The sequence below is a fragment of the Cupressus sempervirens genome, chromosome 3 (assembly GCF_028749045.1).
Source record: "Cupressus sempervirens isolate cs-2001-9-10 chromosome 3, ASM2874904v1, whole genome shotgun sequence".
NCBI lineage: Eukaryota > Viridiplantae > Streptophyta > Pinopsida > Cupressales > Cupressaceae > Cupressus > Cupressus sempervirens.
The window spans coordinates 111,037,586-111,181,764 of NC_143120.1; the positions used below are offsets into that span (position 1 = coordinate 111,037,586).

The 144,179-nt window shown below is 36.2% G+C and overlaps 1 protein-coding gene across 2 annotated transcripts; it reads left to right on the forward strand.

Moving 5' to 3' along the window:
• The first annotated feature begins 7,083 nt into the window (after positions 1–7,083).
• Positions 7,084–87,285, forward strand: LOC149565028 (uncharacterized). 2 transcript variants are annotated; one of them, XM_089818574.1, is made up of 4 exons: positions 7,084–7,552; positions 32,612–32,775; positions 86,422–86,788; positions 86,939–87,285. In XM_089818574.1, exons 2-3 carry the CDS (start codon positions 32,691–32,693, stop codon positions 86,772–86,774), a joined length of 438 nt encoding a protein of 145 aa, XP_089674700.1. In that variant the 5' UTR covers positions 7,084–7,552; positions 32,612–32,690; the 3' UTR covers positions 86,775–86,788; positions 86,939–87,285. The 2 variants fall into 2 exon arrangements, with proteins under 2 accessions (XP_089674700.1, XP_089674701.1); XM_089818575.1 differs by having other exon boundaries at positions 87,035–87,285.
• The last annotated feature ends 56,894 nt before the right edge of the window (positions 87,286–144,179 follow it).

A 144,179-nucleotide genomic window follows, 5' to 3' on the forward strand; every position in this document is an offset into this window, starting at 1 on the left:
AGGAGATCATACTTGCACAGTTTACATCTAGAGGTGTGTGTAGAAGGACATGATACAGGTTATGATTTGCATGGTTTCTCTGGTCTTGGTTATCTTCCTGGATGTTTAGTTTTGCCTATATTGGATTTGAGATTGGTTAGAGATTGTGATCACTAGTTTGTGCTCATGTATGTCATGTGAGAGATGACATGGTTATTTCTTTTTCTTTCCTCTGTAGGTTGTGGAGAATTTGGGAGACTGTTGGAGACTTGTTATGAGAGTTGTTCTTGCAGGATATTAGTTTATGTATATTGGATGTCCTTGATACTACATGGATTCACTTCCTTGAGATGTGTTGAGTGGATTGGTTATAGATTTGACATTATCTTTTGCAGTGGGAGCTTCTTGGTTTATATGTGGTAGGTATTGCTTTTGAGGCTTGTGATTGCAGGTTATAGATTGGATATGTCAGTGATATGAGATTCACTTGTTATACCTTTGAGGTATGGATAGTTGGATGGGTTTGGCACTTGCTGTGGGTGCTATTTTCAGCTACGGATATTTTGACTACGCATGTGATTACCTTTGGACCAGGTTTTTGTGCTTGGAATTTCAGTTGGTATAGGATTTTATGATCTTCTAATGTGACAAGTTGGGTGGCTTTCTCTTTGGATGGCTTCTATGTATGTCCAGTTGGGAGTGGCATAATAGGAGGTGAGATCATTCATGTTCGAGATGTTGGATACTTTGATTTTGTTGCAGGTACCAGGATGGAGCACTTGGTGTATTTTGATCCATGATGGTGGATGTGCTGGGAGGGATTGTTCCCTTGTTCATTTATGTGGCTACGGATTGACCCTATGCAATGTATACAACAAGTGGGAGATTGTTGAGATAATGGGTGTTGCACACATTGCATAATACTGTTATTTTATTATTTTATTTTTATTATGTAATGTTGTGCCTAGATGGACGTGCAACATGTAAAGATTCCCATGAAATATTCTTGATGAGTTGTATTGTAACATTGTAAAAATATTTTATGTAATTATTTAATATTGGGGAAAAGAATTAAATGCCCAATATTAAATGTGGGGTTAGTGGGTTAGGTAGCACATGGTTTTAGCACATGGTTTATGTAATACCACTTGGTGGTTTTGTGGGACTTGCTACTATATAAGCAACCACAAGGGTAGTTGTTGTAGAGAGAGAGTGACAAGGAGAAGACAAAAGGCAAGAGTCAAGCGGGACAAGGCTTGACAGGTTAGCCAAGGGAGCATTTGTGAAGGTTGAAAGCATGGCATGGGATGTGTGGATTCATGCTTGTTCACATAGTTTGCTCGGTTGTGGCTATGGCCATGAAGGCTTCCATGGTTGTATGGTAATGGTATTTTTGCTGAATAATACATGATGATGGATGCTTTTGGAGGCTGGGTTTTTTCCCTCAATGAGGGTTTCCCAAGGTATATCTTGTGTCACAATTTTGTGGGTATGTTGTCTATTCTCTTGCATGTGGATTTTAATTCCATGTTTATTTTAGATTTATTATGGGTTATGTGGAAACAGTTATATTCTTTATTACTAAGTTTCCTTACAATCACCACTCAGGAATTGTTGATTAGTGGAAATCAATAAAAAATCTCTCCCTACAATGAGTGCTTCTCCCATGACTTAGTCAAACCACATATATTAAATAAAAAGAGCTCCATATCTAATAGGATAATTCATACCCTTGCAACCATTCAAAACTAGAGGATCTCATCATTTGAGAACTAAATCTTGGAATAATCCCATAATATTCCCAAACCATCAAAAAACTTGTTTGGCTAACTAAAATCCCTTGCCACAATTCCTCCTTGTCTCATTATTTCTCCTTAAATATATATTTTCAAGTATGTACATCCCATTTTTTCATTTTTAGTTTTACATGTGCTAATTGTTTGTTGAAGGTAAAGCTCACTATGTCACTTGATGATAATATTTCCTACCAATATTTTCCCTATCAACCTAGTAAGATTCAAGTCCTGTACCCACATTTTGTTGAGTATAAAGTAATATTTGATTGGTTGTTCAAAGGATATTATTCCACCATACCTACGAAATGAGAAAATGTTAATATTGACCAAATAGTTGATTTTCAACCATTTATTTCATTGAACTAATATATCGTGCTCATAAATATGTCCAACCTTTTCATGATGCTTAGGAATATTGCTCATCTATTGGTCCATGTGTAAGATCAAATAATTGGAGACATAAATAAAAGACTATTATTATCCACAAAATCCTTAAAGTCCAACATAGATACATTCTTTAATCCAAGTCCCCCACTTTTATTCAATAATTTAATGATAGAAATAAAGTTTCTTCCCATCACCACTTTAGAATTGTTGATTTGTAGAAATCAACAAAAAATCTCTCCCGACAATGAGTGCTTCTTCTATGACTTGGTCAAACCACATATATTAAATAAAAATATCTCCATATATAATAGGAGAAGTCATACCCTTGCAAGCATTCAAAACTAGTGGATCTCATTATTTGAGACTTGTACCATGGAGTAATCCCACAATATTCCCAAACCATAAAAAAGCTCAGTTGAATCACTAAAATCCATTTGCCTCAATCTGCAACACTTTAGGAACTTAATCATCCCTTTTCCAATTTTTTTTTTTCTTGTAGCAAAACAATGTCGACCAACATCTTATTGAGGTGATACTTGATCAAATGTCGCATGTTAGGGGTGTTTAATCACCTAAAATTCCACGTGACAATATTTATTGTCTTCTAACAAAGGTGATAGCTCCCTCGGATCAACATATACTCTTTAATGCTAGACAATCCTTTCTTAATTATAGTTTCCTCTCTCTTCTACCTCTCAATTTCCTTCCTCTTCCCTTTCCCACTTTCTTTCTTTGATTCAAGACGTTAATGGTAGATTAGCTAATACACTATTGATCCACATCTCCAATCAATCACCCTCACCTTCCTCTTCTACTGACCATTCTATATTCTCCAAATATTCCTCCTTCAGTTCACTTGGACATTCCTCCTTATCTTCGAAATAATCCACACCATTTCCCCCCTCAATGACAAGCTTCTTCATTTTACTAATGTTTGGTCTCTTTTCTTTTTGTTTACTTGGTTAGTTTTCTACCCTAAGTGCTATAAATTGGTTTCTTTTATTTCTTCCTTTCTATCTTCTCCTTTTTTACTTGTCAGATTCTCTTCAAATTTTCTTCCCTTTATTGATTCACATATATGCTTAAATGTTCCACACCTTAGCTGATTGAGATGATGACCTCATATCTATGATTAAAGTAAGCAAAGGGTAGGACACCAACTTCAACATTGTTAGATGCTATTTTTCTAGAATTTTTCTTACGTGCCCACTTTGTGATTGGGGGCCTAATGCATCCTACTGTAATATGACTTATGCTCCCACATTGCAAGCAATACAATCTCAACTATGTGCTCCCACACCCTAGTCAATGTGCTCAAATTTATGGTTTTTGGAATTGGGTGAATGGAGAATGACTTCACCTTGACATATAAAATTGAGATGTCTTTTCCCTTGATGATGCCAAGTACTTGAACAAGGTACACCTCGATCTTCTTTATGCAATCATTTGACAAATATTCAAATGGTATCATTCTTGGGTCAATTTGTTTGTCCATGTTTCAATATAGACTAAAGAATCCCCATGTCAGCATGGTGTCTCACCCATATACTCATCCCTCTTCTCTTCCTTTTTGAAGTCTAGTACACAAATTTGTTTGGGTAGAAATTCAAATATGGCTTTGACTTATTTTACATCAAACCAATTGTGAATTTTCTTTCCACTTGACCCCTCCTTTGAAATTACCTTATTAATCATCGTCATTTTTTCTAGGGCATTAATTATCTTATTCATTTTTGAAAATAGGTCTACTACACATGAAGAGAACTTCAATATATTATTTCCAAAGGCATCCTCGAGATATTCGTTCATTCCTTATTGCTCCCCTTTACTTTCTGTAGTGCCAAGACCTTTGATCTTGAAATGTCCCCTTTTCTGATTTTTGTATGATATTTCCAACCTTTAATTAGATCTTTAAGATCAAACAACTAATATCACAAAGATCCTCCAAATTTCTCAAGAAACCCCAAATCGGGTATGCCAGAAATGGTGCCAAAAGCTTCACAGCTTCACCTATTATTAATAAATCTGAAAATGGACATTTTTACAGAAATTTCAGCAGCATAACAGCCTACAAAATGAAATTTCCAGATCTATATAGCCTTTACACAGCTGCTCACAAATGTAGGACAAAAACTATGCTCATCGGGCTCCCGAAATTAACACAAAAATGCTCAAAAACCCACAAATCTACACTGTTCAGCACAAAGGCAAACTCTGTATGAGCATGCACATGGAATGGCTTCAAACTCCCGTCCTTAGCCTTCCTGGAAACCTGCAAACTCCCGTTCTTGGGTCTCCCTGGAAACCTGCAAACTCCCGTTCTTGGGTCTCCTTCTCCACAGGTTTGGCAGCCTCTGAAGAATAACAAAGAAATCAGCAAAATCAAGTTCTGGAATGAGCCCAAAATGCCTCCAAAACCCCTTAAAAGAGGGCATAACTGTAACTCACGTCCAAGAGAGGTTAATGAAACATATTTTAATAATAATTTTCATTTATTAGTCCAACGGTTTCCAAAGATTAACCCCCTTTTTCCGAAACTTCACTTTCTTGGGCCTGCGTGCCTTAGCAAAGATTATTATTTTTTAATTATTTGAAAAGGGGACATGACAAGAGATCATGGCTCTGATACCACTGAAATGTCCCTTTTCTGATTTTTGTATGATATTTCCAACCTTTAATTAGATCTTTAAGATCAAACAACTAATATCACAAAGATCCTCCAAATTTCTCAAGAAACCCCAAATCGGGTATGCCAGAAATGGTGCCAAAAGCTTCACATCTTCACCTATTATTAATAAATCTGAAAATGGACATTTTTACAGAAATTTCAGCAGCATAACAGCCTACAAAATAAAATTTCCAGATCTATATAGCCTTTACACAGCTGCTCACAAATGTAGGACAAAAACTATGCTCATCGGGCTCCCGGAATTAACACAAAAATGCCCAAAAACCCACAAATCTACACTGTTCAACACAAAGGCAAACTCTGTATGAGCATGCACATGGAATGGCTTCAAACTCCCTTCCTTAGCCTTCCTGGAAACCTGCAAACTCCCGTTCTTGGGTCTCCCTAGAAACCTGCAAACTCCCGTTCTTGGGTCTCCTTCTCCACAGGTTTGGCAGCCTCTAAAGAATAACAAAGAAATCAGCAAAATCAAGTTCTGGAATGAGCCCAAAATGCCTCCAAAACCCCTTAAAAGAGGGCATAACTGTAACTCACGTCCAAGAGAGGTTAATGAAACATATTTTAATAATAATTTTCATTTATTAGTCCAACGGTTTCCAAAGATTAACCCCCTTTTTCCGAAACTTCACTTTCTTGGGCCTGCGTGCCTTAGCAAAGATTATTATTTTTTAATTATTTGAAAAGGGGACATGACAAATCTTCAGTGAGTTTCACTTGAATCTCACATTGGTCTACCCTAAATTGCACCAATCATACATCAATACACACACGCGCGCCCGCACATAATTATAAAGTTAGATAAAATAAATAATAATGAAAAAAATATAACAATATTTGAAATAACTTTTAATTCAAATAAGGTAATTCTAAGATTGATAGTTAAAGATCTCTTTACAAATAGGTATGCCATTTAAACATTCTTAAAGGTTAGTAACATAGATTTCTCTCCAACAAGTCAATTTGTGATATTGCTATCAAGATTCAACTATTTAGTATTTTGAGTCAAACTTATTGACCCATGTTTCATGGGTACCAGATCACCCAAATGCATCTCTCATAATAATGGATAGAACACTTAACGCTCATTATATCTAGTGAATGCTCATAGAGGTGAGTCCCATTCTCTCATATAGAACACTTAACACTCATTATATCTAGATAATGCTCACATAAGTGAGTCCCATTCGTATGAACCAATACTGTTGAAACATGGGTCAATGCGTTTTGACTCAAAATACTACACATGGCAACATCACAATTCTTAAAGGCACCCACACACAACTAAAGGGAAAATGAGAAGGTGGCGAGGAGTAGATACATTGAAGAGATGTCCAAGTCTGAAAGAGACAAGGCCAATCTGGAGAAGGAAACCATTGCCAACAATAGGGATTTTACATGTGTCTACTACCTTCAAAACCAACACTGTTGATTTTACAACCCCCAAGGTCTCTAAAGGCCACAAAGATGCCTCTCCTTTGACAACCACTTTTCCCCTTGGTCTTATCGATAAAGATGCTTCTCCTATGACAACCACTTCCCCCCTTGGTTCTACTAATAAAGATGCTTCTCCTAGGACAACCACTTTCCCTCTTGGTCCTACTGATAAGGGGAGAAAATTTAGATGATTTTCTTAACTCTAGTTGTGTGCAAGATGAAGCTTGTGTCAAGGCTAAAGTTAACTGCCAGGATTGTGGTTTCCTCATGGAAGAGGTGAGAAGTTTGATGGAGGTGGACAACTTGAATGACAAGTTCACTGAATTGGACGAGAACTTCTCTACCCTAGCAATTTTTTTTGTTAAAATGATGCACTCGACAACCACTACGTTGCAACTCCTCCAATATGAGAAGGAGAAGGGCTTGGAAGATGATGACAACAACATCATTTCCAAGAGGTTGTTTTGGTTCCGATGGATGATTAGATGAGAGTTTTACTCTCAAGATCCCTAATGACCAACACCGAAAATAAATGCTTATTTCATTTTTGGTTTAAAGTTTCTCTATAATTTTGTTGTTATTGCTATGGAGTACTCATCCTGCATAACTGTGAATACTCTTTTTTAATAAAAAAATCTAATTTTAATAATTATTGTAGTAATATGTTTATTCTCTTTATTATTATGAAGAATTACAAGACTCTTAGTTTTAATTGGGATAACTTATTTAATCTCTTCTCACTAGAGAGATGAAATAAAATTTGTAATATTTAAAAAGAGAATTGACTAGGGTTATGTTGTTGGGCAACGTCTATACAGCCACGAAAATGCACTTCCTTACGAAGGAGAGGACTTAGTCAATTTTTCAAAAAAGTTAGAAAAAGCAATGTAAAGAAAGTGCATTTTCGTGGCTGTATAGCCACGGGCATGTTGTTGTCGGTTTTTGCTGTACGCTCGTAGAGACCTCGTCTCGTGTGTAATGATGGGTCAGCCCTCGCCCGCAGTTTTCAGAGCGTTTTAATAAAAACTAAAAGAAAAATGGCATAGGGTACGGCAGATACGACTTCCAATTTTTAAATTTAAACACAATATATATACAAAATCGAGATAATTAACTACAGTGAAGTGCCATTCCCTTAATAATTACTGTAAGGCAGCGTGCCAACTGAAAAGCATAAGAGGATGTTCCATTTAGCTCGAAGAATAACACTGAATCATCGGGGGCGAATTTCCATGCGCTAGAATAGCGAGAGATTGTCTAATGCCAGGTAATTTTATCTTCCTAAATCTTCATTGCTTGTATTTTCTTTTCAATCAATTGGTAACACTTGAGAAAAGGAGACGAAATTTTTCTTTCAGACATATTTATTCAGTGGACAGACAAAACTAGTCTTCGGGAGTTATGGCTATATTTTTGCCGTTTCTTCGCAATAATGGCCGTGCTAAATTATGATTTAAGTCTACTATGAAAAGTATATGTTGTCATACAAATGTTTGTGTAACATAAGCAAGTTTAGTGCGGGTTCTATTACAGCATTTAGCGTTTAGGGATTAGGTTTTGGAATAGTATTCTCCATTTCTCTACCTAGTGGCCTATAGAGGCCAATGTATGGGACAGGATAGTTTTGTTAATAGAAAACAATTACTTTGTTTGTTATTTTTCATGGTTGGTAAGTTGTCTTGGGGTTTTGCACTGGAGCTGGAGCTTGGATATAAAATTGATGGTTGTCTGTTGCTGTCAAACATTAAAAAATAAATAAATAAATTTGATGGAATGGATAGCACCTCAATCCCTGACACTAAGTTTAAATAAAATATTTACAGACATTATGCCTCGTGGATTTTGAGCTTATACATTCGGTATGTTTTGGAGCTAGTGAGCTTATAGGATGATTTTCTTTGAATATTTTAATGTTTCATTTTTATGCCAGGTACGAATAACATGTTGTGATCCTTTGATGCACAAGATGACTCCACTCCCATCCTTTTATGCGCTGGATGACACTCAACTCTCATCGTTTAATGCACAATGAACTCCACTCCCATCCTTTTATGCACAAGATGACTCCACTCCCATCCTTTTATGCGCTGGATGACACTCAACTCTCATCGTTTAATGCACAATGAATGTATATGAAGCCTAGAGTACGCTTAGGCTTAGAAATAGAAGCTACCTCAAGGGATTTCTAGTTCCAGGCATTTGCCTTGAAATTTGAATCAGCCTTCCTTGGGTGTGACCCATATTACTTTGTCTGCATAACACAGAGACCTTGTAGAGTACTGCTGGAACCCTGCCTTGCTATTAGACCAATGCCCATTTGAGATATTAAATGTTGAACTTGGTCATGTACATCATGAGATTTCTTCCTTTATAAAATAATGAACAGATTTATTATGATGAAGTGTTCATATTTTTTTATAGTTTGAATTCACCAAAAGGATACACTTTCAACAAAATTTGACTCAAGTAATTGAAGAGAGTTAAAGGTTCTTTTTTTGATCGATTAATGTGATTCCACGAGGACACACCCAGTTGTGTTGTATCTAAACACATTTTATATCTGCTCCTATATTTGGGCTCAGACATTTGCAAACTCCATCATCTAAGGGTCTTTACTACAAAATGACCCTTGCATCTATCCATTTGGGTGAACATGCCTCCTACTCTATTTCCTCTAGCTATTCACCTGCATTCAACATTTACAGTATAAATAAAAAACCTGCATCGACCAGCCCCAAACATCCTCTTTACCCCTGACCTTCCTCATCATTAGCACCACCTGCATGCTCTGTATCATCCCTTGTGTCTGCTACCAATGCAAAAGTCCACCTTGCATCCCCTGCGACCACACTCTTGACACACCCTGCTAGGAAATTGATACTGTTAGGAGCCAATGCTCTTTGCTTGACAATGTTAATTCCAACCCCCCAATACCACAAAAGACTGCAGTGGGTCATCATCCGTTCTTCCGAGTTGTGCTCTCATGCTACCATCAGGAATCAGTACATGTCGCATAAATGCTCTCCCTTCAGGCCTCCGCACGATTGCTTCCATATCAGCTTAACCACTATTGCACCCACCATATTCTCTATTTCCTTGGCGTCCTACAACATAGCACAAAATATTGAAGCAACATCCAGGTTCATCCTATACCTTTTTTTCTATTCAAGTAGCAGTCTCCCAACATCATTGACAGGGCATGATGAATCGCCCCTACCATTGTTTGAAATATCTCCATCCTCCTCCTCTCAAAGATGTCTCCTAAAAAGGCCATTTGCCACTTTGAAACTAATCAAATTGATGAGTCCATCTCTACTTTCATTGTTGGTTACAAAGTTGCTTATGCCACTTGCTCCATCTATATAGCCCATTCATAATAATCAATCTATAACTTTTTATCCCTCCATCGCGCTTATCATCTCATGGTGCCCATCCCTTTCAATGTCCCAAATTGATATTGTAATCTTGGAGCTTTGTACCAGCCTTATGGAAATTGCAGTGTTACTCCATGTTTATGGGACATGGACGAAGGGGACGGGTTTCCGGGACAGCAATTTTTTTTTTTCCAAGTTTGGGGATGGCAATGGGGACAGCTATATAAATAAAGGGAGAATTTAAAAGATATAGGGGAATTTGCATATATATATATGAAAGCATGTATAAAACATAGCTTCCATAAAAGTTCTAAATCAACCTAAAACCAACCTAGCATTGATGTATTGCCACAAAATGACTAAAAAATGCATGTTCTAGGTCTGTAAAGCACTTTTCAGACTTTCCTAACACCTTGCAAACAGTCTGCTATAGGATTTCGAGAGTGTAGCATGACTATAACAACATTCTTAATTTCATGATTCTTAATGTAATGTTGTGAAATAATAATTAGGGGATCCCAATTAGTAGGAACTAACTACCAAAGGTAATAAGCATGTTAGGTTGAACTTAGAAGGAAAGGCCCCCCACTGTAAAATTAAAAAAGGAAAGAGTTTTATAAAAGAAAAGAGTGTTTTTAAAGTGCTTATGTTGCCTATTTCATCGGGGATGCCCATTTATCCTGGGGACTCCAAGGTGTCCTGGACCGTACTCAAGACGTATGGGTGTCCCCTAAAGATTTGTCTGAAGTCCCAAAGTTTCTGGGGCATTTCTTGTGAATTTTCAAAAAAAGGGATGGGATGGGCAGCTCCCTAGCCATCCCCAAGTCTCGGAAATGTTTCTCGTATGAGGAATTTTAGGCCAGGGATGCATCCCCATGTAACACTGGGAAATTCTAAATTCATAGTTGAAATGACCTCCACATCCTATAGAGTCATGTCCATTGCCACATTTGCAACGTCGTTTCCTAAGTCATTGCCCTCACAATATACGCGTGTCATGATGAAATTTTTAATTGGTTTAATTTCCCTTTTCACCGTTCAAAGTCAATTCACTAATGGCCTTTAAATATTGAATTGACAACAATTTGTGACTCCCCTTCCAAATTTATTCTACCATATATTAATTGTCCTTGCAATCAAACCTATGCGCTTAGCCTAAAATCTTGCTTCAGTCTTTGCAACTCGCGCCATCCATTTTCTTGCCATCAATAGGACCTTTCCTTCTGCGCTCTATCCACATGGCCAAACCTAGTCATCCTTGAATTTCCTTGAGCTCCCTTATTATAATCACCTTGATTCAACCCTTCTTTGACAAATTCCATTTTACATCCTTTTTGACACCCTTAGAGTATCTGACTAGCCCTATAAATGGAGGTTGTCATGTCCCTATTTTAAGTTAGAATTATAATAATAATAATAATCCAAGTTACCAATTTAAATGCGGATTTAGAAGCGGATACGGGATGCAGCGAATTATTATTTTTGGATGTGGATGCGGGAGGAAGCGTGTGTGCATCGCACGTGTGTGTGTGTGTAACATATGCAAAGAAATGCGAGAAATATACAAAAACAAATCATTTGATAGCATGATTAAGATACTTCACCTTTTATCAAAATTCAAGATATTTCAAAATTCATATCAATATGTGCTTGTTCAACATTAGAGTTTAAACAATAAATTATAAGTTCCAATTGGTGATGTTCAAGATTCCAACAAAATAAAAATTTAGTGCATGATTGAAGATTCAATCAATTAATATGCATAAGAGTCTGAATCATAAGGATTTGCAAGAAAATCCACATTCTCATCATTATCTCCAACTGCTGAAAGATCATTTGAACAAAAAATGGTTCCACTTATGCTAGATGCACCAGGTGCCACACTATCATCACCATCACCATCTTCAAGTGTGGTAAGATCATGAAGTGTTGCATTCAAATTCGCACATTTAGGGGCTACATCCCAAAGCTTTGTTGTCCCTTCCTTGTAATGATCATTCTTACTTGACGAAAGATGCAAATTGGTGTGGACAAAGATCAACTCCTCAACTTTCTTGGAGCCCAACTGGTTGCGCTTCATTGAATGGATAAAGGAGTATGTGCAGAAGAACTAACAACCTAGATAGTGGTCACGAAACATATAAATGAAAAGAAAATTAATTTTATAGAATGTGTGAAACCACTTTATTCTAGAATGCAATTGGTAAACATAAAACAAAAAAACTTAAAAACTTACTCGTGATAGGACCTTGATTGCAAGAGGTTGAAGATGCTTGAAAGGTTGACCATACATGTACCACCATGTGATAGCTCCCATTCTATTTTGGTCCTTTACTGCAAATGGAGAATGCTTTAATCCCAAAGCAAACAACCCAAATTTTAGCCTCACTTTTTCATGCATTTCTTCCAGAGGGAAGAGTCTTGTAGGAGCTTTGTGGCACCCCTCAACAACCTCCTCATCCGCAAATGGTGCATCTCTACCCGACATACCAAGTAACTCCTCACTATAGTACCTAGGAGATAAGGCATATGCAAGGAGCTACAATGGGGTAGTCATGTTCTCCCAACGATGGTGGATGATTGCTTCCACTTGATTGCATAAGGCTTTGCTTTGTGTGGGGTCACTCTCATGTGTTTGTATAGAATGTTTTACCTTCTCAACCATGGTGTCCATGCCATCATACACATCCCCCAAGCAAGGTGTATCTGTATTAGAAAAGTGGAGCATAGTCATGATGGGCAGGGTGAAATCCAATACATATGCCACATGTGCCGAACGTCATCCAAGACCAAATCCTTGATCCTTTGGGCTCTTTTTGAATTTGAGGCCTTCCATATGCCCCATTGATTAGAGATGACAATTTGGCTCAAGCATCTTTTACCTTGAGGAGCCGTCTCATCAGAATTGTATGAGATGCAAAATGGGTCTTAACATCCTAAGCAAGTTAACAATATGTCAATTGACAATTAAATTATTAATTTTAACTAAATTACATATCCATGAAATTTAGTAATTTCAAAAAATTAATTTACTTTCAGCATCTCCAATTTGGAGTATGTTCTTAAAATGGATTCTGACATGTGGTGGTATGTCACAAACATTTGTATCTCCTCCCCCTCTTGGTATATTTTCTTCACCAATCTATTTAAGTGCCAATCTTTTATATGACCAAGTTAAGGGAGTGTACGATGCATGGAGTCCAAAAAATGTGGTCATACCTACTCTCAACCAAAGCACCCACACCCTTGCAGTTTTTGGCATCGTTTGTGACCACCTGTACCACATTCTGACTACCCACCATTTCGATATCCTCAGTTAGAATTCTAGAAATGAATTGGGAATCCTTCACTTCCCCTCACAATCAACAACCTTCAAAACCATTGCTCCTTTGGGGGACACTGCAGTCACATTAATCAATGACTGATTTATTACATCCTTCTAACCATCTGACACAATAGTTTGACCCGAAGTTTTCCAAGATTTTTTGATTGATTGAAGGTCTTTCTCCATATGTGTCTTCTCTTGTTGCAATAGAGGCATACACACCTTTTCATACCCTGGGCTTGTCTAATCAGCCAGTGCTTCTTTGATTGCTGCCACCATTTTCTTCCAATATGGTGATCTCACCAAGTTGAAAGGAAGACCATTCGCATAGAGGCAACATGCAATAGCTTCATCAACACAGTCTCTTGACTCCATTTTAATTGTTGTGTGCAATGAGCTTCTTTTGTTGGTTGTAATTCCCACTTCTTCCTCATCCTCTACTGGTACAAGTACTTGCAAGAATGGGTGTTGGAAGGATACAATTGGTTCAGTGGGTGCATGCATCTTGCTCTTTGAGGATGGAGGTTGATAGTAACCTTTTTTTGATCTTTTGACCAATGCATCAACAACTTCTTGTTCTCTTACAAATGAAATTATTTCTGCACTAGTCAACCCAGTACCATTTTTGCCTTTGCACATTCCAAATCCTTTGCCAGCAAGGCCCATAAAATGAAGCTTCACTCGAGAATATGAACTATTGAAAGGTTTTCCTTTGTTACTTTCACAATAATTGCACTACCAATAGTATGAGCCACCTCCTGAAGCTTGTCATATACTTATTGTATGTCTCCACAAATGAGATCCTATATCAACTTTAAAATTATTAGTCTCTTTCTCTCCTTCCCCCCTATTGAACTTCGATTACCATTGGTGACCATTCTTGTACAATAAAATCTAGCTTTTTGCAACCTATAATAAGAAAATAAATAAATTTTAATTAGGAGAACAACTATGAACATCAAGCATATAAGTGCAAAATAATGAACAAAAAACTACTAAAATAGATACCCAAACTTGCTTCTTTATTTCTTTAAAAAAAATATGAAAAAAAACTTGAAAAATTTCTTCAAAAACTTGAAACAATTCATCAAAAACTAAAAAAAAATACTCAAGAATGGTATTAAACACTTACCTTAAATGCTTAAAATTTCTTTGAGGAAGCAATCTCTTGCCCTCTGACTGATCCTCTTCAAAAATGCTCAACTTGCCTTCACAATGCAAAATGGAAACCAAATGAGAAGTAGCTGCAAACAAAGTTACAAAATGACTTGTGATTGCTTCAACATTTACCTTTAGGGTTGTTTTAGGGTTTCCTTGCAAAAGAAAGCCCCAAAAAAAAAGAATTAGAGCACATGCAAACAATATAACTTAAGTTGTTTGGCATTTTTTTTTGTTTTTGGGTGTTGGGCTCCCATGTACCTTTAGAGGCGTACAAATGCCCTGTGGAGGTTTCCTGGAAGCTAGCCATGGGCTTTTGGGAAACCTCCGCAGGGCATCTAGACGCATCTGACATCCATCCGCCTCCGCCGCCGCTTCCAGTTGCAACCTAGATGAATCAGTATTTTAGATAGTAATTAAATAAGATAATATTATTAAATAAATAATGATAATAAAATTATATATTACAATTGGTATTAACAAAAAAAAAGAAATAGACATAAAATGTTATTATAAGATATAAAAATAAATAATAATATAAAATCTAAAAATAAATAATAATAATAATTTTTTTGATCGGTAAAAGGTTGGAGCCCTATATATTATATTATATATTGAAAAAAAGTTACAAAAATTCTTCGTTCAAACAGGCCCTGGTAGGAAAGAACGAAGAAGAAAACTTCTAGTATTGCCCAGAAATTAAAGGGTCATACCCTAGTTTACAATGTTTCTACAATAAATTCCTTTTTCATTAAATACAAATAAGTTTGCATATAGCATGATACTGAAAGTTACACTTGTCTTAACAAAGAATAATTATGATCGAGTATCGTAGCTTTCTTTGTGTATCAGCTTTTGGGATACAGGGATAGTCTTGGCATGTTTGATCTTTGTCTATCTTATTCAGTTTGTACACTTATATTCAAATGCTACTTGAGAGCAAATTGTTAGTAGCTTTAGAGATAAATTTGAATCATTATCAGTCCTTAGGAATAAATAATAATAAAATTACAATGGATGAATAAATAAATAAAATTGACTGTAAGAGATAATATTGTAGAAAGTAAATAAGTAAATAAATAATATAATATAAAATAATAAAGTTAACTAAATCTAATGAAGCCAATAGTGGCATGTTGTGATGGTTAAGTTGTTGAGTTGTTGTCATCAAGGTTCAAATCTAATGGGAATGAGGTCCCCCATTTGTGGCCTCATTGGTTCATAGCTCCAGGTCAAAGCATTTACCCCTCTTAAAAAGAAAAAAAAAAACTAAATCTAATGAAAAGTCAAGAGATATGTAATAAAAACACATGAGTCCTTCAAAATAAGATATAGAAGAGAAGAGAGTTCATTTCAAAAAGGAGGGAAGAGGGGGAAAAGATAGGAGTAAAAAAAAGAATAATGGAAGAGGAAAGTAATGTGAAGAAAATAAGGAAGTGACTTTCGCCAAAAGTATCAATGATATTGAACGGATGTGACTCTTTGGAAGGGTCATAATTATGAATGTTTGTGACATTTTCAAAAATGTTGCAATGATAATGTATTGTAACTTTTTGAAAGGATTCTGATTATGAATGGTTGTGACTTTTCGAAAGGATTTTAATTATGAAGGGTTGTGACTTTTCACATGGAATCGTAATTATGAAGGAGCGTGACTTTTTGAATGGATTATGATTATAAAGGTGAATATAAATACAATGATATTTCTTCAAAATGAGTTGAAGCAAATAAATAATCTTATATGATTCTAAGATAATGATATACATATTTATATATATGAATATTGATCATATATCGTAAGTATAACTATTGTAGTATTAATATCATTTGCAATAATGAGATTGTAATATCAACTATAATAGCAAAATCAGCAATATATATCTACATTTCAATCCTACTACTATTTGGCTAAGAAGGGAAGACTACAATGTTGCCAAGGAGGGGCTTATGTAAATTCCAAGCAATGGATCTTTGTGCCAAGATAAGGTAGGGGTCAGTGTTTTGTAGGCCTTTGTGATACGGACTTGGACTAGTAAGCTTTGAGGGAAGGTATTGATAGTGGTATCTAGGCAGCTTGGTTAACACCCACTACTTCTGTCATGTGCTGGAATATTAATAAGGTTCGACATAAGAGCTAAAGATAACTTTAGGAGTATGGTGTTACCAAGGAGGAGCTTGTATAAATCCAAGATAATGGATCTTATCCCAATAGAGGATGGGGATCAACGTTCCGTAAAATTTTGTCAAACAGGCATCGACCTATAAACTTTGAGGGAGTCCATAGCTGGTATTTAGGCAACTTGGATAGCATCTATATCTTTTGTCTGAAAACCATAAAAATAATATCATTCGACAATTGAAATGACTATTTCGAATATTATGATTGGTTAAATATTTATCAACCATGATTGACCCAAAAATAGGACATTACAAGTGGTATCAGAGTTATGATCTTGCTATCCTGTAGGGTAAAATGATAGTACAATAAAAACATTCTAATGAAATAAAAATGAGTCTTACAATACGTGTATTATGTTTTTTTTTGTGTATGCTTTGTATATTAATTATATTTTTGGTGCGCTCCATTAAGTTGATCAAAGATCAAAACCAATTTGATGCTCTTATAAAGAGGATTATGTAGTAGACCTTAATGGACATTCAATTTGCTTGAGGCCATCCAATTTGGGAAGGGTAGATTGTTATGTCCCCGTTTTAAGATAGAATTATAATAACAATTAAATAAGATAATATTATTAAATAAATAAGGATAATAAAATCATATATTACAATTGGTATTAATTAAAAAAAGAAATAGTAATAAAATGTTATTCTAATATATAAAAATAGCTAATAATATAATCTATTATCAATAAAATAAGATCTAAAAATAAATAAAATTAAACAATAATAAAATTACAATGGATGAATAAATAAATAAAATTGACTACAAGAGATAATAATGCAGAAAGTAAATAAATAATATAATATAAGTTAACTAAATCTAATGAAAAGTCAAGAGATTAATAAAGAGATGCAACTCCTTCAAAATAAGATATAAAAGAGAGGAGAGTTCATTTCAAAAAGAAGGGAAGAGGGGAAAAGATAGGAGTAAGAAAAGGAATAATGGAAGAGGAAAATAATGTGAAGAAAATAAGGAAGTGACTTTCTCAGAGGTATCAATAATATTGAAAGGATGTGACTCTTTGAAAGGGTCGTAATTATGAATGTCTGTGACTCTTCAAAAATGTTGTAATTATAATGTATTGTAACTTTTTGAAAGGATTATGATTATGAAGGGTTGTGACTTTTCTAAAAGACCATAACTATGAAGGGTTGCAACTATTTACGTGGATTGTAATTATGGAGTGTGACTTTTCAAATGGATTATGATTATAAAGGTGAATATAAATACAATGATATTGAAGAGCGCACAATTATACTGAGAGGGGGGGTGAATATAATAAAAACTTTTGCCAATTTAAAATTTTTTATCCAAATAAGTTTAAATGTTGAAATGAACAATTATGCACATGAACACAATGTCACAATATTTTACGTGGAAACCCAGTGCATGAGATAACCATGAGAAATAAATGCTTTCTTAAATAAGCTGTTATTTTACAATGTTTTGTAGGCTACAATCTACTAGAGGCTCCAACCCCTATGTTTATGGGCACAAACTCACTGGAAGCTCCAACTTGCACACTTCGTAGGCACCAACCTACTAGAAGCACCAACTCTTGCCTTTATCTCCGTGAGCACCAACTCACTGCAATTGAGTTGCTTTTCCACCTTGGCTACGTTGCTTACTTCAACTGATGATGGAATATTAAAAACCACTCCAACACCAACTCACTGGAAGCTCCAACTTGCACACTTTGTAGGCACCAACCTATTGGAAGCACGTACTCCTGCTTTTATCTTCGTGAGTACCAACCCACTGCAATTGGACTGCTTTTCCACCTTGACTACATTGCTTGATATGATATGATATGATAGATTTTAATGACATCCCCAAGACTAAAGTAGTCTATGGGACCCATGCAATCACTCTCTCGAGTCAGGGGCGGAACTAGTGAGTTGTAAAGTTTTGGTTAACTTGTTTCTCCTTCTCTGAAGTTTGGTAATCAAATCCGCTGCTCTCTTCACTTGATCTTTCTCGAATAAATAGTTAAAGTCCTTGTTCTGCAGTATTTTTGTATAACCAGATCTGATGTCATTGTAAGCCAGGCACTCCTTGACAAAGTGCTGCTCTGTCTCAACTGTTCCCATATTACAAAATAAACATGTTCTGTCTGCCCACTCTTCCTTTGGAACTTGCCATCGACTAGTTTCACATCGCAACTGATATGAACTAGTTCTAAGTTGTGCCATCAACATTTTTGCTTTCTAGTTAATAGGTGCTCTTATATAGGCCTTTTCATCATGACTAGAAGTGGGATTAAATTCTTTAATGTAATAAGATATTTTTCGCCCTATGTGTCTTGTCCACAGAATATTGCGGAATTTTTCATTGACAAACTTCTTTATTTTTGTAATGTTATCCGGGCAAGTTTGGATGTTGATATCCCATTTTCGCATCCATTTGTCATTTTGCTTCATCCATGTGCTTTTCCGCCTCACAAGTTTTTCCTCTATGATCAACTTGGGCCAACGATGTGTTTCCAGAGCTTGGGTTTTCTTTAAATAGCTTATCATTCGAACCAAAGCAACGGCTTCTAATGGAAAGGAACCCACCTCCGCCAAAAGGATCTCATACGAAACTGTGGTCTTGACTTTAAGATTGCATGTGATGAAGTGTTTTTAAATTCTTTCTACTTGCCGCCATTTCTATTCGGACATACTACCTCCCCACACTTCACATCCGTATAGAATAACCGAAGTGACCAGCAAACCAAAAAGAGTTTTCATGGTCGTCCAATCCCATAATTCTGTGTTCCTGCACTTGTTTTGTAAAGAGTATAACGCCTCTAGCCCCCTTGGATCCTTTTTGATTTGCAAGTATCCCAATTGAGTTTGTTATGGAAATCGATGCCCAAGTATTTGTACTCTTCCACAATCTCAAGTGGGCTATTTTCAAACAGAAACTCGTCTTGTATGCTCCTATTCTTCTTCAGTGAAAAGATCATAATTTTGGTTTTGCTAGTGTTAACTTGCATTCCTATTTCATGACAAAATTTTTCTAGTGCTGTCAAGTGCTCTTTCAAACCTTTAGCTGTTCTAGCAAGAATTATGAGATCATCTGCATATAAGAGCAATCTTATCACAAAGTGGGCCAGCTGCACCCCCTCACCATTGGTCTTGTTTATCCACTCTTCTAACTTGTCAATATAGAGCCCGAATAATGTTGGAGATAGAGGACACCCTTGCTTAACCTCGATGTTGCTGTCAAAATCTTCTGATAGCCCTTCTGTCGTTTTGATTTTAGCTTTGACCTGCTCATATAATTTGTAAACCGCTGACCTAAGTTCTTTAGGAACTTCCAACTCTTCCATTCTATCCCATAATTTATTACGTGGCACTGTGTCGAATGCTTTTTTAAAGTCCACGAAACAACAAAAAGCCTCGTTCCCCGGAGTGTCCCAAACTTTCTCAATCAAGTGTCTAAGAGTGATGCCGTGATCTATAGTAGAGTGTTTCGGTCTAAAGCCTGCTTGCCCTTTTGCACGTTTGCCTTCTGTTTCAGCCTAGTTGCTGATTTTTTGTTCTACCAAGCTACCAAATAACTTGCCAAATAGTGGATTGATCATGATGGTTCGATAATTAGAAGGATTGTTTATATCTCCACTTTTGTGGAGTGGGATCACCACACTTGTTGTCCATTTTACAGGGAAACCTTCTCTATTGACACTGTTGAAAATTTTAGTGATGTGTGGTGTGAGGGTTTCAGCACCCCATTTTAAGTATTCAGCTTGAAGCCCATCTATATCTTGCGCTTTACCAACAACTAACCTCCTTATGCCTTGAATAATATCCTTTTCGCTGAATAACTCCCCTATGGTCTCTGTTTCCATGGTTCTACATTCTCCTAGATCACACTCGTAGAGAGTCGGCATATTCTAACTATTTGGTTCCTGTTATGTTGTTCTCTATTTGAGTTTTTCTCTGCTGAAGCTCTTTCCAAAACTTTCTGGGGCTGTTTTTACCAAGATTAATCAACTCGATTCTTCTCTTGTTTACATACTCTTCTTTCTTCTTTTTAATCAGCTGATCATATTCCTTTTTACATTCTCTATTTATGTTCTTTTTCCAATTTCTTTTTGCTATTTTGCATTCCTCATCAAACCACGGATTGGCCGGAAAAGTGTTCTTGGCTTCTCTTGTGGCCCTCGATCTTTTACACTCCTCCAGTGCTTTAATGATAGTGAGAACAAGATTATCCTTGTCCATGAAATGTTGTTTATCAAACTCGGGATGGTTTCTCGGAACCCTAGACAGCCGCAAAAGAGAGTTTTGGAAAGTAGCATGGTTTTCTTGTGTCATTAAAACTTTGCCAATCGGAATCATCTTCCTCTTTTGTAAAGGTTTTGGGAGAATATGTTGATCTTTAAAGTGTGTGGCCACCCTTATCAAGATGGGGTTATGATAAGATTTTAGCTCCATGGGGCAATCCTCTATCTCAAAGTTAATTATCTTTGCAACATATTCTTGCGAGCATATTACATAATCAACAACACTTTGTCCATTGTATCTTTTGCATGTGATTCCACCTAATTTAGGCCACTTTTGCAAACCATTACATATGATCATGTTATATAGGTAGCATAAGCTTAGTAATTCAGCACCAAAATGATTAATCTTTCCCATGCTATCCTGTGAAGATCTTTCCCATTTTTGTGTCCCTTCTTCTTCAAGCCAAACTGGGTCTCTGCTTTCATTGTAACTCTCCTTAAGATTGACAGTTTGGTTGTTTGCTGTTCTAGCATTGAATTCCCCTATTATCATTATTTCCCCTAAAGAGCTAAAGGCTGCTATGTCTTTTTTGAGTGCAGCGAACGGGTCTTCTCAATCCAAGCTATGCTTTTTATACATTTTTGAGCCTTTTGGGGCAAAGTAACAGACAACCACCCTTGTAGAAATTTGATTCTCAGTTATTTTTATCCAAATATACTGCTTGTTTACATCTTCTTTCTCTAAGTTTACAAATCTGCTCCAAGTTTCTTTTATTAGAACGGTGATGCCTTCATGCCCTTTACCATTATCTATCTTCTCATTCCACAGTGATACCTTCTTATACCCTTCAAAATTTGAAACCCTACATCCATCATGCTCATGAGTCTCTTTAAGCATAATGATGTCATTATCTTTAGCTATCGGCCTTAACCCAGGTCCTCTTCTCCAAGGATAACCTCTACAGTTCCAGCTAACTATAGTTAAATGTTCCTGGGTGGGCTCGAGTTCCTATTTATTGTGTGTGATTTTGTCGCTGATTTGGGCTTTGCCATTTTGTAGCCACGCCCACTTGCTGTTTTCTCTTGCTATTTTCACTTTTTCCCATTCCTTCCTCTTTTCTTCTTGCTGAGTTATGGTGAGGTCATCATCGAGATATATGTGTGTGCCTCTAAGAAACTTCCTCTTGCTGAAAATGTTGTTTTTATCTCCTGTATTCCTCATTGTCACTCTAACATGTCTGTCTTTGCCTCCTCTAATCCATTTTCCAATTCTTTGTGCTTGTATGGTTGTTCCATGCCAATCTAATTGATCTTTAAAGAAGTCTTTAACTAAATCCGTTGTTTTCTCCTGTTCTCCATAGTCTTGTAGCCCTTTGATGACGATATTTGCTGCTTTCTCATTTCTTTCTTTTTCCTCTTTAATGTGTCTCCGAACTTGTTTTTCTATGTTGTCAATAGAAGTGTTTGCTGGTCCCTTTACTATGTTATCCCATGATCTAACTTCTTCAATTTGTTCTCTGAGTTGATTTTCTTTTATTTCCATATTGGCCATGGCATCTTGTATATTTTTCATTTGCAGGTTTTTGTCTCCTTCCATAGCCTCTCCTTCTCCCGTAGTACTTGCTGCTGTCCTCTTTTCTCCTACTTCTTTCTTTAATAATATTAATTCATACTCTCCTTTTTCCATATTAAATTGCAATTTTTGAATTTGTTCTCTAAGTGACTTGACCTCCGTTGCCAATTTCCAGTTATCCTCAGCAACTCTTTTCATTGTGATACTTTCTATTTGGCTCCTCTCTTCAAGTGCCCACACCCTTTCCTTCATAGCTACCAAATCGTTCACAAAGATGTCTGGATACCACGTCATAGGTGTCCTTGTGAGGCTGTAATTATTTGGCAGCCCATCTTCCACTGTGTCTATCACCTGAGAATTATCTGTCTTCCCTTTACTGTTAATATCTCTAATATTATCAAACCGCTTAATTGATTCAGAGATTTCAGTCGGCCTCAGATTTATTTCTCCCTCCCTTGCGCTGTCTGAGGTATGTGGAATCGGTTTCGGAAGTAAAGCTGCTAACTTTCCTCTTTTTGCATTTTTAAACTTTCGTATCTTTCTCCGCCTAATTATTCTTTTATATTGCTTAGCATTCACATAGGTGTAGTTTCCTCTTGTGGGTGGTCTACTGGCTTGTGAGAAGCTCAAAGTGTTTGTGGGTAAATTACCATTTGTCCCTCCAGGATTGAATGAACTCGCGTGTCCGGCTGAGAGTCCTGGAAGAATGAGGAAGCTCCCTTGATTCCACTTGATGATGCTGCTGTGCATTAAACTATCCCCATAAGTCAGGACCAAACCACTGTTACCAGAGATGTCATTGTGTTTCGTAGCTTCTCCCAGATTAGTTTGTTGTTCTGTTGTTACAGGTGCCCTGACTATCAGATTCTCTGCCACCCTATTACTGTTAGATCCTGTGTTTTGCAAGGTGGACCCACTTAGTTCTGGCTGTGCCTCTATTATCTTTGGTTGATCAATCAATGATACTTGTACAAGTATCTTCTCTGTAGCTGTTTCTGTGATTTCCTCATTTGTTCCTTCCATGAGGACCATATCGTACCCACTGGTGCCTTGTTATAGATTCTTTATGTTGTTTTATCGTTGTAAATTTACCAAAGCCAGAAGAAGTAATAAAGGAAGCCTGAACAGGTGCAGACAGAAATGAAAGAGTTAAGAATAAGGGAAAAGGCGTACCTGGGATCTACCTGTTTGCCTATTGGAGTGTTTTCAAATGGAACCAGACTGTAGCCCATTGAAAGAGAGGAACACCATAGCAAACAAAATCATCATCTGGAAGCCCGCAAATATGGACCCACTAGTAATAGCAAAGCCTTTAGCACTGGATGATTGGTCCCATTGGTTGCCAAGACTGCCGACCAAACCAAATCTGCCCTTGCACTGATTGCCACTGTTGCCGGCCCTACCTTGGCTGCTGCAGGCCCTACCTTCGCTTTCACAAAAATAGTTGAATATTCCGAAACTATTTGTTCACAGACTTTGTTGCCCACGCCACGAGGGTGACAGGATTTTACTGGGGATGGCAGATTCCGCTAATTGCACAGTGGCGATGCGTCCCGAGAAGTGGAATGCATCCTTATCTGCTTACTTCAACTGATGATGGAGTATTAAAAAGTACTCCCTTCTAATTTATCTTTTATTTGTTCCTTTTTATATATAACTCTTCATTCTTTCTTCATTATCTTCTCACATTCCTCTGATATGTTTGATCTGCTTTCTTTACATCACTACCTTTATAATCTGATAAACATATATCATTATAATCTGATAAATATATATCTATTTATATAGTCCTTTTCTTGCACTCTTACTTCTCAATCACTGAATTCCCATTTCTTATTTTATCACTCTGCACTTACTCTATCTTCTCTTCCACATACTTCACTGTTCACTTCTACTACTTTAAAAATATACTCTCTGTATATTTACGTCTTTAGTTTTATCCAAGAAGACCTCTCTTTAGATAAACACACACTTTCATTTAATTAATACTTATTCATTTAATCACACCTATTCCATTGTGATTTCGGTGGCACTTCAATATGAAGCTTTAATCACAATATTACGTCGTCATTAATTACTCCATATCTTTCAAAGTTCTTTAGTGGCTCTTGAACGATGGCATGGCAAACAAGGCTGACATGTTTGGTCTGGATAAAACATTTCTCACTTATGCCATTAATTATTGATGCTTTGTCATTTCTCTAACATTTTATTTTACCCATCAATCACTTCAGATTCATGTTGCAGGTTCACATTGAATATTATATTTATCGAGCTCTTTTCTTTACTATTCAAATATATTGTATGCACCTTCAAGAGTATCAAACATTAACAAAAACTATTTGTCTGCAGAGGAACTTTTTATTTTCCATAATTGCTGCTGTGTAAGAGTCAAATGCTTATTTCCATAGGGTTTGAACTGATTCCTTCAATCGCACTGACCTGTTAGAGTCTCTTCCATCATATACTCATCGCTTTCTTTGTAATATCAATTTCTGTCAATATTCATACCATCCATCAGTCAATTGATAATATATTATTGTTTCGATAACTTCAATGAAATTTCCATTGGTGAAGAAAGCTCTCGACGTTATTTTAATTGCACAAATGTTGCCTTATCACAAGTCACTGTTTTTGTATATCAAGGATTGCTGTGTAATCTCCATTGCTGTAGTTTAATGAAGCACCACACCATCATCAGGGCTGATGTGGATTCCCCTATTCGACTTTCATCAACATTGGTTCTATTTATTGTTTGATGCCATAGATCTCTCAACACCATCTGTATATGAATTTGACTGTCGAAGCCATCAGAAGTCACTGGTTTGATCTCTTGTTGGATTTCATATGGTGGTCTGTCTGGTCAGTATTAGTGACAACTTCATATTCTAATTGAGATTGTAGTGCATCTTTCAGGCCTTCCTTACATGACGTGGCAACCATATACACTGACTTGGAAATTCTTCCAGTGTATCGTTATTCTATGCTTTAATTTCCTTCACTCAGAATCATGACTGGAAACACTTGACACTTATGTTTGACGCTGGAGACTGTCGTCTTCATCACATGCATAGCTTTATCGCTCCTTCAATTGCCTCTTATTTATCAGTGTTCAGATGAAGAGTTGATTCCTTTTATTATTTTATCTGGCCCTCAAAATTATTACCACTGCTGTATAGTTCATTTGCTGATATAAATCTGTATATATGTTCTTTAATTTTGCTTTATGATATCACAGTCCATTGTGGCTTGCACTCGACATTACTACTGTATGTATTTCATTATTCTAAGATAACTTTCTTCATATACAGATAATATAACACATTATTTCTTTCCTTATTCGATGGATACTACTAACTTATTAATTTCTGTTTTGTTTGTTTGAATCTTCGACATCCGAACTTTTCTTGGTCCATCCAAACTTAAATATCAATTCCATGAGTCAACAGTAGACTCAGCAATTCCAGTGATTAAAATAGACTTATCAAACACCGACTAATTTGAGTATCTTTCCAACCTCATTACTGGCTTTCCTAGTGCAAATCTCTGTTATATATAAAATGACATTGACATCTTTTATGGCTTTTTCTTTTTATATATATAGCTGCAATTATGCAATATAATTTGATAAGAGGAAGAGATGACACATATTCTTCTATATCATTGGATGATCATCCTAGGGTTTGAAATGTCCAGCATAACGTTCAGATTTTCATTGTTGTTCTTTTATAATATCAACTGTATAGCTGTCTATATAAATCACTACGGAACACTCAACGCTGAAGGGAACAACAATACTTTCACTCTCCACATCATTGTACCTTTACAAATTATATTATCTAGAAGTCTGAGAAATACCTTCATAAGTCTTTTGTTATTATCTGGTATGATGATCTATACAAGGATGAAGCTCTTTGACATTGATGATGCTTTATCTTTTCTCATACTTATGATATGCTTTGACATCAATGAAAATACTTTCATCAGATATTTCTTCAAAATGATCTTATCTGATTCTAAGATATATTAGATCTATATGATCTGTATATTTATATATATGAATACTGATCATACATCGATAAGTATAACTGTTGTAGCATTAATACCATTTACAATAATGAGATTGTAATATCAATTATAGTAGCAAATCAGAAATATATATCTACATTTCAATCCTACTACTATTTGGCTAAGAAGGGAAGATTAAAGTGTTGCGAAGGAGGTGCTTGTGTAAATTCCAAGCAATGGATCTTTGTCCCAAGATAAGTTAGGGGTCAGTGTCCGTAGGCCTTTGTGATACAGACTTGGACTGGTAAACTTTGAGGGAATCTATTGATAGTGGTATCTAGGCAACTTGGTTAACACCCATTGCTTCTGTTGTTAGCTGGAATATTAATAAGGTTCGACATAAGAGTTAAAGATGACTTTAGGAGTATTGTGTTACCAATGAGGAGCCTGTATAAATCCAAGCTAATGGATCTTATCCCAATAAAGGATGGGGTTCAGCGTTTTGTAAATCTTTGTGAAATAGACTTGGACTTGCAAACTTTAAGGGAGTCCATAGCTGGTGTCAAGGCAACTTGGATAGCATCTATATCTTTTGTTTGAAAACCACATAAATAATATCATTCGGTAATTGAAATGACTATTGTGAATATTATGATTGATTAAATAATCATCAACCATGATTGGCCCAAAAAGGGGATATTACGGGGGGGAGTTATAGGTTCTTGTGTGTCATTGGTTTTATCTTTTTGTTGACAAAATAATAATAGTTTTTGACATATTCTAGCTGTTGTGAGGTTTCACACCATCACCCCAAAATTTTGGGGACGCTCGTTTTTTTAGTTGCCTTGGCAATTTTTTCGGATTGTCCAACAATTTTGATTTTTTTAAAGAATTTTGAGCCTTGGACACTTTCAGGCCAGTGGGAGAGACTTAGCTTATTTTCACCCGGTTTCGCTTGATTTTCCAGAGCAACCAATTTCATCCTTAGGCCGGACAAAATTTCAACAGCCAACATTTGGCAGGATAAAATTGCAAATTTGTACTTAGACGTTTTCTTTTGCAAATCCAGATATAACTATGTAAATTTGAATAATCTTTCAAAAGAGAAATTTTTGTTAGACTTGACTTTTGGAAAATCTTAAATTTTTCTTTGGTGAAAATTTTAATTTTGTAAAAATGAGGCTAAATTGCAAAAATCGATTTTTGACCCTAGAGGCAATTCTATTTTATTTTTGTCAAAAAAAAATTCTAAATAGCATAGCAAAATCGATTTGGATAGGAATTGCAAGAAATTGTTTTAATAGAGTAAAATTGCCTTGAAAACCTTTCGCCTTTAATGAAATTGGTAATTTAATATTGAAAAATGGCTTTTTGGTTAGCCAAAATCCAATTTTAATGACGTATTAATTACTAAATCCTCATTAAATGGAAATATTTAACCCCCCCCCCCCCCCCCCCGCCCAAGGCATTATTAAATTTCTCTTTGCAATTTAGAGCTAATTGGCAATTTTGAGAAAGGCAATTTTCATCATGGCAAAATTAATTTTGGTTAAGTATTTAATTGTGGGCCATAATTTTGCATTAATTATTTGTTGTTCTTTCTCCTAGGGTCTAAGTCGGCCAACTAGGGAGGGTTTATGGAGTTGGCTATAAGAGGAAACTCCTTCCTCTTCTTTCCTCACTTCTCATCTTCTCCTCCTTGCTTTTGGGCGATTTTTATTTGAGGGCAGATTTCTCCATTGTTGGGCGATTTTCCTTGCAAGGCAGTTTTTTCTCCATTTTTGGCGATTTTGGTCTTGAGGGCAGATTTCCCTTCCATTGGCGATTTTTTCTTGAGGGCAGATTTGGCCCTTGTCTTGGGCGTTTTTTTTTGGAGAGCAGATTTTTTATGGTGTTGGCAATTTTATGCAAATTCTGATTTTTGCAAGGAGTTGCGATTTTGCCCTAAGTTGGGCAATTTTGTTTGGAGGTGAATTACGTGGTAAAATTTTGATTTGCAAAGGATTTGAAGTTTTTGAAGTCTGATCCTAAATTCCGAAAAGTTGCTGTCCGGTTATTGGTTAAGGTGAATTTTAATCATTAAGAGTTGAAAGGGGTCCTTAAGCTGACATCCTTCTTTCGTTCTAGTCTAAGGATTGCTTCCCTTGGTTCTGCTAGCCTTCTGGTCCACCACTGTACCATCCCGTAATAGGGTGATGAGTTGGAGGATGTTAGTGCAAGTAAGAATCCCAAGCGGACAAACACTAAGAAAGACAAAGAGGATATGATGCCCAAAACACCTTTCTTCTCGAAAATGAAGCGAATAACCGACACCAATATCGGTACAGAAGACATGATACAGGTGAAGGACAGACTGAAGGAAGGACAATTCCCCTTGGCAAAGTAAATACATAAGGAGATTGCACATCACGGCCCAAGTGTCGACACTTCTATTTCAACCATGATGAGCGACGTTGGGATGGTACTTGATTTTGAGGACATCAGAGAAGGAAATAACAATGAGACAGATCTTGGATCGAGATTGGATGAGCTAGGGAAGGTTGCTATCAAAAGGAAGCATCTAAACACCCTTTCCTCTCTCAATACTTTTATTGGATTTGCGAAAGAATATGAGAAGGATCATGAAAAGATACTACAAGCAACAAGCAGTGTGGTGAAGTCAGTGGAACTCAGGGCGAAGCACACGCCTTGTCCTCTTATGGAAGAAGCTAACGAAAGGCTAGCTAAGTTCATTGCCTTAGCTAAGAAAATGAAAGAAAAAAGAAGAGTTATATTAGAAGATCATTTAATGTAAGCCCAAGTGGTAGATTTCTCTTTCTTCTAGAATAGGACAAGTGTCTATTTTTGATTGGCCACCATTTTGGTGCCTTTTCATTGGTTGCCACTTTTAGACTTTTTTCATTGGTCCATTGACGAGATAGCGTCTTCTCATTAGCCGATGGGGTGGCAACCCTAATTAGAGTTTTTAGGATCCAATTTGGATCGTTGATCTTGTTTTGATCTCCACCATCCGTTGTATTTTTGGCCCCTATATAAGGCCATTTGCTCTCATTTGTAAAGTGTTGGAGAAATTGTTGCTAAGATAATACAAAAGTCGCTCTCTTTTTCATTGTTGTGACTTGCATGGTGATTAAGAACATTGGGTGTTATTGCATGTTTTCTACTTCCACATAGTTAGATTTCTTTTCAAGTTGTTGAAGCAAATTTCATTTCAAGTTGTTTAAGCAAGAGTAAAGTAGATGGATAGTTGCATGGTAGCATTAGTAGATGTTTGATAGGGATCAATACTAGACCACTAGCATCCTAGCGGCTGGTTGGGAAGCCTTGTGTGGTAAACTAGTTCATTTTCCTTTGAATCATTACATCTATGGAGGTGGGGCCGCTGGTTAGCCTTCATTAGATTCGGTCCCCGTCCATTTGCTAACCTTCCATTCGTAGCAATAGTTTATAGAATAGTGAGTAGCTGGGTAGTCGAAGTTTAGAGAAGGAAGTTAGAGACGTAAGTCAAGTATCAGAACACATCCATTCACCTTCCACCACCATTGCTTTCCCATCAACATCATCATTGGTAGACACATCCTCCATCATCACCACCATCAACATTATCTGCCACCTGCATATTTCACAAACCGAACCACCATCTCCATCATCCCACCAAAGTCCAAGTTATCCTCAACAATTTGCGTAAGGCCGCCTACGTGATTACCAGCGAATCACATCGATAAAACTGAGTGAGTATCCACAAGAGTAAGGAACATTGGAGTTATTCTCATATCCTATGAGCAATAACTTTTCAAGAGAGGAATTGTATGTTTGATACTTCGTATCAGATATCCAATTACTAATATGTTATGTAAGTGATACAAAACTCGCATCAACACTAGCCAAACCAAGTGATTCATCTTTTTGTTTTATTATGACTATACTTAATAGCTTTTTTATTTTCTATTCACATTTTTCTTCAATGTGTAAGCTAGGATACAATTAATTTACAAGAGATTTATGGCAATATTTAAATATAGGCCAATGCAAAAAGATTTTGACATTTAAAAGAAGAAAGGTTGCTAAGCCATAAAGGCACCTTGCAAAATGCTATAGCTGATCTATTATACGTTTTTTCAAAAATCTTTACAACCACAATTGAACTAAAATAATGGTGGTGTATTCACAACCTTTGTGTTTTCCCTCATGCAAAAATGTAAGCATATGCAACAAAGATTTCCATTAGACAGTGAAACAGAAAGATAACTATTAATGGAACCCTGGTAATTGGGAGAAGAAATCTTAGATTAAGTGAGGAGAATTAATTTGTTTTGGACACGTCTGAGCAGAATATTCACTGTATAGGGAAAAAGAGGTGCCGTAGAAAACATCTAAGCATGCTCTTATTATATTTCCCATCAACTTTGGCTTGTGAGTAAATTATTCATTTTATAGGAAAAAACCTAGGTGCCATAGAAAACACGTTCTTATTATATATAGAACATATCTTCTCTGGCAAATCCATCAACCTTAAGCATGTTGTATTGCTGAAAAATAATTCCTTGCTGAAGTTTCTAAGTTATTTAGTTGGTTAGGGTGTTGCAAATAGAACCCCAAGATTTAAGTTGCTGTTTAGTTTCAGTCATAAGTGAGGTCTGTTTGCAAACAAATTCATCCTGTTTGTCTTTGATGGTGCAAAGATCTTGGAACTGCTCACTGTTAGTCAAATTGTCTTTAAAAATCTGTTGTGACGACATTCAAAGTTATAGACAAATCTGTGGACTGCAGAGAATTATTAACCAGCTGTTGCTTAAGTTCAACAATCGTCAGATAGAGGGAATTAACTAGTTCATGCAGAGAGAGATTGGTAGACTCAAGCCTAGCCATCCTTTCAACTAGCCACTGGTAGGTGATAGGTGGTGGTTTAGAAAGGAAAGCCAACAAAGTCTCCATGTAGATAGTAGCCAACAGGCCTGAACAGGATCAAAGAACAAGAGAATCCACAAAGTTTATGAATGCTGCTCCACAAATGCGACAACATTACCAAAGAACAAACAGGGTGACAACCCAACCAGAGCTGGGCGCCAGAGCACAACAGTCTGCACAGGGACTGAAGACCAACAGAGTCAAAAATGCCAAAGATGCAGGTAGAGAAGGGCATGAAAAAGGGCAGAGATCAAGTCACTGACACCAACACCAACAAGCCCACAACAATGGACAAAAAGAGCACGGACACCCACTGAAACCAAGCAAGTAGAGAAGGCACAAAATCCCAACGCAAACAACAATCTGAAATCAATGAAATTCTCAATAACAATTTCAAACAAGTTAAGGTCTAGTGCCCAATTGGAAATAGTGTCAACCTCTCTATTCCCTTGTCTTTTGATGTGTGATAACTTAAAGTCTTCAAAGAACTCATCATTGATTTTGGAGATGTAGTTCTGAAGGTGCCATGTCTCCATGTCACCTTTTACAATGGCCTTGATTATTTTTTGGGAGTCAGCTTCAAGATATAACTTTTTGGCTCCTAACTTTTTTGATGCTCTGATTGCCAAGAGTGCCGCTTTAGGTTCTGCAACATTATTTGTTCAAATGAAAAGGCGCTTACCTCCACAAGCAAATTTATTCCCTTGATAATCTCCGATTATGAATCTTGCCTCAGAAGGGCCAGGGTCCCTTTAGAAGCCCCATCAAAGTTACACTTCCACCAACATTCTTGAGGTCTTCCCCATTGGATACCATCAAACAGTGGGTGGGAGGGATTAACCCCTAAACACCCATTCACTGGTAGATCTAGATGAATTTTTATCTTGGTAAACTTGTTGGCATTTAAATTTACATTATTTTATTGATGTTTACTTCACAATGATGTAACTTTTTGTCTATGTAACTTTTTGTCTTTGAAATTTGGCAATGACAGTACCATTTTTAGTGTTTGGCACAATAATATGGGTTATTCAACTATTCCTTTGCTAAATTAGCATAAGGCAATGTTATATATGATAGTATTTTTATTTGTAATAACAAAGACATGCTGTCACTAGAGTGTGTGCTTATTCGGTTTTGGGCAAAATAGTATATGGATTTAATTTAGTCTTTAGCACAACAATATTTGTATATGGTCATTCAACTATTATTCTGCTAAATTAGTGTATTAGAATATTTTATATAATTAGTAATTTTATTTGACATAACAAAGACAAGTTGTCACTAGAGTGTGTGCTTATAAGGTTTTATACAAAATGCTATATGGATTTGTTTAAGCATTTAATTTTGTATTAAAAGCTGGTTAGTTTTTAGAACATGTTTTCATGTTGTCAATTTGGTTTTTGGTTATAAATCTTGAACACATGGATTTTATTATTTAATGCATTTACCTTTCTATTACTTCAAATATGGTAGTAGAATGTTAATACAATAGGCAAATTATTAGCCATAAAGCAAGCTTGTATTTTGAAAGTGCTAAGTGATATTGAGACTGAAGTTTTAACCATTACCATAATAATGTTTGCAGGAAACATTTTACATTAATTAAGCTTGAGTGGACCAATCTGGTAGTCAGAAACATAGTAATAGGCAAGGATTCGGAACTAATGGCAAGCAATCAAGATCCTATAAGTGAGCGACCTGTAGAGCTGTCTTCAAGAGTGAATGAAACCAGGACAGAGGTACATGCAGGTACTAGCATTTCATGTTATGCACGTGGCTAAGTTTTTATTGTAGGATTTTGTGATCAAGTTTTTACTGTAGCATTGTTTTTAATTTGTTTTTTTAGCATGCATGCATACACGAGTGCACACTCACACTCATGCACATGTACACATTGGGTGGGTGGGTGAAGACAAGAGATCTATATTGCTAAGGAGGAAGTGCTTATGGATAGAAGCACCATGTTTCTAAGGGGGGGCATTTTGTAAGATAAGTTATGAGAAATGTTATCTCATAGGTTTTACCTATATCTATGTGTGAAGTAGCGGTATCCAAGGGCCATTTAAAGCCATCGGTAGCTTGGATGAACTAGAAGGAGGTGATCAATTTGAGGGCACTATGATCAGTAGAGACCTCTTGTAGTTGTCTATACCAAAGAGTTACAGCCTCTTGTAAAAAGGGGGGTAGACATTAATGGTTTAGGGAGAATGTTGCATAATTCTCTATAGAGGCAATAGCATCTCTTATAGATCTCATAGTAAATTGGTCATTTGAAGATAGGTGCTTCTTGGTCTCCATATATATGTGCATTTGTCCTTGTGGTTGGGGTGTACCTAGATATGAGTAGATCTGTGTTTCCAAGGAGTCAAATGTGCTACCATGAAGGAGCAGAAGCATGTTAATGCACTTTCATCTATTCTCCCTCCATCCTCTTCCTCTTTGTTTTTTGTTGTCTTATAAAATTGGTATTGTGAGCTTCAGCAAATTTATTTCTTGGTTCTCATCTTCTCAAATCATTGAAGATTGGGAGAATAAGCTCGTTGTTAATGTTTCTAATCTTTACAATAACCCTCTAGCCTTCAATTCTTAGAATAGAGGCTTAGGATTTGTGATTATCCATTGTCCATTCCTAAGGTGGACATTTGATCAAAATTGAAAATATCATCTGGTTAGTTGCTAATGCCATGGTCGATGAGTTTAGACAAGTTTGTGTGATTACACTGCAAAATGGTGCCAGTGGAATGTTCCCAAATGTGAGATTATTGCCTTGAAGAAACTCGTGATAAATAAAGACATCTTTATTGTTAAATATCTAAGTTGCTGGTTTTGTTTCAGGAATGGGTTCAGGTTTGCAGATTTGGTCAAAATTTTCTTTTTTTTAGGGTGGGGGGTTGGGTTCAGCCATCCACAAACACACACACAACTAGCGTACATATATTAAATATTAATATATATAAAATGTGCCTATTACACTATAAATTGATATCTCTTGATTATCTTATACATTTCTTATACTATCTGAACAAAGACCTTTGGTTTGAAAGGTAATGCCAACAAAATTTCTCTTTGTACAAAACTGAAGTTTAATAATATCTTTCAACTGAAATATATATGCTACATCACAATTTAATTAACTGTCATTGCACAAGAGATCATGAAAATTATGATGGTTTACATACTGATAAAAATCCTTCTACACTAAAATTTCCTAAATTACATTTATTTTGTGTCAGAAGACAACATTTTTATCCTATATTAAGTATGCCTTGCCTATACATACTTATAATTATTAAACTAGTTAAAGCAAAATGTTAATGATAGAAAAGAAAAATATTAAACAGACTCTGTAAAATCCTTGTGTGTGACATTTTCCTTGATCTTTTTTATGCTTGCTAAAAATGCATCATGGAGGTGTAAAAAGCTCTTTACTCACCATGTAAATTTAATTGTTCTCTAATAAGTCTCTGATTCCTTGGGTTGTAGAAAATGATAAGAAAAATATGGTATGAATTTTCTTAATTTTCTGTTCAATTTCAGTGAACCTTATGCTACAGCTAAATACGAACTATAACAAGTATTGTGAATGATGATCTGGTCTCGTAGTTCTCTCCTAGCTTATACATTCTATTAACAATTGTATCCCCACTTTTGAGATGTATTACCAAATCAGATACAGAAGAAACATTAGTAAATTTCAAGATACGGTGCTCACTCTGAGTGCCATTTGTGAGGTGGAAAAAAAGTTAAAAATAAATTATTATTATAATCATTTATTTGGGCAATCCATTTATGAATCAGCTCCAAATGCCATCTTTTTGCACATAACTCAATAAAAAGAAACTCAATCACAAACTTCTCATTGTATCGGTTATCCCGAAGTCTGCTAAAAGTTATAGCATGCCCTAAGATATGTAATCCTGTGCTTATGTTTGTTGTCTCTGCTATTTTCTCCAATGATTTATCTGCTATCTTTTAGAGAAGATCTGCTTTAAAACCTGCATTTTTATTGTGATGGCAGATGCACAAGACAGCCTACCATATTTCAAGCATCAGCAATATAGTTTCACAATCAACACTAGCACTCATGAAACATATGACACAAATGCTTGTGAAACGAGATCTCATAATTTCATCTTGACCGAAAGGATTGAAAATAACTTTTTGAGAAATGTAATTGCATCTTTGTAAACACTAAAAACCAAATAATCTATTGATTTTCATTTTAATATTGTTTGGTAAAATTTGCAGACGTAAAATGCCAGGTGAGAGACATCAATGGTAAAAGATCTTTTACAAAGCTGCAAGACAACAAATCAAACAAAGGAAAAGATACGTGATCAACCAATTTGAAAATTATATATAGAAGGGGCTACACTTTTGCAGATTATATCTTGAAACTATTCTCATGCAAAATAACCACCACCTTATTATCTTCCATTCCTTCTGATGGAGCCCTTATTTTTGCAATAAATTGAAGCCTCCATTTGAGAAACAACAATCAGAGGCTTAAGATATATATTTATTGATGTCAAATATAGGGAATTCATGTTGACTGAAAACATAAGTATTATCATTTGCTATGTTCAGAAGAATAACTAATGAATCAGTTGATGTAAGATACAAAAAAACATTAGCATACCTGCACATAGATCCAGCAATATGAAGAGACAAGTATAGAATGAAGTAACTAGAGCAATGCTATATGAAGCCGGTCCAGTTGAGTGATGAAAATATATATTACTCGCTCAGGGAACAGATACAGAGATCATGAAATGCTGCAGACAGGGAAAAACAAAATGTAATGTCCCCAGGTTGGGATATCGAAGAAAGTCACAATCAATTTACAAAATCTGAAATGCTCTATTGGAAAGGAATTGGGAGGTGTAGTTTATTATGATTAACATCTACATCTGAAGGCACTAGACATTTATTACATGTATCCAATCGATCAGGCAATTTTGATAACGATAAAGAATTTCTTTTAATGATTTATGGAATGAACTGCTGCAAGTTTTTGTTGAGGTCCTCACCAAGTTAATGTTAAATTCTACCCTAAATAATCCTGCAGGTCTGACAGTACAGACCATACCTCTCTTAAGTGTTAATATATCTTAAGAATGACATCTAATATTTATACTTGTTTATCCTATAGGTGCCGGCGACTTTCTTAGAGGTGTCTTTGTTTGTGTTTTGCTAAACTAATGTTTAGTTAATTAAATCCTAAACTAAGTCTCTAGAAGTCGCTGACTTAGGAAAAGGTATTATTAATGTCAAGTGAAGGGTTATGCTCTTTGAAGGACACACCCTCTAGCAAGATATATATTCGGTTGTGGATGCAGAATTAGAATACACACAATTCACAACAGTCTGCTCTTCTATGCATCTCACTTCCAGCAATCCATAAGTCTGCAATATTATATATATTTATCAGATTGGAAATAGAACAGTGGATCTATATTAAAGATAAGATATACATTCAATCAACACACTGAATATTGATAATATTAAGAAGATGATTCTCAGCCAAACTCGGTTCTGATCTTTAAGTCTGATTCAAGACTCAGAATTTGCAGAACTGTACATGGTATCAGAGCCCTGTTATCAGATCTAGGGCTCTGCAAATTTTCAGTAATCAGACCTTGTTATATTCAGTAGTTGTTTTCCATTTCCAATGGCATATACAATCAGACCTGAGGATAGATTCGATGGGAAGGAACACTTTGAAGCATGGAAATTCAGAATCCTGATGATTCTTGAAGAAAACAATGTTAAACAATTTGTTGATGGAGCATCCAAACAGCCACCAATTGAACCTCACAAATCCATATGGACCAACGGAAATAGAAAATTCATTCAAATCATCTTGGATGGAGTTAAGAATGATATCGTACCTATGCTTATGAAACACCAAACTGCCTACGATATGATGAACGCATTACGGAATGCATTTGAAATAAACAATGCAACTAGGGTCCTTGCATTAAAAAGACAACTGAATCACGTCCATATAAAGAAAGGAGAATCAATAAACTCTTATTTCCTAAGAGTTGCTGGCATTAGAGATGAATTGTCAAGCATAGGAACCATTATTAATGACACCGAACTAACACTCATGGCCATAGATGGTTTGCTAGAATCATGGGAAACTTTTTCACAAGGAATAAGTGCTAGATATCAACTTCCGGACTTTAACAGGCTAAAAAATGATTGTCTTCAAGAAGAGTCAAGAAAGCTAAAGAAAGGATGAAAACCAAAAGTAGAAGATGAAGAACTTCACATTCTTAATGCAAACTCCTATAAAGGTAAGAAAAAGCACTTCAAGAAGAAAGGAGGAAATCAGAAGAATGGAAAGCCCAAGAAAGATCTATCTAAAATAAAGTGTTTCAAATGTGAAAAATTTGGACACTATAGATCTAATTGTCCAGAAAACTCCAAACAATAGGCAATTGTACAAATGTCATTAGAGAAGAAGAAACTTATGATCCGGAGAATCGTGTTTTGTATTCCTCTTTATCAAATGAAGTCTCAAATAAGGCATGGGTAATAGATAGTGGTTCTTCCAGGCATATAACGGGATACAAAGAAGCTCTAGATTTCTTATCAGAGAAAGTTAACGGTGAAGCTACTATTGGCAGATAACTCTGCACACTCAGTTGAAGGAATTGGAAACTGCACTTTGAAACTAAAAACAGGAAATACTCTTCTTCTTAAAGGTGTACTCTATGTATCAGGGATTAAAAGAAACTTAATCTCAATAACAACACTTGAAGATGATGGACACAATGTTGCGTTCGTGGATGGCAAAGTATTAACTTGGGCTAAGAACTCTTCCATCAAGAAAGTTAAATTAATTGGTCAAAGCAAAGGATATTTGTATGAATTGAATATAGAATCCAGTCGATCCATTCAAGCCCTAGTTCACGAAGCTAAAGATTCAAACGAAATATGGCATAGAAGATTAGGGCACTTAAACTTTAAAACTTTATCAACTATGGAAAAGATGGTTATTGGATTACCAAAATTAAATAAAGATCACCCTAGTATTTGCAAAGGGTGTGCCCTGGGTAAAAGTACTAGAAGTCCTTTTCATGATAGTGCTATAAAAACAAATAATGTAGTAGAATTAATTCATTCAAATTTATGTGGACCTATGTCCATTCCCTCCCTTGGAGGATTCTAGTATTATGTCTTGTTCATAGATGACTTCTCTAGGAAAACATGAATTTACTTTTTAAAATGCAAAGAATCAGAAAAAATCCTACAAGGATTTAAAGAATTCAAAGCATTAACTGAAAATTTTTCAAGACATAAAATTAAAACCCTTAGAATAGATAATGGAAGAGAATATATCTCAGACTTGTTTAAAAAGTTTTGTAAAGAATCAGGGATCAAGAGGGAGTATACTGTTCCTTATAACCCAGAACAAAACAGGGTAGCTGAAAGAAAGAACAGGACAATTATAGAAGCTACTAGGGTTATGATCTTTGACCAAAATCTAGAATACTATTTTTCGGCAGAAGCCTCTTGTACTGCTGTATACATTCAAAATAGAAGCCCTCACTCCTATCTTAAAGATAAGACCCCTGAAGAAGTATTTACTAAAATAAAAACTCATATAAGTCATCTCAAAATTTTTGGATGTCTTGTATACATTCATGTTCAAAAGAAAAGAGAACCAAATTAGAACCATTTGGGAGGAAAGGTATCCTTGTAGGGTATAGTGAAACTTCTAAAGCATATAGAATTTTCATACCTGGACAGGAAACTATTGAACTTAGTAGAGATGTAATCTTTGAGAAAGATCTTGCATTCAAAAGAGCCTTAAGTTCCAATGAACCTTCTCCTTTATCAAATTGTGAAAGAATTAGTGAATCTGAATCCCAAAGGGAGAACCTAGAAGAGGTCGAAAATGAAGACCTTGAGGAAAATTCAAAGAAAAGGCCACTTTGGGCCATAAAAATAGTTGAAGCAGCTCAAGATTTTGCTGCACCTTCAGGATCAGTCAGAGAAAGTAAAAGACCCAAAAGATTCTCTGGTTATACAACAAATATGATTGATTTATCCAAAACAGAGCCAACCAATACTTTTGATGCTGTTAAACATCCAACCTGGAAAGAAGCAATGATAGAAGAATATCAATCAATTATGAAAAATGATGTTTGGGAAATAGTTCCAAGACCAGAAGGAAAATCTGTTTTTTCTTCCAAATGGATATTCAAGATAAAGCATGCAGCTAATGGGAGTATTGAGAAATATAAAGCCAAATTTGTAGCCAGAGGTTTTTCTCAGAAAGAAGGGATTGACTATGAAGAAACCTTTGCTCCTGTTGCTAGATATACTACTGTTCAAGCTGTCTTAGCAATTGCTGCATCTAAGGGATAGAAGGTATGTTGGATCGATGTAAAGAACATTTTTCAATGGAAAGATTTCAAAAGAAGTCTATTTGGAGCAACCAGAAGGATTCGAAACCCATGATCCTAATGCCTTTGTTTGTAGACTCAAGAAAGCTCTTTATGGGCTTAAACAGGCTCCCAAGGCCTGGTATAAAAGGATTGATAAATATCTCACCAGCTTAGGATTCTCTAAGAATGAAGCTGATCCAAACTTATATTATAAAAGAGATAAGGATGGTATGGTAATATTGATATTGTATGTTGATGATTTATTAATCATAGGTGATGATCATCTTATAGATCAGTGCAAGAAAGATCTAACTAGAGAATTCGAGATGAAAGACTTGGGTCTTTTCCATTACTTCCTAGGGTTGGAAGTACGACAGAATGCTGATAGTATCATACTAAATCAAGGAAAGTACACTTCAGATATCTTGAAAAAATTTGGAACGTGGAATTGCAAGTCTATGTCTTCTCCAATGGAGACCAATCTGCATAAACTTAAAGAAGCAGTTGCAGTCACCTCCAATAGATTCTACTCTCTACTGGCAAATGATTGGGTCCTTGATGTACCTAGTAAATACAAGACCTGATATTTGCTATGTTGTTCATGCCTTAAGTCAGTTCATGTGTGAACCTAAGGAGATCAACCTAGTTGCTATTAAACACATTATGAGATACCTACAAGGCACTCTTGATTATGGACTCAAATATAATAAAGTTTCTTTAGACTTGCATGGATTCACTGATTTAGATTCGGGTGGAAGTGTTAAAGACAGGAAAAGCACTTCAGGATGCTGTTTCAGTTTAGGATCAACTATGATTTCATGGATATGTAGAAAGCAGTCTTCAGTAGCTCAAAGCTCCACAGAAGCAGAATACATTGCAGCAGCAATGGCCTCTCGAGAAGCAGTATGGCTAAGGAAGTTACTTGTGGGATTATTTGGGCAAGCCATGAATCCTACGATCATTCATTGTGATAATTAGAGTTCCATCAAGCTCTCAGTGAATCTAGTTTTCCATGACAGATCCAAGCATACTGAAATTACTTACCATTATGTGAGAGATATGATAGATAGGAATTATGTAAAATTGGAATACATTTGTATTGCAGATTAGACAGCAGACATACTCATCAGACCTCTATCTAGAGTAAAGATAGAACATTTCAGGAGGAGACTTGGTATGGTTGACATTTCAGGAGGAGACTTAGTATGGTTGAGTTGTAATCCATTTGTACTCTTTTGATTATTAATAAAGTAATTTTATTTTGTCAGGCTATTGACTGTTATGGGCTCCACCATTTGTATTCACTTGTATTCATTATTTTAAGAGGTGACGATCTCTGAAAATAATGAATACTCGTATAAAACATTATGAGAGGTGACGATCTCTTAGATAATGTGCTAAACAGTAGAGATCTACTATAAGATCTAGATGAGTTCAAGATCATATTGTGATGTTGACATTGTTATGTTCATGGGTCACAAATTGGATAAAGGAAGAATCTTGGTATTCTCCAGGTTTATCCTGTATTCTAGTAGATCTTAAACTTAGGATCATGTTATGATACCTGTTTCCTAAGTCACAAGGTTCGTGTTCGAGTTCGAGTTCGACAATTATGAAGTTCGGATGAAATTCGACAAGGCAAAAAAATCGAAAAAAATTCGATATTAAATTCGCCTTATAAAATATCAAAAAATTATATATATATATATATATAAAATCTTTAAAAATGTTTATAAGTTCCACGCAAACAAATTTTCTATTCAAATCTACAAAACAAAAAGATATAAGCCATAAAAAAAAGTGTGAAATAAATCATATGTTTAAATTTTTAAAATATAACAATATAAAATCAACTAAATTATCTTTACTAACAATTTAATAAACAAAATTAAAATTAAAAAATAATATTCTTATTTAATTTTATACATAAAAAATACTGAAAAAAAAAAAAAATCATGACTAAACGTACAAAACATTAATATATTACTAATTAAAAATAAATAAAATGTGTAAAAAATTAATTAAAAAAAAAAACAATATATAAAATATTTAACTTTAACAAAAGTAATAAAAATATTATATATTATAAGACACGTTGAGACTTATAATGATATTTCACAGTTGAAAAGTATTAATAAAAAATAATAAACTTCAAACCTAAAACAACAAAATGAAAACCTCATAAATATTTTACAATGCTATCGTCGGTGACTGGGCATGTCTTAAAACAGTGGAGCTACTTTAGATTCCAAAGATGGACCGTAGTTTTAGACGCTTTTGCGGCCGGACTAGGTTGACGATAGCTGAGGATGAATGAGAACTTCAGAAGCCAGTGTTTGTTTCGACGCTACCCTCAGATGCATATTGTTCTATGTAAAATGACAAGGCAACTATTGGCATACGAATTTTTTGACGAATTTAACGATTTTTTTTTCGGTTTTTTGGGGGTTCGCCGAATTTCGAATCTGAAGACGAAAATTCGGCGAACCCTGTGACTTAGCCTGTTTCTATGAAATCATAACTTGGATAAATGAAGAGATTACCCTTTAGATTTATCCTGTATAATATCACTAGTGTCAAGTGATTTGGTCATATCATAGGTCTAAGTAATATGACTTTGTATCATGTGTTCCATGATACCACATAAGAGACAGTCAGATATAGAGTATTAATACTTGCTTACTCATCTGTATTGATGATAGCTAGATATAAATCTTTGTGCAGGATTATAAGGTTGAGAGGGAGTGTTAAATTCTAACCTAAATAATCTTACAGGTCTGACAGTACAGACCGTACCTCTCTTAAGTGTTAATATATCTTAAGAATGACATTTAATATTTATACCTGTTTATCCTATAGGTGCCGGCGACTTTCTTAGAGGTGTCTTTGTTTGTGTTTTGCTAAACTAATGTTTAGTTAATTAAATCCTAAACTAAGTCTCTAGAAGTCGCCAACTTAGGAAAAGGTATTATTAATGTCAAGTGAAGGTTTATGCTCTTTGAAGGACACACCCTCTAGCAAGATATATATTCGGTTGTGGATGCAGAATTAGAATACACACAATTCACAACAGTCTGCTCTTCTATGCATCTCACTTCCAGCAATCCATAAATCTGCAATATTATATATATTTATCAGATTGGAAATAGAACAGTGGATCTATATTCAAGATAAGATATACATTCAATCAACACACTGAATATTGATAATATTAAGAAGATTATTCTCAGCCAAACTTGGTTCTGATCTTTAAGTCTGATTCAAGACTCAGAATTTGCAGAACTGTACAATTAATAGTACATTCAAAGAGAACCGAAGTCAAAATATCAATTGTCTGCAAATCAGGACTGCATATTGACAGGGCCAGAAATGGACTACCACAGGTCACAGCAGCAATGAGACATTAAACACAAATAAAAATAAAAATAAATACAGTGATAATAATGAAACAGGCGAACTGAAAGATCCCTAAAGAAGAGAACCTCAACGATTATATATTGGAACATATAGCAGCTTTCTACAGAAAACATATCACATGAAAAATATTGTACAAGACAAAGCATGTAAGAAAAATGTAAAAAGACAAAATAGGAAAAGGATGCACAAAGACAAATTTAGTTTGTCTTGTTTAAAGGCAATTTTTTTGTCCTATTCAAATGACAACTCATTTGTCCTATTCAAATGACAACTCAGCGATTGTTGAAGAAAGTCTCATGTTAAAAAAAGAAGCAGCGATATGAGAATGAAGGCATGAGACAAATTTCAGATAAAGACTACTAGAATAAAAACAAATGAAATTGTAAATAAGTGATACAAGACAGCTATAAAAGAAGCGATAAATATTGAAGTAAAGACAAAAGCTTGTCAGGTCGCATATTGAGAAATGTGGTTTGTCTTGTTTGCAATTATATCAGAACTATGTGAGGCCATAATAATGGTTCCTACTTTTCATCACAAAGAAATCGGATGAAAAGTGGGAAAATTGTTTGGCTTCGAATGAAGCCCTCCTAGGGCTTTATTCGAAGCCGTGGCCCTGGGGGCTTCATTCAAAACCCCTTGTGCCAGCTGGCACGGGGGCTTTGAACAAAGTCCCAAGGGCCATTAAGTGGCCAAAAAGTGGGCCAGAGGGCTTGTTTCGAAGCCCCCCTGAGGCCACCCAAATTACCCCTAGGGGGGTTGTAATGAAGCCCCTTCGTTCGAAGCCTCTTGAAGGGCTTCATTCGAAGGTCCCAAAATAGGAATTTTTACGAACTACATGAAATTTCTGTCAAATTTTGCCCTTATGAGGGCTCAAACAAGGGCTAAATAGGTCCATATTTTGAAACTAAATATAGAAAATTGTTGTACTTAGAATAAGCTTTCCAATGACTATATTTTTAGCATATATTATGTTTAGCATGATGTTTTATTTTTAGTTTTATTAAATATAGGTTTTTGGTCATTTCACAAATCTTTGTTTAAAGCTTTGAGAAAAATAGAAAATGAGAGAATACATTTTTCCAAAAATATGTTTGTTACCTTTCTAGAAAATCAAGAAAATTTCACTTCGATAAATACAAATCAAATTATATTGATGAAAATCAACCTATGTCTAAATTATTGTTAGCATCACTTTGCCACAGAATAAAATCTAAAATTTTTAACGAATTGAACAAAACCAACTAAACTTAATTGTAATGTCCCATTTTTTAACAGAGTCTTGCAGCTGGCTTAGTTAGTTCACCATTGCAACCCTCGTGAGTTGATAGTGGGATTTGAGTGTCTCAGTTGTGGGGTTATAGGCTTTTTGGCAACCTATGGTGTGTTTTGGTTCCATTTGAGGGACATACTATTTATAGTAAGTCAAGTTGTTGGTTTCGATGAGCTTAGTTGAGTTAGAAGAGTTGACTGATGCTCTCAATTTTTATTTTGGGCTTCTAGTTTGGGCTCCAAGAATCTTGGATGGAGCGTCTATTTATATATATTAAGTTACCCCATCAGGTTCATTGTGTTTACCGTATTGGTTAAAAGGATACTTATCGCATGTAGTACAGTAAGATATAACACAAAACAAATACTTTATTCATATACGCAATATGCACTCCAATGCTTACAGTATGATCATGATGATGTTCCGAAGTCCTTTTCGGCAGTGTACATATACTTTCCCGAAGGGGTGATTCAACCGTCACGTGCCTTTTTGGATACAATTCTACCTGTCGGCTCCAATATAGAATTTATCGACAACGTCATAAACCCCAAAAGAAAAGTTATCTCCAAACGACAAAATAGAGACAACAAAACTCAAATTTCACTCAAACAATTAATCACATCCATGTTTAGATACTAAGAAGAGGGATGCGTCCGTGGTGTAGTAGCCGCCCGTGCCCTAAGCTTATTCAGCACTGCTCGTAGCTTATTCACTTACTCCTTCCATATTTTCAATTCTGCTTCAGCCTCCATCTAAAGCTCCAAAGCTGATTGCATCATTTCAACAATCTCTCCCAGCTCTCTCTCTTTCTCCTCTGCCACCTGCTCCTTCTCTGCTGCTAACTTTTTCTTCTCCCCTGCCACCTTCTGTAGTTGACTTTGTCGGGCTAACAATGTTGCCCTCTCGGATTCCTAGGCTGCCCTCTCCGTGGCTAGCCTGGTAGCTGACTCCTCTTGAGCCCTCTTTGTTGCTACCTGGTCTGCCTGGCTCCTCCGAAGGGTGTACTATGCATCCTTGTGTATCTCGACTATCTCCTGAGTCAAAACCTCTACTCGGCTCCCCATATGTGGATCTCTCGTAGTGGCCCAACCCTGGCGCATCTCTGCAGTCTCCACACTTGGCCATCCTCGCTCCTCAAAACAAATTGTAAAGGTCGTCAGGCATCCTACTCTCATGAAGGATCTCACACTCTCCAACTCCTTTACTACTGAGTCCAAGGCCTGTATCTCTGCAGAGGCCACTACTTGGTGAGTTAGAGTCGCTATATCAGTGAAGAATGCCTCTCATCCCTGTTTTTTGTGCTACTGGAGGCTGCTACTGAGCACCCATAGCCCTCTCTACTGCTTTCGTCATCCGCTCAACAGTGCTATGTGGTAGTCCATTAGTCCTTGTCAGTTGACGCTCCTCCACTTGTGCCTGTAGAGGATCTTCCTCTATAGCTAATTTTTGCGTAGGTGTGTGAAGGTATGTCGTTTGCGGTACTGACGTACGGTGAAACTTCGTACTTAGCTACGTACTCAACTTTTGAGTTCTGCTCTCTCTGTCTGGTTCCTCTGGCGATGCTAACAATGCCGTATCCATTGTAACTACCACATCTGAACCCACTACGTCCAAATGAAGACCCGATGTGCTCAACCCCTCACTTGTCGGTATCTCCATCACTCCTTACTGAGTATCCATTTTTGCATCAGGTACAAGTACTTCAGCCCCAACATCTTGCAAAGCCTCACAAGTAGGCTGCATTGTTACCTTTAGAATGGCTGTCTCTGTTGGTGACGAATGTGTCTCTGCTAATGCCTTTGGAATAGCTAGTGTCTCTGCAACAGGCTGAATCGCAACTGAAGCTGGAGTCATCACCACTGGCTATCTGAACTGGCCAAACCCCAGGATGCCATGTATACCTACAAGAACCAAGTGTGTCGTTGCTGAGAGTGTAGGCCGTGGGAATCTCAACGGTGTAGCTATAATTACTTCTACCTCCTCGTGCTCTTCCTCCTCCCGTCGGTCCCACTCTCAGAAGAAGTCTCCTTGCGACCACTGTCAGTATTTCCACCGTCCGATCTTAGTCATTTCTATCGGACTGTGGTCTTGGTGCCAAGTGTATCAAGATGCCTCCACTGCATGATTAGGGGTTCGCCTAGCGCAAGTGGTTCCCGTTTGGTCTCCAGTGCATCGTTGGGGATCATCTGTGTCGTTGCCTCCAAGAATAGCTCGATGGCATAGTGTGGCATGTAGAACGCCTTGTGTTGTAGTGTCATAAATTCATACATTCGTTCTGCCAACAATGTAGCTTAGTTGTACACTCTTCCATTCAGAATCCTGTTCATCATCGCCACTTGTGGGAATGAAATGTTTGAAGCATTGCTAGATCTTGTGAGGCGACTTTTTACTATGCCCATAAGACTGCGCTAGTGGCCTTCCTGCATGTTGAATTTCTTCAATCCTCTACCGCTGGATGCGTCCTTGAGAGATTCTTGCTCCGTCTGTGTCAGATCCCCACATACCAGTTGTATCAATTGTGTCTTTACCTCCCAACTCAACTTTTTTGGTTTGCTATCTATTTTCCTTCCCCTTGTGCATGACTAGGTATCCCAAATACTTGTGTGAAGTCCGTTGGTCTAAATGATATTACCAAGTTGTAACCAAGGTAGGAAAATGTATTGGTTTGAGAAAACCTATCGTACATTTCTATCATGAGGTGCAAAAACCCTTCATAATCTCTGATACAAAATACATGCATTTGTATTACCCACTCGACCTGTGCCTTTTGGATGTTGGCCTTCATCGGATGGTTATCAGGTGTCTCCTGCCACCACTTCCTGCATTATGCTCCATTCAACCTTTCAAATGAAACATTTTGCACTGTGGGATTATTCGTCGTAGCTGGCTGTGCTAGTTGCTTCCCTTTCTTTTTGCTTGGTCTTGTACTTGTTCCCCTTGCTACATTTACTCCAGATGGCAAAATCTTTACATTCCTGTTCATGTCTGCAGTTGTTGTGTCTTCCTCCAGTTTCTTTTTCCAAGTCCTTTTATTGGTTGAATGCATAACTGCCACTTATTTGTTGTTTTGCTTTGAAGAAGACAAAAACCGTTAGGTCAGTTGCTCACACCTCATCACATTCTATTGTACACCTTTGCCTCTTAATGGTACAACTCTATAACTTGAGCTTCACTCTATTGTACGGCTACTTCCCTTATGATACCACAATTTACCAAATGCTGCTTCCCCTTATGTTTCCATTAATTCTGTATGGTATACAATACGGCTATGTTCCAATTGCATGCATTTTCTTTATAACACTTTGAAGCCGTACTAGGATGCCGTATGGTGTACGGTAATAACTCTCCTTGGCCGTAAAATGGTTGCTCCTGATACAAGTCCGTGCGGTGGTGTTTCAGCACTCTTCGCTTTTGATTCTTCACCTATAGAGCCGTACCGTATAGTATGAATTTGCAACCTTTCTTATGTTGGCCGTACGGTGTGACTTTGTTCTTTTCACTGATGTCCATACGGTTATGTATGACCTCCTTTAGTGAGCTATCTCCTGATAGGCTGTACGACTCTATTCTTTGGCAAGCCACACAATACATTGTCTGTGCATGACCGTACGGTGGTTTTTAATGTCCGTATGGTGTTTTCAAGTGTCCTCACTCTGCCCTTCCATCACCGTCGTACGGTGTGTTATGTGCTTTGTACAGATCCGGCTTTTGGTAGTCGTACAAACTTTCTTTCTTGTTTCCTTGTACGGTAGGCTCTTGCTTTTGTTTTTATGTGCTTCTTATAGTGCCTTCTACTGTACAGTTGTATGGTCAACTTTCTCCTCCCACACGTTCATACGGTCACTTTCTCCTCTGCATGTGTCCGTACGGTGCATTTCTAAATACAATGTAATGATTGTACTATATTCCCTTCAATAGCCACACTATGCCTATATTTCCTACCGTACGATGTTTCTTGATTGCTCTTGTGGACCGTACAGTGGTTGTAATCTCCTGCAACACTCAATACACCTCTTTTATCAAACCATATGGTACGGTCATCTCTTCATACAAGTATTTCTTGACCGTACGGTACATTATATGACCTTCAGTTACTATTTTATCATTGCTTTTTTTTTTTTTTCAATTTTCCATTCTTTATTATTATTTAAATTTACTTTACATATATACATTCTTTATTATTATTTTTATCCTTCTCTTTCTGAAATCCACTAAGGCACATTTCTTTCATGGTAAATTTTCAACTTTGACCTATTCACTGCATCAACTACTTCCTTCTTGTCGAGCATCCGTAATTTGATTGCCCCATTATTGCCAACTTCGCGGATCTTGTATGATCCGACCCATTTAATTTTAAATTTGCTTGGTCTGATCTCGTTACGCCCATTATACTTTAAAACTAACTGCCCTGGTTGAAATTTATTCAATTTTAAGTGCTTTTCATGCCATACTTTTCGCCTATTCTGTGTAATTTCCATGGCCCATTGTGCCTGCAATCGTCACTCATCAAGTTTATTTAAGTTATACAATCTCTCCCTCAGGCTTTCCATATCACCAAGTTTGTTCTGGATCACGATCCTTAAACTCGGTACCATGAACTTTGTCGGTACCACTGCCTCCTGTCCATACATCAAATGAAACGGTGTGTGTCCTGTAGTTACTTTATATGAAGTGTGGTATGCCCATAATACTAATGGTAGTTTTTCTTCCCAATCTTCTCCCTCAACTGCACAAGATTTATAAATCACCTTGACTAGGATCTTGTTCATAGCTTCTGCTTGTCCGTTGGCTCTTGGGTAATACGAGCTTGATAGTGAATGATAAATTTCAAACTCCGTAGTGAGTAGTCAGATGACATGATTGACAAAGTGTCCCTCACGGTTGTTTGTCAATTGTAGCGGAATCCCTTACCTTGTGATTATTTGCTCATAGATAAATTTAGCTGTGCTTACATGTCTTGTAGTGCTCATGCCTCCACCCACTTGATTAGATATTCTGTCGCCACCACGATGTACCTGCATCTTCTAGTTCTACTTACCTTGAGAGTTCCGACAAAGTCCAACCCCCATCTTTCAAATAACTCCTATGTGTGTGAAGGATTCAAGGGCATGAAGTCTCTCTTCAATGGTTTTCCAGCTCTTTGACATGTATCGCAGATAATGACCCACTCCCTGGCATCGTTGTGCACGGTTGGCCACCATAACCCTACCAGTAGTATCTTTCGCGCAATTGCATCCAGTACCATGTGTCCTCTTGCTGGTCCTTCATGCGCTTCCTTCAACACCTTCGGTATTTCTTCCTCCAGAACACATCGCCTTAAAATTTGGTCGGGTCCCATTTTGTACGGTAACCCGTTGATCAATTGAAATATTTGGTTCCTTAGCACCAATTTCCTCCTTTCTTTTGATGACATTTTGCTAGGAAATTGTCCTGTCAATAGATATTCTTTGATACACGTGTACCAGGATGGTAGTACGAGAATTTGAAATAGTTGCACGTCCGAAAAATCATTGTTGACTCCCTCTGATGGTTCTCTTGATTTTATCCTCGATAAATGATCTGCACTTACATGACTCTTTACTGGCTGTACCACAATTTAGAAGGTAAATTCCTACAATAGTAATAACCACCTGCTTATTCTTCTCTGGATTATTGGCTTGTTCACAAGGTATAACAATGCTTGATGATCCACATAAAATACGAACGGTGTTGCCAGTAATGCCTGAATTTCTGTACCGCGTACACCATTCCGAGTGCTTTTCATTTTGTTGTACTGTAATTTTGCTCCACTTTAGATAACAGTGTACTCACAAAATATACTGGATGATCCAGTCCATGGTCACCTGTCTGTACCAGTGTTGCTCCAATCGCATAGTTCGATGCATCAACATGAACATGGAACTCCTTATCCTAGTTTGGATAAGCTAGAATCGATGCTGTGGCCGACCTCATTTTTAGTCCATCAAAAGCTTCATTCTGCTTTGCTTCCCATTTATAAGGTTTGCATTTGCATGTAAGTTTGTCTAGCGGTAGGATATTTTTGCAAAGTTCTTGATGAACCTCCGGTAGTATCCAATATGTCTGAGGAATGGTTTTGCTTCTGATACATCTGTTGATGGTGGCGTATCCAAAATCACACGGATTTTGTCAGGATCCATCTTCAATCCCGCTTGGGAGATTATGTGTCCTAGTAGCTTCCCTTGTGGCACCATGAACCTGCACTTCTTCGGATTTAGTGCGAGTCTCACTAGTCTGCATCTCTCCATGCATTCTTTGAGTGTTATTATATGTTTATCTTTTGTGCTAAAAATTGACCAATCATCCAGGAATGCCTTAAAGTTTCTGACATACATTTTATCAAATATGTGTAAGAGTCTTTGGAACATTGCTGGAGCATTATATAGTCTGAAGGACATCCTGTTATAGGCATATACTCCATCGTCCACTATGAATGTTGTTTTCAGCCTATCTTCTTCTGCGATGGATATTTGGTTGTATCCAGAGAACCCATCTATGAATGAATAAATCTCATGCTCCGCAACTTCTTCCAGAATGGTATCGGTCATTGGTATCGAAAATGGATCTTTGATTGTTACTGCATTTAGGCATCGAAAATCTACGCATATTCTTATCTATGTGGTGTCCTTTTTCAGAGATATCAGAATCGGTGATACCCACTCACTCGTTTGCACCCTAAAAATAATTCCCGCTTCCAACATCCAGTCAATCTCATCAGTGACCCATGCGGCATTATTTTTGTTCCTCTGGTACGGTCACTTCCGTATTGGTACTACACCTATAAATAGTATCTGGTGGACACATAGCTCCGGTGGTACTCCTTTCAAATCCTTATACGTCCATGCAAAGACGTCCTTGTACTCCATAAATATTTTGAACACTATTGCCTTCAGGACTAGATTCCTGTCATCTCCTACAAAGATATTTTTCGGATTGGCTTCATCTCCTAAGTTCATTGTTTTTACAGTAGGCTCTTCATACTTTATAGGTTTGTCATCACTAAACGTATGCGTTGGTGTTTCATCTACATGTGCTTCTCCCTCCTTCACTTTGCTATACTCCTTCGAAAACTCATTCCCTTCTTTTCCTTCGTGGACTCCCAACATGTTACAGTTCAGAAAGAGCTCGTAATCCTCCATTTGCCAATGGAGTAAGCCGTTTACCGAGTCCAGGTTGTCATTATTCGACCCTCCTAATCTCAATACTCCTTCGTCAGGTTCCATTCTCTTCTTTCCCTTATTGTCACCTTTGTCTTCGCCTTCGCCTTCAAAATCTGACAACGCTGCTTCCTCACCTACCATCTGTGTGTAGGTCGATTATAAACCTTTGGTCTCCGCCTTCCATGGATAGGGTATTCCGCTTCCAATCATGTTTCACCTTTGCCTGCACTAGCCAGCCTCATCCGAGGATGGCGTCATATCCTTTTCTTTTTAACGAAATAACCACGAAATCTAGTAAGAATGGTTGTGTGCCAATAGTTATAGGCTGTGTCATTAGCGTCCCTAAGGGCTTAATCCCGTGCTGATCTACAGTGAGTAATTGAAATATAGGTGGCCACAACATAGGTTGTCCCAACTTTTTCCATATGTCCTTTGGTAGTACGTTTACTCCTGACCCTCCGTCGATGATTGTGTCTGTAAGTACAGTTCCCAGGATGCCCATTTCTACCACTGCCGGATGTCTTCCCATAGTGAGTGCCAGTAGCATTGGGTCTATTGCAGTCGCTCCGCTACCATCCTTCCTTGTTTCTTCTGTTGCTTTCAGGAGTGGTTTCATGTTTAGTATCGCCGTTCGCAACTGAGGCATTGTAAGAAGGTCATTTAGTTTTATAGGAACTTCCATTTGCATTACTTGCCTTATCATATTTTGTTTTGCCAGGTTTCTCTTCGAGGTGCCATCAGTGTCTTTTGCTTGAGGTTTTTCCGTTTCCATTTGATTTTCTAGCTCCGTGTGTGCTTGTTGCAACCTCTTCTTTTCTTCCTCCGCATCTGGGTATATTGCTTTCTTTTCTTGCTCGCAAGTGATGGCTAGTATCTCCTCATTACATGTTTCGATGCTTAATAGGTTTACCCCTTGCTTCGGGCATTTCAGATCCTCGTGGTCTCCCAGACCATACCATCTACATAATAGCTGTGGTGTTTCTTTCATGGTACAGTCTATGGCAAAATGCCCCCAGAGGTTGCACATACAACATTGTATCATTGGTCATCCACTCGAGTCGTATTGTATCGGATTTCGGCCTCCATTGTTGTTTTTATTATTACCACCTTGTCCACGTCGGTTATTGTTCTGGTAACCTCCTGAGGTTGCATCGTTGGTCGTGTTCATTTTGATGGACACTTCCTGCATCAATAATACTTGTTGGTGTCCATTTGACTTCATTTTGAACGGGCATTCCTTTGTGGAATGTCCCGCACTCTAGCAGACATCGCAAAATTGTTTTTTTGGGCAGGAGCCCTTTGTGTGGCCCTCCTCCTTACAGTCCGTACACCACAACTCCCCTTTCACTGAGTCAAGATTTTTTTTAGGTTTTTAAATTCCTTCATCATCCGTAACATATCTTTCTACAATGCTCGAACTTTCTTACTTGATTCTTCGTTGTTGCTACTACTTTCAGAAGATGAATCGTCCAAGTCCAAAAATTTATGCTTCTTTTTGCTTTTTTTTGGTCACTCTCCAGATCCATCACCCGATTATACGCATCTATGTATGATGTTGGTTTTCTTCTTTAGTGTCAGCTGTAGCCCTTCGACAAACCATTGTTTCTTTAATTCGTCCACCAGTGGGCTCTCCATCTTTCCCACCAACTCTTTCAGCCTTGCACACACATGGATCGTTTCATTCTTTCCCTGCTTTGTACTGTATATTTCTTCTACAATTTCATCATCGTCCCTCAATAGTCAAAACTCTGCTATGAATTCCTTCTTGAGTTCTGTCCATGTAGTTAATTTTTGTGGATTGGCATCCGAAAACCAATCAATCGCAACACCCTGTAGGGTGGCCGGGAACTGTCGGACCCAGTCATCGTAGCCCTTCGACAAACCATTGTTTCTTTAATCCGTCCGCCAGTGGGCTCTCCATCTTTTCCACCAACTCTTTTAGCCTTCTTGCACACACATGGATCGTTTCATTCTTTCCCTGCTTCGTACTGTATATTTCTTCTACAATTTCATCATCGTCCCTTAGTAGTCAAAACTCTGCTATGAATTCCTTCTTGACTTCCGTCCATGTAGTTAATTTCTGTGGATTGGCATCCAAAAACCAATCAATCACAACACCCCGTAGGGTGGCCGGGAATGGTCGGACCCAGTCATCTTGGTCCCTTGCACCATTCGCCGTCCAGATGGTTTCACATGTTTTGTAGTGTCTGATCAGATCTCTTGTCCCATTACTGTTGAACTTCGACAATTTTTCCTTTGTTCTTGCCATTGCTACTTTCTTCTGATTCTATGGTACTTGCTATGTACCTGCGCTGTTCTGAGCACCTATGTTGTTCTAAGTACTCGTGCTGTTCTGAGTACGCACATTGTTCTGCACAATTGCACTGCTTTGGACAATCGCCCTACTTCCAACAACCGCATTACCTGGTGAGAAAAGATCTTCCTCTAGCAAAGTTGTTCGATTCTCTGCCTGTATCTATTCTTTGGGTGTATTAGGAACAAAAAGTTCACTCCACACTCGTGCTCCTTCGATACTTCGAGCCGTGCGAGTTTCTTCCCTTCTGTTCGGATTCTCTACCCTCGGCGTATACAAGTTAAGAAACTCCTCTCTTGTCTCTTCTACCAAATTTAATCGCTGTCTAATCTCTTCTAGTAATTCCTTGGCACTTCTTGGTCTGCTAGGTGAATGCACTCCCTCTGTCTGTGTTCCTTCACCCCCTCCACGTCCATTGACAATCTATTGAAGCTTCTGTCTACACTCCACTTGTTGTGCTAAAATTAATACTTCCTGTGCTATGCGTATCTCATCTTTATCTTTTATCTTATTCCTATCTTTATTAAGCAGATTAGGCATTAATCTTCATAACACTTCCTTTGTTCCAGGTTCGACTGACAATGGTGTCCGATGTTTACCATATAGGGTAAAAGGATACTTATCGCAAGTAGTACAGTAAGATATAACATAGAACAGATACTTTATTCATATATGCAATATGCACTCCAATGCTTACAATATGAATATGATGATGTTCCAAAGTCCCTTTTGTACAGTGTACATATACTTTCTCGAAGGGGTGACTCAACCGTCATGTGCCATTTCGGATACAATTCTACCCGTTGGCTACAATATTGAATTTATTGACAACACATTCATTGTCTTTCATCATCCAGATCACTTTGGTGTTGTCAGATTTTGATTCTGATGCTTCTCCAGTTGCTTTTGCAAGACCAGTGAATTATTATTATTATTTATTTAAATACATTGAGGTTGCTATTTTTGTTGGTCACCTCAATAGCATAGCTCATTGGAACTGGGACGAAAAGTTTTAAATTGTGGGAACAAGAAATAGGTGCCGTCTGTGTCAGAATATTATGTTATGATGGAAAAGGTTAGATTTTGAGCCAAAAGCAATTAATAAATTATACTATAACGACACGTTTATTATATTTTAATATTGTGTCGAGGAAGTTTCTCAAGTGAAGTTCATGTGGGAAACTTGTGCCATTTTGAAGATTATAAATATGAGGCTATTTGATGGGAAAGACATCCAAATATCTATTTGCTTTGTTGCCTCTAAAGAGTTTTTGAGTTTCCTGATTTCTAAACCCTTGCTGAGCTACAAAGGTCTTTGAGAGGTGTATTACATTGTGATGACCCTTTTTAGGTCATTCATTTATTTACGGCTTTTTCTATTCTTTCCTTTGGATTATGATAAAAGGTCTGTCCAATAATAATTGGTATGAGAAAGGATTGACCTTCTATTCGAAATATTGACTACATTGATATCAATCACTTGGATGAGTATTATTACATTTAGTAGTTTATATATTAATTCTGTCGGTTATTTGAAAGTGTACACCTGACTTAATGATCTGCAGTAAGATATTATTCTCTTGTGTATACGATAGGACTGGGTTGAAAGAATGATCAACACCATTACTAAAAGCGCTATTCTGAAATGACTCTGCAATTTTTATATACTCTCAATGTTCTCTTTTGAAGAAACTTGATATTCGTTAAATGAATATCCTCTACTTCTTGATGGATCCCTTATGACAGTTATAAGCTTCTCATCTCTATTGATCAAATATTTATGAGTCTTACCTCTACATGTTGGATTGTGTTTTTCTGAAGTTCGCATATTAATGTATGCTCTAGTTCTCTATTTAATATTCTTTCTCAGTGCTTCACTGTTGCTGTCTTGGTTCTTGATAGAAATTCTCTGAGCGTTACTTATAATTCTTTGGAGATAAGACTGCTTATAAATTTAATGGCCCAGTTTGGTAAATGCTGCCTTATATTCCTGTGTGTAGTCTCCACATCGGGTCACAATGATCATGTGCTACTATGTTATGGGGGTCGGCCTCCAAGCTGGCGGTATATCTTTCCTCTCTGCTGTCAGTGTCCATGACTGTGCCAAATGTATATATATTCGATTTCTCTTATCCTCTCTCTTCCACGTCACTCTGGTTGTCCCCCAATGGCCATATTTTGTCTATTCCTTATGCTGTGCCTTGGTGATATCTGACTTTCTTCTCAAGTCAACGATAAATGATTGTATTGGTTCCCTTTTCTGATTGATTATCCTTCTTTCTTATTCGTGAACTTCCTACCTGTCCACCCTGCTAGTTTTGCTTTGTTCTTTAATTATTCTTTAAATCCCTTGCTATGTGTGTTTGTCGTTTTCCTCCCGACTGTCTTTGACTGATCAACGTTCCTGTGAACAGCAGATGATGTCTTGGCCACCTAAATTATAGTTTGTTTGTTTTTCTGCAATCCCCATGATCCCCCCTACGTCCTTTGATAACTCCATCTTATATATGTTGATTGGAGGGTGGTCAATAGTCACATCTCTTAATTAGTTCAGTATAGTTATGTTATAATATATATTATCCTGATTATTATTATTATTACATAATATTAGACTATTTACTTTTATATTTGTATATTTATATTGTACTATCATTTTATATTAATGGTTGTACCATATTTATTAATAGATATAACATTATATTGATTAATTAATCAATTCATTACCTTCAATTCAAATGTGAGAATAGTTAGATATATTATCATCTTATTGATTTATAATGTAATTATAACATATTATATATTATTAGTCCCTGCCTATTTATAGGCAGGGTACTAATGTTTTTTTTTACCCCCCCTCCCTATTAATTTTTGACAACAATTACTCTATTTCTAAAGTTATTCTTAAAGTTCAACAAACTTTCTATTTTAAAATTAATTTATGTTGATTTATTACCTTGTTCTAATTGGTCCATTACATTTTTGGTGGGGTTTATTTTATTTTTCCATTTCAAAAAATACAATATTTTCTAACATGCATTAATGAATTCATTAATTGCACTCTATTTTTTACATATTTGTGACAACTTCATTATTAATTACAACTTTATCTTTTGTATATTTGTCACAAGTTCATTAGAGTCATAAAATAATTAAAACTTTATCTTTTAAATATTTGTCACAAGTTGATTAGATTTATTAATAAAAAAACATGTTTTTATCTTTCACAACAAAAATAATGTTATATCAATATTAATATCACAATTTTTAGTTTTGAATATAGTATTTAAAAATGTTAATATATTTTATATTATTTTAAAAATTGGTTTTATATAAATCAATAATTACTAAATTTGATTTTTTATTAAAATATATTATTGCTATTAAGAATTGTATTGCTTTATATATATAAACTTTACTATATATCAATTAAAAAAATTAAAATCAATTAATCTCGAAATTTAACTTATGTAATAAAATTTTAAAAATCTTAAATTTCTTAGTTAAAACTCTATTCATTCAAATCTCGCAATTTTTAGACAATGGGTAGCCGCCACATTATTCTATAAAATTTAAATTTAAAATATTAACTAAAAATCTAAAGTAAATTTGCTAAAATTTATAACTTCTCTTTTCAAAACCATAATTTTAACAAATATTACATCCAATTTGTTTCCCTAGAGGTAGGGACTCCAGCTCTCAAAGAGCTCTTGTATTAATAATAATATTAGTAATATCATTATTCTTAATACTATTACATAGTATATTTTCTTTATATATTATTTATAATAATATTTAATTCTCAATTATATTATAATATTATCCTTGAATATGTCCATTTCATAATATGACCCATGTAGGCACATTATAAAATTATTATTAGTATTTGATATCATTTATGATCAAAGTATTTATTTGTTATTTAATTTATTTAACTCATTAATATTATAATTATAATATAATATTTTACATTACAATTATGCTATAATCTTATATATTATTTTATTTTTATATTGTCAAATATATCACTATTATATAATAGATTATAATATTATTATTCTTAATTATTATCATTGTATAATATGTTATTTGAATATTCATATATCCTTTTAATTTGGGCTCATGACATACATCTGCTGCTGAGGTTTAGCAGATTTGAATGAGAGTTTGATAACATTGAATTTGGTGTGTCTCTAGTTTGTTCTTTTCTGTTGCGAAGGAGACATTTTTTGGCTGTGAGGGATTGCAAATTTTAGCTACCAATATACTTGCAAATCTAAAGAAATTCGATCTACAGTTCTGAAGCTTATTATTAATATTAATATCTTGAATGCCTGCAATCATATTAGAGGTTTGCAATTACTTGTTTGTGGCCTGCACTTGATTGTGAGAAGGCTGCGATCTTCCCATTAGGACTGAGCACACTTCAGGTTCATCTATTTTTTGAAGTTGTCAATGTTATAGCATGATGGGCAAATTTAATAAATTGTTGCACTATTTCTGAAGCATGGATATTGACAATAGAATTTCAATGATTAGTGCAAAACCATTTCTATTTGAGAGTAAATCGAGAGACAACAATCAGGTTCATTTTATAAAAGGATTGTATTTATACAATTCCAATCTCCATTGTCATTAGTGTAAAAATAACTAAATTGCACAAGCAAGAGGTTGTTGTAAGTCTGCAAGTTACTTCTAGACATTGCATCACATCCATCTTATATGTTCTAAGGCCACTAGCAAGTGTTTGACGAAATGTCAAAGAGTTGATTTTTAGCAAATGTGGGTTTTTAAGAGATATAACTAGGTGGGGGTTATTACAGTGGCATCAGAGTGGTTTCCTGCCATTTTGTGGCGTTGGAATTTTATTATTATTTCAGATTTGCTATTGCATTTGGAGTGACCAACACTCTAGCATTTTCTAGCCATGGATAGACATACGAGTTCTGGAAACTGGTGGAGCAATGAGGAAGTTAGCAGGAGAATGAGAATGCTTTGCTGTAGTAGAGTATGGAGAAGCTTAAGCTTCATCAACAGAGGTTGGTAGAGAGCTTGCCGGACCCAGAGGCGGTTGATAGGGCAGCGATGTATGTGGTTTCCGCTTTTAGGAGACTGACACTGAGGATGCATGGAAGAAGACTTGAGTTCTCTTCAATTGGCATTTAGGAGGCAGATGTACCTATGTTTAGTATGACACCTGCTAGTCCTATCCATACTGTTGATGATGGACTTATTTCATAGGGACATGTGGATGTGTCAGTGCCTTGGGTGGACAACAACACTAAGCTTCAGCAAGTTGAGGCTCCCAAAGTAGTTGCTATGATTAGTTCTGAGGATGTTGATGTTGTAGTTGCCATTGACTGTTCAGACTCTCCCGAGGAGGGAGTTGTTATTGGAGACTTATATGTCAGCTATCGTAGTGTTGCTCTAGTGCAGGAGGCAGTTGCTTCCTTAGGTGGAAATGAGGCATGTATGGAGTCACCCAACTTTGATGTTGGTAATCCAAGTGTTACTGTGGAGTCAATAGATGTGGGTTCATGCTCTAGTATTATTGATTCACAACCTGACCTTGGGCCATGTGTGCAAAGTCAGATGTTGGCAGTTGAGGCTTTATTGGGAGATGTGGATGTAAATAGTATGGACACATTTGATGATCCATTCGATGATGCTATGAGCTGCACTGGGTATGACACCCCTTGTCAAATATTGGGTGATGACTCTGAGGATGTTTTGGATGTGTCCCAGGATCGATGTTTACATGATTTTACTATTGAGGTCGAAGTTGAGACATGCAGGGAGATTGTTAGTGCGAGGGCCTCCATTTCTTTAGATGAGGAGTTGGTTGAGGCATATAGTAGTTGTATTTGTGATGTAGAGTCGTCCGAGGATGATAACATATGTATGAGCAATCTTGTGGTGGGCAGTTCCGATTCAGTTTCCTATCACAATGCAATTAGTGAGATAGGGAACTTGCATAAGAGTCAGGGGTTACATAGGCATCATGTGACTTCTCAGCTAAAGGTTAGTGATAGTTACATTTCTTCAACTCTTGAGCATTATGATGTTATTCGTCAAAGGCTACCTATCTAGTTGGGGTGCTCCTATGTCACATGAGCACGGTGATAAATCTTTCCCTAGCAGAGGTTCATGCGCTTCGAGAGGCTGTCAGGATCTTGAAGCATAGATACTATCAGTTAGTTGTTGACATGGATTACCTTCTGCAGTGGGGTAGCACCTGTTATGAGACGTTATCAGGAAAAGAGGAGGTGGTGGTTGAGCTCAGCCAGGAGCTTGAGGTGACTGTGGAATCTCTTTAGTATACTCAGTTGGCTCTTCAGGAGTCACAGTCACAGTTGGATGAGGTTACCATGGAGTTAGAGTGGGTACAGTTGACACCACCTCAGACCTTGTTCAGTTACATATTCTGGTTGGTGGTGAGTTTACTTCCATGGTTGCGGATGGGGGATGAGTTGATGTGGCAGACACATCTGTTCAGGATATGGGTGTAGTAGGTACGGATGAGGTAAGAGTATTAGTGGAGTCGAGCTCTCATGTTGATTTGCTTCCTTCTACTACAAGTGACTCTATTTCTTCATTTCATACAGCTAATAGCACTGGACAGTTGGTAGTGCCACATTTTTAGAGGGATTAGCTGTGGGTCATAGGTGAGCAGGTTGATGCATCCACATATAACTTCTACTCCACAAAGTCCTTCATGGAGTATCTGTTGGAGAGTTCATATGTACGGGAGGATTCATATAGAGTGTCTGAGGTTTCTCTCATTTGAGGCTCTCATGCTATTCAAAGGTTGGTGGGAAAGAGTGTAGAGACTTTGTTTATTATGCTTCCCCACAAGGAATTCATGGTTGGATTTGCTGAGAGGATCGACCAAGATCCCGTCCAACAAGTAGTTCGAAGTTAGAGATTGGAGCCTGATGGAACTCTCAATTTTTGCAATATTTAGACTCCCAAATGCCATGCCAAGGAAAGAATCTTCATATTCACTAGGCGTAATCCTCATTTCCAAATGTGCTACTGCCATACTTACAATTATTCAGTTACAGTTGTATTGTGCATATTGGAGCATTTCTCTACCTTGATAGAGCTGAGTTTAGGGAGGACATTAAGCTTTTGATCCCGGGTCAAATTATGTTCTAATAGTCTCTGGCAATATTGAAAGGAAATGATTGGTATAAAGAAATTTGATTTGAATATCAAAGACATACAAAGCTTAGAGAACTATAGCAACGATAAGTGTTGAAACACACTTGCATTCCATTTCACTGTTAAGTGGCATGGTTGGATAAAGAACAAATAATCTTCAAATATATAATGTGGTAAAACATTGATGGAGCAGCAAGAAAGACAAGGAACAGGTACTGATGCTCTATGTTCCATGCGGAAATGGTTCATGGTATTATCGAAACTCAACAATCTGATTCTGAAGCTAGCGGCAAATTCAATGAATATTGTCATGAACGCCTATAGTAATAATGTATAGTATATGCCAACATGAGTGAAAAGCAAAGAAAGGAACAAAGCCGAACCATTGAGAGGAATGTGTTAAGGCAATACATCTCCGGGCATCTTATATGCATGCTGTTCAGGAAGCCATTGAATGTGGAAATATTGGAGGCCCCGATCATATATGTTGTATCAATTCTGGCCATTATTTATAATTAATATCTAATGTTAGTTTGTGTTTTGTTACAGGTATATGAAGAGGAGAAAAGGATTCGAAAATGGTGGAAGGCTATGAAACTAATAAAGTATGCCAGTAAGAAATACTATAGCAGAACATATACGTTTGGGCATCTTGTGGATAAAGTTTTAAGCGAGCAATTAACATATTGGTACGGAGGTCCAAAATATGGAAGGAAATATGGTTACCTTGTGCCGTGCATAGATATTTTATTTAGCAACTATCACCTCTGGATGAAACGTTATTAAATTCTGAAGACAGTTATTATAAAATTTGAAGATTGTTGAAGCATTCAGGTGCACGATAGGAAATCTTATGTCAAAGAGCGCTCAAACGGGGGAAGAAGAACTTGGATGAAATTAATTTGATGAAGACTTGGCAAAGCAATGGTTTAGTCCTGTGCCGTGGGAAGGAATAATGCTTCTTTAGACACGGATATGGATTGCGTATAAAGGCAAAGTTCTTGAATTAATTGGTTAATAAATTAAATGTGTAGTGAGCGGCTTGTGAATTATATTCCTAGCATATAATTAAGGTCATATACCCGGTTAGTTAATAGTTACGAAGAGGCACTTTGTTATTGTTAGAAGCTTTGCACCTTTTCATTGTCTATAAGTATCGCATGTAAAAGGGAGACATAGACAATACATATTCATATTCTAAATTTTTACCTATCCTATGCTCTATGATATATTATATTTTTTCATTTGCAAAGAAATGAAGTTTTGAACTAAGCCTGTGGATAGTGGATTTTCAAATGAATTCTTGTGCGATTCTGGAGTTGAACTATATTGGATGGATCATTCGTAAGGAGTGTCTCCAGTATAATTTTATTTCCGGATCAATAAGAAATATTTATTTTAATTTATTTGCATTAGAGTTCTAAATTATTAATAAGTTGTGTCTTTTATAAATGATTTTTATTATTTTCTATAAATATTTTAATATTCGGATAAGTGGACTGGGTCATTATTGCATTTTAAATTTGATAAACATAAATATTGTGAAATATTTAATTATTTTCGTATTTATGTCTAATTTGTCTCCGCAAGAGTTAAAGTGCATTTTAGATTAGTTTAAATTGCGTTTATATAATTGATCTATCGTGTCAAAATTATTAAAATTGTTTATAGTTTAAATATATTAAACTCTATAAAGTTGTACATCTCAACTTATAATATTGACTCCGATTGCCCATTTAATTAAGCACTAGTCTTTTATTCTTGATTCATAATCCATATGTTGGGGCAATTGTTTCATTTCTTTCCATTAAGGATATAATATATTCATTTGTTGCAATCATCTATAATAATCACTTTTATTTTAAAAACTCTCATATATTCTTTTATTATTCTTAATTTGTAATTCATAAATTTGGAGTTTTCTTATAATTCTTGCCATTTGGAAAACTTTCATTGTTTTCGTGTTCTAATCGATCTGCTTTAAGCATCTTGGATTTGAGGTTGTTGTTGAGGATCAAGTACACCCGCTTCAATTTTGTAGACTTGGAAGTGCAAGGAATTCGGACCACATTGTTCAGTTTCGTCAAGTTGGCCTTAATCGGTTGGATATCCCAGCATCGAGCAGGCAAGGCTCGTAGGATTCTAATCTGCAATTTTGGGAACCAACAGAGCCGTCCCCTGATTCCTAGTTTGATATAGATGAGCCCTTGATAGAGATTGGAAGTTTTTATTGGCATTACACTGTGAGGAGTGCTCATCACTTTTCTTTTGACCCACATGTAGAGGGTTTGGTTTCACGCCAGTGTGAATTGGCTCCAGTTTCATATCATCCATTATGTGATGGGTTAGCACCATCTTTTGTAAATGGGATTGACAGCTGCAAGTTAGACCCCTTGCAGTATCTACACACCCAAGACGATTTGGCAGAGGTTGGAGTTGGTGGTAGTGTTTCAGGTACCTATGGTTGTTACTATCTCCATAGTGCAGTTTGGTGTGAGTGTCAATTTGATGGGGACTCAAGTGTTGATAGAGTTGGTGTAACAAATGGATTTTCATAACAAAATACGGATCTTCATAACAAAATAAAGGTGATCTAGAAAGAGTTTTCCTCATCTAATTATTGAAAACAAAATATCTTGAATTCTTTTTCATGAGACATTAATTGATTTTAACTACCAACGATTAACTGAAATAACAAAATTAAACTGAGATAACTATAATAACACTCAATTGAAATAACTGTATTAATGATTAACTGTAATAACGATCAACTTAAATAACTGTAACAATGATTAACTGAAATAACTATAATAACAATCAACTGAAATAACTGTAACAATGATCAACTGAATAACTGAACATAATGATTTACTATCTTCCTTGCATACAAATAAAGTAAATGCATAACATGAAATAGATAGAAGAACATACGAGAAGTATCAGGTGGGTCTTTAATTGGTTGTGCAAACCTTGACTTTCTGTAAGAGGAGAAGCATTGACTTAGGCTTAACCTCCCAACCTCGGACCATATTAATCTCCGCACAATCTATTGAAAAGAAAGACCCTTCCTACCCCGAGATCAGGCTTGGGATACTTTTAGTCCAACCACCTGAGCATTTCAGTGTTTAGAATGTCTGCACAGTATGGATGGACATGTTTGAATAACTGACACTACTGACATCGAGTGATCATAGATGGAAAACATGCCTTTAACGACCTTGGCCAATGTTTTCTGATAGGTTCAATGACCCGATCACCACAATTCGACTTGACAACAGGGGAACAATATGTATAAACATGCATGAGCTGTTAAATGATTTTCCTTTTAAAATAATTTTAGAATTGTTATGTCATGTCTGATTTTCATTTCCATGTTATTGCAGATTTTCATCTCACCTCTTCACCTTTTCCATGGCTATACAGCCGGTGAGTCCTTGGTGTTCAGAGCAATCGGCTCTGTCTGTTGATCCTCAACTTGATATAAAAATATTACACGTATTCAACATATCGCATATTTATGACCTATGAAAGATAATCTTTGCAAAATAGATATCATTTGATTTTGATGCTCTGCAATAAAATAAAGATGTGAAATCGTATCATGAATAATTGGTATTGCTCTATCATGAGAAGTTCTAGCTTAAGGGGGAACTATCTGATGATATCAAACAAGGATGTTGTACGACTTTTCAAGATTTTGTAGCTTATTGTTGTAAATACAATGTAGATGTAAATCGATAAAGTATATATTATAAATTGATTTGATATGGCAAGTCAACCACATAACCTGGTAAGTTTAGAAGTATTATAGCCTTTGCCGGATGCTAATAATCAGCTCCTTCACAAAATTAATCTGCAGTCGCAAATCTTTCTATGATTATCAATCACGTCTTCAGCAAAAATATTAATGAAAAGGCAAATCATTGCAGGGAAAAATGCAAGAGTTATCAGGTGGTATATTGCAGAGATATATCGTGTGGTATATGCAAAGATATCGGGTGGTATATGATGCCCATGGTCTTTGACAACTTCATAATATAAGGATTATTTGAAAGCTTTTTGGTTTCATTTACTTAAAAGAAAGACTTGACATGTTGAACGCCAATATGCCAAATGTGCTTTTTGGTTTTTAGCAAGAAATTGAATAAATATGGAAAAAAATTTGAAGGTTATTAATTGAGGATAATTATAATATATTTATCTACTTGCACGTAGATGTACTTTTGAGGTGGCTTCATATTATTTATTTTATAAAAATAATATTATTGTCACCTTTATTCCTATATCTATGTGCACGTACATAAATATACGTTATAATGATTTGGTGGGAAAGTCGATTAAAAACCATTTAGGTATGCATTATTTTTAATTAAATAATTAATGTTTTAAACGTTTGTTTAATAGCTCATGCGGGTCCATCGATTGTATTTTGATGTTCAAGTCGCTAGGTCCTTGCCAAGGCAATTAAAGGTCATACCTGTCAACTTGATAATTAGACTAAGCTAGTATCCCATTCCATTGATTCCGTTTAGCAATGCTTCTCCTCTTTATCTTCTCTTGCAATCACCCATGCAACATTTCCATGACAATAACAAATTCCAAAATCCATAATAACATTTAATGTAGATAAAGAATTTAATTATCAACCATAATTCCAAAATCGAGCAATTGCTAATCATCACGTGACAATCAATGGATAATGACCATCATCATTAAACAATTAACTTAATGAATACAACATATATATTTAACTACCCTTTTCACATGATTATGAAAGAAAAAACCATTCAATTCAATGTGACAGAAATCAGAAGTTGCATGGCGGATATTTGTTTTGATTTAATTTGATGTTTAATCTCTTTAATGCTTATAGATTTGCCTTGGTCATCTAAACAATCTACAATTTTTGCAAGACAATCAACCTTGGCCTTATGCTCACTGAGCCAATTAATGCCTATAATAATATCGTAAGATCCAAGAGGTGCTACATACAAATTCAATTTAGTGGAGAAATTTGTAAAATCAACCCGAGCCTCAAACAGACACTGCTCTATCTTAGCCCTTGACTGACTTGCATACTCGACTGTTCGTTTTACATACTCGATTGTCTAGTTTGTTTTTCTTTTATTATCTCGGATGGAGTCATCTCTTTTGATTTTATATTCCCATTGGACAACCTTTTCTAGAGCTTCTTCCATGGTTCGAGGAGTGAGAACATCAATTGCTCCTCCTATTCTATTATTTAGTCCCATGATGAATTTCCTCACTTTTAGATTCTTGTCTTGTTGGTATGGTGGTACATACTTCAGTAATCGGGTAAATTTCTCCCAGTACTTGTGTACAGTCATATCTTCTTGCTTAAGATTTTGGAAATCCAACAACTTTTGGTCATAAAAGGTTGGGGTAACCAACAGTTCCTAAAAATGGTTACAAATTTCTCCCAGGTAATTTCAGTGGTTTTTATGTTTAGCTCAACCTTGGTGTTTCCCCACCATGTAGCAACTTCTCTGGTAAAGTGATATATTACCCAAATTGCTTTTTGAGGTTTTTTCAAAGTTCCTAATTTCAAAGTACTGTTCCATTTCGGTTAACTAGGCCTTTGCATCCTCTCTGGGTTCAGAACCAATGAATTTGGGTGGTTTGATCTTCTTAATATTTGCGGACAGATCACTCACTATTTCTTGTTTTTTTTGTTTTTCGGTTTGAGTGGTGAAGCTTGTGAGGTTTTTTTGTTGTGTTTAGAGACATTCCTTTCTTTGTTCTGGGAGGAGGTGAGGATTGCATTTTCTCTTGGTTCTGCTTCATTTGGGCTGCCATCTCATTCATTTTTTTTCTCCATATTATCCAACTTTAGTTGCGTTTCTTGCAAAATCTGAAGTAATAAATTAGTGGATGATTGTGTTATTTTCATGGACCATGTCATGACTTGCAACGTTCTCATCGCTGCTCATTTTGTTTGTTTACTAGTTTGACCTGGAAATTACAATTTTTTAATGTCAATTTATTGTATATATATATATATATATATATATATATATATATATATATATATAGTGGATATAACACATGAATAAACCAATTTATTTAATCAACTTTAATACTTTTGCGCTGCATTTATAGCAGCCTTTATTTACAAAAATTTCCTCTTCTGAGGATGTTTACAGTATGGAATCTAAATTTTGCTTTTCAACATTTAGTTCTGATTTAGATTTGTACGTATCCTGCACCTTCCAAGATCTATGGAAGTGCATAAGAAAATTGCCCTGACGAGCATTCCAGTTTTGAACTAGTTTGTTTCTATATGCCGCTTTACTAGCAGGAGTCCACCTGACTCTTTCCTTCTTCATTCGTTGCAAAGCCTATTTCAGGGTTTCATTGTTTTGAGGCATGGAATAGCAAGTGTAATCGAAGTTTGGCATGTTCTTAATTAAGTACAAGAAGATGGGATGTCATGCCTTCTTGCGAGGTGTTTTACGTACTTGCATCCTGTACATTTATTCTAAGAAGTTTCAAGTTTACTAGAAAGTAGTGTGCCTTAGGCTCAGTGTTGAATCCAATGCTCTGATACCATATGTAACAAACGGATTTTCATAACAAAATAAAGGTGATCTTGAAAGAGTTTTCCTCATCTAATTATTGAAATCAAAATATCTTGAATTCCTTTTCATGAGACATTAACTGATTTTAACTACCAACGATTAACTGAAATAACAAAACCAAATTGAGATAATTGTAATAACATTCAACTGAAATAACTGTATTAATGATTAACTGAATTAACTGTAATAACGATCAACTGAAATAACTGTAACAATGATTAACTGAAATAACTGTAATAAGGATCAACTGAAATAACTGTATAATGATCAATTGAAATAACTGAACTTAATGATTTACTATCTTCCTTGCATACAAATAAAGTAAATGCATAACATGAAATAGATAGAAGAACATACGAGAAGTGTCGGGCGAGTTTTTAATTGGTTGTGCAAGGCTCGACTTTCTGTAAGAGGAGAAGCATTGACTTAGGCTTAACCTTCCAACTTCGGACCATATTAATCCCCACACAATCTATTGAAAAGAAAGACCCTCCCTACCCTGGGATCAGGCTTGGGATTCTTTTAGTCCAACCACCTGAACATTCCAGTGTTTAGAATGTTTGCACAGTTATGGACGAAAATGTTTGAATAATTGGCATTACTGACATCAAGTGATCATAGATGGAAAACATGCCTTTAACGACCTTGGCCATGGTTTTCTGATGTGTTTAATGACCTGATCACCATCGCTCAACTTGACAACAAGGGAACAATATGTATGCATATGCTTGAGCTATTAAATGGTTTTCCTTTTAAAATAATTTTAGAATTGTTATGTCATGTTTGATTTTCATTTCCATCTTATTGCAGATTTCCATCTCACCTCTTCACTTTTTCCATGGCTATACAGCTGGTGAGTCCTAGGTGTTCAGAGAAATCGACTCTATCTGTTGATCCTCAACTTGATATAAAAATATTACATGTATTCAATATATCGCATATTTATGACCTATGAAAGATAATCTTTGCAAAATAGATATTATTTGATTCTGACATTCTGTAGTAAAATAAAGATGTGAAATTGTATCATGAATAATTGGTATTGATCTATCATGAGAAGTTCTAACTTAAGGGGGAACTATCTGAGGATATCAAACAAGGATGTTGTACAGTTTTTCAAGATTCTGTAGCTTACTGGTGTAAATACAATGTAGAGGTAAATCGATAAAGTATATTATAAATTGATTTGATATGGCAAGTCAACCACATAACCTAGTAAGTTTGAAAGTATTGGAGCCTTTGCTGGACACTAATAATCAGCTCCTTCAAGGAATTAATCTTTAGGTGCAAATCATAGTGTAATTATTGATCACGTCTTCAGCAAAAATATTAATGAAAAGGCAAATCGTTGCAGGGAAAAATGCAAGAGTTATTAGGTGGTATATTGTAGAGATATCGTGTGGTATATGCAAAGATATCAGGTGGTATATGATGCCCATGGTCTCTCACGCCTTCATCATATAAAGGAGTATTTAGAAACCTTTTGGCTTCCGTAACTTAAAAAGAAAGACTTGACTCCTTGAACGCCAATATGCCAAATACACTTTTTGGTTTTTAGCAAGAAATTGAATAAATATGAAAAAAGATTTGAAGGTTATAAATCGAGGATAATTATAATCTATTTATCTACTTGCGCATAGATGTACTTTTGAGGTGGCATCCTATTATTTATTTTATAAAAATAATATTATGGTGTCACATTTATTCCTATATCTATGTACACGTACATAATATACATTATAATGATGTGGTGGAAAAGTCAATCAAAAACCATTTGAGGTACTCATTATTTTTAATGAAAATAATTAATGTTTTAAATGTTTATTTAATAGCTCATGAGGGTCCATCGATTGTATCTTGATGTTCTAGTCGCTAGGTCCTTACCAAGACAATTAAAGGTCATACCTGTCAACCTGATAATTGGACCAAGCGAGTATTCCATTCCATTGATCCGGTTTAGCAATGCTTCTTCCATAATAACATTTATTGTAGATAAGGAATTTAATTATTAACCATAATTCTGAAAGCAAGCAATTGCTAATCATCACATGACAATCAATGGATAACGACCAACATCATTAAACAATTAACATAATGAATACAAGGGATATATTTAACTACCCTTTTCAGATGATTATGAAAGAAAAAACCATTCAATCCAACGGCTATAAATAAATTTAAATTATGTGTGAGTGTCAGTTTGATGGGAACTCAATTGTGGGCAGAGTTGGTATTTTAGTTGGGTTGAGTTCCAATGAGTTGTTGCCTTCATTAGCGCCTAGGGTCAGTTTTCAGATGATTTTGATGTTGATGTCCGTTATTTGGGTGTTGGTGCTACATGATTTGCTTGTACACAATAGGGATAGTACGCAGTTCTACCTTTGGGGTCCAGGTGGACTGAGATGTTCATTTTGCTTCGAGATTGCTTAGGGACAAGCAATCTTAGGGAGGGAGGTCTATAATGTCTCTATTTTTAGTAGTCTTGTAGTTGGCTTGGTCAGTTCACCATTGTGACCCTCGTGAGCTGACAGTGAGATTTGAGGGTCTCAGTTGTGGGGTTATAGGCTTTTCGGCAGCCTATGGTATGCTTTGGCTCCATTTGAGGGACTTACTGTAATAGTAAGTCAAGTTGGTATCGATGAGCTCAATTGAGTTAGAAGAATTGAGTGATGCTCTTAGTTTTTATTTCGCGCTTTTGGTTTGGGCTCCAAGAGTCTTGCAGGGAGCATCTATTTATAGTAAGTCATCCCTTTAGGTTCATTCATTGTCTTTCATCATCAAGATCATTTTAGTGTTGTCAGATTTTTGATTTTGATGCTTCGTTAGTTGTTTTCGCAAGATGGGTGAATTATCATTATTATTCATCTAAATACGCTGAGGTTGCTATTTTTGTTGGTGTTGTTTGTTGGTCACCTCAACATCATAGCTCGTTGGAACCAAGATGAAAAGTTTTAAATCGTGAGAACAAGAAATAGTGGTCTTGTGTGTCATAATATTATGTTATAGTGGACAAGGTCATTTTTGGAGCCAAAAGCAATTCATAAATTATATTATAATGACACTTTATTATAGTTTAATGTTGTGTGGAAGAAGCTTCTTAAATGAAGTTTATTTGGGAAACTTGTGCTAGTTTGAAGAATATAAATATGAGGCCATTTGATTGGAAAGGCATCCGAATATCTATTTGCTTTGTTACCTATGAAGAGTTTCTAAGTTTCTTGTTTTCTAAACCCTTGCCGAGGTATAAAGGTCTGATTTTATGAGGTATATTACATCTGCTGTTGAGGTATAGCACATTTGAATAAGAGTTTGATAGCATTGAATTTGGTGTGTCTCCTGTCTGTTCTTTTCTGTTGCTAAGGAGATATTGTTTGGCTGTGAGGGATTGCGAATTTTAACTACCAATATACTTGCAAATCTGAAGAAATTCAATCTACAGTTCTGAAGGTTATTATTAATATTAATATCCTGAATGCCTGCAGTCACATTAGAGGTTTGCAATTACTTGTTTGTGGCCTGCGATTGACTGTGAGAAGGCTGCAATTTTCCCATTGGGGACTGCAATCAATATTGTGTGCCCACAATTTGGACCAGCATCTACATTTCCAGCTTAGGCGGTGGCGTCATTACAATACTGCTGCAATTAGTGGATTGGGTCTGCATTTGGTGGACTTGGGAAGACTTGTAGTTCATTGGGACTGAGTACACTTCAGGTTCATCTATTTTTTGAAGTTGTCAATGTTATAGCATGTTGGGAAAACTCAATAAATTGTTGGACTATTTCTGAGGCATGAATATTGACAATAGGATTTCAATGATTACTGCAAAATCATTTCTATTTGAGAGTATAAATTGAGACACACAACAATCAGGTTCATTTTATAAAAGGATTGTATTTATACAATTTCAATCTCTATTGTTATTAGTGTAAAAATAACTAAATTGCATAAGCAAGAGGCTGTTGTATATCTGCAAGCTACTTCTAGACATTGCATCATGTCCAGCATATATATTTAGAGGCCATTGGCAAGTGTTTGACAAAATGTCAAACAATTGATTTTTAGCAAATGTGGGTTTGTTAGAGATATAATCGGGTGGGGGTTATTACATTGCTAGATATTGATGTTACTTTTCTAGCCTTGAAAGAATTTTGTCATTATCATATATTTAAAAAAAAGGTTATGTTCATCAAACGATCCATCACTCTTTGAAAATATTGATTTTCATATAAACCACTTTTCAAAGGAGAAGGAAAAATGGGCTTCAAATGATTTTTTTTTAAAGAACGAAAAAATATTGTTAGAAACTAGAAAGAAAATACTAAAATTTTGAAAATGATGTTTAAAAAAAAACCTATTTCAGTGTCAAAGTTGGCCAAAAAGTGGGAACAATTACTATTGCCTGAGCCAACTTGGATGAAGACAAGATTAAGGCGAAGGGTGCCACGACATTCAAATGTACAAATAAGATTGCTCGAGCCAAAGCCTTCCATGTTTGAATGACACATGATATAATTGTTACAGGAGTCAAATGGCAGATAAGTCTATTATTACTAAACCATCGATCAATTCCGAACAGCAGTTGAAGACAAATATGACATAAAACAAAACAAATAGTTAAAATATAGATGTCATCCCTTTCAAGTTTTAGAAGACTGTAAGATTTGATGTCTTTAAAGTCCTGCAGATACAATGGCCTTGGAGATTAAAATATATGCCCTGTGTGGACAGTAAATATTAAATGTCAGCTCTAGATATTCATCGAATATATTTGCTTTTGATAATAATGTGATCTGATTAACAGTAACTAGCGGTTGGATTAAAAACCTCACTTGGTGCGATTAGAAGAAGAGGTGTGATTAATTAAATAATAAGGAAAGGACACAACTCTTACTTTGAAAGGTTACATTTGTTTATCCATTACAAATAAGAAGATTATATTAGAAGCAGAATATTAGAAGTAGTTCAATACAATAACAAGACAGATTTGGAAGAAGAGAAAAGGAGATATATTAAAACAGGATAATACGGAGAAGTGAAATATTTTATGCAATTATGTTGTACTGGATACTGTAAATAAGTAAAGACCATTTGTCATCATTTTCAAATTTGCAAAATTAATGCAAGAACCCTGTTTGCTTCTCATTTGTTTTGAAAATTGAAGTTGAAAACAGTTCTTTCAGATTTATCACCTGTGATATTAATTTTAAAATTAATTGATACTAAACAGTGTAGTGGTTTATTTCAATACAAGTCTTCGATTATCAGAATTTGCATACGAAATGTTGCCTATGTAAGTTTTGTCTAATTGGTATTCCGAAAGAAATGAAATTTAATTAGACTAAGGGTTGTATTGCCAATTGAAGCATCAGCCTATAACGTAGTAGATTGTATAGTACTGTTGCTCAGGATTGTATATAAGGGTCTGGGATATTTTGACTCTATTAGCCCAAGGTTGGGTAAAGGACTGGTCTGCAGTTTATTCTATAAAAGTGGGTTGATGTCTAAGGCCTTGAAGTTCGATATCCTAGAAAACACAAGACAATGGCATAATATTAATTTTATTGATTGTACGAAGTATTACATTACCAACCATACCAATGCATCTTTCATAGTTCTGAAAACCCCTACATATATCACTCTAGTTGGTTAAAAGAATACCAACTATTGTGACCCTTTGGTACATCTTACTTCATAAGAAGTCTACTATTATCCGCTAATTACTTATCATTAGCCTACATAAACTTTGAACTTTTTTGTATACACGGAATATCCCATCGTGCTGTGGTTCATGGAACACCTCTTGGTGTAATAATATATGAAATATATTAACACAAAAACATTAATTCACTATATGTATAACTATATATGATTATTTTGATAAATAATGAATTACTAAAATAAATTATTATAAATTATATCCAATATCCATTTATGTAAATATAAAAAAAATCTTAATATGATTGAAATATAAAATAATACATAAATATGATATGTATTGATATCAATTTTGTATAATTATATCTTTTATTAATAAGATAAGATAATTCTATAAATATCCAACAAAAGACCACAAAGGGTCAAAGGGAGTGTTGAACAAAGACAAAATCCCTGCCCACAACATGGACACCAAACGCCGCTTGAAGGAATGCAACCACAACGACATGCGCAAAGAACCAACAACAAAGAGAGCGGGGAAGGGGTCACAAGAAGACTTCCAAACCCTTACTACAAAATTGGAACAGGAAAGATGAATCCCAATATAAAAGGATAAGCCGAGGATCTGATAGTGCACATAGAGTGTCTCTGAGACTTCTTGGAAGGGGAAGAAGTAGAGGGAAGTGCCTGCTGAAAATAGCTCATTTGGGATCTCATGGATCTGGAATGATTGGAAGGAGGGGGACCAAGGTGACCCTTGGTACCACATATTGACTAAAACCCAAAGAAAAAAGAGGTGATACGCTGATAGGAATGCGTACAAGCAAGGCCTTGATGTTTCAGTGAATGGTCGGTTTCTGAATCAGTTGGCTCGAAAATTGAGGCACAAAAATTGATGTACAAAAATCAAGGCACCAAAAAAAAAACAGAGGACAACCTAGTTGAGATCTCAAAAAACCCATCTAGAATTTGTAAAAATAATTTTGATACGGTATAGAAAATTAGGGTTTTGAACAAAAACATTCCTGCTGCAAAAAAACCACAAAAATGGCGAAAATGTGTAGAAAAAACATACAGATCTGGGCAGGAATGGGTTGTAGAACCTTACCAGAAGTTGGTGGATTCATATCTCTCAAAACGGAAAACATAGTTGGTTTATAGAGAGAGTTGAAGCAAATATGCATGTAAATAATTTTGAAAGTAAAAGGAGATAATTTCGACCAAGAAATTATAATTATTTAAAAAAAAATTTAGAGTGTTGACTCTGATACCATATTATGAATGTAATATCCCCATCTTTTTAGTATCTCAGTGGAGTTCTTAGCCTTTACATTCTTCGAAGGCTAAGTGGAGAAATAAGGAGAAATTGAGTAAATTAATTTATTATAAAATCATTAAATAAATTAAAATTAAAAGGTGACTTTATATTTAATTAATTTAATTTTCTAGAAGCACAATTAATTATTGTATTGCAAGGGAGAAGCTTCTAGGGAGTGCATTTTCTAGCAATACAACTAATTATTGTATTGGAAAAGGGAAGCTCTAGAGAATGCAATTAAATAATATTTTATTTCCTTCTAGAAGGGTGAGGGAAAAGAATAAATAGAGGTGAGAACTTCATTGTTAATCATCCAATTATTGTGAATTGCATTTGATATAAACTTGGGAGAAGAAACTAAGGTTTTTGATTTCGGTCAGCCATTGGAGAACGTCAACTCTTCAGTGTTGCAACCATTTGAGGTGGTGAAATATCCATTGAATTTGGCATTCAGGAGAGCTTCATTATGGAGTCCTGTATGTGCTTAAATTGGAGAATACATTTTGGCTACTACAGTACGCATGCACGATGCTGCACTATAGTATTTATGTTTGATTCATCTCCATTCTTGGGCATCACTATTATTAGGTTCCTCTTGCAACTATTAGTAGTTAGCATTGTAATTTTTAGGCATATGATTTTGTTGTGATAATTCAGAATCAGATTTTGGCATTACTGTGGTCATTATTATAAGCCCATTTGTCTTGGCAAAATCATAGCAACATTTTACATGAGAATGAATTCAATAAAGAAGATTCATGTTGCATACTATTTGTTTGACAAAATGTCCATCTAATAGTATATATGATCAGCATAATAGTTGTATGTCAATTGTTTGTCAAAATGTTAGTTGGTTGTAGGCATGCATTCCATATCTAGTTTACATGCATATGCATTGAAAGTACCAAAAGAACTGCACTTGCATATTAGTTTATTGTAAGAGGCATTGCAATATCATTTGCGAACATTCTAAATTTCTTAGCATTGAAAGACAACATACAAGTGTTTGAGAATATTCCTTGAGCTAAAATCAGTCAGTTTGGGCAAGGGATATTACATTTGTATCAAAGCTAAATCCTACCATCCTGAGCGTTTAGCAATCACAAGCCACCTGGGGTTGGCTCTCAGAGATTTTTCACCATCAGGCAAGCTTTGTTTGATAGAGAACAAGATTTTGACAGGCAGCCAGACACCATGGGTGACAGGCAAAAGCGTAGCCCACCAAGAGGCAATTGGAATGAGGATTAGGAAACAAGGGAATTTTACAGAGCAATGGTTATAGGACAAGAGCGGATGGCTCAGGCTTTGCAGACACTCACCACCATGGTTGAGCGCATGAACCCGCAGGACAGATGAAATTAGGAACAAGGGGATAACAAGAGTGCAGTGGGATCACCTAGAGCTCATAGAACTCTTTCCAGAATAGCAGACAGGCCCACACGTCCTACCCTTGTTAGAGAAGAACCAGTAAGGAACCAATAGAGGAAGTTGGGGATGAGACATTTGCAGATATCCTTATTGCTACAAATGATGAATGAGAATTATTAGTTCCTCAAGTTCGGGAGAGGATGACCTTTGAGCACTTCGTAAATCAGAGGAGAGAACATTACAGGTCATTCAAATAGGATAGGAGGTCTAGGGGTCAAAATAGTGAGTTGAAGAGGGCTATAGGCAAGCTTACTATGCCTACATTTGATGGGAGTGGTAAGATGAGAGCTCAAGCTTGGATTCATAAGCTTGACACATTCTTGGCACTGAGGTCAATGACAGAGATTGAAGCTATCAAATATGCCACTTTGCATTGGAGGGAGTAGCACATCATTGGTGGTACCATGGTATGGTAACACTTCAACATAATTAGGTGATCGAGTACCAGGACTTTGTGGATAGGTTGGTTGAAAGATTTGACAAGAAAGCTCCAAAGGTTTACTTCCAGGAATTAGCATAGCTGAAATAAACAGACAACTTGGAGTATTTCATTGGTGAATTCCAGCGGTTGATAGTCATGGTGCCAAACATTTCAAAGCGTAGATTGATAGTTCTTTTCATTGAGGGCCTATCCGAACCACTGAGAGGTTGGATAAAGGCATTTGATCCCATTTCTTTACAGGAAGCTATGAAAAAGGCAAAAATTATGGAACATGCAGTCCCAACAAACAAATTTTAGTTCAAAGGAGCATCTTTTAGTAAGGATAACAAACCATTTTATAAAAAATCAGAGAGGACTGATTTTAAAAATGATTCTAAAGATAAAACTCCAATAGGGAAACACTAAATGATTTGAGGAAGAAAAAATTATGTTTCTACTGTAAAGGACCCTATGATGCAAACCATGATTGTCCTCTTAGACCAAAGGGAAAAGCTAATGGAGTTATGTGGGCATACTGTGAGGAATCAGAATTAGATAATTCAGACCAGCAGTCTGATATAGAGGAAATAGATGGTGACAAAAAGGAAGACAAGGCTGAAAACTTGTCTAAAATGGAGTCCAAGGATGGGGAAGGAGATGGGCAACTTAGGGAAGCTTGTCTCACTAGTATTAAGTAGGAAGGATCATTTCGAATGAGAGGAGTACTTGCTGGAGAGCAAGTTATAACTTTGTTTGATACCGGTGCCACTCATAATTTCATTGATGCTAGGTTGGTGGAGAAGCGTGGCATACAAACAAAGGATTTTGGGGGAATTAGAGTGAGGGTAGCTGATGGCTATGTCCTCATTTGTGATCGTAAGATCACTGGACTCCCATTGGACGTTAATAATTATGCTTTTAAGGCAGATTTCTATGTTGTGCCTATGGGAGATACAGATATAGTCCTTGGGATGAGTTGGTTGCACAATATTGGTGAGTTCACTCTTAATCTCAAGAAGATGGAGATGAGGTTTAAAGTGAATGGGAAGACACAGATTCTTAAGGCAATCAGGGACAGTGATTTTAGAATAGTCTCTTTTCAGCGGATGGCTAGATTGATTCGACATGATCAGGTAGAGTGGGCAGTAGAGTGCATGTCAATGCCATCACAGGAGGGATAGTAGAAGATTGAATATCCTTCTGATATTCAGGAGCTTAGAGTTAAACACTCTAAGGTATTCAGTGACATTCCACCAGGTAGACCACCAGATAGGGGCATTGAGCACATCATTGAGTTAGAAGAGGGGGCTAAGCCCATCATGATTACACCTTACAAGCATCCGAAGAGGTTGAAGGATGAAATTGAAAAAACCATAAAGGAGTTGCTATGGGCCACATTAGACCAAGTAAGTCTCCTTTCGTTTTTTTAGTGGTGTTGGTAAAGAAGAAGGATGAGACATTGAGGATGTGCATTGATTACAGGGTGCTTAATAGGAAGACAATTAAAAACAGGTACCCCATTCCCAGGATCGATGAGTTGATAGATGAGCTTCATGGAGCTTGCTTCTTCTCAAAAATAGATTTGAGATCAAGTTATCAGCAGATTAGAATTAGAGAGCAGGACATTGAGAAGACAACCTTTAGATGTCATTGTGGCCATTTTGAGTTTGTGGTTATGCCATTTGGGCTAACTAATGCACCTGCTACTTTTTAGGCAACAATGAATAGGGTTTTCCATCCTCAGTTGAGGAAATTTGTACTTGTCTTCTTCGATGATATCTTGGTGTACAGTAGATCTTGGGAGAAGCACTTGGTTCACCTTGACATGGTGTTGGATATATTGGGCAAAGAGTCCTTGTATGCAAAGGAGTCGAAATGTGATTTGGGTATGACAAAGTTGTTTTATTTGGGTCACATTATCAGTGCAGAAGACGTACACATGGATCTTGAAAAGATTCGTGCCATTATGGAGTGGCCTTCACCAGTGAACCTTACATAGTTGAGGGGCTTTCTGGGATTATGTGGTTTTTACAGGAGGTTTGTGGATGAATATTCCAAGCATGTGGCACCCTTGACAGATTTGATGAGAAAGGGAGCGTTCTTGGGACTCTTGAGGCAGAAGAGTGTTTTGAGAAATTTAAGGAGTTGATGACTTCCTATCTAGTATTATTGTTACTAGATTTCAGCAAACCTTTTGAGCTGCACTATGATGCTTCCGGAGAGGGCATTGGAGCAGTGCTAATGCAGGAGAAGCACCCTATTGCTTATGAGAGCAGGAAATTAAGAGGGCTTGAGTGGAGCTTCAACATATATGATAAGGAGATGTTAGCCATTATGCATGCTTTGGCTAAATTCAGGCAATATTTGATAGGTGGCAAATTTTGTATCAAAACCGACTATAATAGCCTAAAACACTTTTTGGGGTAGCGAGATCTCAATGATAAGTAGCAGAAGTGGGTGAGCAAGTTACAGTCCTATGACTTTGATATTACATATTTTAAGGGGACATAGAATGTAGTTGTTGATGCTTTATCACGTAGGCCCCATTTGAGCTTATTGACAAATATATCGGAGGATTGGAGACACTTGATCCTTGTAGAGTATGCAAAGGATGCGTGGACAACCGGATTCATAGATGGAACTATTTAGGACAGTAGATAAACCCTTGTGAATGAGCTCATCATTTACAAAGGGCGAATATTTTTGGTTCCAAGCTCAACAGTGAGGAGGATGGTTCTGAGATTTTTTCATGATTTACCTGTGGTAGGACATCTTGGTTTCTACAAGAGATTCCAACAGATTAGAGGGTGCTTCACATGCAAAGGGCTCAAATTAGAGGTACTTCGGTATGTTAGGGATTGTCCCACCTGCCGATAGAATAAGCAGGAACATTCCTATCTAGCTGCTTTACTTCAGCAACTTCCGATTCATGATAGGAAGTGGGAGTGTTTATTTATGGACTTCATCACAAGACCGCCTAGAGCCCAAGGCAGGGACTGCATATATGTGGTTGTGGATTGCCTTACGAAGTTTGCACACTTCTTTTTGATCACTGCTAAATACTCTGCTACACAAGTGGTAGAGTTGTTCGTCAAGGAGATATTTAGATTACATGGCTTACCTCGAAGCATTGTGAGTGACAGAGACAACAAGTTTATGAGTCACTTTTGGCAGGAGCTATTCAGGTTGTGTGCGACAAAGCTCACTCTGAGTACTAGCTACCACCCTCAGACAGATGGTCAGACAAAGATAGTGAATAAATGGGCGGAGGGATATCTCAAAAATTAATAGCAGGGCAACAGAAGGCATGGGTAAAGTGGATTTATCTTTGTAAGTATTGCTACAATACCACTTATCGCATGTGTATTCAGATGTCACCCTTTATGGCCTTGTATGGGTATGAGGCACCCAATTTTATGGATCTGCTTTTAAGTGACAGAAGAGTGCCCAGTGTAGGTGATTTGTTACAGGAGAGTCAAGACATTGTTAAGACTCTCAAGGATAATATAACTAAGGCACAGAATCAACAGAAGCAGTATGTAGACCAGAAGAGGATTGAGCGAACTTTTGAGTTTGGACATATGGTGTATCTTATGTTGTAGCGTCACTGTCAATCCACTCTCAAGAAGAGTGGTGTTGAGAAACTTAAGCCACGATACTATGGTCCATTCAGGGTTAACATGAAAGTGGGAGAGGTGGCTTATGAGTTAGATTTGTTGGCGGAGAGCAAGGTGCACAATGTTTTTCACGTGTCACGCCTCAAGAAGGCGCTAGAACATCATATTGTTCCTTTTACAATGCTTCCACCCTTGGATGATGAGGGAAAATTGGTATTGGTGCCAGAGGCTATTATTGATTTCAGGGAAAGGAACTTGAGGCGGTGTACTATAAGAGAGTATTTGGTGAAATGGTAGGACATGCCAGTAGAGGATGTGACATGGGAGAATGAGGAGATTTTGTAGCATCCGGACTTGAAGTTGCTTGAGGACAAGCAATTTCAGGGAGGGCGGACTATAATGTCCCCATCTTTTTAGCATCTCAGTGGAGTTCTTAGCCTTTACATTCTTTGAAGGCTAAGTGGAGAAATAAAGAGAAATTGATTAAATTAATTTCTTATAAAGTCATTAAATAAATTAAAATTAAAAGGTGACTATATTTTTTTGATTTAATTTTCTAGAAGCACAATTAATTATTGTATTGCAAGGGAGAAGCTTCTAGAGAGTGCATTTTATAGAAATACAACTAATTATTGTATTGGAAAGGAAAAAGCTTCTAGATAATGCAATTAAATAATATTTTATTTTCTTTTAAAAGGGTGAAGAAAAAGAATAAATAGAGGTGAGAGCTTCATTGTTAATCATCCGATTATTGTGAATTGCATTTGATATAAACTTGGGAGAATAAACTAAGGTTTTTGATTTCAGTCATCCATTAGAGAACGTCAACTCTTCAATGTTGCAACCATTTGAGGTGGTGAAATATCCATTGAATTTGGCATTCGGGAGAGCTTCATTCTGGAGTTCTATTTGTGCTTAAATTGGAGAACACATTTTGGCTACTACAGTACGCATGCATGATGCCGCGCTATAGTATTTATGTTTGATTCATCTCCATTCTTGGGCATCTCTATTATTAGGTTCCTCTTGCAACTATTAGTAGTTAGCATTGTAATTTTTAGGCATATGATTTTGCTGTGATAATTCAGAATCAGATTTTGGCATTACTGTAGTCATTATTGTAAGCCCATTTGTCTTGGCAAACTCATAGCAACATTGTACATGAGAATGAATTCAATAAAGGAGATTCATGTTGTATACCATTTGTTTGACGAAATGTCCATCTAATAACATATATGATCGGCATAATAGTTGTATGTCAATTGTTTGTCAAAATGTCAGGTGGCTGTAGGTATGCATTCCATATCTAGTTTCCATGTATATGCATTGAAAGTATCGAAAAAACTGCACTTGCATATTAGTTCATTGTAAGAGGCATTGTAATATCATTTGCGAACATTCTAAATTTCTTAGCATTGAAAGGCAGCATACAAGTGTTTGACAATATTCCTTGAGCTAAAATCAGTCCGTTTGGGCAAGGGATATTACAACGAAGTAATTGGAAAATATTTGCTTGTTATCAATAATGATCAAAAGATCAATTTATACAAGAGGTGTTTCCTTAAGAAACAATCATAAAGAATAGAAACATTCTATTTTAGAAACATAAAACTAAATATTAGAAACATTCTAATATTTATAGAAGATTGCAATAGATAACCATTAGATACCAAACATAGGTAATAGAAACTATCTATTATCGTAATAGGAAATGGATTCCAATTTAATTGCTCAAAAACTCGATAGCAAGTTTAATAAAAATATTGCTGCTATTTTTTTTTGACTAAATCACACAATCACACGATTTAATCTCCCAAATATTGTTGAATATAGTCAACTTAAACGCGATTTAATTTCTGCGTTAGGGTTTCCAGTCTGATAATAATTCTCGATGGAACTAAATGGGTATCCTGTTTATTTATAATTGCTGACAGGATCCCAATCCAATTTCATGGCAACTAAAGTCCTCGACAGCGATGACCCAATGGAAAGAGTTAAGAAATTTTAAAGATAGAGCACCTGGCAATGTTTATTAATAATTTAGTTAAATACAGTTGCATATAATTTCTGTTTATATATTTTTGATTCTTTTAAAAGTAAATCCATTTTACATACATTTACATATAATTTATGATTATATACTATTGATGTATTTATAATTTATATAAATTTAATATGTAGTAATTTATGCATTTACATATAATTTACATACAATTGATGTATATGCCGATACATTTTATATGGCTGAGGAAGATAGTGAAAATAATTACAAATTTAAAACTGTTGATGTATATTATTTTAATTAAAATGTGGAAGAAGATAACTAAAATATTATTAAGAAGCATCAATAATATATATGTAAAATATATATATCTATATATATATATTTATGTAAATACATTAATAATATATATTACCAAAATATATTTATATATAATTGATGTATATGCCAATATTTTTATAGTTTTACATATAATTTAAGATTTAAAAAAATTATATGGTAATTTATGCAAATACATCATAGTAATAGATATGTAAATACATTTCAAATGTTTGATAAAAGTACCGATTTATTGTCGATCATTTTGCTGAGTTTTTGGTGATTCCAAGTTTTACAAATTTTTTGGGCGAGCCGATATATTGCTGAAATCAAGTTTTTCAACTATGGAAAAAAGCGCGAATCTAATACTGAGGGTTTAAAAAACCCTAGACGCTTCCAAATAATCAAAAAACAACCATAAAACAGGTGAAAACGGCTGCCGTGTTTTGCAGAAAAAATGACCACGAGTTGCAGAAAAAACTCACTGGGCAGGATTTGCAGCAGAAATAACTCCAAAAAACAACAACTTCAAAACCCTGCAAAGGCAGAAAAAAATGACCAAAAATGACCAACAAAAGGGCATGATTTGCAGATTGAATCCCTAGGCTGGAAATTATTTTTGAATAGAAAAGACATTGACTTTTTTTTTTGAAGTATTTGCTCTGATACCATATTACAAAGTAATAGGTAAAATATTTGCTTGTTATTAACAGTGATCAATAGATCAATATATACAAATGAATCAATGATGTTTCCTTAGGAAACGATCGTAAAGAATAGAAACATTCTATTCTAGCTAATAATTAACTAACAACTAACTAAATATTAGAAACATTCTAATAATTACAGTAAATTACAGTAAATTACAAATAGATAACCATTAAATAATAATAGACAATAATAGAAACTAATTATTATTGTAATATGAAGAAAATAATCACTGGCAATAGAATAAATTACAGACAGGCAACCGTTTCCAATTATTATCATTTATGGTACAAATAATAAAGAATCAACAAACCAATTCTGGAATGTATAGCTCAGATAGAGAAGACAATGGCAGGTATAACAGGCGGCTCTGTAAACTGCCAACAGATAGGACAACAGCCAGCTTGGAGTGTTCAATGGTCAATATTCAACTCTATCTGTTCAATGGCAAGCAAGAAAAGAAATTCAACAACACAATTGTTTCAAAAACTTTCATTCACAATATGAAAAATGAGTCTTCTTTTTCCTTTTAGATCTATTCATGCAATATTTTAGGGTTATGTGTGCAAGTAGAGCTTTTTGGAGCCAAAAAGAGTAAAAAACTGCCAAATTTGATGGAATGGTGCGTTGGTGAGTGAATTTTGCAATGTCCCTCTTCGTTTAATCCTATGAAATATGAATAATTTACTTTTAACGATCAATTAGAAGAGATTTATTCCCTAAAAGTCCCTAATAAAAGTAAGAATGGTTGTTCATATTCCCACTTCTCAAATGACTGTTCTTATGTTATATAATTAATATCGATATAACAACTATATTTGGCTCATCAATTTGATATTTGCAAGATGATTTGAGTACTGTATTTGCACTTAATACATGGGGACATTAATAGTATTATCTCTGTTGCCTTCGATATGAAAGCAAACAACTATGGAGGAATGATCTTCTGTGCATTGGTAATGTGAAATATGCCATCAGAAGAATTAGCCACCTTGGGTTTGACCATGGAAGATATGCTTTACAATATTTTGATTGGTAGTTATCCCACTTATGATGATCTGAAGTATGCTACTGAAAGTTGCACATTATCTTTAGACTTTCTTTGGTATTAAGAATTTGGATTGCTGAAGGATAACGCATTCTACTTGTATAGTTCTATGTCCTTATTTTTTATTTGATGATTCTTGGAATGGACAACAGAACAATTAATTTATCTTTTTCTAGTTGTTCGATGCTTTTCTTCTGATTGATATTTTGGATTCCCTTCTTTACTTAGCTGAGATCCCAAATTGTGGGACTGAATTTAATATGGTTCTCTGCTTCCTTATTCTTAGATCTGTAGTATAGCATGCAGATTATATCAACTATAATTATGTCATATGCCTACTCGGTGGATATTTACGATGCTTGTTGTTCAATGCCTGGTTTATCATTTTCCTCATATTGAGATGCCCCTGTTGATTTTTACCGTCCCTATTAATCTCCAAACAGCCTTTGTTGTTTATGAAGATCCTTGTAAAATACCTTATGGTATTGGTGGGTTGCATCCATTGCTTGGCAACTGACGCATCTCCTCATACCTTAATCCTGATTATTACTCTTAGCCAATACTAAGTCTCCATCATTGATTCTTGACAATCTTCTACGTTAACTCTAAAATCGATCAAGTTACTGAGTTTGATTAGCAAATCAATTATTAAATGCTGTTGAGTCCACTATCTCCAAATTCTTCATAATATGTGGGAGATTTATTGACTGTAATCATTTCTGCATATCTCGACTATTATTTCTTGCAAATGCTGCGTCCACTGTGTCTCTTCGGTCTGTGTATCCACTATGTGCTTTGACATGGTATCCTGACTCTATTTCTCATACTTAATTCTTTGTTCATGGTGATGGTATCACAGTGCTCCATTTGCCCTGTCATCGATTAAGTCAAGTAGACATTGATACTATTTACAACAATGTTATTATAAAGATTATGATATTATGTTATTTAATATCACATTATACTATATTTATATTATAGCTATATTATCACTGTGTTAATGGTATGTTATATTTATTTATTTAATTTATATTTGTTAGATCTATATAAATTTATTTACATATATTATATTAATATTTTAGTAATATATACTTATATTAATAATCGATTTACTATGCCTAAAAAAAATCGATTTACTAATGTTTTGTATTTGAATAATTAATTAATTAATTTTCATATTTAATATTTAATCTTATAATCCTTCCTATTCTATGCAGGATGGGGTCATGACAAAATTCTCCCTGGGTTTGCTCGGGTCTGTTCTGGCCAAACTGAAAGTTTGTGGGCGGAAACACCGTATCCGAATCCACATGGGACCGGAACCGACCTTGAGTTGGGTTTGAATCAGAGTAGGGACCAGGGCTTTCCTTGGGCAAGTCGGAAACACATTCGACCTTGAGCTCAAGGACTAACAATCAAATGATTGGATTTTTTATTTATTGCAATTCCTTTCCTCTTTGATTGATGACCATTTCCATCGGTTGTATTCTAGACAAATATAGTTATGAGTTACTTGTAGTATAAGAGATATAAAACATGGACATACTTTTGAGCAGGACCTTAACTATTTAATTCAACTTGTATATAAATTAGTATCGACATCTTAAATACACCCATCTAAAGAATGCTGGAAAATATTAGTGGAGAACTATTTTATTTAATTGACATTGTTTTATTTCTATTTTATTTGAAGGGCTACTTTATTTATTGAAGAATTATTTTTATATAAGAGTTATCTTATTTATTTATTTCGGATTGGTGAATTTGGGACCAGCCTAGCAAGAGTGTGGACCACAAAGTCATAGGCATGAAAGCCTGCTAGGCCACTAGGCATGAATGTGAGCTACATCAATGCTAAGATTCAAATCCACCAGAACATTGTATCAGCATGTACACAACCCTACAATCACAATGTTCCTGCAGGGGTTTGGACCTTAGTGGCAATATCAACAATGGGACAACATAACCGTCACACTATGGAATGAACCACAAGAGCTCTTTCATTTACTGTACAAGTGTTCAAAAATTATTAGATTTAATTTATTTAAGAGTTGGCTACTGTAATTTCTAGATTAGATTGTATAGAAGTTTTTTCATCATTTTGCGGATCATACATTGTGATCCAAAAACAGTAGTGATACTGATCAATGTGATCGATTGTAGAAGTGTGATGTTCCTACTTGAGGATTATTTTGTACTTAGTTTTTCTTTTCAAATATATATTTGCTGTATCTTTTACAAATATATGTTGGCTACGTTTTAGTTTTTATGTACACAGTAAGTTTGAATTTATTTTGTTAGCTTAAGAGCTATTTTGTAATGTTAGTTTTAAAATAAATAAATGTCAATATAAATAGTTTTTTTAAAACATAGTGATGATATTATGGTCCTAAATTCCTCTGTAGAATTCTTCTTGGCATACTAAGAAATTTTGTCATTGCTAATTATTTTGAACCAGCATTTATGTATCTGTATGCACCCTATTATGTTTAATGACAGACTTTGTTAATTACTGAATCTTTGAGTTAATGCAGATAAGAATTGGGATGGAAGCTCAGGTGCTGAAAGGAAGGAATCAGTTATTGATAAAAGCAACATAGTGGATGAATTACAGTCTAAAGCAGTTATAAACACAGAATTAAAAGAAACTGATAGCCAAGGAAAGGCTGTTGTTGACTTCAATATGGAGTCAACCATGACTCCTGACGATGTGGAAAGAGCTGGAGGCTTTGGAGCAACTGATGACATGGGTAGTTTGCTTCCTGTTGCACTTGATTCTACTGACTTTGAGGCTTCATTACGAAATGCTCGCAACTATGAAGAAGAACAAGGAAAAGTATCTAGACCAGGACTTGGGTGGTCTGGAAAAGGTGATACAGATAAATAATAGGCAGCATCTTGGTATGTTAATAATTTCATTTGCCTTTGCCTTCAGCTTCATTGTTTTTTTTCTGATTCTAAGCTTGTCTACGGCAGATGTCGAATTCTATTGCCTTCTGTTTAGTAATTTGTCTGATATGCCCTTACTCAAATCCCCTCTTCATACCTCAGGAAATGTCACTTTGGACTACAATAATCTTTTTCCCATAAGGATTTTTTTGGAAACTTTATGATAGTGATGGGTCTGTCCTTAAATTGCATTCACAGAAGGGGGCACAGGATTGTATGTGCTGAGGATAAATTACGCACTTACTTTCAGCAACTTATTTATGATAGTTGGTTATGAGTTCTCCAATTGTTGACTGGGCATGATGGAATGTTTAGAATGTAAGTGGTAGGCCCGAATAACAGGTCTAAAATATAACAAGGTAGTTCCTCAAGCTAAACATAAGCAAAATAAGACTTGAGATAAAATTCTCTCTAGCAAGAGTGATAAATTTATTAATGAGCTTTATGTATTTCCAATTGTTTTTTTAGTTAGAGGATATTTTAAATTTAGATTTTGCTATCTAGGCTATCAAGAACCTTAAAAAAACTGAGATTTTCATTCAAAACAAAAAATATATACCTGGATATAACTGTAATGGATAAAGATAATGTCAAGAACCTTTGTTCCATGTGTCAGAGAAGATAGCTACAGACCTTTGACACTGTCTACATTGAGCTCATAAACATGTTTAATGTTCCAATCTAAAAATGTTCTCTTGCACAAAAGTTTGAAGTGAGTTTTCATAGCAGTTTAACTGTATCGTTTAAGTTTTATTAGAATGCCAAATGGTAGCATTTCTACTTTCTTAATTTTCTATAATGACAATCGTGACCTGGCAAATAATTTCATATTTATTTCGTTTGTATTTTGCACTAGCTCTATTTTTCTCTTGTTATCTCTTTGTTTGGCATGGTTTTTCTTCCGTAGCTGCAATCTCACCTCTGATATGTACACTACCTACAACAGCATTTGCAGTACATCTAATGACTGATATGCTATAAAGTGCATGTTGCCATCAACTGAATACTAGTTCCCTGATATGCTTGAAAGTGCTTGTTGCTATCAACTGAATACTAGTTCTGTTCACCTATTAGTTTTTATTTTTATTTATATGTTGCTTGGCATGATCTACTCCATCTAAGCTTGACGCTTTTTAACTTTCAGCATACATTATGATCTGTTTTACAGTCCTATGCTTATAAAAATAGCACTGCAATTCATTGTTACTTTTATTAGTATGATTTGGAAATATTGCAAAGCTCAGAAATATAAGAGCATTGAAGTCAACCATTTACAACCTTAAAAAATAAAATGAAATGTCTTATTAAATAGATAATTGCTAATGGCATCTTAAATGTTTCTGCTTTAGCCAAAAAGAATCTCACAGGAAATCATTGATTTGACTTTGAGATTGTTAGTAATCGAAGTCTTTTGGATTCTTTCTAACTGCCTAATTGTGGCTTGACACGTTAATAACCACAGAGGACAATATGTGTGACCAACAAATCAGACAAGGTTTCTTTGGTCTTGCAATTGCATAGCTCATGCTTTCGTGCACCTATTTTGCTATAGGTAAGAATATCTCCAACTTATGTGTATCCTTCTTGTTCCACGTCTTTCAACGAAGTCTCTTTTGAAAATCAATTCTCAAGTGCTTGAATTTTATCAGTCTCCAACAAAATCCCCTCAAAGATGATTAATTTTGCCACTTATTCCTTTTAAATGAAAAAATCATGACTTAATCACAACTTTAGTCTTGGTGGTGGTCACCTGTATCCCTACTTTTAGCAATTTGCATAAAATTACCTACATATAAATACTTCACCATATTACATGCAAGTTGGATGTCCTCCCCTATAGTTTTGTTTGAGCATTTTTCAAGTTTATCAACATATAAGCCAAACAAAGTGGGGGATATAGAACATCACTATGTGGCTCCAATGTTGCTACCAAAACAATCTAACATACCCTCTTGATGTCTGATTTCACCTCTAACTTGCTCATAAGGCTTATGCATTGCTGTGCTAAGCTCATTAGGATGATCAAGTTCCTCAATTTTGTTTTGGAGGTTGTCCCTAAGCACAATCTCAAAGGCTTTTTTGAAATCAATAAAGCAATAAAATTCTCTTATCCTTGGTGTGTCAAACTTTTGCAATGAAGTACCTAAGAGTGATGCAATGATCGATGGTAGATTGCCTTATTCTAAAGCCAATTCACCCCGTTGCCCTTTTACCCCTTTTTCATTCAATTGCTGATTTTGCATTCTTCATGCTTACAAAAAGGTTTTCAAGAGAAAGATATACTAGATAGTAAAATAGAAAGAAGGATTATTGATATGCCCATTTTTTGTGGAGAGGGACTATCACATTAGGTGTCCTACCACAAAGTAGCTTTGAGTGACATTAAATTTTTTTATGATGCGAGGAGCATGACCTCAATTCCTCATTTAAAAAAATTATTTCATAGCCCATCAATACCACTCTAGATAGTGCAATAGATAGAAGGATTACTAATGTCCATTTTTGTGGAGAGGGATTATCACATTAAATGTCCTACCATGAAGTAACTTTTAGTAACATCAAATATTTTTTTTGATGTGAGGAGCTTGACTGCAATTTCCCATTTTGAAAATTTATCTTGCAACTCCATCAATATCTTGAGCTTAGTACTTGCAAGGTTCTTTATATGTTGTATGATATTTAGAAGAGCTTGATTGACACATTGATTTTGGAGTTTTCTTTGTAGTGTCATTTCGTAGAGAGATTCATATATTTTAGAGAGATTCATATATATTGTCATTAGCAAACAAAACACTTTATTCTTTGAACAAAAAAGGAAATTGAAGGTAAATCATTGTGGAGGATTAGCTGGACACCTTGATACTGACAAGATAATGAGTGTGGTAAGTGAGAATTACGTTTGGCCTTAGATTCATAAAGATGCGAGGAAGTTTGTTCAGAGTTGTAGAATTTGTCAAGTTGCTAAGGAAAGTAGTCAGAATGTGGGATTGTATACACTTTTGACAATGCCTATCAGACACTGGGAGGATATTAGTATGGTCTTGGGTTGCCTAAGACACTTAAAGGTAATAATTTTATATTTGTGGTAGGGGATAGGTTTTCCAAAATGCCACATTTCTTTCTTTGTGAAGAGATTATAGATGTAGTACATGTAGCTGATTTGTTTTTTAGAGAAGTTGTAAGATTCCATGAGTTACCTAGAAGCATAGTTTCACATAGAGATAGTAAGTTTGTTGGCTAGTTTTTGAGGACACTTTGGAAGAATATGAATATTTATTTGAAGCTTAGTTCTATATTTCATCCATGGACATGTGGTCAAATAGTAGTAGTAAGCCAAAGTTTAGGGAACTTGTTAAGGTGTTTGGTTAGAAAGAAGCTTGGTAATTGGAATTTAGTCCTAGCAAAAGTAGAGTTTATAAATAACAATTCAGTGAATAAGAGTACAAGGAAGACACCATTTGGGATAGCCACAAGCATGAATCTTATAGGAGCAATAAAGTTAAGAGATAACATGCACGAGACCAAGAGGAGTGCAAAAGGAGAGGAATTTGCAGAGGTTTTGAAGTTATTGGATGAATAAGTCATATTTAGAGAAAATGAGTCAAAAATATAAGGTAAGAGCATATGAGAAGCAAATACATAAGGAGTTTGAGGTACGAGATAAGTGATGATATATTTGAAGAAGGATAGGATTTTTGTTGGAACATATAACTAGGTGAAGATGAGGAAGGTTGGACCTTATAAAGTCTCAAGGAAATTTGTTTTAGTTAATGCATATGACTTGAAGTTACTAAAGGACATGGATGTACAACCTATATGTTACAAATAGACAATACTGAGAGGTGGGGGGGTTATCGATATTGCAACACTTATACACCAACTAATTATTTCCAAACTTAACCACAAGCAATCACGAATGAATAAACTAAAAAATAAAGTACACAACAATAAGAAACTAATAATACCATGATTGTTTTTGAGGAAACCTTAGCCACGAAAAATCGCAATGGAGATGGTACCCACAATAATGCACTAATCTAAAAGTTCTCTGTTACGAAATTTGACCCTACTAGGAGTTTGTTACATACATATAGTACACGAGTCTGTTACATGTCTGCTTGTGCTTTTCTGACTTGTTCTGAAGTTGTGACAAATGGAGTGTTACATTGTGTACCACCATCCATCATTATAAATGAAGGCTTGCTTGCATTGGTCATAGATCTAACTTTTGATTGTGTGATAACATCATCTTTTTCCTTTTGTTTCTTCTCCTTATCTTGTTCATCTTCATTAATCTGCTCAACCTCATTAGTAGCCTTTGTCATTTTATCTTGTATTTCTTCATTGCTAGTCACATTATCCATGAAAGTGTCTTGATCTTGTTCTTTATCTTTAGGAGTTGTATCAAGAGTAATAGGTACATCTTATACAAAGAAATTTGGCTGCTTGACTATTCTATAAAATTGGTTAACTTCTTTTTCTTCTTCCTGTGGTAGTACTGATTGTTCTTTGATTTATATGCCAACTAGTTTGTGAGATGTTTCATTGACATGTTCTAACCTTATACCTGGTTCATCCAAGACTTTTGCAATAGCCTTCTCTTTCACATTGGCAACTTCCTCATATAGGCCAGCCATGACTTTGACTAATCTCATCTTTGTTCTCATTTTGGGCCTTGCTATCTCCAAATTTTTCTTCATTTCATCAATTGTAATTAATGTGTAAAGCTCACATAATATTTTCTCTTTGATTCTTTGGTCTTCTTCTAGTGCAATTTTCCTTCTTACATCTAGTTTATCATAAATGAGACACGGAATGTTGTCGTTTATTTATAAAGAAGCCTGGTAATTGGAATTTAGTCCTAGCAAAAGTAGAGTTTACATATAACAATTCAATGAATAAGAGTACAAGGAATAACAGTTCGGTGAATAAAGTACAAGGAAGACACCATTTGGGATAGCCACAAGCATGAATCTTATAGGAGCAATAAAGTTAAGACATAAATAACATGCACGAGACCAAGAGGAGAGCAAAAGGAGAGGAATTTGCAGAGGTTTTGAAGTTATTGGATAAATAAGTCACATCTAGAGAAAATGAGTCAAAAATATAAGGTAAGAGTATATGAGAAGCAAATACATAAGGAATTTGAGGTACGAGATAAGTGATGATATTTGAAGAAGGATAGGATTTTTGTTGGAACATATAACTAGGTGAAGATGAGGAAGGTCGGACCTTGTAAAATCTCGAGGAAATTTGTTTTAGTTAATGCATATGACTTGAAGTTACCAAAGGACATGGATGTACAACCTATATGTTACAAATAGACAATACTGAGAGGTGGGGGGGTTATCGATATTGCAACACTTATACACCAACTAATTATTTCCAAACTTAACCACAAGCAATCATGAATGAATAAGCTAAAAAATAAAGTACACAACAATAAGAAACTCATAATACTAGGATTTGTTTTTGAGGAAACCTTAGCTATGAAAAATTGCAATGGGGATGGTACCCACAATAATGCACTAATCTAAAAGTTCTTTGTTACGAGATTTGACCCTGCTAGGAGTTTGTTACATACATATAGTACATGAGTCATTGTTGGAGGACTAGACCTTCTTAGAGGGGTCAACCCTATTAGGAGTTGTCTTACAAAGGAGCTCATTGCTCTTACAAACATATAGATCTATACAAGAGATAGTAGACACATTACCAAAATGACTAAACTAATATTTGCCATGTTTGATTAGTCCTTTGTGTATCTTGCATTTGATTATGCTCATGCAACGACATATGACATCTAACCATAAAAATGACATACTAGCATCATACATAAGGTCACATAACATGCACATACACACGATATTTTGCATCATCAAATTGCATGTATTATATACATTTCTAATTATTCTATCCAGTGGTCCTTGGTGATGAGACGTGTATACACTCGCCCATAACTTATTATCAAAACTTGCTAAGGGTTAACATCTAGGATGCCATCCTTATATTGCCAAGTAATTGAATTGATAGGGCAATTCAATTCCTAAGGCTGAAATGCCTGATCTTTACCTCTTATCTCAAACTCTATGATGTAGACTTGTCTTCTCATTAACAAACCAAAATGTATGCTAATTTTCATTAACTCTGGTGAATATATATGCATCATATATGGACTTCATACTATCATTATCCAAAATTGTGGCCATTAATACTTCTTTAGTGAGGCTCTCTAATTAAAACAATTCGACTGTTGACAGTTTTCTTGAATTGCACTTAGGTAATTTTCATATCAACCCAAAAACCAAAATTGTGTATTAGTCCAAGCAACCTTTCTGTCTAATAGTATTACCATAAATGACAACATCCATGCTTTCATACTTGCCTACATGTCAACAATCTCTCCCCTTTGGCATTGATAGCAACACTTAGCGAAAAATTGACTAATTGTGAAAACATCAAAACCTCAAAAACTTTCCTTATAAAAAAACTTAAACAAAATTTGTTTAGAAAACCATCCATATACCTAGACATGTTGTACTCTCCCTTACTCTCCTTATCATCTATATACTTATATTTTTCATTGATATAACTCCCCCTTTGACATTGATGACAAATGCAAGATTGTCATACACTATGTACATGCCAAAACCTAATGCTCCATAATCTTTATAGAAAGCTTAGAACTTCAACACAATTTATCGTCAAGGTGGCAAATTCTATTTCCTATACAATTTTTATACTCTCTGCAATATGAATTATACCACATATTGCATATGCTGCAATCTTTTCTCCATGAAGATTAGTTGGCTTGAAATCTTCATAAGTCTTCTTCGAAGACTACAATAATTCCAACTGCTTCTGCATTATGTCTAGTTTGGGTGTTAGTAGACTTTGCAATAAGGTAAATCTACTCAGCATTCTATCTCTTTCCTTTTGAAGTACACTTATGACATAAAAAATTTCACTAACAAACTTATCAATTTTTTGTAACATTTTGCTCTGTCTTTGAAAATTCTTTTGCTAACTTCTCAAACTTCTCTTCCTCTTCCTTGATGCTTTTGTCAATATCCTCAACATGTTTAACAAAATTTGTACAAACAATGTACAATTGCTTACCCTTTTTCATACATTCCCTTATATCCTTGATATTCTCTTTAATAAGTTTAACATCATTTTGAATAAATTGATTTGCAATAAAATCATGCTTTGCCTTAGCCTTAGTAGATTCCACAAGTGAAGTGTAATGGGCATTAAAGTCATTGTTTACAGTTGTCAGATTTTTAACTACATTATTACCTTCAAAAGATCTTTGAGTAGGCACGGTTTTATGTAATGTATCTAGTGCTCGACTCAATAATGTTGCATGCTTTTTCTGACTTTTTCTCATATTTCTCTTTATCTTTAACAAATGCCACAAGTGATATTTTCATGAATGCACCTTCATCAAAGTCTTCTTTGTCCATGCTCAAGATGTCATGAATTATGTTACTAAACAACAATGATTGGAATGATGAAGTAGGAGTAGCTAAAATGGTCCTTTGATGGCCCTACGATGTCAGCTTGTGCTTTTTTGACTTGTTCTAAAGTTGTGACAAATGGAGTGTCACATTGTGTACCACCATCCATCATTATAAATGAAGGCTTGCTTGCATTGATCATAGATCTAACTTTTGACTCTGTGATAACATCATCTTTTTCATTTTGTTTCTTCTCCTTATCTTGTTCATCTTCATTAATCTGCTCGACCTCATTAGTAGCCTTTGTCATTTTATCTTGTATTTCTTCACTGCTAGTCACATTATCCATGAAAGTGTCTTGATCTTGTTCTTTATCTTTAGGAGTTGTATCAAGAGTAATAGGTACATCTTATACAAAGAAATTTGGTTGCTTGACTATTCTATAAAATTGGTCAACTTCTTCTGCTTCTTCCTGTGGTAGTAATGATTGTTCTTTGATTTATATGCCAACTAGTCTGTGAGATGTTTCACTGACATGTTTTGACCTTATACCTGGTTCATCCAAGACTTCTGCAATAGCCTTCTCTTTCACATTGGCGACTTCCTCATATAGGCCGGTCATGACTTTGACTAATCTCATCTTTGTTCTCGTTTTGGGCCTTGCTATCTCCAAATTTTTCTTCATTTCATCAATTGTAATTAATGTGTAAAAGCTCACATAATATTTTCTCTCTAATTCTCTGGTCTTCTTCTAGTGCAATTTTCCTTCTTACATCTAGTTTATTATAAATGAAACATGGAATGTTGTTGTTTATTTCTAGGAGATTTCTTTTGAAATTCAACAAATACTTAACAATTTAATTTTCAATTACCGTGTAGTCATCATTAACATACTTGATATAATACTTCTCGGTTTGATCTAACTTTCCCTTAGTTTAAGTCCTTGCTGTGATTTTCTTTAAATCTGGTGTCAATTTGTTTCTTTCCTCTTCAATGTTCATCTATGTTGACTATTAGTGCTTCTTCTTCTACAACTTCAATTTGGTTCTTTGTTTTCTCTAATTTCTTGCTTTTATTAGACTTATTTTGTTGTGTAACCTTATCTTTCTTAGGGTTGGATCCTTGTGGCTTTTCTTTTTGCCTTGTAGCTCTAGTAGGTACCACCTTAACTGGTTTTTTTAGTCTTAGCAATTGGCAGAGTCCTTGTTGATCTTTTAGCCTTGTAAGGTTGTGGAGTAACCTCAACTTTAGTTATCTAAGTAGTAGGTGTATCTAGCACCTCAATATTCTCTATAGTGTTGTCCTTTACTGGTTTTGTATTGGAACTATCCAATTGCACCTTTGAGGGAACTCCCCTTCCCTTTTTCATCCATATCCTTTATTCTTTGATAATACCCCGCTTTCATGCAATTTTCTCAACAAATTTGCCCACTTTTCCTTTTCTAGAACTAATGTAGAATTCTCTAGCTTGACTGAACTTTTCCTTATATGTCCCTTATCTTTCTGCTTCCTTGTCCCTATGTAATGCAAGCATAACTTTTGCATACTATTCTAAAAGTTCTTGGCTAACCTCATATCCAATAGGGTGGATGAATATTTCTCCAGGCTCAACAACCTCCATACAAGTGACATCAACTTCAACCATAAAACAAATTGTATCAACATACAACTTGCCTTGGAATCTTGTACCTTTGTTTCATCTCTCTTAGTAATCCCTTAAAGAATCCAAACAAGGCACTAGTATTGTTACTTCAATATTGCATATTTAGTAATGTTCAATTATTAAAGCCATTGTAGGAACATCATCAATGGGTGCATGTTTGGAAACTTGTGAATGATATGAAATAATATATACAAAATTAGTGATTGAAACCTAAAAAGTTGAGTTTTGTCATGCTTAATCCTTCTTAGATTTTTAAACATCTGTTGTCTTAATACCTCACATATGTCAAAGTGCTATTTCTTCACTACCATATTATATGCAATCTAAATTACGCTTGCAAAAACTAAATTATGTTTATTTCTATAGTACATCTTGTAACCTAGAATTTTGTCAATTACTCTCATATCTTGATGTCTGATACCAAATAATGTCTTGACTCTCTTATCCCATTTGGTTCCAGTATTAGTCTCTACTTCCTTAACCATTTTAGTAGCAACCAGGATGATGCCTATATTGTCTAAACCATTGACCCAATGTATCATTTCCATGGTTAATTATCATCAAAGGTTTGTCTCCTATCCAGAAGAATAGGTCATGAATCCTGCTCAGGACTATGTTGATTCACTCAAGCTCATCAAACTCCTCATAATCTATGTATTGCAAGATGATTAGGTTTTGCAAATGTTGGAATTCACTCTTCAAGTGTGTTATTGTTGTTAATTTCACATAAATATTTCCATATATTCTTATTTCCAATAATCTCAAACTTATAGTGGATGTAAGCTCTAATGTATTCCACATGTAGTACACCCTTTGCTGTTTACGAGAATCAACCCTCAAGGTCATCTTCCATTGACTTGAACAAATGTTTCTTAAACTAATAATGATGTCTATCCTTAACATTATAGATTTGAGGTTTTTCCATGATTACACTACTCTTTATCAACTGGAGATACTTCAGATAAAGATTTCACAGTGCATAAATACCTTGGATTTGATTGTGATCAAGGCTTTCACAAATGACTTTGATTTCTCTATAGTGTTCTTCCAAATCTTTTGCTCAAGCTTTTTGATCTGTTTGGTAGCTTAAATGGTGAAAATAATCTTGATTTTGCCCTTCAAATTCTTAGCAATCACTTTTGCCATTATGTGTTAGGTCATAGCACAAAAAGCTAATATGAACTAATAATTTATGCTCAGACTCACATTGATCACCCAAAACTCTACAAAAACATTTGTGAACGCAAATGTAGGATCAATAATGATTTACATACCTCATGCTAAGCTCACACACCTAATTATTTTGATTTTGGGGTCTGACGATTTATTGGTGAAGTGCTACTATAGCAATTATAGCCATTTAGGTTAAAGATGAGGGTTCAATGCTTGACATTACTTCCGCTTTGTTCTCTGTAATTAACCTATTCTTTTCCTTCCATTCTTTGTTGTTATGAACATTTCTTTCCTTCACATCAGTGTTATCAAGATTTTTATACTATGTTATACATATATTGTTGGTGCTGTTTCCAACATAATTGTTTGTTCTGACATTAGTTATTCTCATATTGTTGACATATCCATCGAATTTGAAATACCTAGTCGTGTGACCCAAATTATTGCAATTGTAACATGTAATAACAAAGTTTCCATACCTTGGTGTGTTTTGATTAACTTTTTATCTTCAGTCTCTGGTTGTGTCCAAAATTATTACATATGTAGCATGCATCACCATTGTTTATGACATTTTTGGTTTCCAAATGTCTTCTTGTTGTCATATTATGTCTTTCATTTTTTCTTCCATTAGATCATTGATTAGGTTTATTACATACATGTGATTTATGTCTGTAAATCCAATGATTGAACCAATGTTTAGTAAAAGGTTAGTCATTTGTGTTACCTTTGCAATCTTTCTTCATAGTCCATATTTGTTGCAAGCATATCATCTTCCTTTGAATGATTTCATTTGTTCCTTAGGTTCCTTAATCTAATATGTTGTTTGATTAAGATCTTGCATAGGATCGTGCACAATTATGCTTTTTGGTTCCTTAGAACATTCACTTCTTACATATCCAATTCGTATCATATTCCCTTATGCTTCTACTACATTAGTTGCTCATCAAGTTTGTCAATACTTGAATATAAGTTATCAAGATGTAACTTTGTCTCTACAAGCTCACCTTTCACAATATTAGTGTGTTTCTCAAATTCCTTGTACTCAAGCTTTGAATCATCAAGTTTAGATTGTTCCCTTTGCAAGTTGAGTATTCAAATCTTTGCATTCGGTAGCTTTTCCTTTTAGATCTACTTCAAGTTTATCTTTCTTAGATTCGCCTTCATCTATTACCTCAACCAACTGAAGTGAAGTAACTCAAGATCATGTTTGAGTGCTTGATTTTCCTTCTTGAGGATTACAAGTATGTATGTTTCCTTGATATGTTTGGCTAGCTCTTTTCTTTTTGTCCTTTAAACATCAATATAATCCTTGAGATTCTTGATGTAATCTTGTGTATCCTTAAGTTTTATCTTTAGTCATTTTGTTTCTTCATTTGCTTAATCTAGATTTTCAAATGTTTCCTTAAAGTTCCTTTGCATATCATCTGTATCCATTAGGATCTTCCTCAAGTTGTTGAACTTCTGCTGAGTAACTTAGCTTTGATTGAAATTGTTAGAAATAGACAATACTGGGTGAAGGGGTTGAATCAATATTACAACATTTTTACACCAACTTGTTATTTTCAAACTTAAGGATAAGAAACCACAAATGAATAAAATGAAAAGTAAAGTACACAACAAGAAGAAACTCATAACGCCATGGTTCAATTTCTTTTCGAGAAAACCTTGGCCAAGGGAAAACCCTAGTGGGGATGGTACCCACAACAATGCTCTAATATGAAAGTTCTATGTTAGGAGATTTGACGCCGTTAGGAGTCTTACATAAATTTGATACATGAGTCCTTGTTAGAGGACTAGTCCTTGTTAGAGGACTAGACCTTGTTACAGGTCTCAACCTTATTAAGAATTGTATTATAAAGGAGCTCATTGCTCTTACAAAGATGTAGATCTATACGGGTCCGTTTGGCAGTGGGTATATGAGTAGAATAGGCATATGTAAATTCTTAAAATTTCATATTCTCCATTTGGGTGCACCAAATCAGAATTGTGAATAGGAATACATATTTCAATTTTAGCCCAAAAATTAGCATTTGCAATTCCACCTAAATAGGTGGAATTGAAATACACATTCTTATTCCAGTTTTATTTATTTTAGAAAACATAAATTTTTGGGTCCATGAATTCTCCATCAAATTCTGACTGAACCAAACAAGAATAGGAATACGTATTCTTATTTTCTATTCTAGAATAGCAATTCCAGAATACATATTCCTATTCCCCTATTCTTATTCCTGCAAGCAAACAAACCCTACAATAAGTAATAGACACAATACCAAAATGACTGTAGTGATATCTACTATATCTGATTAGTCCTTTGTTTATCTTGCATGTGATTTTGTTCGTGCAACAATTGATCACATCTAACCATCAACATACATCATAGTATCACACATAAAATTCGCATAACATGTGCATGCACACACGATACTTCGCATCATCAAATCTTCCTTATTATATACCTTTCTAATTATTTTGTCCAGTCAGCCTTGGTGATGAGATGTGTTAACACTCACCTAAAACTTATTATCAAAACTTGCTAACTAAGGGTTGACATCTAGGATAACATCCCTACATTGCCAAGTAATTAAAATGATAGGGGAATTCAATTCCTTAGGTCAAAATGCACAATCTCTACCTCTTGCCCTAAAATCTGCGAACATATGCTAACTGTCATATTAACTTTGGCAAACATATATACATCATATATATATGCTTCATACTATCATTATCCAAAATTGTGGCCATTAATACTAATGAATGAAGATAACTGATTAAAACAACTCGATTGTTGACATTTTTCTTGAACTGTCCTCGGAAAATTTTCATATCAACCCAAAACAAAAATTGAATGTTAGTGAAAGTGACCTTACTATCTAATAGTGTTGCCATAAATGACAATATCCATGTTTTCATAATCGTGTACTTTCCAACACTACATTCAATGTTGAGGAATTTGTATGGGTACCATGGGATAGGTTTTAGTGAGAGTGATAGATTAGATGTTATACAATGGGATCCTAAGAAACAAATGAATGAGATAGAAGAGATTTTGAACAACAAAATTGACAGAATCACAAGAGGTAAGCAATATCAAGAATATCTTGTCAAGTGGAAAGAGGATTTCTTAGAGGTAGATCATCGTGGTTTTCTTGTAGCTACAAAGTTAGAGGTTCATTTTTCAATAGCTTCGAGTGTTTGTTGTAGGAGCATCTTGGGTTCTTGGAAATCTTGCATTAACAAAAAATATATTTGCTTTCGGGCTCCTTTTTTGTTCAGTCTCTGAGTTTTCTTTAGCTAGCTTTTAGAATCTATTATTGTTACGAACCTTATGACATGTCCTTGAAGTCGTGTTGGACCTTTGTCTAGGATTACATCTTGACTCAATACTCCTCAAGAGATATCCAATAGATTCTTGTTGGGATTTATTTGGTCCACCCGTTTTGTGGCTAATTTGTGTTTTCTGAACTTTTGGATTTATTTCTTAATTGGTAAAATTTATTGGCACACATCTCGATGTTCTTGGGTCCTTGGTCGACATCTCTCTTGGATCATTGTTTTTATTGCATTAAGTTGTGGGAGATCCATGCGATTTGGGTTTTGACTTATATTTGTAATATGTTTTATTGTTCTTGGACTGGAATCCTTTCGAGGCCGACATTGGCTTGTGCAACTGTAATTTTTTTTGTAGTTGTTCCTAGTTTAGTGAAGAGATAGCATTGAATGATATAATTAACTTTTTGATTCTAGAGACTTAGGAATTCATTATATAATCATGCACGCTTCTTTGGCATGTCAAACTGTATGTTGCAAATCAATTGTAAATCAAATTAACTAATAATAAGAAGATTGATCTTGCTTGTGTCTCAATTGTTCTTTATAATTTTTGTTGTGTTACTTTTGTTACAAGGTTTGGATAGATCTTTCAAGGTCCCTTCTATCCTTGGTTTTATTACTTCCCCACAAACATAGTTCTTACTCTTCCTATAACTAATCATAATTCATTTTGTATGTTTTCTCCAATTTCACTTCCTCTCTAACACTTCCTCTATCCTTGGTATTCCTCTTTGAGGTGACATATTTAATGCTTTATCAGATGTCATAGATCCACCCCCCATAGTGTTATTTTGGTTGAGTTTGGAGCCCACCTGTTTAGGTTTGCTGCCATTTCTGACCTGATATGGTTTCTCCACTGTCTTCGTGGATTTGCAAACTCGGCTGAAGGACAACACAGATACCTGTTAGTCGTATTTTCCCTCCTGCGAAAATTTGAGTTTGCCTGCTAAACATGTCCAACGATCATACCTTTTCAAATATTCAAATGTTATATAAGGTGTTGGTGTTTTATTTTGATGTTAACAGTGCTAAAACTACTAGGCGACAAAAGGCTTAATACCTAGATATCAGTACATACACAACCTAAAGAATAGCCAATTCTCATTATCACTTGCATATGCAAAGTACTAGGACCCAACTCCAACAAAACCTTAGACGGTTTTCTACTCTTTTGGCTCTGTAAAAACCAGGGCGGGTGTACTCGGGGATGGTTCAAAGATGGAACAATTGTATGAGAATTATTCTTAGTTTCATTTTGATTCTCATCTCTAAATCCTCAAACATATACGTAAATCTTACCGAATTGATAAACACATCCCTTGAACAGATATGGCCAAGAAATCTTCTATAGCTCTGCAGATGTTTCCAACAACAATGGCTAAATGAAGCTAAAACAATCCATGCAGGCAAGTGCTGGCCAACTTTGAATATCTTACAGGAAATATAAGTAAAAATTGATTTTATGATGTACTTTGAAAAAGCCAGTCATAATATACTTCTCTTTTGGCTGAAATACTTTCGATCAGTGCCTAATCCATTGGGGATTCAGAGTCAAGTAAATTCTTAGATCTAATTTGTTGCTTTGCAACAAATTTTCATCAGCAATTCTTACCAGAATTTATCATTCAAAAATCCTTATTAACACCCAAGCAACCTCATCACATTCATCAGAGCCTTTATTTAATCCATTGAATTAACAGCAATAACAAATGGATGTACAGCCTTACTATATTGCAATCAATTGCATAAGCTTTTACTCACACAACATCAAGGTAGCTAAGTATTTAAAAGGAGACAAAATTCAGAAAAGAACAGATATGGGGACAGTTCATAATTTGTATTCATTTCCTTTGAAAATGGTATATCCTTTACAATAGACCCAGAAAGACCTTCAGAGAAGAAGCACAGTTCTTTCTACATTCATCTATATCTCAAAAATTTTGACAGAAAAGTATACTATAAATTTCCTTCCCAAAATGTTTTTGGACCAAAAACAGAACTAAGCACAATACTTAGTAAAAACTAAATTCGGACCCTTCTTTAGCCTTGGGATCTCACTTAAATAATGCGAGATGCAACAAGCTTCAGGCTAAAGAGGGTGACAGGTGTCCTTCTTTAGAAAAACAAAAACAAGAATAACAGAAAGGTTAATTACAACAACAATTCTTGGCGGGTCCCTTTCTGTTACGCTTCTTGGTTGTTATGATTTGATCTCACAATCATTCTTCATCTTCAGAGTACATACCCATAAGGTCTGTAAGTGATGTATCATCTTCTGTTACATGCAAACTCACTTTAACCTGGGGATTTTCTATGTCATCATTGCTGATTACAAAAGTAACTATTACTCTTACATCTTCTTCGTCATCGTCTCCTGACATCTGCTCACTAAACTGATTTTTTCATCTGTTAAAAGTATCATCATCTGGCCAATCAAAACTTAGGGTTTCTCTTTGTATCTTTATTAAAGAATTGGCATTTTCCTCTAAATCATCGAATTCTTTTCTCATATCAGCGTAATATAATTGTATTTTTACCAGCTCCTCATTTGTCTTTGCCCAAAACCAATGGCCAGTCTCACTGATGATGTTTGTTATTCTGTTATCGAATAATTCATCCATTTCCTTTTTCCATTTTTCTTTTTCCTTTACTGTATCAACAGATTCTAAAGCACAAGGAAATAGGGTGAATTTTTCAGCAAGATATTTTGAAAAACAGAGTATCAATTTTCTCTGTAAAGAATCTCTTTTATTCTCAAAATTATCTAATTGATTCAATAAATCAAAAATCCTTTCAACCTGATGATAAGGCATTTGGATTGTAGATATACAAATAATTGTAACATCTTTGTTTCTCTGTCTCCATTTCTGTGCAAGAGAATCTAGTCCATCCTTTTCTTTATTTAACTCATTCATGAGGGTTACAATCCTTGTCAACTGATCATAAAAAGTTGACCATTGTATTTTATCCCTCAAATATGTCACACCCTGCCTCCATTTCTCTTCCTGCTGATTTCTAAATTCTATCTGCCACTCATGTAATTTGGTTTTTTCTGCTTCAAATTCCTCTGCAGTATAGAATTGAGGTCTTTCAGGGGTGTCAGGTATCTCAATAATAGGGGTTAATCCCACAGATGACTGTGGGGGATATGCAATTCTCAGTGTACTGGATTCTCCCACTTTCCTCTTTCCAAGTACCTTTTCTAATTGAGATACCTTGTTTTCTAATTCAATTCTCCTTTTTACCTCTTGGTTATAGGCATCCACCACTATTTCATATTTATTATGCATATCAATCATTTCCCTCTCTCCTCTTTCCGCAGTAGCCAAGGCAAATTTAGAATAATCCACATTCATGTGGGCTGCCTGTACATTTGAAGTATCAGCAACTCTCCTTACAATGATACTCCCTGTTAATCCTGAATCATTAGGCTGTGATGAAGTAGTTCTGGATCCTCTTCTCAGGGACCACATAACAAGGGCAGCTTGATCATTGCTGAATGCTGTACCCAAGAATTCCTCTTTATTTGGATCCTGGAGTCCTAAATTATTTGAAACAGAATTAAAAATTAATGCGTCAGCAATGTCCCAATTGGGCAATAATAAAACATTAGCATTTTTTACCATCTGTCTTCCCTCATCAGGGGTTATATTTTGGAACTCTTGCACCATTTGTTCCTTTATTAGGTTTTGAATGGAGGTCTCATCCATTTCTGGATGTTCTGTTTTCATATTCTTACACCTTTGCTAAAAAATGTGCATGTTTACCCTCCACGCAAACTGATGGAAAGCCCTAGATCTTACAAAATTGTTATCAGATAAAAAATGCTGACTGGCTTGTTCCAAAACATGGTCCAATTCCCTTCCTCTGAAATCTGCTATAGTTAATTCAAAACTTGGCACAGGGGGTTCCCTTCATCAATTTCTGCTTGTGTAACAAAAATTTCTCCTTGTGACCCCATTTGTTCGAATTGCTCATTGGTGAGCTGTTCTTCCTCAATTCTTATTGGGGTTTGAGAAGGTGAGTAATTTTCATCAGGGGATTCTTCTTCCCTTATTATTCTTCTTCTTTTGGGAGAAGGTTCAGGGGGTCTTTCTTCTAGGACAGTGCTGGTGGATTCAACTATCTGTTTTTCTTTATGTACAACGGGCACCTGCTGTCGGACAATAGTATATCTTGTCTTCTTTCGTACCACCAGTGGACCTATTCCAATGTTGGGGGTGAAACCCAATTTTCTCATAATTTCTCTGGCTTTATCTGGAAAAGAATTAATAAAATGCTGTTTCTTCTCATTCATTACTTCCATTATCTCAGAGAAAGTACTCATGAGCTTATGTATTTTATCTGCATTGGTTGCAGCATTACTAAGAGGACTGAAATCTTTGTCAAAACAATTAATGAATTCCAAAACTTTTGAATAGACTCTCCATTTTTCTTTCTTTATTTCTTGCTCATGGAGAGAGTATTCATTTCTTATTATATCTTCAGGAAAATAGAATTCATGCTGAACTGGACGAAGCTTGATTCTAAATCTAAGGGCAGAGTTAAAGAAACCTTTTGTATCACAAAAACGAGAGTGAGACAATGCCATCTTATATTGATCCAAAATTTTATGGAGAAAGACCCACCCTTCTTTAGTTATCACAAACTAGTGGGCTATAGTACAAGTAGGAAAAATTTATCCTATCCCCCTTTTGTGCAAAAAGGCCTCCTCCACTCCTCCTAACTGCCACAAAAATTCAGCTATCACTACCTTTAAAGGTACCTGATAGGGTAACACATGGGGTGTTCTTTTGAATCCATAGACCCTGATGATAGTTGAGACTGAATATGGGATAATATCTCCCCAATTATGTGAAACTTTTAGATTATGGGTTTTGTCCATAGGCCTAACAAGGTGCATTAATGCCTTAGGGATTCTGGGATTATCACTCAATATGAGGCACCTTAGTTTGGAGGCAAAGTGCCTATCAAATCTAACGAAGCTAGCATTTTCTGCTTCCCAGGTCATGTCTGCACTCCATAATTGGATTGGCAGTGCCTCCCCTTCTTGTTCTCTATTTAAAACCATTTCTTTACCAAAATAAGTGGCCCCTTTAAAAAGAAACATATGCATCAATAAGGAATACTGACCCCAAACCTTTTCCACCTTGCCCTGTGCAATCCCCACCAATCCTTGATGAATCTCATTTGCCAAGTAAGATGCAAAATCAAAAATTATTTCCACACCAAAAGAAGAGATTTGGGTGATCATATACATGAAGCTCACCGGAATAAAATCTTCTTCGCCCTCTCCAAAGACTCTGCACAGGGTCCTATATATCTCCACTGCCCTGGCATTAAAGCATGATTTCTTGAATGGTTCTTTAGAAGATGATGTTATGGTTGGGAGGCCTCCAATCCGGCCTATGTGGGCTTTCAGTGCACCCTGTCTAACTACATCCCTTTTGGATATATATTCTTTTTCTAAATCTATCAAATTAATGGGCACATGATGCATGGTGAGGGGTCCCAGACTGAAAACCTTCCTAATCTCCTCGGGACTGATGGTAACTAAAGCCTCACCATCCATTCTTCTCACTACCTTAGTGGCTTGGTCATAGTTTTTTGCTATAGCTTCAAGGAGGTCAAAATCCATAAACACGCTGGGGACAACAAGCTTCCCAAGATCAAAATTCCATATATTGGCATGAGGGGCATATAACTTCCTTTCCGCAAACCATTTTTTGAATAAACTCAAACCAGTTTGAGAAGTTTGAGCATCCCGGACCCAATTACCCTTATCATACAATCCATCAGCTATCCTTAGCCTAGGGTTCAGTGAGGTTAACCTCTTAACTTGCACCGTTTCTACAGTAGATTCAGGAAGTAACTCAAGCAAATCATCATGCACATTTCTATCCAGGTAGTTTATTGCACCTGTAAATCCCTTCTTAGGAGGCATCTTGGGCTATCTTTTTAAAACTTAAAAGCTCACGAAGATGATGGTAGTTTTACTTACTTGAATTCTGTCTCAATTCTCCTCTGTATTCCTGCAAATTTTTCGCGAATAGACAACTTGACAATTTTTTTATCAAACCTTGGCACGCTTTTCTTTCAGTAATGGCTTCTGCACAAGAATGGCTTCCAATCTTTTCTCGCGTGAAATGAAACTGATGAAATCTCTCTGTATTATACTCTGTTTTTCCTCACGGACGAAGCTTTCTTGTCTAATTAATACAGAGAGTGGCACTACATTTTCATTTAAAACTGCGCCGTCGATCTTCAAAGATCCTACGATCATGCGGTACAGAGAGAACAACTAGGAGTTATATTTGCCATGTCAGTTAGTCTACCCAATGAGAACTTGCCACGTACAAAATTCTTTCTTTTGATGGCGCTTATATTTAGACCCACTAACGACGGAGAACACGTGTCAGCATGTCGCTACTTCGTTATGCATAAAGAACAAGCACCTTGCCATGGCGAAGCGGCGACAATCGTTGATCAGATCAAGAAATGATCGAAAGATACGCTACAGGACTTCTTAAGAAAGAAGGCGGCGGGCCCAACTCGCTATGTCACTATAATTATCTTCCTTGCAACTCTTCATAGCGAGGTAGCGAGCTCCGTTGATCCACTTCAAGCTGACGTTCAAGATTTCTTGCACATTCAGTCAGATAGGTATTAATGAGAATCGGATCTCTGCATAGTTGGCACATGTCAAAATTTATCACAGTCATCTGTCATTACACGTCATCAAAGATCTTGCCGATCTTTTGCCATTTTACGGGGCCTCGCTAACTCGCTAACGGTGAAGCACCTGAATTTTCCGATAGCGAGGTAGCGAGCTCCGGCACTTAAAAGGATTCCGTGCCGGAAAATGCAAGGGTTACCCAGTAATTACTTCTGTTAATTAAAACTGATTTTGACAACGGTATTTATGACTGGTCATGCCACCTGGTGTAATTATGATACAAGCAAGATGCAATGTCATCATTTTTAGATTTTCACGTGGCCTCGCTACTTCGTTAACGGTGAAGTGTCTGAATTTTCCGTTAGCGAGGTGGCGGAACTTTCGGAAAAATCAACATTCCGGTTCTAATGTCAGATATTCTAGTGGGTCCCTATCCTTTTTTTGGATGGTGAATTGCGAAGTGTACCTGCACAATAAAATATTTAATAAGAAAATCTCCGATCACCGCATCTTCACTTTATGGTCCCACCGCTTAAAATACTCAATACTCGTTATCTCGCTATACTTAATGAGCATGCAACTCTCAATAGCGAGGTAACGCCAACGGTAGATCTAATCGGATCCGACGGTTGGGACAAATAGGAAGAAAGGTAACCCGGGAGAAAGGAAAAAGAATATGACAGCATATTCGTCTCTTTTGAAAATTCAAAATTTCGCGCCCGACAATTTATGAATAGGGATGAATATAGGGTTTATATGGCGATTATTTCTTATAGATGGTTTATCCAAAACCCTATGTTTCACTTAGGCATAGAACATTTGACTTTTCTATGATTTAACTGAAAATTTTTACTACAGAAAAAGTCAGACCAACATAAGGATCTATTTAAAACCTTGGCCATATCTTTATATCCTAAGTCTCCTGGCCTTATGTTTATGATATGCCTTTGAAACATTTTAAGTTGTGACCTTGCGAATCACCCTTTGGTTCGCACAATCATAGTGGAGTAAGAACTAACCAGAGTTCAAGTGGTGAAGTCACAATGGTATTGTGTTCGCATCATCGCAGAGTTAGTTGGCTCAACCAAGGTCAATGTCTCGAAAGGGTGATTGCTTTATTTTCGCTTGGTCGCGAGGTTAATTTGATAGACCATGGTTTAAGTTGCGATAGTGCGATATGGGCAAAACCTTAAATGTTTCAGAAATGCATTTCATACCATTAGATCTTTCAAATCTATGGCTTGCACACTATCGCAATGTGTTAAGAAGGAACTGCAGTTAGAGTTGCGATCAAGTGATTTCCTTTGTTTTGCTTGGTCGCAAGGTTAATAGGTGAACCTTGGGTTAGAGTAGCAATGGTGCCAATGCAATTAGGATTTCAATTTTGCAAGGTCGTGACGGTCAATGGGAAATGTTGAAGACAAGTTGCGAAGCAGCGATAGATAGTTGGTCGCGGTTTCGCAAGTAATAATTGTTAATGAAGAAAGGTGGTGGTGAAGCTGCGATCATGGGTGGTCAAACATGAAACATAAGGTTGAATGTTTGCAAAGTTATAGAATGATAAAGGATGATTGGTCTACATGGCAAGGCCTGAAGGTTGACTCTAGGTTGAGCGATTACACAGCTAATTTGGTGTACTTATGACAGAGGAAGCAACTCTTTGATGATAGATTCAATCTTTTCGATTTTTTGCAACCACTTTTTTTTCATTTCCTAGGTCTGATAAATGCAAAAGAACACTCCATCGCCGCTTGTTGAGCGATCTAATCAGTTAGAAGTTAATGGCTGCCATTCCTAACCTCTTAGAGCTTTGTTTTGGTGGACAAGTGAATTTCCAACATCCATATTTGTACCATGATTAGACATTTTCCATATTTGTAGTAGTGGTTGTGAAGTAATTCTCTGTTAAAAACATCTGCGTTATGCTTAAGCTATAAAAGCACATTTTGTATTTTTTTGAAGGGTCAATTCTTCTCTGTTTTCCTTGGCATGTTTTGGCATGCACATTGTAAATTCCCTTTGCCTCTGAACTATTAATGATATTCTGTCTTATCTCTTTTAGCCATTGATGTGTTGTGCAAGATCTATTTGCTTGTCTTCAATGTTTTGTGGCTATCTGCAATTTGCATGGTTGTATCTCTTTTGACCAGTGAATGAGATATAAGTGAACTCTCTTCTTCCTTGTGTTATTCATGTTGGTTGTTTGATTTGCATGTGATTTTTTGATTTAAACAAGTCTAGATCTGTATATCTTTGATGTCATAACAATTCAAGTGTGCATATATAAGCAGAGATAGGGTTGAACACTCTATTTTGGTGCATCACCTCCTTAGAATAGATTAGGTAGTTGCTTTTATGTATTCTTTCACCCTTTTCCTCTCCAAACGTAGTTTAAGTGCATCCTGGTAGCAAAGGAAGCCGACCTTCTTCGAAGACTCGACCTCATAGTTCAATTCCCATAGCTTGGAGGTTGTTTCCATGTTTGACAAAGTTGTCCTTAGGTAAAAACTTTGGACAAGGGTGCAAGCTTTTGTGACAACAATACGCTTACTTAGCCTATTGCTCTTTAGTTGTTATTGCAAACTTCGATCTAGCCACTAGAGCCCGTTGTTATTATGCTCAGCCTACTGTCCTGTTGAGATCGGTTGGGATCGACATTGACAGTCTCCCTCCCTACCAGTTCTCATTGGACACTCCTACTCATCTTCTCCCCTCTTGGCAGGAGTTGAATGGGCATGTCAGACTTGACATCTATAGGAAGTATATTATACGGACCTGGGTTGATCCTCCAGGGGGTCTACGTCCGAGGATGGAATTCTATGCCGAGCACTTATTAGATATTCAAGATTGGATTATTGTACGCCTTGACTACTTATACCGACGTTGGACACATGCCCTATGTATCTCCCTTGGTTCCTTTAGAGTGGGCTTGCACTGACTTTGGATCCAGGTTGATCACCATATCGCTAGAGAGGATCGAGTTTGTAGACTTTGTACCTTAGCAGAGGTAGAGTCTGAGACCCATTTCCTTTTCAGATGCCCCATATATTACGAGATTAGAGGGAGATTTTATTGTCTGTTTAAAGATTGCAGATCCCTCTCAGAGTTCTTCAGGTACACAGATCAGCATTGCATTGTGCTCTATCTCTGTGAGTCCTTATAGCTTCGCGATCATACTTTACAGCTATGATTCCCCACGAGTCAGAACTAGGCACACCTTATCACGACCACCTTCTCGCCCTTAGCTCCAGGTCGGGGTGGGAAGCGACCATGCAATTTCCCTAACACAGGCCATTCTAGATCTGTGAGACCCTTGAGTGGACTTCTTCGCTAGCAACACTCCTCTCGTAGCACTCAGCTACACCACATGGTCCCTAGTAGCTACCGACCATATCAATCATTGTTGGATTTTTTTCCCTTTGAAGATGGATATCTAATCTTTTTTGTGATGTCTCCTGCTTTCTTCTTCATTTTTTGTGCTTGTTCTTTTGTGCACACTGTATGGTGCTCCCTTTCTCTGCTATCTTCTTGGTTGTAAGCTTCTACTCCCATAGACCCAAGTTGTGGTCTTTTATTGGACATTAATGAAATTATCTTATCTTATCTTATCAAAAATCAAATTCAAGCTCTTGCCCACCAATTGGTCTTGATACAAACTGCTTCCCTTTGACAAGTCTTCTTGCAAACTCGAGAGCAAAGGTCTCATATTAATTAATGAGAACAAATTCTAAAACTAAACACACATTCAAGTTGTTGTATTCTCAAAGTGTTAGCTGGTTAACTCTAAATACAAGACTCTGAATTGAGATATAAGTCACATGATAAATATTCTAAACCTACAATGAGTGAAAACATAGTTCCTCACACTAATAAATCTATTATTTATTATATACTCTACCAAGTAATCAGCAAAAAAAGCACATTGTTCTCTACTACAATAGAAGGAACACACATGTGGTGATACTCAATTGATTAAAGGCTTCAAATTCCTCAAACAGATCAACGTTCCTTTTCCCTCACTTGATTACTTCAAGGAATGACAAATATCATTGATAGGACCTCGTTCATACGATCTATGTTAGAATCCTCTCCTTCTATTATTGCTTGGTTTCTTTGAGACAAACTCCTATTCTTTCAGGCTAGTTGGAATTACTAACGATCCATTATATCACTTTCTTCTCTTCTTTTTGACTTGCTAGGCTTGTAAATAATTTTTTCTCCTACTTAGTGTTTGCAACCTCATGCAAACCTTTTGATTTACTTCCCCTCATGAAACACACAACCCTCAAAATTGCTTCAAACCGAGTGGGTTAGTTTCCTTAACCATTAATATAATTGGCTTCACAAATTGTCTTTAAATGCAGTAGAAAATTGTTTGAAATGCATGAGGACAGGAAGCCCTTGAATACTAAAATAACTAACATATGAAATTTTTAAACAAAACTAAACCAAATCAAATCTTGTGGAACAAAAATAGAGATAATGCTCTTGCATCATGAATGGTCATTTGTGGTAGTTCTTTCCATTTATTTTTTATTTTATTTATCTTTAGTTTTTTTGACTCTATTTTAAACCAATCTTCCTGTAGACTTGTCATCATACCGCAGATCTGTTTAGAAGTGTTTTTAAACCCTCTTAATTTGAGACCTTTCACAAAGGGTGCTAGTTTTAGTTCAAAGTTACATGTAAATCAATAGAGAAATGATATCCTATGTTTATGTCTTAATAAAAGTGCAGCAAACTTGTATAGATATTTTCCTTTTCTGGGTAGTGGAGTCGGGGGATAATGAGATAACTTGTGACAATGTGATAAATGTATCTTGTAAACAATATTTTCATATTTTTCCAATCCAAGAAAGTTGTGATTCCGAATCAAAGTACACAAGCACTAATTAATGTTTAGATTATGTTTTTGTATGGGTTCTTTTGATAGAGATTTTTGTTGTCCCCAGAGAGCTTATTAAATAGTCTAAGAAAAATGGGAGCCATTTCAAACCAAACATTTTTGGCTATCATCTTATGGAAAATGATCCACATGATGCAAAAGTACCATAATTTAATTAAACACTTTTTAAATCTAGAAACTACTTTACTATAGAGGATGTTGTAATTGCAACAACATATATTTATGCACACATATGTAATTGTACTCACAATTTAAGGCTGATATGTTAGAAACATGAGAGATTGTTGGCACATGGAGAGATGTCAACATATGTTCTTTGGCTTAATACAAACTCACATTGTTTGTATCAATGGTCATTGATTAATTTAGAGTAGACAACGGTTGACAAAATTGGATATGCAAGCTTACATTTGTATAGAGGAATGAGTGTGGACATCATGTATATGATCCATGTACTTTATTTGATATTCTAGATGAGTTACAATTTTCTTTTTGGAGACTGGTAGCAAACTAGTGAGTAAAAAAAATGCTAGAGGCAATTGTAGTGTTTTTGCTATATCTTAACGGTGAGCATAAATTAATGCTAGTGAGCATGAAAGATGACAAAATACTTGTTCGTGCATGTATGTTGAGATTTGTGAAGCATTTGACTTACTTTGACGAGTTCGCTGGTGTGTAACACGCGATACATTTTATTGGCATCGGATTGGATTATTGTAGCGTGTGATTGTTATTGGCAATTCTTATATTCTTATTGTAGCATGCGAAACACTTCATGTAATGATTGTATAACTACTTTAGAAGGAGTGTATGCCTTAGCATGGACTTATGTAAGTAATTGTTCAATGGGGAAGCCCTAATTGGTTGACCTAATTAATTATTTGTAATGGATATAAATGAAAGTTATTTTCCTCATTTGTGAGGTATGGAATGGTTTGTAGGTATGGTATAGATGCGATCCTTGATGTTGGATTGACAAAGAAAATATAAGTTAGATGCTTTGAGAAGTGGTATGAGTAGAATCTATCATTCCTAGTGGACCTCAAAGGAACTTTTTTGGCAAGTAATTTTTAGATCAGTCAGCTTACATTGTTGGATTTGTTATCCTTTTGTAAATATGGTTTAATTTTTCATCCTCTGAAAAGTGAACTTGGGTAGTGTGCATTCAGTTCTTTGCATCTTCTAATAGGGTTAGAACCTTCTAACAAGGGTTCAAGGTGTCTTAACAGAGATCTATCCTTTAGCATGGAATGTTGTACTAAATGCACCATATTTGAGTTCTAACAGGGTCACATCATTTTGCAAAGAACTTATATATTATTACTATTTCGTGGGTGCCATCCTCACTAAGGTTTTCCTTTCTAATCAAGGGTTTTCGTCAAGAACAAAAACCAATGCATTACGGTGTATGGTTTCTTATTGTTGTGCATTATTGTTTTAATTGTTGGTGATCAGTTTTCTAAGTTTGGAATTAATTATATTTATTCAATTTTCTAAGTGTTTTCCCCTCCCGCTCGGTGCTGGTGTTCCCACTCTGCGCTCAAGCTAAGACTGGTGTTCAGGCCCGTGCCCTAGTGTTCATTTGGTGTTCAAGTCTGTACCCTAACATTCATCTGGTGTTTGCACTTGGTGCTTCACACACATTTCTGATTGATCTGTGACCCGTGAGGGAATTTGCTCTGCTACTGGATCTTATCGTGATTGCATGGGAAGTGTTTTACAGAATGTCGAACCTTTATCTATATTGATTTTGGGTAGATTTAAACACAGAATGGCAGACCTTGGTTTGTCCACTTTGAACTCCCAACCCGACCCAATCACAGTCCAACAGCTACTTGACCGCATGAAGAAAATAGAGAGTGACAATGCTACCCTAAAGGACATTGCTGTTGACGCATCTTCGCTCTCTCTTAAGCTTTGTGACAGAGTGGTCAAGTTAGAAGCCAACAATATCATATTGAGAGATCAGATTGGGAACCTGACGATAGAACTCACAAATCTCAAACAGTCAACTGAATCAAATATCAAACATTTTGCAGATACCTTCATCTCTGAAACAACAATTCTGAAATCCAATATTGAGGCAGTTATAGAACAACTTGTTGGACTGGATAAAATCAAGGATCAACATACTGAAATGGTTGTGGAAACGGAACAGAAGGTGAAATCATGGGCTTCACTTTGCATCAATACTGATACTACTAGTCCGAGACTGAGCATAGACAAGATTGTTCAAGGTAAGATTGATGACGAGGGAGTGCGGCGGGTAGGTGAGCTCAACTTGCGCGTTTGGGGTCTTTCACCCACTTCTGACCCCGTTGCTGCTGGGCATGCCCTTCTCTCTGAGCAACTTGGCATCTCAGACATCACCTTGGATAGATGCTGGTTTGGTACGGGGGACATCCTTTTTATTAGATTCTTCTCTTTTCCGGATAGGCTTCGTGCCCTTAGAGCGAAGAGAAAGTTGTTCTCTCTCCCCTCAAAAATTTATCTGGATGAAGATCTTACTAAGGCACAAGTTGCAGAACTTAAACAGGCTTGGGGTATTGTCGCAGAGGCTAGACGTGCTGGAAAATGGGCTGTTATTCGAAATCTTAAGGCAGTGGTCCGTGATTCTCCTCCTGCTGGTTGGGTAGAGAGGACAACCTCCAAATCAGGGTGACGGTTCTGGAAGCAGTTTGACAAGAAGATACCTTCTTCTCTTCTTGTCAACTGCTGGAATGGTAATGGCTCTTTATGGTCATTACTTGGTCTTTTTCAGGATGTGGTGGGGTCTTCAGATATTTTTGCCGTTACTGAGACTCATGAGAGCCCTATGCATCCTCTTCCAAGTTATCATGGTTATCTGTGTTTGTCAGTGTGTAGGGATGAGGTTCGGACATCTAGTGGGGTCCATGGGTCTGGGGGTGTTGCTTGTTTGGTTTGAGATGATATTTTCAGGGTTATGTCCGTTGTTCACTCTGATGCCTTTGCCAGATTTATGTGGGTCTGGATTGGTCAGCGGAAATATAGACAGAGAGATATTTTTATTGTTGTTTGTTATTTTCCTCCGACCTCTTCTTCCTATGCTATTCATGACCTGGAGGATGGTGATCCCTATTTTGACCTTTAGGAGAGTATTTTACAGTTTGAGGCTTTAGGAGATATTGTTATTCTTGGTGATTTCAATGCTCGTACCAAGGATCGTTAGATCCCTTTACATGATCATGGCTCTAATTCGAATTGCATTTTTGAGTTAGATTCGACTACTATGGGCCTACAACGCACTTAAGAGGATGTTCTTGGGCCGTTCTCTGTTTATGGTCACCACCTCCTCCAGCTTTGTGAGTCTTCTGGGTTGTTGATCCTGAATGGTTTATCCTTCCTTCCTGGATCAGACCTCTTTACCTGCTGGCTGCACTGTGATTGTGCGAGTGTTGTTGACTATGTCATTTCCTCTCCCCTTCTTTCATTTCTTCCATTCGCAATTTCACCATTTCACGTCTTTCGCTAGCCGATCATGCTCTTCTTAGCATTTCTATTTGCATTTCACCCCATCCTTCCCCACCCTTGCTCTGCCTGACTAGTACCGTCTCCCTTCCTACTCTCTTCCATTACCCTGAGAGTGATGGTGAACTCTTTACTTATCACCTTAGGCGTCTTTTGTCACTCGCTAGTTTTGATGACTCTTTGGCTGCCTCAGACATGTTTGATTCGCTTGCCTTTGCGATATGAGATTCTGCTCTCCTTTCTATTCCCCACCGTTCCCCTCTCTCTCTCACAGCTAACCGTCGAAATACTTGTCTTATGAATAAATGGTTTGATGTTGACTGCAAAGCTTTCCATCGCTCTGTTCGTGTCGCCTTTGAGGCTCAGTCCCCTACCTTTACCCATTTGCGCGTTTCTTATCTGTGTTTTCTTCGTCATAAGAAACGTTCCTTTGCCTCTTTTCAGCGCAAAACACTTTGCACCACGTTTATCCAGAATCCCCAGATCTTCTGGCGTACCCTTTTCCCTTGTTGCTCCCCCCCATCGTCCACTCTCGACTATCGTTCTCTGACCTCCCATATCACGACGCTTTATGACATTCCTGGGCAGCCTCCACTCTACTCCACTCCACCTCCCCATTGCCATTTGTTCACCTATTTTAGCATTATGGAGGCCATCAGATCTTTGAGATGGAGCAGAGCAGCTAATGAAGACGGTTTTCAGGCAGAACTTTTCAAACTTGGTGCTTCAGTTCTTGGATCTTACTACACTCTTTAATAGTGTGGTTTGCACTGGGTTTCCTGATTCCTGGTCTAGACATGTTGTTTACCCTATTCACAATTCTAGGCCTATTTCCGATCTAGGAAATTATAGAACTATTATGATTGGTCATACTTCTGCCAAACTTTATGCCACTGCTTTGAACACCATGTTATCCAGTGAGCTTGATAGACGGGGATGTAGGGCGAGAGGTCAGACTCGCTTTTGGGCAAACTACCAGACTATGGATCATGTTTTTACACTATGGGCTATCATTGAGGAGGCTAGACACTGCTCTCAGAAGGTCTATTGTTGTTTTGTGGACTTTCGTAAGGCTTTTGATTCGATTCCTAAGTTGGCTTTATTTCAGCGACTTCAGGAGATTGGGATTTTAGATATGTTACAGATTGCTATTTTGAGACTTTATGAGAAGGTTACTGGTAGGCTCAGAACTCCGGAGGGCTTTTCTGATCCGATTCAGAGCACCATTGGTGTGAAGCAGGGTTGTCCTCTTTCCCCTACACTGTTTGGCTTGTATATTGATGAGTTGGGAGATTTCCTTATGAATTCCTCTCAACCAGGAGATGGGTGTTATTTACATCAGGTTCTGATCTCTATTCTCCTCTTTGCTGATGATGTCATTCTCTTGGCCTCTTCTCCCGATAGCTTACAAAGACTCCTTGATAGTCTTGCTTCTTTCTGTACTCAGCCACAGCTTGTGGTCAATTTAGCTAAGACACGGGTTATGGTCTTTAACTGTTTAAAGACCTCTCATCTCCATTTCTTCTTCCAGGGGAAGGAGGTTGAGATTACTCCCTCTTACATGTATCTTGGTGTGAAGTTCTCAAGACCACGTTTCGGTTTGATACCTGCTATTCAGTCTAGAGTCAGTAAGGGTATGGGCTCCCTGGCTTTGCTGGAGAGACAATGCTTCAGGCATCATTTTCAGGATATTTCATCCAAGTTGTCCCTTTTTGACTCCTTGGTTCGTCCGACAGTCCTCTATGGTTATGTGGTTTAGGGACCTTCTTTTATTGCTTCTGATTGGGCTTCTATTGAGCGGGTCTAGACATTGTTGTTGCGTCGTATCATTAGGTGTCATAGATTCACCCCTCATAGCATTGTTTTAGCGGAGTTTGGTGCTCATCCTCTCAAGCTTGCTGTTATTTTTGACTTGATTTGGTTTCTTCATCGGCTTTGTGGTTTTATGGAGATAGGTGCTGATTGACATAGATACTCTTTTTTGGCATAGTGTTCTTCGGTGGAGATTATGAGATCTGACACTTCTGCTAGATCAAGATGCTGGTACGCTCAGGCCACCTCTTTGTTGGGTTCGATCGGGATTGAGATTGATCGTCTCCCTCCCTATCAGTTTTCGCTGGATGCCCCGGCTCGTCTTCTTCCCTCTTGTCAGGAGTTGAATGAGCATGTCAGACAAGATATCTATAGGCAATATATTACCACTACTTGGTGTCATCCCCTCGGTGGTTTGCGACCTAAGATGGCCTTCTATGTGAAGCATTTTCTTGTTATTCAGGATGGTATTGTTGTCCGCCCTGCCTATCTTTACCGACGTTGGAATCATGCATTACGGTTCTCTTTGGGCTCTTTTAGGGTTGGTTCTCATCGTCTTAGGGCTCAGACTGATCACCATATGGATCAAGCTGATCAATTATGCCAGTTATGCACTCTGATGGAGGTTGAGATCGAGACTCACTTCATATTTCGTTGTCCTCATTACTATGAGATCAGAGGGAGATTCTATTGCTTTTTCAGAGACTGTTCTTCTCTCTCGATGTTCTTCAATTATATTGATCAACGGTGTTTAGCACTTTATCTTCAGGAGGCCACCCATCTTCGAGAGAATACCCTGTAGTCCTTTCATCAGAGATAGACTTCTGATAAGCTCATTACCACCTTTTTCTCTCCCTTGTCTCCTCCGCGGGGTTTGAAAAGGCCTTCCACTACTTCACATTCTAGATCTGTCAGACATTGTACCAGTCTCTACAGGCAACATCAGTCCTATAGGGGTTCTTCACAACATTCGAAGACTATGGATTGTCCATGGATGTACCTCTCTATTATGGATTTGTTTGTGACAATGAAGGACCCTTAGTCCTTACCTTCTCTTTCTTTCTTCTTGTTGCTTTGTTCCTTTTCAGTCACCGTTTGGTGCCTTTGCTTGGTTAGCTCTTTTGTTTGTATGCTCAGTCCCATAAACCATTTTGGTTTTTTGTGGACATTAATAATTTTATCTTATCTTATCTTATCACCACTAATTCATCCCCCACTCGCCTCTCATAGTTGTGGTGTCTAGACTTCACTTCTTAACATGATATCTAGAAGTGTCTATTCATTGATATACTATAGAAGTGATCACAAGGTAACTCTTTATAAGAACTCTTCTTGTGATTTTCATACATCAAATACTCATTAAAGACACATTTTTGGTAGATATCAGACATGCCTTTCTTCTACATTTTCTTTGATTATTTTTTAAAATCCAACTTTGAAATAAATTTCTAAAGAGAAGTACCTAAGAGGAGACACAAAACTACTCGCTGCAATATACTTTTATAGAAGAAATACATAGTTACAATTCCATGTAGTTGTCTTAGTTCTAATTGTTTATTATATATATTTTTCTCGATAGATTTATTTGTAAATCATTAACTGAATGTATATTGCAGAAACATATCTTTGAATTAGAAAGCAACTCAAGAAGAAAATCCTAAAATTAAAAAAAATTTGTGATGTTAAACTGATTACAATACAATAATTTTGGATTTTGGAATGATTTGAACTTTTATCTTTGTCAGTTCACATTTTTATAGACCTATAGGGTATAATTTTGGTGTCCAGTTATTTTTGCAAATGAACATTGGAAAATATTATTTGGCATGCTGGAAAGTTTGTGGTCCCAACAATCAACTAGCTTTTGAGTATTTAATTATAATATTTCCTCGAACTCCAACATAGATGATTAGTTAGTCACACTAGTCACCATTCCTTGTAACTTCCTCTTTAAGGAAATATAGCTCACAACCTTTCTGGAATTTTATTTTCCTCAGAACCTTTCTGTAATTTTTTTTCCTGTGATGGAGTGTCAAAAATGCAATTTTTAAAAAAATAAACACCATTAAGGGGATAGTTTAACATAGCTAGACTTAACTAATTTGTTAGACAACAATGCTAGTTATTGTTAGACATATTGAGATGTTGCTTGCTTTTTTGCCATTGACGCCAAAACCTCTATATCGTCTCTTGGTGGTATTGGTTGGTTGTTGGTAATATCGGTTGTATACCTATTGGATGTCGGTAAAGTATCTTCTAAAGTGAAAACTGATATTTGGTGGCATCGCATTGACAAATAAGCCTTGTGATTCTCAACATTAGGTCTTTTAGTGGTAGGAATTTTATGCAGTAGCTTATTGAATTTTTTTTATATAATCGTACATAGGTTCATGTACCTCGTTCTTGAGCTGTGTTAATTGCAATACGAGGGTATGTTCATCATTTTCTAACTTGAACCTTGCTTCAAATGCATTTCACATAGATTCCCAATCAGTAATTGATCCATTTGGGAGATGATGAAACTAGTTTGTGGTGACATCGGTCAAGGTTTGTACAAATAACCTCACATTTATGTTTTTTGTTGGTACAGTGAGAACTCTGTAGGTGGTATTGAAAGCATTCAAGTGATCATCAGTAGATTTGTTCCCATCGCCATTGAATTTGGGTAAGATGTCTTTAGCTCCTTTTCAAAGAGGGTTAGGGTTAGGTCCTCAGTTAAGGGGGCCAACTTGGGCACCCCAAGGGTTTGTAGCCATGTGAGGTAGAATAAAGTTCAAAGGTTGGACACTAAAATGAGTAGGAATTAAGGTTCTAGGTAAGACTAAGGCTTGCAGACTCACAACAATAGAGGGTGGTTTCTTAGGAGAGGTTGTTCTGCTCCTACTTTTATTACACTTTTCTGCCTTTGGGTAAGTTCAGGGGTGAAGTTTTTCTTTTCGCAAACTCGAAGGATTGATCTATAAATTTTTTTCTTTCTTCACTTAGAGGATATTTACCAGCAATCAATTTGTCCTAATAGTCAAGAATAACACTAATTACTGATTTTGGTTCCTCAGATTTAATGCAAGTTGTTGAGCCAATCTTACAACCACAACTTCTTCTTAAGCAACATGTAACCCTCTAATCAATCCTGCTTGTTCCTCTTCTTGTTCAAGCACTCGACTAACTTTTAGGAACTGTTCTATACTAGTTTTGAGGTTCTAGGCTTAAGCATTAAGATGTAAAATGATGTCTTCTTGAGTAATGTCAAACCCTAAGCTTGGTTGAAGAACAAGAAGAATGCCCGCGTGAGGCAAAACCATTCTATTTAACACCATTGAATTTGAAGGATTCCCCACCAGAGTCACCAAAAACCATTACTAGTAAACAATTTTTCCTTTTTAGAAATTTAGAAATAAAAGGCTATAGAACAAGAAAAACTGTCACACCACAATTGAGTTCTCCTTATAAAACTCCCTATGTTTAGAGGCACAATTCCCTCCTTAAATGATAAGCAAAAATCTCCTTTATTTCAAAGAAAAAATAGGATGTGATCTTTTTACCAGAAAGAACTAAGGCAATAAAATCACTTTTCCATATCCATGTAAAAGCATTGCAGAATTATTAGCAATTCAATGCTAAGCCTTAAGATTTATCAAATGAACAATGTATATCTAAAAAAAGGATTGATTCAACTAAATATACTTTAATTCAGAACCATTTACAAAATAAACAGGCAATCACTTAACACAACTCATACAACATTCCTTAAGAAATGAATCAAGATTACTCAAAACCATATGATCTTAAGTCACAAATCTATGTATCTCATGAACCAAAAAGCTTTTGTTTTTATTTATTGATTCCAATAAATAGCACCACAAAAATGGTTCAAGAAGAACCAGTTGTAAACAACTTACGCTTCCTTCTTAACAAGATTTCCCAGAATATCGATACCAAAGCTATCAAAATTCCAGAATATATAGCCACACATGGCTTTAAAAATGGTTTTACAAACTAACTCCATACATTGTTAATAAAGTTTTAACTTAGAACAAAATAAAACTAACTTAGATAATTGAAAATAACTAAATGGCCGAAGCCTCTGATTCTAAGCTAGGTTTTTGTTGCATCGAGTAGATTGGCCTGCTATCCCTATTCTACAGATGCATTACCTCCTGCCTCTTTCCACTCTTTATAAGTAACCTTGAAGTCAACAATCTCTTTTTGCTATGGGATTCCTAGCTATTCTGTCCTCTACTGTTAGATAGTGATCACTCTGCGAGCATGTTCCAACTTTTTGTTTTGCATCGCTAGGTGATCATCACTAATTATGATAATTGAATTTGTTCGGGTAGTAATGACGAAGTTCGTAGTAGATACTTCTTTGGTGTCCTTCAAAGCTCGTAATTTATCTTGGCATGTTGCCTCAATCGCTTTCATATTTTTATTAGGTTGATCTTTGTTGCCCAAGATTTCCACGTTGATGCATTTCACATCATTGTCTAAAATCTGCTTCAAACAATCCAACTCTTTAACAAGTTATGAACCCTCATCCAAGCATTGTTCAATTACCACATTTCTCCATTCCAAGTTAGTTCTAGAGACATAGAAGAAATCAGAGTCTATGCTAGAGCTCTGTTTTCCTATAAGAAATTTATCCATCCCATACTTTTGGACTTTGGTAATATGAGTTATAACTTCATCCCATTTTCTCTCCCCTAAGCCCAAGGACTTATATTTGACTCTAGATGGTCATCATTTGATAGACCTTTGTCCTTGTTTCAACTAAGTTAGCAATATAGCCGACTCGAGCCATCAATCAAATGCCCAGGAGACTAACCTATCCCTTTTCACTTGATCAATAAATTACTGGTTAGTAGGGGAACTCACATCAACCATGGAGATGGCTTGAGGTTGAACTTTTGTTTCAAGATTATGTAAAGTGTGGATATATTATGCTAGCACATGAATGGACTGTTTTAGTTCTTTCTTCTCTTTTAATTCTTTCTAGATGCAATTCGTGGCCTTGGCATGACCTACATCTAAAATCTTCATACCCATGGCTCTAGAGGCTGGTTCGAGGACTTTCTTTTCTATTGTGTAATCTTGGGGTGTGATGTCATCTAGATCTTAATCTTTAGAATGCTTATATACATTAGCCACCCAATTTCTTGTTTGTTCATCAACCTCCAACATGGTTTTTATCTTTAGATTTTTAGCCTAAGGTGTTCTTCCGAAACATTTCCTGACCATGTCTTCTACTGAGACATTTATAGGCACTCTACTTCTTTTCTTGTTCATTGACAAGTCAAACCAAATTTGGTGCAGAGGACGTGCCTTTGGATGAAGGCGTTTGTAAAATAGGGGAAGTAGTGCCAATGATCAAAGATCCTAGAGCATTGAGATCACCCATTGTCTATTGGTTATTTTGGTCCATGCCTTCGTGTGCTCCTTCTCCAGTAGATTCAACCACTATATGAATCTCAATTGTGTCTGTACTAGTATTTACCACAATAGCTTGTTGGACTCTTTCTTTCTTGGTGTGAGAACGGGTTCGTTTCATTGAACTTGAAGGTTGAACTAAACTTTGAACTTTGAGTTCAACTTCAACTTCAAGGTTCAAAATAGCTATAGGAGAATTGGTGAGAGATTTGTTAGTACTGTGAATAGGCAAGGCTGATTTAGAGATGGTGAACACCTCTTGGAAACGTTGTTTTGAGTCTCCTATCTTAGATTTTATTTTCTCTTTCAACCAACTCTTAGTTCTTACAATGACTGGATCAATTTTGGTCTATAAATTGTCTTCTTTAGGTGAATCCCAATCTATTTCTCGCAATGGAAAAGCTTCGACCCAAACCATATAGAAAGGATCAACCACTTCTTCATCTTTATCTCCTTTCACACCTTTTACATTCATCTGAAGCTTGTACTCCTTTATTTGTTTCAAGGTGAGCCTAGACCACCATCCTTTCCTCACTTCATAATCTTCCTCATAGTGAGCCCATAAGTTTTCTAAATGAGGAACATGAGAGAACGAGGGTTGCAACTCAAAGAGAGGCTGGGCAAAATCTTTGCTATCAAAACTAGAACGGGTGACATAGGTTGCTAGGCTCATTGTTTTTAACTCGAGCTTTAGGCCAAAGGCATCTTGGATATTTTTGCTCTGATAATGACCAAGTTCTATGGGAAAAGTAGAACTAAAAACCTTCCTAGCCTTGTAATTCTTGTCAACCTTTACTACTTGTCTACATACCTCAATCACGACATAACTATCTAGGCAGTATCTGGGCAGTTTATGGGGCTTACCTTCATATCCACCCATTTAGATGTATGCAAATTTAGGGAATTGGGTGAAGAAACTACCATTGATAGATATGAATTGTGCTGCTTCTTCAGTCAATCTTCGCCATTGTTTACCTTGTTACTCAAAAATATTAAATTAGCAAGGAATGTATCTTGCATCCTTTTCAAACCACTCATATTCTTCTCTTTCTACAAGGAAGGAAAATAGTCGTATATGGGCATATCATTAACCGATAGGCTCTGAGGAAATCTGACCCACTTTTTGCAACATGCTAAAATATAGAACAAATATGAGGTCATGTAAAAACCAAAAACTCTAGATGCTTGGTAAAGTTTGTAAGAAAACTCAGGTGCGGAAACAACTTCCTACACTAATCTCTTAAGGAAAGTATGATGCAAATCCTATTAAAATCTTCTTCACTTACAGATTCAATATCATGTAAACAACAATATTGCAGCCAACCATGCATACAAAAAATAGATAGAGAAAGAAACACATAACACAAAGATTTTCCGGTGGGGAAAAACCTTTCGGTAAAACAACCCCACCCCTCCAGAAACTGCACAATGTATTATCTTTAACAAAATGTTACAATACACTTGCAGTGCAAGCTTAATAGCGACAATAGAAGACTCCAATAGCAACTCGCAGTACCAACAATACACCTTTTTCGCATCATCTCTCTTCGCAACCCTAAAAACACTTATAACATGCGCTTCACTTTAGGGCTACTCCCAAAGGTAAACCGTATTGGGGTAGAGTGTACAGTACTCAAATATCTTAGTTGCCACATGTCTTCACCTGTCATTGAATCTTCCTAACATAGCTCTTACGTGTCATAGGAATCCGTCATAACTGTTTTAGTCATTATCTCCGTACACACAATTCAAGATGTCGACACATCAACATTATTTGCAAGAAATACATTTTACAAAAAAAAAAAAAAGAATAGGAATTATACAAGGTTGAGACACCTTATTCCTAACAAAGTTCATCATGTAGTTGGTCTTCTATGACTTCTGCCCAATCAATACGCTTCCCGTGACTTAAGATGGCTTGAACAAAGAAATACATCCAATTTTCCCAATGGAAGGCGTGTTTATTTCCTTTCACTATGTTCAGAAGGGTGATTAGATCCTTTGTTTCAAATATCATATGTTCTCTTGTTAGAGGATGTGGAAGGTGGGAACCTCATTTCTCTGGCTTGAGTAGCCAATTTTTGGCTATGGCATTGTTGAATGTACTGGGATCTGATGCAAATTTGGCGTCTAAAAGATCAATGGTCCAAGGATCATATTCCTCATGTGCTGGAATCCTCAAGGCACCCATGATCATAACCCTGTTCACATGTACTAGAACTTTAGCTTGGTATGTCGTAATACACCTCTGGGGTGGCATCATACCTATTTCTACATTCTAAAACAAGTTCTGGTTAAAGAACTGCTTCTGGAAAACTTGGAACTTACAAAAATCCACTCTTGGCTATCTTTTCTGTAATGGACCTAGGTTTAGGCTTTGAGAATCTAGTCAATAGCTTGCTAATATCCTCATCAATGAGGAAAGTATCTTTTAGCTATGGTAGGAATCTAGCAAGGGAAGTGGTCGATTTTTCTTTTGGTAACTTGGGGTAGGATGTAGCCATGGAGGACAAAGAAATAAAATCCCCTTTGTAAACTAGTAAGAAAAGACCGAAATGAAAAGGACTAACAAAGATATTACACCTTAAAGTAGGAATTCTAACAATAACCAATGAGGAAATGGGAAAAGGAATCACCGCAAGAAAGAAATGACAAGGGCTTTCAATGGAAAATCTATGCTACAAACTACTAACAACTCCAAAGAAGGTATGAACGCTTACCTCATTCTGCAGTTAATTGAATAAAATAGAAAGGCAAGTTTAAACAACTTAGATAGGTAAATGCATCATGTTTCAATATGGAAAGTACCGATTTGATAGGAGCATTCAATCATTTATGAGTATATTTATCCTCGTACATAGTAAATCCTCCACCATCTTTCACACCAATCATGTATCAAAGTATGTCACTTCAACTTGTTAGGAAAGATTTCAACAATCTCTATATTTCCACATGTCACCTTTTGTAGATACTTTAGGCTAGTCAATTGAACCTTTGAACCAATTTGAGGTTGGAGATTTAAGTTGAATAGCTAGTAGTTGTAGGGACTTTGGCGCATGAAAACTAACTTGACATGACATGAAATAATATAATTAATGAACTATGAACTTGAACGGGTGATTGTTCAAAGTTCAATTTCAAAAGAAGTGCCAAAATCCAATTGATGATATTGGTCCTATCAGGCTCAGACAAACGTATGGACACGAAGAATGAACTTTTAACTTAAAACCCAATTGGTTTAGAGTTCAAGTTCAAGAAAAGAAAACAAGACAATCCGAACAAAAAATTCCAATAAGACCAATATTATTTGAACCTTGAACTTGAACTTAATTGACTTAAAGGTTCAAGTTCAAATTTTAGACAAAAAGGAAACAATATTGAAAGCTTGAAGTAAAACATACAAGACCTTAGGGTGGGTAACAATATACATGTTAATGTGACCTATATTTAGGTGTTATGGTAGCATGTTGCAAAGTATTCTTAATTATGTCCTAGATTTAACATTGTTGTAATGCGTTAAATATACTTAGAATATATTTTTGAATTATGGCCAACACACTCTTTTGGTATGGCGTACATATGTATAATTGAATATATATACAAATAAACATCTCTTCGTATCAGATATATGGTATGCAAGTGATTTGATATGTAATATTTGTTGAAGGAGATATAGTGTGAGTTTAAGCACCTAATGGCGATGTATGTGAGAAGACGATTGTGTGAAAGATTATTTTGAGATCAAGATGAACCTTGCATACATAATTGTATATAAGATAAGATAAGATAATATTATTAATGTCCAAAAAAAGACCACAACGAGGGTCTATGAGACTATAAGCTTATACTAAGAAAATAGCAGACTAACGGAGCACCAAACAGTGTCCACAAAAGAAGAAGTACAACAAAAGAAGAAGAAAGCAGGAGACATCACAGAAAAGATTAGGTATCCATCCTCATAGGAAAAAGTCCAACAGCGACTGATTAGTGCAGCTACCAAAGGCCTTGTGATGAAGTTGAGTGCTATGAGAGGAGTGTTGTTGGCGAAGAGATCCCCTGCGGAGTCTCAGAGATCTGGAATGCCTTGTATTAGGAAAACTCTACGGACGCTTCACATCCCAAACCAGAGTAAAGGGCGAGAAGAAGGTCATAATAAGTTGTCTGAGCCCAACTCTTGGGAAATTAAAGCTGTAGAGTATGATCATGAAGCTGTAAGGACTCATGGAGATAGAGCGTAATGCAACGCTGATCAGTGTACTTGAAAAAATATGAGAGGGATCTGCAATCTCTAAACATACAGTAAAATCTCCCTCTAATCTTGTAGTATATGTGGCATCTGAAAAGAAAATGGGTCGCAGATTGTGTGTCAGCTAAGGTACAAAGTGTTCACACTTGATCCTCTCTAGCAATATGGTGATCAACCTGGATTTGGAGTCTGTGCAAGCCCACCCTGAAGGAGCAAAGGGAGATGTGCAGGATGTGTGTCCAGTATCTGTGTAAGTACTTAGGGTGAACAATAATCCCATCTCAAATATCTAAGAATTGCTCGGCGTAGAAAGCCATCCTTATACAATGGTAATTAGTGAGAAGATCAACACAAAAATGTATTGTTGATTGTGATAACTAGGCTAAATAGTAGAATTTTTTCATGCATATTTAGATGCAATCTAATAATTTCATGTTTTATGTATAAAACATCTTTGTTGTATGTCTTTTGTATGAGGGTAGTAAGTCCACCTGATAGAGAGACAATCGATAATGAAGCAATCTAAAGTAAACAAATTAACAATGAGCCATTTGTAAAAATCACCATAACTAGAGTTCATTTTATAAGACTTAGGTTCTGTATGGTTTTTACTTATTTGAATTTCCATATTTATTCAGGTGTTCATTGTGTTGATGTTTCATATTTCTCATGTTCACATCTATCATAAGTTTCAAAATGTTTTATTGTTTGTATCTGTGAAAAATAAGTGTGTGTGTATATATATAAAATTTTCTTGAATGAAGTATTAGATCAATACAAGTTTTAGAAAGTGTTTGTGAATAACCAATACAACCCCCATCTCAGTTATTTGACCTATTCAATAATTGGTATAAGAGCTTGGTACCTTGTAGATAAAGTTTAACCACTTGAGGGAGGTCTGGGATGTTAGAGTGGATGAAAGGATAATACTACTCTAGCAAGGATTGACAAGTCATGATGAGTGACATTGACTGAATTAAAAAATAAGGAACTAAAAGAAAATCTAAAGGAAGCTAAGAGACTAGATCTAGAAATTCAAAGCAAGACATAAGGAAATTAGTTAAAAATTTGAAGGAATAAAAGGAGAAGGTGGTAGATTTGGAAAAGAAAGCAATCACAAGAAAACATACTAAGGAATTTGTCAAAGATGGGTTTAAGTATAAAACAAAAGGTTTGAGGAAGATTGAAGATCTAAAGAATGCAATCAATCAAAAAATAAAGGAATGGAAGAAAACTATATATAATCTCAAAGTGGTCATGACAAAGATTTTGATACAAAATGAAGAGCTAGAATTGGAATTGAAGAAGATGAGATATGAAGCAAATTTTTGTGAAAGTAATACTATTTTGGATCAACTTCATGCTATGTAGAAAGGTCGGAAGGGTAAATAAGGATTTAGATTCACCATTTAATACTCAAATCAAAAGGACAAAGACAAAGAGAAGGTAGTTGAAGATGAAGTGAAGGATGAGATAGCAACAAAGATTAAAAAAATAGAATACATCTATAAGAAGGCCTTTCGCGCCTACGCTTGTCCTACAATAGTGGTTCCCACTTTTTGGCCATCTTTGACATTGAAACAAATATTTTAAAAAAAAACTTCACTTTCAGATGCATATTACTAAAAAATTGTAAAGAATTTGAAGATGATGTAAACTAGTAATTTTTACTATTTTCTTTCTAGCTTGTAACTATATATATATATATATATATATATATATATATATATATATATATATATATATATATATATATATATATATATATATATATATATATATATATATTCAATTGGAGTCTTTTTTTATTTCTCCTTCGAGAAGTTGTTTATATGAAAAATGAACATTTTACAAGAGTCATGACTCGTTTGATATATATATATATATATATATATGTTTTAAATATGATAACAAGAAAAATCTTTCACAACAAGAATGGTAACATTGATACCTAACAATTGTAGTTGGTTTCATAGAAAATGTAGATTTTGTTTCATAGAAAATGTAGAATTTATTTAGTAGAAAAGTCATGTTAACGATAATTTAGATATAGGTTGATTTTGACTCATATAATTTGATTTGTATACATTGAAATGAATATTTTCTTATTTTGCTAAAAAGGTAACACGCATACCTTTGTAACATATTTTTGTTTTTTTTCTCAATTTTTTTTTCTTGAAGCTTCAATAGAGATTTGTGAAATGATAACAAAGCTTATATTTTATAAAACTAAAAATAAAACATCACAATAAACACAATATATACTAAAAGTATAGTAATTGGAAAGCTTGTTCAGAGTGTAAAAATATTGCATATTTAATTTCAAGATATGGATATATTTGGCCCTTTTTTGAGCCCTCCAAAGGGCAACATTTGAGAGCAAATCAAGGTATTTTGTTAAAATATTAATCTTTAGTGGCTTTGTGCGAAGGGCGCTTCAAGTGAAGCCCATGGGAAGGCTTTGTGCAAAGCCAACTTGCATGAACAACCCCCCTGCATGCTCTTCCTTGGGCTATTTTCCAACAATTTCTTGTCTTGTTAGATTGTGGCCAAGGGGGGCTCGAACAAAGTCCCTGTCAGCCACATTAGGCCTAGGGGACTTTGTGTGAAGCCCCCGCCATCCAATATTGGGCCCAAGGAGCTTAATACGAAGCCCTATTGGCTAACAAGTTTTAGTTTTTAATTTTTTTTGATTGATATAAAAAACATTATGTTGGAAGGCGATATGGAGATTATGTTGGCAGGGAATAGTTATTTTTTTGTTGTATTCTCTTGCATGTCTGATCGTGATCGTGTTTTTGAAGGAGGCCCTTATTTCTAATACAATGTGGGGTTATTTGTCAAACCTTGGCATTTAGGTTTTAATTCTGCTGAGGATCTCCCTTCAACAGTGCCAGTTTGGGTTCGCTTGCCTCGTCTTCCCTTGGAATTTTGGCGTGAAGACATCCTTCGACAAATTGCTGCTTTGTTGGGGAAGCCAGCTGCGATCGCACATCAAACCTTCGATAAAAAGGTTATTTCTTTTGCTAGAATTTGTGTTGAAATTAATTTGAATAACCCATTACCAGATTCTTTGGAAATTTGTCTGGGGGATTCTTCTTGGGTGCAGTAGTTAGATTATGAATCCCTCCCTTTCCGTTGCCGGATTTGTCATGAGTATGGTCATTTACTGCGGCAGTGCCCTCGTAACTCGAGTTTCAAAGGAGTGGATCGATCTACAGCTGGAAATTCTGGTGGTTTGGCAGATACTACAGGGAAAGGACAATCTCAAATGGTTAATACTACCAAGGGGATGAATCCACAAGATGCTACAGGTAAGGGTAAGGCTCCAATGCAGGATAAGGATGGATTTACCCCTGTTCGTCCTCAAGCTAAGGGACGTGGTCAAAAGAGGCCTTTGAAAGAAAGATTATCTGATTCAGGTTTTAACCGTTTTGAGGTGCTGGATAGTATGGTTCTAGAGGAGGGTATTCCTCCTCCTATCTCTTCTGATCCAGCTTGCCCAGATGAGAGATCTGTTCCTAATGATGCTTGTGGGGCATCTCAAGTTGTAGTATATCAGAATTGTGAGGTTCCTGTAGCTCCTGTGATAGCGGCTCTGGTGACTCCTGCGGTGTTGGAAGATGATGATGTTGTTTTGGCTAACTTGGTTAAGGATGTGCTATCATCAGGTAAGGGCAAGGGATCCCCTCTCCCCTTGGGGTTGCTGCCTCGACCCTTTAAGCGGGCTTCTTCTTCTCCCCCTCTAAGGAGTGGGCGCAAAACAGACCAAGAGAAGATTAAACTCACAAGAGATATATTGATTGAGTCGGGTTCAGTGAAACCTTTGGATTCTCATTTTCCCAAATCTACCCAATGATGATTATTCTCTCATGGAATGTAAGGGGGTTGAATAGCATCCCTCGACAAAAGGCTATTCATAACTTGGTGGTTGATCATAGTCCTGATGTTTTTTGTATCCAAGAGACTAAGCTCTCTATGGAGTCTATGGTCCAACATGCCTCTAGTATTTGGTCTCGTGGCCAATGCCAGTGTGTTGGGGCAACAGAGAGTGCTGGTGGTTTAGCTATATTTTGGGATCCTCAAAAAATTTCTCCTCTTGGCTGGATGTCTTCTCGCTCAGCTCTCTCTACGGTAGCTTCTGCTCTAGACTCAGGAGAGGTAATCATGGTTACTAATGTGTATGCACCTGTTGATCTTGTGGGAAAGGAGGAACTTTGGGAACATATTCAATATGTTAGAAATTGTCATCCTTATCATCCTTGGGTGTTAGCAGGGGACTTCAATTCAGTTTTAAGTTTGGAAGAGAAGCATGGTGGTTTGGCTAGATTGGGGCCTTCTTCTGCTCTTCTTCGGCAACACATCTCTTTTGCATCTCTCTGATGTTAAGCCTTCTAATGGCCTCTATACCTGGAATAATCGCAAGACTGGTGTCGCTGCTATCTCAGAACGCCTGGATAGATTTCTTGTTTCTTGCTTCTGGCTTAGTGGCACCCTTACTATCTCTTCATAAATCCTTGATTGGAGGGGTTCAGATCATTGGCCAATCAAATTTTCCGCTATAGGGGCTTATGTTCCGAAGCATCCTCCTTTTAAGTTCCAGTTGATGTGGCTTCGTGACTCCTCTCTTCATGATTTTGTTTTTTGTCGGTGGAAAGATGGTGCCCTTGCATATGGTACTGCAATGTTCTCATTTTCTAAAAGGCTTCAATATGTTAAAAGGCAGCTCAAGATATGGAATAGGGAATGCTTTGGGAATCTTCACTTTATGAAGAGGCTTGCTCAAGAAAATCTTGATGTCATCACAAGGGAGATTAGAGATCGAGATTTCTCGGAGGATCTTGGCCAGGCTGAATCCCTTGCTTCTAGAGCTCTAGAAGAATGGGAACTTCGAGAGGAAATTTTTTGGAAGCAAAAGGCTCGAGTTGATTGGCTCCAGGAAGGTGATCGAAACACTGCCTTTTTCCATAAAACAGTGCAATCTCGCTCGAATCAGAGCACTATCTCTTCTTTGGTTAATTCTCAAGGTATCCAACTGAATGATTATCTCATGCGTCCTATCTCTTTGGAAGAGCTGGAGGCGGTGGTCTTTGGCATGCCCAAGGGGAAGGCTCTTGGTCCTGATGGTTTTCCAGTTGAATTCTTTCAGGAATTTCTGGACATCATTAATCATGATTTGTTGGAGGTGGTTAAAGAATCCTATGCTAGCAAGCAGATGCTTCGAGCTTTGAACTCTACATTCTTGACTCTTATTCCTAAGAGAGAGGGTGCTAATCAATTGGAGTTTTTTAGACCAATTGCCTTATGTAATGTGGTCTACAAAGTTATTACTAAGCTGATTGCTGAGAGACTGAAAAGGTGGCTTCCCATTATTATCTCAGAAGAACAAGGTGGTTTTGTTGCTGGAAGACAAATTTTGGATGGGGTGGTTATTGCTACTGAGGCTATTCACTCTATGGCTACTTCAAGGGAGAGAGCCATGTTTGTTAAGCTGGATATGGCTCAGGCCTACGATAGAGTTAAATGGAGCTTCCTAAGGAGTATTCTTCTTTCTTTTGGATTTAGCTTTGACTGGGTGAGTTGGATTATGAGTTGCGTTACTTCTGCCTCTTTTTCTATTCTTATTAATGGTCAACCTTCACAACTATTTGGTGCTTTTAGAGGCCTCCGCCAGGGTGACCCTCTCTCCCCATATCTATTCATCATCATGGCTGAAGGCTTGGGCAGATTCATTAAGCATCAGGTGTCCCAGAATTCTATTCAAGGCTGGCGGTGGGGTAATGGCTTACCTTCTCTTTCCCATCTTCAATTTGTTGATGATTCTGCTCTTGCCGGTCTTGCTAGGATCAAGGAAGCTGAAGCCTTTCGACATGCTTTGGACGTTTATTTGGCAGCTTCAGGCCAGAAAGTTAATGAGCACAAATCTTTCATTTACTTTTTTAACACTCCTGATTCTATTCAGCACATGATTGTTGGTATCCTACGGTTGCAGATAGGTTCACTTCCTTTGACTTATCTTGGCATTCCTATTGCTGTTTCCAGGCAGCCACGTCTCTTCTGGAAAAATTTGATTACCAAGCTTCAGGATAAGGTAAATCATTGGACTCATAGATGGCTTTCTACTGCTGCCCGACTTACTCTTCTTCAAGCTGTTATCCAAGCTCTTCCTACTTATAGAAGCATGGTTCATGCTGCACCTATTTACTTTCTCAAGGAGTTTGATGCTCTTTCTCGACAATTCCTTTGGAGTGGTAATTTGCGTAGTACTAAATGGAGCTTGGTTAATTGGGCAACTGTTTGTAGGGCTAAAAAGGAGGGTGGTCTTGGTCTTCGTTCTGCTCTATTGAGTAGACAAGCTTTGGCTGCTAAACTTTATTGGCGATGGTGCTCTGGACAACATCAACTTTGGGCTCGTATTATCACTCATAAATATTTTCATGGTGCTGATCCTTGCTCTGTTTCTGCACTTCCTCTTGAAGGTCTTTGCTCAATGGTTTGGCATACTTTGAAGACAGGTGCGATGTTGGTGAAGAGGGGTCTGTTCTGGATATGTAAAGGAGGTTCTCAGGCTTTGTTTTGGTTTGATGCTTGGGATGGATTCCCTTCCATTTTATCCATATACCCTCATCTTCAGCCTCTTTGTGACTCTTTTCTGGCCGCTGGATGGGATAAAGTGGCTCATTACAAGACTCTTTATCAATTGGGACCTGTTGTTGGTTATAGATGGAAGCATTCCTCTGATTGGCCTCCTGGAGGTACAGACATGGATCGTCAGGAGCTTTCTCAAATTCTGGCCTCTAGAGAGTGTTCCTCTTTGCTTGGTCCAGATGTATTGGCTTGGGCGGTACCTTGTCTGGTAAATATCATGTCTCTGCTGGGGATCAGGAGATAACTAGACAATTATTTGGGGATGCTGAGGTCCCTTGGTGGAAGCAAGTCTGGAATAAAGTTTCTTGGTCCAAGTGCAATTTTTTCATGTGGCTAGTGGCTCACAACCGTTGTCTTACCTAGGATAATCTTTGTAAACGTGGATTTCAAGGCCCCTCTTATTGTGTTTTGTGTGGTAATGGAGAGGAGTCGGTCTCCCATCTGTTCTTCCATTGCTCCTATTCTACTTAGATATGGCACCTTTGGTGGAGCGCTTGGGGTTGCTCTTGTCGGCATGCTTCCTCTTTGCCTGAGTTCTGGGCTCGCTTGGGTAGTGCTCCCTCCAAGTCTTCTTCTCTCCATGCTGCTTGGATTGCTGGCCCATCTTTCATGCTTTGGCATATCTGGTTGGAGAGGAATCGTCGCATATTCCAAGATGTTCGGCTTGGTGTTTTGCATCTTTGGTGGAAAATATCACATTCTCTCCAAGAAACTATTCTTGTGAAGTGTGAGCTTGATGGGGGTATGGATCCGGTTGCTCTTGCTATCTGTAATCGCCTCAATTTTCATCTGCAGGATGGGGTTGCGGCAGATAGGTTTCCTTCTATGTCCAGGCAGCTTCACCATCAGAGGAAGGGTTGGGTTAACTGGGATGGACACTGGACTCCTCCTTCCTGTGGAGTTCTGATAATTAACACTGATGGTTCTTCTCGTGGGAATCCTGGTCCGGCTGGTATCAGCGAAGTGGCTCGTTGTAGTTCTGGGAATGTTAAATTTTTCTTCTCAATTCATAAGGGTGATTATACTAACAATCTCATGGAAGCTCAGGCTATTTTATATGCTGTGGAACAGTGTTGCTTGTGGGGATGGAGTAAGATTATTTGTGAGTCTGATTCCCAGGTGGTGGTGAACATGCTTTCTTCGCAAGAGCTTGAGGATGTTAGTTGGCAGCTGGCCACTATTGTTAAGCAGATTCTTTTCTTCTCTTCCTCTTTTCAGTTCATTAGGTTCAAGTATATTGCGCGAGAATGGAATAGACCTGCTGATTGTTTAGCCAAATGGGCTTCTAGTCATGATCCGGGTTGGAATATTAGGGATAGGGGGCAACTGTCCTTTGAGATGGTGCAAGAATTTGATGATCTTGTTGCTCAGGATCGAGCTCCTTGTTGAGCTCTCCTTGTTGTATTCCTTTTTGTCTTAATAAAATTTTACCCCTCTTTTTGCAAAAAAAAAAAAACATTTTATTTTTATTTTCTAAATCAATTCAAGGAAATCTCCAAGAAGTTTTCTATTTTTGAAGAAATATGAAGAAGGCTTGTAAATAATAAGAGTTTTTTGTTTCAAAGAAAATTTGAAATGTTTTTATACTTTTGTGAAGATAAAAGATGGGATGAAGGAAATTAAGACAAAGTAAATTTGCAAGAAATAGATCACCTGGTGCATAAAGGAGAAATCATGAAAAAATAATAGCAAATTATTAGCGAAGAAAAGAAGGTATGTAGATATAAATTCATATGTGTATTTTTTCAAATTTTTAACTAATGCTCTAATTTCATTAATTTATATGCATGTAGCTCACATAAAACAATCACAAGATGAGAAAATAAATGTTAGAGAAGGTTCTAGACATGACAATTCAAAATATGAAGCAATGGAAGTTGGAGAAGGGTTAGATTCAATTGCTCAAATTGGTATGGAAGAAAGCATAAGACTAACTAGAAGTGTAAAGAAAAATATTGCTCATAGAAATTTAGATCATTTACTTGCAATAGATGTAGATAAATTGACATCACTCACTAATATTAAATTGTTAAGTCTTTCCGAAAAGAGATCTTTAAATAAGACAATTAAAGAAATAACAAGTAAATTTGATGATTTGGAAACACTTGAAAAATCCCAAGTACTTTCATATGTCCTTATAGGAAAAAACTTGCAAGAGCCACACAACATAAAAAAAGAGAAACTTTTCTAACATGCAAAGTGACATTTTTGAAAATAATGAGAAAGGTTTGAGCTCTGTAGGGAAGACAACTCAAAGTAAAGATAAGACCATGTCAGAAAGAAAGTTATGTTGTCATCCATTATTGGTAGCACTATACCTCGAAATAGACAAATATCTTTAGTTTTATCACATATTGGTTTTAGTAGAAAAACAATATCAAAATATGTTAAGAGGAGAATGATTTTGGGTGGTAGTACTTTGGAAGGAAATGATGAATTATGTGTAGATCTTCTTGTTGTGATAAGACTGATGATAAAATAAAAAAATTGCTAATACCATTTTTGAATGATAATACTCATCCTTTGTCAAATACTAGAGATGTTCTCAAACACAAGGTTATAGCTAGTCAGTACGAACATCATATAAAACATTGGTTGGACATAACACAACATGAAATGTATGCCTTATTTAGTAGTTTAAATCCTAATATAAATATTGGGTAGACATTATTTGAAAGATTGAAGCCATATAATGTTAGGAGAAACAAAGTATTTGGAACTTGTTGTCGTTATCATATTGAATTTGATCTCCACTATCAAATTTTTTTAAAAAATATTTGAAGAAATATTTGGTTATAAAAATGCTTCTCCTAGTAGACGAATTGAGTTCATTTCATCTATTTAACGTGACAAAATAGATGATATCGTTGTTCACAGTAATTGCATTAAGGAAACATGTGACACATGCTAATTTGACTATTTTTCCTTTAAAAAATGAAGATATTAATGTCACAAAAATGATAAATTGCAAGGGTTGCAAGTATGTAAGGAATTGAACTAAATTTGGGAAAGAATCTAAAATATTAGAACATGTTGACGAGGAGATAAGTATTAGAGCATTTATGGATAAATTTAGAAGTTCGATTTAACCATATATTCATCATGCCTATTGGGCAAAGTGGCAAGCACACAAATTTGAAATGCTTAGAGATAATTTTCCAGTTGAAACGATTTTATCAGATGTTGACTTTGCATAAGACTTTTTTGTCTTTAGAAAAAGACTATTCAATCTGTCTACTATTTTTTAGATTAGGTTACTATTATGGTACAAGTGTGCTATCATCATGCACAATTAGATTTGAATTGTATTCAAAACAAAAATGAAGCAAGAGTCATCAAGAAAGAATATCACTTCTACATAAGTGATGATAGAGAACATGATATTCATTATGTAGACCATTTTTTCAAGAACTTTTTTTGCATATATGAAAGAAAGGAACATAAGTATTTACAAACATTATGTGTGGTTAGATGGGTATGTTGGATAGTTGAAATCATCCAGACCATTTTATGCACTTCATAGATATCATCGTAATTAAAAAAATACTTGTTGGAATTAATAGTGGAAAAATAAACTTTGAGAGGGGGGAGCGGGGGGGGGGGCGGGGGGGGGGGGGGGGGGGTGTCGGTCAAAACTTTAACCATAAAAACATTCACCACACATCCATCTCACAATTTATCATGTAAACTGAAATAACTAGCTACACATGTTCATCCATAGTATGAAATAAATAACACATGACACAATAAGTTTATTACCTAGAAACCCTTGAATGAGAAGGTAAAACTAGAGTGGTTATGACACCAACAAATCTTTATTGTTGCAACTATAAAGTGTAGCTAATGAAGGTTACAATAAGTTTGACCATAAACTATGATATACCTTGTGGAAGGTTTTCCCTCTTAAGGGCTTACAAAGACTGATAGGTCTCACCTTGTTAAAGGATTTAAACACCCTGTTAGAAGTGTGCCTTGTTAGAGGACTTAAACTTGCAATAAAACAAGCACTTGGTTAAGAGATTTGGACAAAATTCTATTAGGACTTGAAACCTATCAAGGCTACTTTGTTAAGAGTTTTTCACTGATTCACCTGTTAGAATGTTTTAGCATTGATCCTTCGTTTAACACCTCTCTACTAGATTTCAGATCTTCTCTTTCCTGATGTATACTTAATCCTCTTGATCAGATGTATCTCTTCTATCCTTTAATTGCTCTATTCTTTTCTCTCTAACTGATTCTGGAATTATAGGATGATCGTATTCTCCGTAGCCACCATGAATGCTTTCTCTCCACTTAACATTTGCCCTTCTCTTCTCATTTGCATACACAAACTCTTTAGGGTTTGCCCTCCTTAAGAAGACTTAGGTGAGCTAGGGTTAGGTATGAATCAATGATTGCGATTCACCCATTTTGCTACTTAATTCATCCCTTTATCTAATTGGTTGCATGTACTACATAGGGATTCTCAATATACATTTTCTAAATATATTCTATAATTGTAAAGCAATCCTCAAGTTGGCCCAAAAATGGTTTACATAGGAGTTTGTGCCATTACAAACAACTATGTCCAAAACTATTTACTTGACACTTGAAAGATCTGATGCTTGGCATCCATTACATCTTCAATGTTGTAACTCGTCTCCTGAATGACTCAACATCCATTGTTTTACTTGGCATTTGAATCACTCGACATGTATTAGCTTGCTCGTCACTGGAGTTACCTGGCACATACCATCTGCTCGACACATACTAGTGCTTGACACTTATTGCGTATATTGCTCGGCATAAACTAGTTACTCCATACATATAGATTTTTGTTAAGTAATGACTTAAGTGTTTTGTCACTGCCTTGTCCCAATTTGAGATTAACAACCTCCCCCTTTGACGTGAGTGCCAAAAACACTTTGTCATGCATAAACAACCTAACTTATTTTCATCACTTAGATAATCTATATCTCATACAAGATTTTAAAATCTATAAATTTTGCACAAATGAAAACTTAAATGTCATACCTCTTCAAAATTTGATAACTCCCCCTGAATTGATTACTCCTTTCTATATTTGAATTTTGTATAACTCTTGAGTAAATATGTTGTATTGTTGTTGTCCCTATTTCTATCTCAAAATTGTGTTCCCCTTATAATCTTCATTCTCCTTTTATTAACTCCCAATTCTCATTCCCCCTTTTTTTGACACTTATTTTATTTGGGTGGTACACTGATAGTGTGTGTGTGTCAAATTGTTTTGTGGACCTCCATGATGATTTTTAATGTTGCATCCCAATTGTTACACGCTACCTCTAAAGATTAATACTAGATATCTAGCTTGGCACCAAGGTTAACTAAGCCTTCATGAGTGGAAAGATGACAATATTTCTTCATCAATGTTTCTGCAAAGGCTAGTTACTTCTGTAACATTTCCATGTGTGGGGTCAGTATGGCTTGCATGCTAGTCAAGGTAGCACATATGTTAGCATGTTGTGCTTGTAATGCTGCTAGTTAACCTTGAGTAGAGAGTAATCTCTGAAAATGAGTATGGCTTTGACCTAGAGATAGTTGTAAGATATTACTAGTAGTCTTTAGATCCCCATGCAGTTGGTCAATAGCCCTCTATGATTCTTGTGTGAATAAATTCACATCACAAATCTTTGTGTATAGAGAAAAGATATTCTCCAACACCTTTTTCACATTTTCCATCTTGGTTGCTAACTCAACCTATCTTAGTGAAATGCCACGAGATATCTGTTCAAGTTCTTTTGTCTGAAACTTCTTTTCTGAGCACTCAAATAGTTTGGTGTTTGAGTCTAGGTCATCATCATTTATCTTGTCAACAATATTTACCTGTTACTCATGAATAGGTTTCTCTTCATTTGTACATGGGAGACTGAAAGCATCAAGAAATATGTCTTTCATGTCATGAAGCACTTTCTTTTGCTTATGCTCGCTTCTCAACAAGTCTTGGTGTTTCTTTCGATGTAGAGTTTCCCTAAAATGCTCATCTACTCAATGGTGAATTTTGTAAGATCAAACTTTGGAAGTTCAATCACCTCATGAAGACTTACATCGCCACAAGATATGTCTTCTAAACTTCTTGATGTCTCTGGACTTGGCTTGGATATTTGTAATGGTGTGGCTTTAGTGCTTGGTCTCTAAAAAGTGATCGGGACACAACCCAAGCACATAATGGACACAACAGAAAAGGGGAAATTATATTAACTGAGAAAATAAGCTAGTACAACAGTATAGGGAAAATAAACTTCAAAACATGCCCTAAGGGCTTACAATAGCATAAATGTGGAGATAATTTCTCCTTTCAGTACCTCCTCTCAAACTCCACTCTGACCTGCCTTTTACAATGCTAGAAATCTCCTTAAATAGACACCAGAGGGTTAAGGACTAGGAGTACATTCTAGCAAGTGCTAGTAGGCATCCACCGACCAAATAGAAGGTTCCAGAAGTTGCATTAGAAGTCGGTGCAAATCTAGAAGAATTCAAAAACGGTCACCGAACTTCCGGGAGGCATAACTTTTGAACCGTAGCTCTGATTGACGAATCGTTTACATTTTCGAAAAGCTCTCGAAGCGCTCTATAGCCCTAAGCACCAGCTATGCTTGTCCTCCATTTTTCGGCCCTTTTCGAGGTCATTTAATGCCCTTAACCTGACTTTGAAGCATTCTTAAGAGGTCTCCAAAACTCGAAAAACTGCAATAACTTTCAAACCGTGGGGCCTTTTGACCTGATTCTTTTTCTGGAATGCTCTAAATCACAATTACATTCATCTGGCCAATTTACACCTCCTAGTTCACCAAAATGATGGCTCAATTACATACTCCTATTTTTTTCGAGATTTACACGAACACTGATAATGGAACTGTGAGAGTTGGAACCTTTATTTGACCCAAATGGGTATCCAAAAATGAAAACACATGAAACAGAAACTAAGTCTAAGTATATTTTTTTTTTGGTGACACAGGATTGCCCTTATACCTCTGGATGCTCCTGCATCAGACACCCAGGGTAGATTGAAAAGTGACCCTTTCACTTTATGAATGGTAGAGGAAATCCCAAATGGGAAACCTCAGCTGCTGAAATCCAAGTTGAGTCCTCGATGGATCGTCCTTTCCATTTGACCAAATACTCTTCATACTGCCTATTTCTGGTACTCCTACCCACATGATGATCTAGAATGTCTTCTATCTTTTCCTTCTTAGAAGCAGGAATTGGACATTGCTCTAACACTAGCTCCTCATGCGCACCATCATCATGATACTCTGTTAAATCTGCAATGTTGAAAATGGGAGAAATGTGAATACCATCTGGCACCTCCACCTCATATGCATTTCCTAAGTCATGTTTCTTCAAAATTTTGCAGGGGCCAAATTTTTTCATTTTCAGCTTGTTGTAAGTACCGGCTGGAAATCTTTCTTTTCGTAAGTGCACCATGACTAGATCCCCTACTTGGAATTCCTTATGTCTTCTCCTTTGATTAGCCCTAGCTTTATACTCTTGATTCATCTTGGTAATGTGTGCTCGAACCTCCTAATGTAGACGCTTGATATGTCCAGCAAATTCTTCAGCTTCAACACTTGTCCTCTCCCCTTGTTCTATCTTCCTCAATTCTGGTGCGGTCCTTGGGCTATTCCCATATACAATTTGGAATGGTGATTTTCCAGTACTCCTATTTATAGAGTTATTGTAAGCAAACTCTGCTTGTGGTAGAATCAAATCCCATCCCTTGGGCTTATCCCCAACTAAACATCTCAGCAAATTGCCCAGACTTCTGTTTGGCCGTTAGTTTGTGGGTGATGCGTGGAACTGAATTTCAAGTCTGTTCTCAACTTTTTCCACAATGTCCTCCAGAAATACTCCAAAAATTTAGTATCTCTGTCAGAAACTATGCTCCTTGGAAGACCATGTAGTCTTAGCACCTGTTTGAAAAACAAGTCTGCAATATGGGCAACATCATGAGTTTTGTGGCATGGAATGAAATGTGCCATTTTGGAGAACCTATCAACCACCATGAATACTGAGTCATTACCCCTTTGTGTCCTTGGCAATCCAAGAACAAAATCCATACTTATGTCCTCCCATGGCCTTGATGGAAAATGCAATGGCTGATATAGGCCAGTATTGTGACTAAACGCCTTGGCAACTTGACAAACCTGGCAACTCTGTACAAACTTCTTCACATCCTGTGAAATTTGAGGCAAAAAATAATGTTCTCTAAGAATGGAAATGGTCTTATCTCGACCAAAATGTCCTGCCATCCCTCCACTATGTTTCTCCTTGATCAGATTTTCCCTCATGGAACTCCTTGGAATGCACAATTGACTACCTTTGAACAACATGCCATCCTGAATCAAATAGTCTAACCACTTGGTTCTATCTACAGCAACAGGTTCTTTACAAGCTTTCCATGCTTCAGCAAAATCAGGATCCTCGGGGTACAAATTCTTGAGTTCATCAAACCCAACTACTTCAACCTGCATTACTGTAAGCAACAACTGTCTCCTACTTAGTGCATCTGCAACCCTGTTAGATTTTCCACTTCTATGGTTCAACACAAATGTATAGCTCTGCAAGAACTCTACCCACTTCATATGCCTCTGATTCAATTTACCTTGGCTATTTAGGTACTGTAATGCCTGATGATCAGTATACAAAACAAATTCCTTTGGCAATAAATAATGCCTCCATTTCTTTAAGGCCTGAACTATTGCATAGAACTCTTGATCATAAACAGAATACTTCTTCTTTGCATCATTCAATTTTTCACTGAAATATGCAATAGGCTTACCTTCTTGGCTTAATACAGCCCCAATAGCGCTGCCACTGGCATCACAATCCACCTGGAAAACCTTTCTAAAATCTGGAAGTGCCAACACAGGTTGTTCTGTTACCTTCTTCTTCAGCAATTCAAAACTTCTTGCAGCTGCTTCAGTCCATTTGAACTCTTTTCTATCCCCTCTTATTGTATCATTTAGGGGTGCACATATGCCACTGAAATTCTTAATAAACTTCCTGTAAAAACTAACTAGACCATGAAATGATCTTACCTCAGTAGCAGACCTTGGAGTAGGCCATTCCAAGATGGCTTTTACCTTCTCTGGATCCATTTTGAGACCTTCATGTGATATAACAAACCGCAAATAGACTAACTCCCTTTTTGCAAAGATACACTTCTTCAGATTAATTAACAGTTTCTCTTCCCTTAGCCTTTCAAAGACACTACGAATATGTAATAAATGTTCTTCCAAAGTCTTTCCGAAAATTAAAATATCATCCAAATAGACAATAACAAATTTACCCAAGAACTTCTTAAGTACTCATTCATGAGCTGCATGAAGGTGCTTGGGGCGTTCGTTAGTCCAAAGGGCATGACTAACCACTCATAAAGACCCTCCTTGGTCTTGAAGGTTGTTTTCCACTCATCTCCTTCTCGAATCCGTATTTGATGATAACCACTCTTGAGATCTATCTTTATGAAGTACTCAAGCTCCACTAAAGCAGTCCATAAGTTCATCCATCCTTGGCAAAGGAAACCGATACTTGATGGTTATCCTATTTATAGCTCGAGAATCTGTACACATCCTCCACTCTCCATCCTTCTTTGGTGCGAGTACTGCAGGTATTGCACATGGACTCAAGCTCTCTTGAATCAAGCCCTTCCTCAACAGCTCCTGAACCTGTCTATTTAGCTCCTCTGTTTCAGTAGGAGTCATCCTGTGAGCAGCCTTGTTAGGCAAACTAGCTCCTGGAATCAAATCTATCTGATGACTGATTTGCCTTACTGGTGGCAATCCATCTGGAACATTATCAGAGATAATATCTCCAAACTCCCCTAGTAAATCTGAAACTTCAAGTGGTATTTCACTACTACCTTCTTTATCTTTCCTAGGAATCAAAGCATAGCACATATGCTAATGTTTCATGCTGTCTAAAAACTTCCTTTCATCAACAAGACAAATCCTAGCACTGCTACATACCTTTTCACCTTCCTATTTCATGGGCTTCAATTTGTGGCGAACTCCATCCTTTGTCAGAGAGTATGTGTTTGCATGTCCATAATGTACTGCATGTCTATCAAACTGCCATGGTCTACCCAACAATAGATGGCAAACATCCATCAAAATAACATTACAAAGAACTTCATCATGGTAACTCCCAATTTTGAATTTCACTAAACATTGTTCACTTTCCAGGACCTTATGATCATCTTTTACCCAAGCAATCTGATAGGGCTGGGGATGTTTCTCCCTCTTGAGCTTCAACTTAGAGACCATCTCTTCTGATACCAAGTTATCTATGCTACCACCATCAATGATCACGTCACAACATTTATCCTCACACTTGCATTTGGTACGGAACAGGCTCCTCCGTTGTCTTGGTTCAATCTCACCACTTAGTAGGACTCTTTCATTTACCAAGCTCTCTCCTCTTTCTGCATCCTCTGAATGTGATGATTGTGCATCCTCATCCACATGAGCAACCCTAGCTTGGCCCTCAGCTCTCC

What these genes read in the sequence shown, in the direction of transcription:
- LOC149565028 (XM_089818574.1), top strand. Translation starts at nt 32,691, where the DNA reads ATGGCAAGCAATCAAGATCCTATAAGTGAGCGACCTGTAGAGCTGTCT. An exon ending in CAGGACAGAGGTACATGCAG is followed by an intron (nt 32,776 to 86,421) that starts GTACTAGCATTT and finishes GAGTTAATGCAG; the next exon opens with ATAAGAATTGGGATGGAAGC.